Source organism: Peromyscus maniculatus, chromosome 15 (assembly GCF_049852395.1).
Source record: "Peromyscus maniculatus bairdii isolate BWxNUB_F1_BW_parent chromosome 15, HU_Pman_BW_mat_3.1, whole genome shotgun sequence".
Classification (NCBI taxonomy): domain Eukaryota; kingdom Metazoa; phylum Chordata; class Mammalia; order Rodentia; family Cricetidae; genus Peromyscus; species Peromyscus maniculatus.
This window is the reverse complement of record NC_134866.1, coordinates 72216046-72337941: the sequence shown is the minus strand read 5'-3', so window position 1 is coordinate 72337941 and position 121896 is coordinate 72216046. Positions and strand designations below refer to the sequence as shown.

At 45.7% G+C, this 121896-nt stretch overlaps 3 protein-coding genes and 1 long non-coding RNA gene across 5 annotated transcripts in view; 3 read left to right on the top strand and 1 right to left on the bottom strand.

Annotated features, from left to right (window-relative positions):
• Nucleotides 1-2983: 2983 nt before the first annotated feature.
• Nucleotides 2984-79818, bottom strand: Dmgdh (dimethylglycine dehydrogenase). The gene is made up of 16 exons (XM_042261632.2): nt 79339-79818; nt 75248-75416; nt 66121-66219; nt 64445-64609; nt 60765-60969; nt 50933-51181; nt 48393-48591; nt 46319-46488; nt 45812-45965; nt 43545-43710; nt 42576-42706; nt 39371-39588; nt 36855-37012; nt 33549-33608; nt 11769-11903; nt 2984-3582 (listed from the first exon to the last, which is right to left on the bottom strand). The coding sequence occupies exons 1-16, from the start codon at nt 79422-79424 to the stop codon at nt 3376-3378; spliced, it is 2571 nt and encodes an 856-aa protein (XP_042117566.2). The 5' UTR covers nt 79425-79818; the 3' UTR covers nt 2984-3375.
• On the top strand, nt 79529-94284 carry LOC102916093 (S-methylmethionine--homocysteine S-methyltransferase BHMT2). The gene is made up of 8 exons (XM_006981770.4): nt 79529-79642; nt 81099-81231; nt 83097-83188; nt 84517-84708; nt 86973-87120; nt 87518-87700; nt 88434-88662; nt 93340-94284. Exons 1-8 carry the CDS (start codon nt 79610-79612, stop codon nt 93419-93421), a joined length of 1092 nt encoding a protein of 363 aa, XP_006981832.3. The 5' UTR covers nt 79529-79609; the 3' UTR covers nt 93422-94284.
• Nucleotides 94285-107676: 13392 nt separating this feature from the next.
• LOC102917145 (betaine--homocysteine S-methyltransferase 1) overlaps nt 107677-121896 on the top strand; it is a 21520-nt gene continuing 7300 nt past the window's right edge. The window contains exons 1-5 of one of the 2 annotated variants that reach the window (XM_006981774.4): nt 107677-108022; nt 112747-112879; nt 119183-119301; nt 120428-120619; nt 120973-121120. In XM_006981774.4, the coding sequence (XP_006981836.3) occupies nt 107990-108022; nt 112747-112879; nt 119183-119301; nt 120428-120619; nt 120973-121120 (625 nt within the window). In that variant the 5' untranslated portion in view covers nt 107677-107989. Of the gene's footprint in view, nt 108023-108373; nt 108583-112746; nt 112880-119182; nt 119302-120427; nt 120620-120972; nt 121121-121896 lie in introns of those variants that run through there. The other variant, XM_042261636.2, reaches the window with a different exon arrangement.
• LOC143268702 (uncharacterized) lies at nt 110919-111412 on the top strand. Its single transcript, XR_013044813.1, has 2 exons — nt 110919-111043; nt 111171-111412. It is a non-coding gene; the product is annotated as an uncharacterized LOC143268702 (long non-coding RNA).

The following is a 121896-nucleotide window of genomic DNA, read 5'->3' as shown; positions in this document are numbered from 1 at the left end:
ACACTAAGAATTTCTTAAAGATTTATTTACTTTATCATACGTCTTAGGAGTGGTTTGCCTGCATGTACGTATGTGTACCACATGTGTGTCAGGGAGGGCATTAGATCCCCAGGAATCAGAGTTACACTCGGTTGTGAGTTGCCATGTAGGTGCTGGAAATTGAACGCAGACTTCTGCGAGAGCAACGTGTGCTCTAAAACATTAGCCTGGATCTCTAGCTTCCCTATTTTTCTAAACTTTATAAACTTTACTATTTAAAAATATAACTTGCAAATAAATAAAAACACTACACACCAAAATTAACCAGACCCAATGTCTATTCAACTCAGTGAATGCAGTTACAACAGGCATTAGGGGCAGGAGCCCATTCCGTGCTCTGACCTCTCAAAAGAGACGATTAACTCAATTTGCTTTCTCAGAACTTACTGTTGTGAAACATCCTGGCTTTCATGGCTGCTCTTTCCTAACCCTCCTCGGTTTTCCTCTGGCTCCATTTAAATATTCACAGAGGGAGGGCCATAAAAGTCCAGAATCCAGTCTATCTACTTACTGTCCTCCACGGCATACTTAAAAGCATCTAAAATAGTTTTCTCCTGTCATTTTTCCGTATCAGTAGAAAAGAAGAAAAAAGGAGATTTCCTAGGATGTGAATGCCAGCAATACAGTAATGTCCATAAATATCTTGAAAGAGAGTCCCTCTCCTGTGCCTGGGTCTCTTGGAGCCCAGGATGACCTTGAACTCCCAACCTCCTGCCTCAGCCCCAAGTGCTGGGATTTTGGGTATATGCCCCTAGGTGCGGCCATCATCAATTCTCTAGAATGACTCTCCTTACACATCTCTCTAGTACTCTCAAAAGTTGTATTACATTTATCTATTTACTTACTTACTGGGAGGGAGGGTCATGTGTGCCATGGTGAGTAGAGGTCAGGGGACAAGCTGGGAGTTGGCTCTCTCCTTCCACTGTGCAGGTCCCAGTTAATGAACTCAGGCTGTCAGGTTTGGCTACAAACCCCTCTGTCTACGGAGCCATCTTGCCAGCCCTCTCTCTGGTATTTTTAAGAATGCTGGCTGTTGGCTCTTCAGAGCTCACATCAGTCCTGGGCCCAGTTCTCAGAGATCTCTCAGTGTATGACCCACACTCCAGAACTGGTTACCACCTGGGCTTCCCTTCCGCTCTTCACTCCCACCCCTGATGCTGAGGATCAAACCTGGGGCCACCTAGTGGTTGGAAAGTACTCTGTCATCGTGCTGTATCCCTGACCCATCTTACTTTTGATTTTGAGACAAGATCTCAACTCAGTTCCCCAGGCTGGCCTTGAACTTGGGCATCTCCTGCCTCAGGCTTCCAAGTAATTGGGATTATAAACCTGATCGACCAAGCCTGACTTCACTTGGTACTCATCCAAGAGCTGCTGACTAGCCATCAAGAGCTGAGTGCTTTGGGGACCTGGTATTCCTTCCCTGTCTCTCTCAGGGCTCTCTTCTTAGGAGCTCTCATCCTCTGTAGGCTTTATGGCTTCCTTTTCTGTCTCTCTTTTCAGCTCCAACTCCGTGCGCTAACCAGCTTGTTCGCTGTGAGTCACAGCCTATTCCCACGGGGAGAAATCTGCCTAACCCGCCTGTCTAAGGGTGAACTGGGCTGTATATATCATTGGTTAGCTGTGGATTGCCTAGAGCAAGGTCAGGCTGGTGGCTGGTGGGGTAAGAGCACAGGGATGACTTAGCTCCTAATGACACAACATGAACAGAAGAGGGGATCTGGGCAACTTCCTAGGAGAGTCAAGATGCGGACTTCTAATGTAAGAGAGGACCTCTTTGCGAGGCTGAAGTCCCTCGCATTCCAGTGTTGTGCTGGGTTTCTGTTTGGTTTCTGATGTTGTTGTTTGGTTTGGAGATTTTTCTAAAAAATGAAGACTTATTCTGTATCCCAGGCTGGCCTGGAACTTGAGGTAATCCTCCTGCTTCAGCCTTCCAAGGGCTAGGATGACAGGCGTGAGCCACTGCGTGTGTCTAGCTACCAACATGGTGCTTTCAACATTGCTTCTTTCTGTTGTATCCTCAGAAAAAAGAACATGAGCCCGCTTGGCATAAATAGAGAGTAACTCTCCTGAGGCCTCTGGGTACCAGAGCCTGAGGATAGGAAGCCAGGCTCCCATTCCCACACAGGGGCTTCTACCAGTCTTGCCTGGGAACCCAGCTCAAGCCTGGATAATATTCCTGATAATTAGGAAGCATTTATAATCAAGGGTCCCTCTTTATGTAAGAGGACATACTGAAAGGAATGATGGGAGAGACTTTTAGTATACAATTACTCGGATAAAACATTTAAAAATGTACATTTGGTGTCATTTCAAAACTCACAAACTAAGAACTCATTTTAGAGTCTATTTTGATTACAGATTCTTAAACAGCTTCAAATCCAGCTTTCTTTAGTACCTTGGAAAAGTTCAAAGCCCTAATGATTTGAGGAAGTACATCAAAGGATTATTTCTCGGTTTTTTTCCCTCACCATCCACAGTACCGAGGGTAATCCTGTCGTCTCTTAGGCCTGTGTGTGACCCGTGTTGTCAAATGCTTTGTGAAAAGCTGCTCAGAAGGGCACCGTGTGATGTCAGCTCGCATTAATTCCTTCTCCGGGGGAGGCACTCAGTGTTCAAACTGTGTTTGTGCTGGCATAATCTATTTAGTCTTCAGCTTCGTTTCTGACAATTTACAAGCACGCTTCCTTGGGAAGCCTCTTCTCTGCAAGCCTTGTGCAAACGCAAGCCTTAGGAAGGGCAATCACAAAGTCCCCAAAGCCGCTTTCCACGGGAACCGTTAGGAAACTGGAAAATATCTGGGAGAGCCGCCTAAGAATGTGTGTGACCAACTGGTAAGAAGTGCAGCCGCTTCCGCCACAGACATCTTATGAAAACTGAAAACTATCACTTATCCACCTAAGGAAAAATGTCTCAATAAAGCAAGTCCATCCATGTCAATGCGTCTTTTCACATAAGAGATAATTTATTCACTTGTTTTCAGCTATCAGCCGCGTACTGCGTTTCTAAAATCACGAAGTCCTTTAACTCCCTTAGAATCATGATTTCATATTCGCAAACACCTAATTCTTCTCTGATTAGTTTCATATACATCAATGTGGGGTAGGAAAACATGTTCATCTTAAATTCCTCATTTGAATGGGCAACACAAATTGCTGATTCATCAAACCACTGCGCTTAGAAAACAACTAAGAAAAAGGTTTTACTAAGATGTTAACCTAGATTTTGATGATTTTGAGATGAAGTCTGGGCGACCTTTATTCTGGTTGGAGCGGGACTCGCGAGCAGTCCCGTCAGCTACAGCCCAGCTGGCGGGCATGGGTCCTGCTCAAGGTTTCACTTCCTACCATCCTTCTGAATCCTGGTTCTGGCAGGTTCTGTGAGCACTAGGGGCTCTTGGATGATGGTTGCTGTGTAATTCTTCCCCAGCAGTTCAACCTCCACCTGTTGCCCCACGTCACTGAGCTCTACAGGGACATAAGCAAAAGCCAGGCTCTTCTGGATGCTGTAACTGTAGCATCCGGACGTTGTGTTGCCAACCACCTGAAAAAGAAGAACAGCTGTCCTCAGCATATTAGCACAGTGGTCAGAGCGTTGTGCTCCTCGTCTCCAGATGTTCCCCCAGCTACAGAGTCAGTTCACAATGGGGAGGGGGCTGTTAGCATCTATTCATTGTCCATTATATTAATTCATCCCGGAATAGTTACACATGTGTAACTTCACTCCATCCTTTCTCCTCCTTCCTGCTGGTCCCTTTCTTCTCCAATTGTCTCCTTTCTACTTTCATGTCTTCTCTACAGATGCTTTTCGATCTGTATTCCACAGATGAACGCAAACACGTACCATTGTCTTTCTGAGTCTAGTTTCTGTCACTTAATGCCCCGATCTCCTGTTCCACACACTCTGCTTTGTGGCTAAGGAAAACATCATCGGATATTTGTGCTGTTTTCTTTACTACCTCTTTTGATGGACACCTGAGCTGACCCCACGTTTGCTATTGTGAATACTGCTGATCGTGGGTGTGGGATCCCTGTGGTGTGCTGACTCAGATTCCTTTGTGTATTCTCAGGAGTGGTATGGCTATAATGCTGATTTCAGTCTTTGAGGAACCTCCACACGGATGTCCATAGTGGCTGGACTACTTAAACTTCCCACCAACAGTGTAGGAGGGTATCTTTGCTGCTCACATTCTCACCAGCACTATTATTTCTGGAGAAGGACTGTCTGGGGGAGTGCATTTTCAACCTTGCCAATTATAAGGTGTGATGTTAATAGTTAGTTTTATCACGTGTTCTAGACTACGGAGAAATGAGTAGGAGTCCTGGTACCTACCTTCAAGAGCTTCCAGCTTAGTTGGGGAAATTAACAGAGCTACAAGAAAATAGAACCAAACAGCCATGGCTTAAAACATGAAAGACTTTTTTTGAAAACGGTGGGATTAGGTTGACAGAAATAGAGGGTGGAAGCTTCCAGAAGGAGGGAAGGCTACAACCAGCGAATGGTAGATGAATCGATAAAAACGGGTTTGGGTGAATTTGGACCCTATCTCACCTAGCAATGGGCAGAGAAATGAGCCATCAAAGCCAGGGCTGCTTCAGGGAAACTGGGGTGTGACAATACCAATCAAGCAATCAAAACCCAGGAGACATAAATGGGCTTTATCCAACAAAACAAACAAACAAACAAAAAACCCGTGCACTGAGTCCCATGAGAGGATCAGAGGGTTAGTGCAAGGCAGATCTAAAGGGAAGATGACAGAGAAATGCAAGCAGAACGCCGGGCTGGAGATACGGCTCAGCGGTGTCAGCACCCATGTCCTGTGACTCCAGCTCCTATAAGTGGCGCCCTCTTCAGGTCCTTAGGCACTGCACACACATGGTGCACATGCAGACGTGCAGGCAAACAGGCATGCACATAAAATAAAGACCTTTGTTTACAGAAATCAGAATTCAAAACAAATTGTTAGGTCAAAACACTGCTTGGAAAAAAGAAGACAACAAAAACAAAATATGATTTGTAAAGAAATGTACACACACACACACACATACATACACATACACACCTATACACACATACACACACACATACATACACATATACACCTATACATATTTACACATACACACACATACATACACACATACACACACATACATATACATACACACATACACACATACATATACATACACACATACACACATACATACATACACACATACATACACATACACACATACACACACATACATACACACACATACACATACACACACATATACACACACACATACATACACATACACACCTATACACACATACACATATACACACACACATACATACACATACACACCTATACACACATACACATATACACACATACATATACATACACACATACACACACATACATATACATACACACCTACATGTACATACACACATACACACAATACACATACACACCTATACACACATACACACACATACATACATACACACATACACATACACATACACATACACACACACATATATACACATACACACACACATTCACACACACACACTTGGGGTCTCCTAACATTCTGCTGGTCCTTCTGGCTCCACTGTCCAGCACTGTGGACTGCATGTGGCTGCTGTCAACACTCACAGCATGAGTCCACCTGGTCCCTCAGACAAGAGCTCAGTTTAGCACACACCACTTCCAGTCTTTTTAGATGTTCCATTCATGAACTTAACTGTAGACCCTTATCTCTGAGGTCTGGGCTTCTAACTATGTCTTTGAAACCCCAAATCCGCAGCTCTCGTGAGATTCTCAGCTTATGATGAGAACCGGTTATTAAAGACACAAACAGCGGAGCTGATTCAGATGTTTTCACCTGTCATGTGCTTGACAGCTAAAATTCAGCACGTGCTTTGAAGTTGTTTCTTCTCCTCTGGGTCAGAGTTTAGTAGCAGAAAATAAGGGTTGGGGTCCAAGAGGATGGGGCATTGAAGGCTGTCTTGGTGACTGGTTGCATTTCTAAGTCTGTAAACCAGGGATTGGTGTTGGAAGGTGGGAGAGTTGAGCTGGTTTGCCTCGGTGACTTAAAAACAGGAAGAGCTCTGGGTGAGTCTGGGTGCAGCTCCGGGTCACTGGTCACAAGCCCTCAGTCACTTCAGAGATTCCTCAGCCATCCTGCCTCTCCCAACACCCCCACAGGAAATGCCTTCAGTCATTTCTTCCTTGGTCACCTAAGAAAAACTCGAGTGCTAATTTTTAAATGTGCTCGTTTTGTGCTAGAATTGACTTTCATTTCTACTTCAGCTGGGATAGTTTCAAAGTCTAGCCTTTCCTTTTATCTTACTTATAAAATCCACAGTTTTTTTTTTCTTCCAGCACAAACTCTAAATAGTTCTCCTGCTCTTTTGGGTTCAATTAGATCCATCCGTTCTCGCTGAGGACACCATTAAAGACACTTGTCCCACCCTCGCCTAGGAGACCTTCACTCTGTTTATTGCAACATTGACCTTGGGTTTTTGTTTGTTTTTTTTTTTGTTTTAGCCAATGTATATCATTCTCCTTTATCTTTAGCCTTTCTCATTTGTCTCTCGAATTCAGTCTCTAACTGATGAGGGACAGCACGGGAAATGACCTTTCACAGGGTGACCCCCTTTGCAGCTGCATGGTAACTTGTGCTTCTGCTGATGCTGTCCCTGTGTGCTGCAATCTTTAAACAGAAGGAGAAGAAGAAGGCAAAGATACCCACCATGGCCGCCACCTCCTGAGCTCTCTAGACTTTCCCAAGGGCCTCTTCCTGAAAATGGCCTTTGCCACTAAGGGTCTCTCAGAACTAATGTCCTTCTGTCCTGACTTTCTAAACTTTAACCAGGTTTAAGTACAGACATTGCCCCGCCCCCACTTGCACTCTGCTTCTCCGAAGGCTACTCCTCACCATTTGAAGTGCATATATACCTATGGACTTCCCTCTTTGTCCACCCCGTCTTCTCTCGTGTGGAAACGCCACAAAGACAACGGTTCTCTTCTGCTTAATTTGTTGATGTGCCTACAACATTGCTGACACAGAGTAAATGACAAAAATAAAAAAGTGTTGAAGAAGCACATAAGCCTATTCTCTGTCTCCAGCACTGGGAGTGTTTGTAGGAATAAAATATAAAATATCAAAAGCATGGGAAATAAGCCAAGTCAGGAAACAAAAAGCAAAAATATATGTCAGTTCTGAACCTAAAGAGTATCTGACCCAAGGGATAGCCTCTCATGTTTGGTTGGATAACTGTGGGTGTTAGTAGAGAAGGTTCCAGATGCTCCCAATTGCCTCACATGGTGACACATGCCTTTAATCCCAGCACTGGGGAGTAGAGGCAGGTGAGGCCAGCCTGGCCTACATAGCAAATTCCAGGAGAGCCAGGGCTACCTAGCTACCTAGAGACTCTCTCTCTCTCTCTCTCTCTCTCTCTCTCTCTCTCTCTCTCTCTCTCTCTCTTTCTTTCTCTCTCTCTCTCTCTCTCATACACACACACACACACAAACACACACACACACACACACACACAAAACCAACCAAGCAAACAAAAATAAGCACTCTCAACACACAAAAAAATGATAATGTCTATGATAATGGAGATGTCAGTCACCGTGAGATGATCACCACACATCCTGTCATGCTTGAGAGTGTCACACGGCCCCTCATAAATGTGCATAATTAGTGTGTCAATTCAAATACTTACAAAACATTTTTAAAGAGTGGTCTTTGGAAATGAGGATTTGTTGTGGAATATTATTCCAACTAGGAATATTATTTTATATTATATTATATATTAACTAGTTACATTGTTTTTGCTGTGGAGTATTAATTTAACTGTGTAAAGGTGTGTTCCTTTTGTTTATGTTGGATTTGTTTATCAATGTAAGGATGTGTGTTTAGTTATGTAAAGATATGTTGCATCTGTTTCACCTTGCCCACCTAAGGCACCTGATTGATCTAATAAAGAGCTGAACAGCCAATAGCTAGGCACAGAAAGGATATGTGGGGTTAGCAGGCAGAGAGAATAAAGAGGAGGAGAACTCTAGGCTCAAAAAGAAAGAAGGAGAGAATGAGGGAGATGCCCAGAGCCAGAAGCCAGCCAGATATAGAGACAATAAGAAAGTAAGAAAAGGTAAAAAGCCCTGAGGCAAAAGGTAGATAAGGAGAAACAGGTTAATTGAAGTTAAAAGAGCTAGCCAGAAACACGCCTAAGCTAGACCGAGTATTAAAAACCAATAAGTCTCTGTCACGATTTGGGAGCTGGTTGGTGGACCAAAAGAAGTAGCATGGTACAAGGATTTTAGAAAAAAGAAGGCTTTTAGCATGGTAGACATGGTGACCCCACTGAGCATCAGGAGCAGACCGGCCTCTGGTAGTAAATTTGAGAGGAAGGGTCCTACACTTGGGCTAGAACTCTATTAGCAGCTGACGTGTGGTAAGAAAGATGAAAGATAAGTTGAGCAGGGGTGTGGTTCTGTCAGGAGGGCACCTGCCCAGCGTACACAGAGTCCAGGGCTCCATCCCAAGGTCAGCATAAAGCTGGGTATAGTGGCATGCTCCTGAAACACCAGCCAGCACTTGGAAGGAGGGAGAATCAGAAGTCTACAGTCATCCTTAGCTACAGAGAGTTCAAGGCCAACCTGCGTAATAGGAGACCCTGTCTCTAAGTCACAAGAAAAGGAAAAATATATAATATAAACTCAATGTATAAGTTTGTAAAAAACGAAAAAAATACGATGTTACAGTAGAACTTGGATTTTCAGGTTTGCTAACTTTAGTTTGAGTATGATCGTGTTGACTTTGGCCAGAAGTCTGTCGGTGGTTGTGACTGGCCTGGAGCTGCCTAGAGGTTGTGTGAGCTTGGCATCTCCAGCATTCACAGCTGAGTAAAGCAGCATGTTGGCGGGAGGGTAACTGAGGACCACTGCAATGATTAAGTTTGATTGGCAGCTTGCTTGAATTACGACACACCCGTGAGATTAGCAAAGCCTGGCTCTGCATATGTCTGTGAGGATGTTTCCAGGTACAGCTGCATCCTGGGATAGAATCAGTTCTCTCATCAGCGGAGTGGTGCCATGATGGATTCATAATATGATGGCACTAGGGGAGGTGGTGAAAGCTAGGAGGATGAGCCTAACCAGAGGAAGTAGGTCCCTGGGACTGTGTCCATGAGCCTCTGTCTTGCTTTGGCCATTTCCTGTTGATTTCCTCCTCCATCTTCTGCCTGTCCACCATGAAGTGAGAAACCTGCTTTGCTCTATTCCCACCACCATGATGTTCTGATCACGAATATGAGGCCAGGCAATGGAGGACTGGGCTCTCCAAAACCTTGGGCCAAAAGACTTCTTCCCTCCTGTAGGTTGTTCTCTCGGGTAGTTTGGCCACAGCTACACAAACTAACTAACACAGACACTTTAGGAAATGCTAAAGAAGTTCGATGCGGGTAAAGGGGAAAAAACATAAAACAAAGGAAAGATAAAGTTGGGGGGATTAATGACCAGAAAAAATTTAGAGACACTAAGAGCCACTGTGCTGGCTAGTCTGACATCAACTTGACACACAAACTGGAGTTATCTAAACGGAGGGACTCTCAGGCCTCCATAAGATCCATTTTTTTCAATTAATGGTTGACGGGGAGGGCCCAGCCCATGGTGGGTGGTTCTATCCTTGGGCCAGTGGTCCTGGGTTTTATAAGAAAGCAGGTTGAGCAGGCTATGGGGGGGGGGGGTGGGGACAGGCCAGTAAGCAGCTCCCCTTCATGGCCTCTGCATCAGCTCCTGCCTCCAGGATCCTGCCCTGTTTGAGTTCATGTCCTGACTTCCTTTGATGATGAACAGTGATGTGGAAATATAAATCCCCCCCCCCAAAAAAAACAAGCAAACAAACAAAAACCCAAAAAACAAAACCACAACAACAAAAAACTTTCCTCCCCAACTTGCTTTTTGGTCATGGTGTTTCCTCACAGCAATAGAAACTCTGACTAAAACAGCCGTCATTATCCTGTCCAGGGGCTTCATTCTGTACATGAGGAAACTAAGGTGAGAAATCAGGTCAAGAATCTGGTTAATAGCAGAGCTGGTGCTTGGCAGAAGGCATATCAACTGTGGGCAAATCAGAAAGCAGGGGAAGAACAGGGGTTGCTATGTAACCCAGGCTGGCCCCAAATTCACTGCATAGCTCAGGCTGGCCTGAAACTGATGATCCTCCTGCTTCAGTTTATGGGATGCTGGGATTACCAGAATCCTTGGCTACCAACATGTATTAAGGAATGACGTCTAGAGCTGGAGAGATGGCCCAGTGGCTGAGAGCACTTGCTGCTAGATTTAATTCTCAGTGTTCATATGGTGGTTCACAGCTATCTGTAACTCCATTTCCATGGGATCCAAAAATAGAGAAAGGAAAGAGGAAGGAAAAGTCACAAGGAACAATTCAAACAGAAGAGCAAGCTCAGCCCTATCTGAGAGGGGAAGTGAAGATTAGCCTGGAGAAGGTGGCAGACAGGAACTGGAGATCCCAGGAAAGCCTGTTAGCTCCGCCGTGTGTGATAACAAGATCAGATGCGGAACTGTCGCATATGATTAGGTTGTAGAGTGACTTCAGGGGTACACCAGCAAGGACAGCAAGAGGGCAGACTGGAGTAGTCAGCAGTCTTTAGAGGAAGGGGCGGGAATCAAAGCCCAAGTGTAGGTGGATTGAACTCAGCTCCATCAACCAACCATTAACTACAGAAACTAAAAGGATTTACCCAGTCTCTCTGAGCCTCATCTTTACAACAGAAATGGTCACACAGATCTAACAGGGATGCTGTAACACTAAGTGAGCAAACATGAAAAATGTCTGGTCTGTAGGGGTCATTCGGCCACATCAGTTCTGTCAAAAGGCTTGTGTGTCTAAAGGCCTTAGTGTGTGTGTTTGTCGGTGAGGTTCCCCGACTCCAGCCATCTACCACTAAAGGATGGAGAAAATGAAATAAAAAGTCAGAGATGCTGCAGTAGATGAGAAAATTCACAAGTCCAGGATCTCTGAGCTTCGAGCATTAACAGAGCTGACCCTGCTCCACATAGAACAAACAGCTCTTAGAAGAGCTTGGAAGGGCCAGTGCTCCCTCTCCCCATCATCTCGCTGGGCATCCCACCCCAGTCAAAGCACATCCTAATGCTGAGCCACACTGGACTTTACAAATAGAGAAAGTGAAGGGAGCAGGGTCCTGCTGATGGGCTAGCCCACTACCCCTGGTTATACTGAACTTCAAGAAGGACATGAACAACGCAAAGTGGGAAGACAGCAATCAGTTCTTCCTGAAGAACAGAGTGGTGGCTGCCTTCCAAGTCACCTTCACCCCTCATTGTCCTGATGTGTCCATTTGGATTTGTGCTTGTTGTGCTAATTGGATCTTTTAAAGAGATTCTGGAGAAATTAAATCAGAATAGCAAATTCTTACAAAATCCATCTTTTGCATTCACAGATATAAATATGCTGTGACCCAATATTTTTAAACACACATAGATTCTTCCGTTTGAAAAAAAAATGAGCAGCATGTCAGTTTCTTGTCAGTGAATTGATTTCTGTTTCTTTAAAGTCAGCTCAGAAATTAAAAGTGTGCCATCCTCTCAATAAGTGAATAAATGAGGGGAAAATACACCCTCGTAGTGCACAGAGACGTTCGGTCGTGGGTGATGTGGTGGCTGTGGCACCCACCTTGCCCTTGTACCAAATGCTTTCATTTCCCTCCGGATCCACATCCTCCGTTGCCAAGGTGAGGCAGACGAGTCTCCGTTTCAGCCCCTCCGTTTTGATCTGCCTCAGCGCTTGCTTTCCAACGAAGTCGGCCGGCTGCAGGAACCCAAGATAATGATGATGAATGAGGGCTCCGACACCGTGACAAGGTTAGCGATGCAAGCATTTAAATTGGTCTTTGCTATTTTCTCACCAATTACACACTAAATAAAAATACAGATTGGATCAAACGTCTAGACAAATATATCTTAGTGCCCAAATGACAGTACCAGCCACCCATTCCTGTGGAATGGGTTAGACTTAATGTAATAACTTAGGCAGATAATTTTCCCAGAACCACCTCAGCAGAAAAGCATAAGGTGCTGAGTTGTGCTAGTAGGTTACAGAAATGACCCCATATCTAATGGGTCTGGACAGTGGCATCAGCTGTCTGAACAAAGTATGTCTCAATTTCTACCCATTGGAAGCTTTTTATAAGAAACCAACATTTTTGGTACGTGATACCAGAAAAACCCCAAAATGCTACGTCTCCCTCTCCAGAGTAACACTCCTTGGGATGTATTAACTACCAGGCTATCCTCACTAGTTCATTCAGGGGATGTATTAACTACCAGGCTATCCTCATTAGTTCGTTCAGGAGATATTTGTTTTGCCGGACTCCAAGTGAGGCCTCTTGTAGGCTGTGGGGTTACAAAATGAGTCAGATGTGGGCATCTGTAACACAGATCTTATTCTTGAACCTGCTCTTTAGCCTTTCTTCCTCCTTCCAAGTAACATGTGACAGATGACACTCATGCTCCAACTTGAAGACTTTCCCATTGTTAGTCAGTCATCTCACAACTGAGCAGGACACACAGGTGAGCAGTCACTGATCAGTGGGGACCCTGGGCAACAGAGAAAGGAAGATGCGATTCTACCCAGCCAGAATGCCGGGGGACCTTGGATAAAGTAAGACAAATTCACCAGAGGCTAAGAGCAAGGACAGTGCCCAGGAGAGAGGCGTGCCCTTCAGGTGAGGTGATAATAAGCCTACAGAAGCATGTCTTTAGGGCCGGAGAGGGAATTCAACACACAAAGCTCACCTTGCTAAAAAGACATGAGAGATGCAATAAAAATTCTCAAAATCAACTGTCACGTACACTCAAAAGTAAACAAAGAACTCCACAATCCAAAGAAGCCACCTCAAACTTCTATTTTTCTCCTGGCCCAGAAGGCAACAACAGTTTGTGCCAAAGATGCCCTCCCGTGGCCAGCATTTAAGATGGAAACATTTAGGACTGTGTGTAGTCAAAGTCAACCCCATGACCTCTGAGAATCATCAGGAGGTCCTCACACCCCTTCCACCCGATGCGCCTCACCATGCCTTCCCTGATGCTAGACTTCCAGGGTGCAGCCACAGCACTGTATTGGTCCTGCAGGGGTTGCAACTATAAGTCGCTGACCTGCACGGGATGCTGAAGAAGGCTTCCATTACCCACAGTTTAAATACTATACAAATCCAACCTCTAATTCTCTCTCTCCTTTCCCAGTGTGACCCAGATGGTGAAACCAGCTTTATTACAGCTCAGAGCATGAAAACATAAAGATCAACACATGAGATAGTTACTACATGAAGAGTTGAAAAGGGAAATTACAGGAAGAATTTGACTTATTTGGATCCACAGATAAATATTAAAAATTAAAAAACAAGTTTTATAAGCAAATTAAGTATACAGTGTGGGCTGGTAAAAAGGCTCACAGGCATTTGCCACCAATCCTGGTGACCTGTGTTTGATTCCCCAGAACCCATAAGTATAGCAAAGCCTCTGTGTGTGAGCCCACACACACAATAAGAGAATAAATGTAAAAAAAATGCATACTATACGGTCAATGCTTACTGTAGAACCTGAAAAATACAGATGACACAAAGCAACTGCTGTGTCCCCAGGGGTCACCACCCATTGTGACGAGCATTTTGTTACATTTATTTAATTTCCTCTGTGCAATGGTTAGTCTTGTTGATTTGACAGGGCTTAGAATCCTCTAGACAAGTCCCAGAACATACCTGTGCAGGATTAGGGTCCCTGAGGTGGGAGGACCCACTTCAACTGTGGGCGACACCATTCCATAGGCTCTGGACCCAAGCTGAATCAAAAGGAGAAAGGGGGCTGACCCTGGCGGCCCTCTCTGCTTTGGCGTGTGTGTGTGTGTGTGTGTGTGTGTGTGTGTGTGTGTGTGTGTGTGTGTATAAAGGTTTTTCTAAACATTTATTAATGTACTTGTGTGTTGGGGAGAGGTGAGTGGGTGGCTGTGTGTGCCACACTGTACTGTGGAAGTCAGAAAGCAAGTTGAGGGAGTCAGGTTTTTCCTTCTACTACGTGGGTTCTCAGGGATTGAACTCGGGTCCTCAGGGTTGGCACCAAGCACCTTTATCCAGCGAGCCATCTTGCCAGCCCTTCCTCTGCTTCCATACTCTGAATGCAATATGAGCAGCTGCCTCGGGCTCCTGCCATGGTGGTCTGTTCCCTCAGTCTGTGACCCTAAATACACCCTTCCTCCATTAAGACATGTTTGCCAGGAGACTTTATTTTAGCAAAAGGAAAAGTAACTAATATGTTCTACATATTTATAGTCTGTACTTTTCAGATAAGAGTACTGTAAACATTTTTATATATTTGCCTCTAACAAGAACAGTGGTTATATAAACAACGATACAAAAAAAAAAAACATTTATTTCAAACTTTTTCAAACGTTCGTTCTCTTTTGTTACTTTACGGCCCATCTGCTTAGGTTATGAAATTGAAATCATAGGAAACTAATGTTACTACAGCTAAACTCTGTATCTCCAGATACAGGAGAGAAACTGAGCCGGGCGGTGGTGGCGCACGCCTTTAATCCCAGCACTCGGGAGGCAGAGCCAGGTGGATCTTTGTGAGTTCGAGGCCAGCCTGGGCTACCAAGTGAGTCCCAGGAAAGGCGCAAAGCTACACAGAGAAACCCTGTGTCTCAAACCTCCCCCCTAATAAAAAAGAAAGAAAGAAACTGTATAATGGCAAAGACCTCTGCTCTGTTTTTAAAGAACACTTGCTACAACTGATGAATGATGGCAGGGGTTGGTTATAATCTGTCTTCCTAGGAGACAGCATCTGTGGAAATAAAATAAAAAGGCCTATGATTGGGTAGAAAACACTCACACAGGAGTGGCTAGCACCTTACGTGGTGTGATTTGCAGAATGCCAATGGCTCTTAAATTGTTTGATGTGGTAATCCTCACAGTGACTCTGCAGTAGCATTGGGCAGGTACACCAGGTCACAGGACAATGACCTGAGGCTCAATCACATGGCAACAGAAACCAGCATCTGTAGATTTTGTCCATATTTAAAAAAAAAACTTGGCCAGGCGGTGGTAGCACACACCTTTAATCCCAGCACTCGGGAGGCAGAGGCAGGCGGATCTTTGTGAGTTCAAGGCCAGCCTGGTCTACAGAGCAAGATCCAGGAAAGGCACAAAACTACACAGAGAAACCCTGTCTCAAAAAAAAAAAAAAAACAAAAACAAAAACAAAAAAAAAACTGTATCAGGATCCTAGAATGCATGGCTGATAGATAGAAATACTCAAAATGCTGAGTTATAGATGGTGGTTCATGTCTGTCATCCTAGCACTTGGGATGTAAAGGCAAGAGTATTTTGAGTTCAAGGCCAACCTAAGTTACATATCGAGACCTTATCTCAAAATAAAATCAATAAATTGTAAGAGCCAAAATTAACCTGTAAGCCCAAGGACAAGGTAACTTCCTGGGGTGCTGGGAGTTGTCGTTCTTGAGAAATAGCAAGCCATATGTTTTTACTTCCCTAAACAGGTTTGTTTGAAAACAATGCCCTGACAACCAAATCCTCACTGCTCGCACATCCTGTGATGGTTCAATGTGATCGGACTGAGAGATGCTGAGGATGTTTGTAAAGCACACCTCGGTGCGTCTGCCGGGGCACTCTCAGAGATTAGATCATGAGAGCTCTGACATAATGGCTTAATCGAGGGTGAATTCACAATTCGCTTAGACCTGTGGGAGTTGGTGGGCCTGGCTGTAGGCGGTAAGTCACCAGGGAATGGCCTGAGGACTCATGTCTTGCCTTGGTTCCCTTCTGTAACTCTAGTTCTGCTCTGCTCCCTGGTGGCCATGAGGTGAAGTCCCTCCCCATGGGTTCTCACTAGCATGATCTTATACTCCAATATGTGAACTGAGCCCTCTGAAACGGTGAGCTGAATGAATTCTTCCTCTTTTGGGTGGTTTCTGATGGGCATTTTGTCACAGCAATGAGGACAGTCACAGAGCGGAGTCAGTCCCCGCCCCTTCCCAATCTTAAAGTGCAGTCATGACGTTTCATCCCTGTTGTATTTGGCTTACCTCTCAAGACTGTAGACTTGACTCTACTACCTACTAATTCATTATAAATGAGAAGAAATGAGTCTGAAGGTTGTGCTGTAGTTAGAAGTGGTGCTTTCGGAATGACCCAAAAACAGAAATACATCTGTTTAATGAGTCATTGATGAATTACCTATATAAACAGCAGTTAATGTCTTTGAGAAGTGTACAGATTTCTGAGGCACTAAGGCTTCAGCTTACAAATAGTTTAGACTGTTTTTTTAGTGTAATACTTTTAAATATCAATAAAAGTCATTAAGGCAGCCAGCTGTAATACACACTAAATATAACTAACATACACACACACACACACACACACACACACACACACACACACACACAAAGTAGGCTTTAAGTGAAAGGTAGTTACTCATCTTCTATTAGCCCTGCTAATGGCATGCATGTTACCCGAATGCTGATATAAATTAAAATAAATTAAACTAGTATATTTTGGGGAGTGATTCTTAAGAAATGAAGTGTTTGAAGACACAGTCAAATCTGACCGCTGCGGTGGGGGAAGATCTGGACACAGAGTTGGGAGAGGGGCCAAGACCAGAGCAGAGAATAAGGTTGAAGGCTTGGGTCTTTCTTTCCCATTTATATAGGGTAAAACCACCATCAAAAAAATCCAAGAATGTCATCAGTTTAACTTAAGTTTTTGGCTCATATCCTTTAAACTCAAATATTAAAAGTTCCAAAGACAGAAATGACTAAGTTTCACATCTTGCATCGCCGAATCCCCAGGAACCAGGCGTGGGCACCCAGTCCTGTTCTGTGTTTTTCAGCCGCTGGTTACCAGCTCCTCCAAAGGGCAGAATGAAGATGAGAATCCAGGTGACAGCTCCTGTCACTGTCCCTCACGCACACTGGAAAGCTTCTTGTCTAAAATGGGCCCCGAGAAATCACTGAAGGCAGCCCGGAGGAGGCCTCCTTGTGAAGTTCGTGGCCATTGCCAGCCTGAGACTGCGTTAACTGTCGCATCCTTTGGTCAGCTGTTCAGCACTCTGTGCATCTGGGTGTGACTCAGAGATGCTGAGAAAGCTGCATCCTGGGCTCACTCATTTGGGGAAAGGGTTGACTTGGTCTGCACCCCATCAAGACAAACCACAGCCTCACTCGCTTCCTATTCCGAGTTAGGCCACAGAAGCCTTTGAACAGCTTGTGACTTGAGCCAGTCTACAAGAACTGCAAGTCCCATGAAGGTTGGAGGGAGATTGAGCAAGAAAGCTCAAGCCCGGACAGCCCTGGTGTGCTTTTTGTGCCGTACAGCCAAGCACGTCATCAATAGATCCTTTGTAGCGAAGTGTTAAATCACGAGTTTAGCCGCTGTTGTTGGCTGGGAAACGAAATCTCCCACATACATCAAGTTTTCACTCTCAGCCCTTAGCACAGGTGGCCGAGGAACAACCCAACTAGCATTTTCCTAGCTGAAGTACTAGCCAGAAGAGAATTCCTTCTCAAAAACAGTCTTTGAGGGAGCAAGAAAAGGGACTCTGCAGGTACAGGGAAGGAGGAGATTGAAGAGAAACCCAAGGAACACGTGTAGTGTCACACACCTGGAATCCCAGCACTTGAGAGGTTGAGGCAGGAGGATGACGGGTATAGAATCAGTTTGGACTAAGTGGTGAAACCCTGCCATCTGTAAACTGAGGAAAATATTAAAAACATGCCTAAGGCAGACCAATAACCAGGGTAATTGCCTTTTAAACCAAATTCAAAATTTTGAAAACTAAAATAGTCCCTATTACATATATTCTGTGACTTTCATTACATTCAATTTTAAGGAAAATATTAGGCTTTGAAGCTTATGACTCAAAAGAAAGCTGCGGGCTGGCCACGTGACTTTATCAGGTACACTTTTACATTTAACTTCAGCAGCAGCTAAAGTTTTAATATTCTCACAGTACAACTGATCATTTGCAAATTCTGCAAGTTCAATCAACTACACACCAAAAGAAAAAAGAAAAAAAAACACGCTTGTGTTGAACTTCTATGAGTGTTTTTCTTATCATTTCCTAAACATTACACTATGGCTCCATTTGCATATCACTTGGGTTGTATTATGTGTTGTGTGATTTAAAGCATACAAGAGGATGCGGAGGGCTCAGCACTGGGCTCCTACACTGTTTTCTAGACGTATTTGAGCCCATGGAGATTTCTGTATGCTAGAGGGGCCAAGTCTCCACTATCCACCCATCACAGGGACAGCTGGAGTTTTCATCCTTTTCTAGGGCAGAGAGATACACGATTATCTGTTTTGAGTTTATGCAAAGCAAACAGCTCTCGAGGAAATAAGCATGAAGAACAGAGCAAAGCTTTGCTCCCTACATCTCACCTCAGGCTCAGAGCCTGCTAGGGAGGTTTATGTTTTCGTCATTATCTAAGTAAGAGTGCTTGTAGATGAAATGCTTCGTCTTAGACGGGCAAGTGGAACAGAAACCACTGAAGTCTGTCGGTAGCGGGTCGAGCTGAAGAGGCAGCCAGTGCTCTGAGCATGATGAACACTACCACAGGGCCGGCCCACAGGAGTTCCCGACACCCCTTGCCTTTAATTTCCACACATATCTGAAGAGCCCAAATCCATGCTTCCTGAACAGAGCTCCAAACCCACCAGCACAGCTGCATTCCAGACCTTCCCACTCTGTTATTCCACACCCACAAACCCTTCCAGTTTGCCAGCCACATCTGTCCTTTTTCCAGTGCTGACAATATCCCCTGTCTTTCTCTCCACCCCACAGCGCCTCGGGTGAGCGCCATACTGCCTTCTAATAGTGCTCACATTATTTTCTTCCCCACCCCACAGCCTCTGTTTAATGGAAGCCTTTGCCCTTTCTCCACCGGCCTCCTTCAGTAATTGGGGAAACGATCTCCCTGTCACACCAGCAACTTTCTTTTAATCAGTTTTCCATCACCAGAATGTCACTTCTTGCTCAAAAGCCTTAAATCACTCCTTAGCTCCCCTTTCTGATGGGTACCGCTGCATTCCTGACAGCATTTCTGGACACTGCTTTCAACAGAATACATGTACTGAAAATTCTTCATGTGCCAGTCCTGAGTTAGGTGCAGAAGATAAAATAGCAAACCATATTTTGTATTGCTAGCTCCTGAATTGAACTGTATGTATCATTCTATTCAAAATAAATAAATAGAATAAGTTTACTTTTTGAACAAGTAAAATAATTTCAAATGCTCAAGACCTACAAGGAGATCATATCTGTGAAATTTAAGTTGGATTCCATACTTTAGAAATGATCTAATAAAACCTGAAAATATCTTAAAAAGATCAACTGTTAACACCAAGTTAATTTTACACCTAAAGCGAAAGACTTAACATTAGAAAATAAATATAGTTCAACAGATAACAAGTAAAAAAGAAAAATTAGCTGATTAGATGTAGAAAAGCCCTTTAATAAAACTAATATTTACTCCCAACTAAAAGAAAACATTTAGCACTAGGAACAGAAGGAATCACCCCAACCTGATACAAAGCGGCTGTGAAAACCTATTGAACACTGTCCCCGGTGTGAACACCGACCCCGGTGTGAACACCGACCCCAGTGTGATCACTGACCCCGGTGTGAACACCGTCCAGTGAACACTGTCCCTGGTGTGAACACCGTCCCTGGTGTGAACACCGACCCCGGTGTGAACACCGTCCCTGGTGTCCACCATCCCCGGTGTGAACACTGTCCCTGGTGTGAACACTGTCCCTGGTGTGAACACTGTCCCTGGTTAGAACACCGACCCCGGTGTGAACACTGTCCCTGGTGTGAACACTGTCCCTGGTTAGAACACCGTCCAGTGTCCACCGTCCCCGGTGATGGGGGCAGATACTTTCCACACGAGGTCAGGATCAAGGCAAAGGTATTTGTCGTCACCACTTTTGTGCAGCTTTGGTGAAGGTTAAGCCAGTGGAGCTTCTAAGCAATGCAGTAAGGCAGGAAAAAGAAATAGAAGACTTTAAAAGAAACAGAGAAAAGCTGTATTTTTATGCAACATGGTTGTCTGTGTAGAAGATCTCAGAGAACCTGCAAAACAGATCTACAAGAACTACTGAGCGAGACTGAAAGGTACAGAAGCCAATTGTACTTGTGTGCGTCTGTACGTATGTATGCGTGTGTGTTTGTGTGTAGAGGTGTGTATGTGTGTGTATTCTTGTAGGGGGTGCATATGCATGTGTTGAGTGTGTGTATATGCGTGTGTACAGGTCTGCAGGTGTGTGCATTCTTGTAGAGGGTGCACGTGTTTGTGTGTGTGGAGTGTGTGATTGTGTGGGTGTGCAGGTGTGTGCACCCCTGTAGAGGGTGCACGTGTATGTGTGTGCACCCATGGAAACTAGAGATTGATGGTGGGTGTCTTCCTCTATTTCCCTCTGACTTGTTTTCTGAGACAAGGTTTGCACAGAATCTGGAGTCCACTGACTGGACTAGAACTTTGGCCAGCAAGCTCCCAAGATCCTCTTGTTTCTGCCTACCCAGTACTGGGATTACATGTATACACAGCCATACCTGGCTTTTCAGGAGCTGAGACCTGAAACCAGGTCCTCATAACATGGGCAGCAAGCACTTTTCTGACCGAGCTATCTCCCAAGCTCCCAGTTGCATTCCTATAGATTAACAATAAGCAATTGAAAACTGAATTTAAAACACCATTTATGATAGTATTACATTATGAAATACTTAGGGTATGAAAATGTACAAAGATGCACAGACATATATTGGAATCTAAAAAATATTTTCGAGAAAAATGAATGATGCTCTAAATGGGCACAGAAATATACATTGTTCAAGTGTTGAAAGACTTGAATTAACCTATAGATACAGTGTATTTCCAATCAAAATCCCAAGTGCTTTTAAAAATCAATTGACACACTGATTCTATAATTTATGGAAAACCAAAAGGACCTAGACTAGCCAAAATTAATCTCACACAACCTATAGTAATTGAGGCAGTGTGATATTAGTATCAGGAAACACTAGCAATTCAATGGCACATGGCAGAGCCCAGAAATGGGACCTACGAACATACAAGAGCTGAGTCCTCCAGATCTGGGAAGTCGGTGAGTGCAGACAAGGCAACCTTTTCAACAAATGGTGCTAGAGAGTGAAGAGCCACATGCAAATAAGCTTAGTCCACACCTCAGAGCTGATTTTAAAAAAAAAAAAAACAATTTTTTAAATGTTTACAATTTCTAGAAGAAAACACAGATGGCTATCGCCAAAAACTTTGGGTTAAGCAACAATTTCTTAGACATGAACTAAAAACATCATCCATAAATGATCAATTGAGGGCCAGTGAGATGGCTCAGTGTGTAAAGGTACTTGCTCCAAGTCTGAGGACATGAAACTAATCCCCAGGACCGACATAGTGGAAGAAGAAAATCATCAAGTTGTCCTCTGGCCTCTAAGTCACATGTATGCCCTCCCCCACATTCATCAATCAATTAACGTGAACCGTATTAAAGATCAATTGATAAAGGCTTTAAATTTTATAAATTAAAAACTCTGAAAGACACCGTTCAACAAACAAAATACTAAGATGCAAATTGCAAAAAATATTTACAAAGCATGTACCTGCTAAAAATTTACATGTAAAATATAAGGACCTTGAACAACTCAGCAATAAGAGAGTAAACTCCACTGAAAATGGGTAAGAGATCTCACCAGACACTTACTGGAAAAGAGACGGAAGTAGTAGACAGAGAAATAAAAAGATGCTCAACATCATTAGCCGTAAAGAAAACAAATTACAGCCACTTCACACTTCACAGAATAGCTCCAGTTAAAGAGACTGACCAGAACCCAGCGGCGGTGGTGCATGCCTTTAATCCCAGCACTCAGGAGGCAGAGGCAGGTGGATCTCTGTGAGTTTGAGGCCAGCCTGGTCTACAGAGCAAGTTCCAGGACAGAAAAAAAAGAAAGAAAGAAAGAAAGAAAGAAAGAAAGAAAGAAAGAAAGAAAGAAAGAAAGAAAGAAAGAAGGAAGGAAGGAAGGAAGGAAGGAAGGAAGGAAGGAAGGAAGGAAGGAAGGAAGGAAGGAAGGAAGGAAGGAAGGAAAGAGATAGAGAAAGAAAGAAAAGAAAAGGAGAGACCGACCAAGGTAACATCTGACAAGGCTGTAGAGAGAGTGAAATTCCTACAAGCAGTTTGTAGAAATCTAAAACAAAAATGATGCACTTTGTAAAAATCAGCATCTTAAAACATTAGCATAGGGGCTGGTGAGATGGCTCAGTGGTTAGGAGTACTTGCTGCTCTTCCAGAGGACATGGGTTCAATTCCCAGCACCCACATGGCAGCTAACAAACCAGTTACAGGGGATCTGACACCCTCTTCTGGCCTCCATGGGCACTGCATGTACATAGTGCACATACATAAGTATACACACACACACACACACACACACACACACACGTAAACATACATATAAAAATAAATCTTTAAAAAAATAAAATAAATACAATATATCCTTGCCATTTGACTCAACAATTATCCTCCCAGGTATTTATCTGAGTGAAAAGAAAGCATATGTTCATAGAAACAGTTGTACAGAAATGCTGCTAGCCACTGTGACACACGCCTGTAATCCCAGCACTTGGAAAGTAGAAGCAGAACAGGAGAGCGGTCAAAGTCATCCCCAGGGAGTGGGTGAAGCCACCCTGGGCAACATGAAACACCATTTCAAAATGAATATATTTTTAAAAAAATGTTTATAACAGCTGTGTTTGTAATACAGCTGAAGCAACACAAACATTCAGCAATAAGTCCGTGTTTCAGCAAACGGCAGTCCAGAAGATGGAATACGGGCACCGTCAAGAGCAGTGAGCTGTTGCTGTGTCAGCAAATGCAATGTGTTTGCAGTCCGATGCATGCAAAGCCAAAGCATGAAGAAGCAGAGAGAGCTTTGCTACCTACAGTAGACAAGAGCAGCACTGGGTTATTTCCAAAACAACACCCTTCTCAAACAAAGGAAGCCCATGCATACTTATGTAGAGGTTGGCCCATGGCTGAGCATGCTTGGTTGAAAGTCTTAATTTAAGAAAGATAGTAGACACATTTTTTTGATTTCTTAGTTCAAGGATATGGATCATATATGTAAACGTTAAAGTGGTGGACAAAGGGGCATCTGAGCATGCTCAGTTTTCAAGTTCTGGCTGGAAATAAAGGAAAGAACATTTTGAAATTACAATAACATAGGAGTTTGCCACCAAAGACTCCTGCTTCATCTTGTAACTAACTTGTCACAACATGAATGACTCTTGACTTATGCTGATCCATATCCAAAAGTGTAGATGGCATATATAATAGTTATCTTTGTCAACTTAACATAGCCTAGAATCACCGGGAGAGAGTCTTGATGGGGGATTGTCTACAATGAGTTGGTCTGTGGGCATTTCTAGGGGTGAGGCTTGTCTGTGGGAAGACCCAGCCCACTCCGGGCGGCACCATTCCCTGGGCAGGGCTTTCTGAACTATGTGGAGAAATCAAACGCATCTAGTCTCCCTCTGCTGTGCACGTGACTGGCTCTCTCCAGTTCCTGCTGCTGTGACTACCCCACACGATGGACTGTAACCTGGAATTGGGGGCTAAAATAATCTCTTTCTTCCCTAAATCGCTTCTCGTCAGGGTATTTTATCACAGCAACATAAATGAAACTAGAGCCCTGTTTAATTCCATTTATATAGATGTTCCATTTATTCCAAAAGATGCCAAAATAAATTATAGTGACATAACACAGATAAATGGGTGCCTGGGATAGGGTGGAGCTGTGGGGAGGATTGGGAGGTAGGGATTACCAAGGGCTGTGATTATTCCTTTTGCCTCTGGGGCAAGGTATATCCTAGCTTTATTGCAGCTATAATTTCGTGTGGGTATGCATATCAAACCTTTCAAACTGTTTACTTCAAATGCCAATGATTTTGTGTTCAATATGCTGTTCAAATAAAAATAATATACATAAAAGAAAAATAGTCTAAAATTACTTAAAATTTATTCAGAGACCAGGGTTTCCACAGATTTAAAAGTTTTAAAGCAGTTAGTGAAGAGCACACTTGAGCTTTTAGGGTAGAAATATTGTTTCATAACTGAAATTGGATATATATGAGCATGATAATTCAATAGCCGTTAGTCTAATATATTCTGACAGGTGTTCTGGGGATGGTAAAATATACTTCAGCCCGGGCTTAACTCCTCTTCTTCCCTTTTCCCCCCTCATCACTTAGCAATGAAGGTGGGTAAGAGGGTAAGGGTGGCATAATTAAAATGGCACAATTATATGGCTCATAAAAAAACAGAATGGCTCCACCCACTACGCAAAGTGGCATTTTGTAGACCTTGAGACTTGCAGAAGGAGGCTTCGTTTTACAGATTAGGAATCTCAGGTACAAAATGAAATTAAATTGTTCTCTCGGGCTTCATCGATAGGGTAGAAGGACTCTGAAAAACATCCAGGGGCCCGGCAGTTAGAATCACCTGCTGCTCTCCCAGAGAACCCCTGGTTGTGTTCCCAGCACCCACTCTGGACAGCTCAGCTGTCTGCAACTCAGCTCATGGAGATCTGACACTCTCTCTTCTGACCTCCACAGGTAGTAGGTATGCACATGGTGCACACATATACATGAGCGTTACTTGTACATATACATATAAATAATATATATTTCTTAAATCCAGGGGCTGGAGACATGACTCAGTGGGTACAGGGTTTGCCTTGCACCATGAGGACCTGAGTTTGGATGTCCTCTACTCACGTAAAGCCGGACATAAGCCTATGCAACCCCAGCACTCCTGAGACAACACGGGAGGCAGAGGCAGGAGAATCCCAGGACACTCCTTGGCCAGCTGACCCAGTGTACACAGTGGTGCACAAAAGAGACCCCACTTCAAACAAGGTGGAGGGAGGACCAACACCCGAAATTGTCCTCTAACCTCCACACCAGTACCACAGCATGGGTGTACCTCGCCCCCTACACACACACACACACACACACACACACACACACACACACACACACACACACACACTTTAAAACACCCATCCGGGACTTGCGCTGTGATTCAGTGACAGAATGCTTGTCTTGCAGGTGTAAGATGTGACACCCTCATCTCAATCCCTACCTTCTCAAGGGAAAATATCCACTAGCTGTACACCTATAAGAACGAAGATGTGGGGCACAACATTAGTGACATGCTGCAACCAGGACAGGCCACACACCTGCTAACTTCCTTCCGACACTGCACCACGCTCTCCTCAGTCCTACTGTTCGCTGTCTAGTCTCAAGACCAGCCTTGGTATGGGGTAAAAAGAACTAAGACAGTATCATCATCTTCGTGCATTAAAAAAGAAAATGAGGCAAGGAAGAAGTCAAACTTTCACTATTTGCAGATGATATGATAGTATACATAAGTGACCCCAAAAACTCTACCAGGGAACTCCTACAGCTGATAAACTCCTTCAGTAAAGGGGCAGGATACAAGATCAACTCAAAAAATCAGTAGCCCTCCTATATACAAATGATAAATAGGCTGAGAAAGAAGTCAGAGAAACATCACCCTTTACAATAGCCACAAATAATATAAAATACTTTGGGATAACACTAACTAAACAAGTGAAGGACCTTTTTGATAAGAACTTTAAATTTCTAAAGAAAGAAATTGAAGAAGATATCAGAAAATGGAAGGATCTACTGTGCTCATGGATAGGTAGGATTAACATAGTAAAAATGGCAATCTTACCAAAAGAAATCTACAGATTCAATGCAATCCCCATCAAAATCCCAACACAATTCTTCACAGACTTGGAAAGAAAAATACTCAACTTCATATGGAAAAACAAAAGACCCAGGATAGCTAAAAGAATCCTATATGATAAAGCAACCTTTGGAGGCATCACCATCCCTGACCTCAAACTCTACTATAGAGCTATAGTAATAAAAACAGCTTGGTACTGGTATAAAAATCGACATACGGACCAATGGAATCGAATTGAAGACCCTGACATTAATCCATGCACATATGAACATCTGGTTTTTGACAAAGGAGCCAAAACTATACAATGGAACAAAGAAAGTATCTTCAACAAATGGTGCTGGCATAACTGGATCTCAATATGTAAAAGATTACAAATAGATCCATATCTGTCACCATGCACAAAACTCAAGTCCAAGTGGATCAAAGACCTGAACATAAATCCAGTTACACTAAACTTAATAGAAAAGAAAGTAGGAAGCACTCTTGAATGCATTGGCACCGGAGACCTTTTCCTAAATAAAACACCAACAGCACAGACCCTGAGCACAACAATTAATAAATGGGACCTCTCGAAATTGAGAAGCTTTTGCAGGGCAAAAGACACAGTCAATAAGACAAAAAGACAGCCAACAGAATGGGAAAAGATCTTCACCAACCCCACATCTGACAGAGGATTGATCTCCACAGTATATAAAGAACTCAAGAAACTAGACAGGAAAATACTGAACAGTCCAATTAAAAAATGGGCTAAAGAGCTAAACAGAGAATTCACAAAACAAGAACTACAAATGGCTGAAAGACATTTAAAGAAATGCTCAACATCCTTAATCATCAGAGAAATGCAAATCAAAACGACTCTGAGATACCACCTTACACCTGTCAGAATGGCTACGATCAAAAACACCAATGACAGCCAATGTTGGAGAGGATGTGGAGCAAAGGGAACACTCCTCCACTGTTGGTGGGAATGTAAACTTGTACAACCACTGTGGAAATCAGTATGGCGGTTTCTCAGAAAATTAGGAATCGAACTACCTCAAGACCCAGACATCCCACTCTTGGGCATATACCCAAGAGATGCTGACTCATACCATAAAGATACATGCTCAGCTATGTTCATAGCAGCACTATTTGTAATAGCCAGAACCTGGAAATAATCTAGATGCCCATCAACAGAAGAATGGATGAAAAAAATGTGGTACATATACACAATGGAGTACTACTCAGCAGAGAAAAACAATGAAAGCATGAAATTTGCAGGCAAATGGATGGAACTAGAAAAAATCATCCTGAGTGAGGTAACCCAAACCCAGAAAGACAGTCATGGTTTGTACTCACTCATAAGTGGATTCTAGATATAAAATAAAGAACAATCAGACCACAACCCATAGAACCATAGAGGCTATATATATAGTATGGAGGTCCCTAGGACGACTGTGGCTTATAATAATTTCAGTTTTACTCAATTATTGAAAAAAAAATAGCCAAATGAATGGAAACACATGAACTATGAACCAAAGGCTGAAGGGCCCCCAGCTGGATCAGGTCCTCTGAATAGGTGAGACAGTTGCTTGGCTTGATCAGTTTGGGAGGCAACTAGGCAGTGGGACCAAGTCCTGTGCTCATTGCATGAGTTGGCTGTTTGAAACCTGGAGCTTATGCAGGGACGCTTGGCTCAGGCTGGGAGGAAGGGACTGGACCTGCCTGGACTGAGTCTATCAGGTTGATTGCAGTCCTAGAGGGAGGATATGCCCTGGAGGAGGTGGGAATGGGGGGTAGTCTGGGGGTAAGGGGAAGGTGTGGGAGGGGGGAGAATAGGGGAACCCGTGGCTGATATGTAGAACTGAATGGTATTGTAAAATAAAATAAAATAAAAAAATAAAATAAAACAAACAAACAAAAAAAGAACAAACCAAAAGAAAGAAAGAAAGAAAGAAAGAAAGAAAGAAAGAAAGAAAGAAAGAAAGAAAGAAAGAAAGAAAGAAAGAAAGAAAACGAAACAACTCAAAATAACTCGCCAGGGGACGCGGTGAAGCCATCTGAATCCTACTTTTAGAATATTGGGTATGGCAGGGGCTGACAAGGTGGCTAGGAGGTAAGGACATTTACTGCCAAGACTACTAACCTGAGTTGGATCTCTAGAACCCAAAAGGAGAAAAATGATTCCTATAAGTTGTCTTCTGGGTTCCACACATGATGTGGCAAGTACATGTCCCCTCTCCCTCCCCAAAACAAATACACACAACAAAACTTTAAAAGAATAACATTGGCTTGGGACAGGTTGGGTGTTTTCAAAATAACTACATCAGAACAGCTACATTCAAACAAATCATTGAAAGTCAACTGTGGCAGCACACACTTGTAGAACCAGTATGCAGAAGGAGGGGCAGGAATTGCCACAGATTTGAGGTCAGCCTGGGCTTCACAGCAAGACTTTTGTAAACGCAGGGCAAGCATTCTACATACCCTGCATCTCCAGTTCTCTTCTTAACTCTCCCTCCCATTCCTTGCTCTTGTGTGTGTGTGTGTGTGTGTGTGTGTGTGTGTGTGTGTGTGTGTGTGTCTGCATACATGTGCATGAGTTTGTATGTGTTCAGGTCCAGGTGAACATGTGTGCACATAGAGGTCATAGGTTGATGTTGGGTGTCTTCCTCCATCATTCTGTGCTGGCTTAGTTTCATGTCAACTTGATACAAGGTATAGTGGCGGTTCTCAACCTGTGGGTCACAACCATCGGAAAACACCTATTTCCAATGGCCTTAGGCACTGAGGCGCTGCTCAATGGTAAGACTTATTATTTTATTATTTTTGATTGGGTTGACCAGTTTCGCTGGTTTGAAATTCTTCCTTTGCGGTACTACTGCTCATGTCCACGAGATGGCAGTGCTGTGCCCCCCCCCCCCCCCCCCCCCCCCCCCCGTGCAAAGCAGTGTCTCCAGAGTGAGGTAACCCAGACTCAGGACAAACATGGTATGTACTCACTCATGAGTGGGTACTAGATGTAAAGCAAAGGATAATCAGACTACAACCCACAGCTCCAGAGAAGCTAGCTAACAAGGAAGACCCTAAGAGGGATGCAAGGATCACCCAACAAAGGAGAAATAGATGAGATCTACACGAGCAAACTGGGGGTGAGGGAGAATAATGGAGGGCAGAGGATGGGGGATGAGAACATAAGGGAATGGGAGGTTCGAGCTGGAGCAGGGACAGAGTGAGAGAGCAAGGAAAGAGATACCGTGATAAATGAAGACACCATGGGAATGGGGAGAAACAGTGCTAGGGAATTTCCCAGGAACCCACAAGGATGACTTCATCTTAGATTTCTAGCAATAGTTGAGAGGGTGCCTGAGCTGGTATACTCCGGTGATCAGATGGCTGAATACCCTAAAACTGTCATTATAGAACCCTCATCCAGTAACTGGTGGAAGCAGATGCAGAGATCCACAGCCAGGTGGCAGGCTGAGCTCCAGGAGTCCAATCAATGAGAGAGAGGAGGGGTTCTATGAGCAAGGGACATCGAGACCATGATTGGAAAACGTACAGAGACAACTAGTCAAACTAGTGGAAACTCATGAACTGTGACCCAATAACTGAGGAGCCCCCATGGTACTGGACTAGGCCCTCTGGATAAGCGAGACAGTTGTTTAGCTTGAACTGTTTAGGGAGCACCCAGGCAGTGGGATTGGGGCCCATCCCTGGTGCATGAGCTGGCTTTTTTAGGGCCCACTACCTATGGTGGGAGACTTTGCACAGCCTTGGTGCAGGGAGAGGGGCTTGGACCTGCCTCAACTGAATGTACCAGGCTCTGCTGACTCCCCGTGGGAGACCTTGCCTTGTTAGAGAAGGGAATGGAGGGTGGGTTGGGAGGGGAAGGCTGGGGAGTGGGAGGAGGGTGGAGGGGGAATCTGTGGTTGGTATGTGAAATGAATAGAAAATCTCTTAATAATAAAAATTAAAAAAAAAAAAAAGAACTCGACCCACAGCCTGACTTCCTGGGAGGCACCAGAAGTGAATCTTTAATCCAGGGCTTAGTAAGAGGCATAAACAGTATTAATAAATGTACACTAAATGGATGTGTGTGCATGTGTGTGTGTGAGTGTGCACGTGAGTATGCAGGTACATGTGAATGTGTGAGTGTCTGTGTGTGACTGTGCGCATATGTATATGTGTGATGTGTGTATGTCTGAGTACATGTGTATGTGTGCGTGTGTGAGTGTGTTTGAGAATTATGCATGTGTTTTTGAATGTGCATTGTGTGAGACTGTGTGAATGTGTGTGTTAGGGTGTGAGGGAGTATGAATGTATTCATGTGTGTGTTTGAGTGTGTGTGTACATGTGTGTGAATGTGTGTTTTTGAGTGTGCATATGGATGAGTGTGTGTGTGTGTGTGTGTGTGTGTGTGTGTGTGTGTGGCTTAACAAAGCCAGATGACTGGTCCCCTCCCCCACTTTGCCCCTTAAATCGGACACGCAGCCACGCTCACCCTATGCTAAAATGAAAACGTTGTTATAACAAAAACATGCCTGAGGACGGTCTCATTTGTAAGAGAGTCTATGTAAGTTCGGTGACATATGCTGTGAGGGGGCAGCCCGGGCAGATCCTCAGGTCCACTAAGCCGGTATGAGCGAGGAGTGGAGAGCCAGAGCCGAGGCTGCTCCACGCTGACTTCAGACCCCGGCTAAGGGACGCTCTTCTCAGGCAGAGGAACTGCCAGGCAGTCCCCAGCCCCACCCCTAGCTCAGACAGCCGCCTTCCCATGTCGTCTCACTGTGGCCACTGTCCTGTGATGAATCTTTAAAGATTTTGCAGAGGATTCTAATTATTTGCTTTGGGAGTAAAGAAAGGGAAAAATGATTCCAATAAAATTCTCAAGTTTTTTTTTGTTTTGTTACCTTTGCTTCATTATCAAAAACAAACATTCCCCTGAATCCACTCCAGCCTCTTCCTGGCCTCAGTTTTCCAAAGCAATGGATTTGGATATTATTATCCTTTAAAATGTTACAGAATGTCTTCTAAAGGGCTTTGTAGGAGAACATCTTTCTGTACGTTAAATGTCTGAGTAATTTTTTTGATTCTTAGGCACGGGACATGACTTATCAAGTTACAAGAGTTGATTTCCAGAAAGTGGCCTTCACTGTAGACGGCTGCAAAGCTGTGAATCCCCCAGGGAAGCTCTCGGGGCAGCTGATCAGACCTAGTCACTTGCCTGAGACCCAGTCTGTGTCTCTACCATGAAGTTGAGGGCAGCCAACCATCTGAATCCATCCCATGGTGGAAAAGACCCAGCTCAGTCAGGGCTAAGTCCTCAGGCTTCATAAATGCCCACCCAACACAGTCATTAAGAACTAACTCTTTGACATCTGAACAAGAACCAACAATTCAGCACCAAAAACCACATCATCCATCCAAATAAGTATCAATTAAACAATTTGCTTTGGAGATCAGCTTTGTTTACTTGATTGTATCATTTATTTATTTATTTATTTATTTATTTATTTATTTATTTATTTATTTATGGTTTTTCAAGACAGGGTTTCTCTGTGTAGCTTTGCACCTTTTCTGGAACTCACTCTGTAGTCCAGGCTGGACTCGAACTCACAGTGATCTGCCTGGCTCTGCCTCCCAAGTGCTGGGATTAAAGGCGTATGCCACCACCGCCCGGCTGATTGTATCATTTAAAAGAGCTAATAAATTCCTATATTCACCTGCTGGTCGTCATAAAGAAGGACTTAAAGCATCCACTTTCAATATGAAGACATCATTCACCTAGGCCTTCTTCTCACAATAATATCCAAAACACGGAAACAGAATTGATCCCCCTCCACCTCTCAGGGCTAGCAGCAGAGAGCTGGGCACTTTAAGGAGTCGGGCATTTTCATCTTTATTTTAAACAGCCAAACGCAGACTTCTGTCACCACAAGGAGCAATCTGCTGCTAGGAGCTGCCCAAATTCCACGCACCTGCTTTCCCTAGTCTAGAGACAGATGGCGCATCATAAAAATAAAAGCCAGGGAAAATGCACAGAGAAGACGGATTCCTTCAAGAACTCGTTCTGGGGTCCCTGTTCCTAAAATCCAGAGCTACAGACACACACATTTTCTGTTAATACTTTAGCTGGGAATTTGGAAACTGATGCAAAACATTAAAAAAAAAAGTTCCCATAGCCTGGTTCATAGACACATGTTTACATATTCCCACAGGAGGGAAAGCCGACCTAGGGACTTTGATAGCGTATTTGGGGACTCCTACAAATGCCCTCAGAGCAGCTGTGGTTCCTAACCTTGAACACCGTTGACTACGGCAGGTCCTTTCCAGTTCTTTCGTACAACTCTCAAGCACGCCTCAATGGCATAACCTCATTTACGTGTGTAGGACGGGCACCGATGAGCGGGGCCATCATAAATTGGCCTCCTATGATATGGGTCTCCACAGTAATTATGTAGCATAGAGTTTCTCAATTCCTAGGAACCCCTGTAGGGCTTATTAAAACACAGCTTTGTTGGCCCGGCTCCCAGATACTCTGCTTTTAGTAAGTCTAGGATTGGACCTGGGAATTGGCATTTCTTACAAGTTCCCAGATGAGGACGAGGCTGGCAGCCTGAAGACCACTGGTGTAGAGCATCCCTTTGACACATTGATGCCAATAATGGTTCTTTGGGCCTGTGTCGGCTCCTCAGGAAATACCCACTTTGTACTGGGCACAATGGAAAGACCTCCTTTGTTTATATTAGATGCTGTCATTAGATACAGCCTGCTCCATAAGCACCTGCTTAATTCGATGTGGCGAGACAGCTTTATCCCTTGAGTGTGCAGGAAGTCACTGTCCGATCTGCTTGGTTTGGTTAGCTGATATGCAGCCTCACCAGCCACGACAAGTGGCCGATACATACACAACGTAGCACAATTTCTATAAAGACGGCTGTTGAAATCCAACTCATAATTACCTTATGATTTTTGTTACCTTTCTTTGGTTTTTCAAGACAAGAGTTTCTCTGTGTCGTCTTGGCTTTCCTGTTGCTCACTCTATAGACCAGGCTGGCCTCAAACTCATGGAGATTGTCTGCCTCTGCCTCCCAAGTGCTAGGATTAAGAGTGTTTGCCACCACCACCCAGTGATTTTTATTACCTTTCATCTTGGGTTTTAGTCTTAACCCTTAAAGAAGCTGGATTCTGCTTTCTTAAATCTCTAGCCCAATGGTTCTCAACCTTCCTAATGCTTCCACCCTTTAATACAGCTCCTCATGCTGTGGTGACCCCCAACCATCAAATTATTTTATTGCTACTTCATAACTGTAATTTCACTGCTGTTATGAATCGTAGTGTAACTATCTGATAGGCAGGACATCTGATATGTGACCCCTAAGGGGGTCACGACCCACAGGCTGAGAACCACTGCTCTAAGCACACTCCCATAGACTGAGCTGATCAGATTATGACAGATAGTTGATATGGATAAATTAAGTAGTGTTTAGTATTTATGCTCAACTGGTTTCTTCTATACCCACACTTGGTTAAATTTTAAAGCATGTCTCCGGCGCAAAACACTGCCATCCTCTTAACGTTTGTTTCATACACACTTGAGAACGTAAACATACCTTATTCAGCTTGACAAAATATTCCAGTCCAGCTTCCAAGGGGTTTGTATCACAGTTCATCTGAAAGGGAAACACAGTTCGAGTCTCGGATGAGCATGTTAGTTTGGTTCACATCAGAACTGTGCTGCCTTTAACGAACTATAGAAATGATCCCTGAAAGTATAGTCTTTGTGCTGCCTTTAAAAGGTTTAAAAGCACCTCACCAAGATCTGCCTGCCTCTGCCTCCAGAGTCGGGGATTAAATGAGTGAGCAACCTCCCCACCCCCCCACCCCCAGCAAGTCTTAGTACATCTTGGGTAGGGGTGAGGGGTAGACAAGTTCCCCATTACCACAAAGAGAACAGTAAAATAGAGAAAAAAATCATTGCCTTCATTCAGCAAATACTGGCAAACACTGGCTCCACCCTGGACTGAGGTATAAAACTGATTCAAACAGTAACATCGCTTTCTTATATTATTCTTTCTAGCAAGGGCACTTCATGGTTTTTGAGTAAGATTCTCAAGAAGACTAATTATGGACTAAGTCTCCCAGAACAGTATTTTTAATTCAAAATTCAAATGAAGTCTTCGGCAAATGCTGTCATTTAAATATAGCAAACACAGAAACAGAGCTGGGATTGGCTGCCACTGCTCCTTTATTTTAAAGATATTAATTAATTAATTTTTATTATGTGCACATGCATGTGTCCACGTCTGTGTGTGGCTAGGTGCAGGTGTCCTTGGAGAACCGAGGCGTCGGATTCCCAGTCCCAGAACTGGAGGCTGTGGGCTGCCCGAGGAGGATGCTGGGACCTGACCTTGAGCCCTCTGCAGGAGCAGTACGCGCTGTTACTGCTCTCAACCACCCAGCCGTCTCTCTGGCCCCTTTTATCTTGATAAATATTTGAAGGCTAGCACATGCTGTTCCACAAACAAGAATCTCGTGTGTATTATGTAATAATTTTACATAATTATGCTTCTTTTTTTTTTTTTTTTTTTTTTTTTTTTTTTTTTTTTTTTTTTTTGGTTTTTCGAGACAGGGTTTCTCTGCGTAGTTTTGCGCCTTTCCTGGAGCTCACTTGGTAGCCCAGGCTGGCCTCGAACTCACAGAGATCCGCCTGGCTCTGCCTCCCGAGTGCTGGGATTAAAGGCGTGCGCCACCACCGCCCGGCCATAATTATGCTTCTTAAAGTTCTTAAGTGACTTTGCTTATCCTGCAATTAGCCATGAATAGGAGGAGAGAGGGAAATGTTGATACCAGGACACTGGCTTCTGCAGAGTTCAGGAAAGAAAAGGGGAGGCAGGGCTGGATCTCAAGAGTGGTTGAATCGTGAGAGGATACATCGATTCAGGGGAAGGCCAATATTTAGTACTAAACCTGAATAAAGTTACAAGGTTTTGTCTCTGTTTCGTTCTTAAGTTATTCCCCCCCCTCAAAATTTTATTAAAAGATTCGAATTTATATGATGAGAACTAAGGAAAGATGAAAGGCCTTGAGATAAGCTCGGTGGAAACCATTAAACGTACAGAAACGGGACAGACGAGTGTCACGCCGTATTCAGTTACCATTGTTAAGAACTTTCTAGACTTCAGCCTGTTTTGTTCTCCTTATGGCAATGGGATCTGCTTGCTCTAACCTCCCACAGAGTCAACACAGGACTTACATAAACCAGATAAACATAAGGCTACTTTACACCACATAAAATTGTTCTTGTATTTCTTAAATCAGTTTGAGTTACCAGTTTGAAATTATTTTTCAGTCTGCTCAAACTTGGAGAATGTTTTTGTTGTTGTTTTCAGGAAAAACAGAGCGGCTTCGTCGCTGTTTCAACACTAGAGGGCGCTCTGGCACTGCTGGGAAACAGGGCCCTAAGATGGAGAGCAGCGGGAGGAAGCAGGGGAAAAAAAACCCACCAGAATACAGCAATGCTTAACTCTCAGGGGGCTGCCTCTCTGCACTCTTTTGGGGAGATCATGGAGACAAAACTGTCCTGTTTTCCTGAGGGCGCTGGCCTCACCCAAGTCCAGGCTGTAGACTGTGCTCTGAAGCAGGCAGGAACTGGTTTCCTCCAAGCTCCCTTCTATGCTAAGGCCCAAGATGATCCTACCTGAGCTAGAAATTAATTGTATGGTGTGTTTGTTCGGCTCATAATAAACCATCTCTATGTCTATGTTAATTCTGTAGGATAAATGCTCTATTTTACAGAAAGGCAGAATTTCCAAGAGATAAGCCACAGAACGAGCATGTGAACATGCAGGCTGTAGAGGATAGATTTAAACCCGAGAGTGCCCACTCCGAGGCTCATCTTTTCCATGGCCCCTAAAACCTCAGTGTCTTCCAAGGAAATAGTTCTCTGAAAAAGTTAGGGGTTTGGTTCTCTCACAAGTAAATAAAAATAGGTGAATAGGACCTGAATCGGGAATCTGGATCATGTGGTTGGATGCAAAATAAGAGTCGTGGTAACAGTACGTTTATGGACAGCTGAGAAGATTGATGGTTAAATGTCAGATTCATGGAACAAGGGCTTCTAGGTGTGCCTGTAGTGTGCCTTGATTACAACAACTGATGATCGTGACTGTGGACACTGCATTCCCCGGACAGGGATCCTGGATGGGTTAGAATGCACAAAGCCAGCCCCGCAGCTGAACGCAGGCAGGCAACCATTTCCAATTATGGACGTGACATGACCAGTTCCCTCAAGTTCCTGCGACTGTGACGTCCCTACTATGAGGGACTGGAACTGGAGCTGAGAGCTGAATTCAACCCCTTCTCCCTGAAGGTGCTTTGGTCTGGGCATTTTACCACAGCCACAGGAAAACAAAAAACAACCTAAGGCGGAAGCTCGGTAGAATCAATGGGTATAAAAATGTCGTATAAATGGTAAGCATTACCCAAAGAGAAACCCTTGGTGGGGTTATTGCTGGTGGGGACTAGAACAACACATATGGGACCATTGTGCCCGCCCCTCAGGGAAAAGAACATTCCTTCACCCAAGGATGTATTATGAGAAGAAAATGAGACACACATAACAGAGGAGAAAGCAGGGATTTGAGAGGCGATAGTCGAATCCTCAGAGTATGTCAGAAAATATCTGGGGCTCACCACCATGCGGGGTGAACAGAATAATACAGAATAAACATTATCCCAGAACCCAGTCAATGTTCAGTGGTAAATAAGGTTGTCGCCTTTTTCCCTCATCAAAGTAATCTGAGAGTGTATGACTTCTCTTTCGGCCAGAATTGATAGTGATACTGTCAAAACTTGCCCTCCATCGAAAATTAGATACAACCAGCACAAGGTTTTAACGAGGACGCTAGTGTTCAAACCTCTGATCCCCAGGCCCGGAAAGCTTTCTCCAGTCTTAAGGCATTCAGGGCATAGGTTCCAAAATTGTCGATCCCCTCCTCCTGGCCTGCGTTCATGATGAGTTCATACAGCGCTGCGGAGTCTTCACGTCTGTGGTACAGCTCCCACCCCAGCTCACCTGAAAGGCACGGGCAGAGCCCACACAGGAGTGCACTCACGTACCTTAGCTGACACACTCAGGGGGCGCCCCACTCACACATCGCAGTCCTCGCCAGTTTTTAGCAGAACAGCTCACAAGGAGCAGGCCACCTCATCTCACAGGTCATTTGCGTACAGTCCTGGCTCCTACCCAGAGGGCGGATGCTGCATGATTCATCATCTCCAGAGACAGACAGACTCTAGTCAGGACTTACCTCCCACCCTGGACCTTGGCTTCATCCCAGGCCTCGACTGTTTCAGGACAATGATAGGTAAACAGTTAGCATGTATTTTCAAGGGGTTCAGCCGGGTATGGGGAGGACATCTATGATGCCTACACTCAGAAAGCTGAGGAAGGATTGTGACTGCAGGGCTAACCTGGGCTACGGAAACACTGTCTAAAAACAAAGTAAAAGCCTTAAAGAGCCAGTTCAGACAGTAATGTACTTACCATGTACTTAAGCATGAAGGAAGGCGTGAGTTCGATCACACATATTTTTAAAAAGCGCAGGGTGGCGTAGGGGGTACACAATGCCTCAGTGAGTAAAGGTGGCTGCTGCCAAGCCTGATGACCTGTGTTTGATCCCTGAGACCCACACACTGGAAAGAAAGAACTGGCTCTTGCCAGTCACTCTGTACCCTGGGGAAGCAGGCACTCTCTCTGGCCAGCCAACGAGGTAACATCCAGGGCTGATCTCTGGCCCTCACATGTACACATGTGGACCCCCACAAACATGCTCACACACACATGCTCACACACACAAAAACAGGTGATAATGGAGTTCAAGGTTTAGGCACTCCAGTTTCCAACCCAAGAACCACAAGCCTCTAAACATATAAAGAATGTGAAATTATTCATATTTCTTTCTCATGGATAGTCAGCTATATAGTCTTCAACTCTTTTGCTTCTCATCCCCCCGCCCCCAACATGATCCTTTTATTCACCACTAAAGCTAGGTGCTAGAAAACCAAAGAAAAGACAATTACAATCCAAAGACTCCTTATTTTTATCCCAGTCTCCCTTTTTACCAAGGTTGGGAAAAGTTAGCATGGACAGCCAGGGATTTACGATGTTAACAGTGAGCACGCTCCTTGTACCCCATCATCACGGTTGATAATGATGGACTTCACCAGGATACCACCAGAGCAGGAGCAACATGGAGCGAGGTGAATGCCTGGGCACACAGCGCCCCTTCAGCAAGGGGACACAGGAGTGACAGGAACTAGAGGTAAGCCTGAGTGTCACTGGGGAATGATACATACTCTGTGCAAAGCTGGATAAAGGCCCCCCAATGAACATACAACAGTGTGGGGGGGGGATAGCCAGGGACCATGCTCTAGTGCAATGGTTCTCAACCCGTGGGCCTCGACCCCTTTGGGGGTCAACCAACCTTTTCACAGGGGTCACCTAAGACCATCAGGAAACACAGGCATTTGCATTATGATTCATAACAGTATCAAAATTAGTTATGAAGTAGTAACAAAAATAACTGTATGGTCACCACAGCATGGGGAACTGTACCAAAGGGTCACAGCATTAGGAAGGTTGAGAACCACTGCCCTAGTGGAAAGCTTGGCATGGGCACATCAGGCTGGAAGCCTGTGAGAGTTCCCACACAGTCTGCTGACTGGGCTCTTCCAGTTACCCCAATGGCCGTCCTTTGCTCCTTTCTTGTCTGCCCTTCCAAAGAGAAGCAACTAGAAATGGGTGGAAAGGGAGTAGGAATGGCCAGACAGACTTCTTTCCTTAGAGTTGGGCAGAAGAAATCTTCCTTCAAAATCAGAGAAAGTGGGGGAGGGGGTGTGCATGAGTGGTCCTGTGTAAATATGAGTGTGTGTGGGAGTGAGCATGTGAGTGTGAGAGTGTGGAAAGGTGAGCATGAGTGTGTGGGAAGGTGAGTGTGTGCACTGAAGGGTGTGACTGTGAGGGGGGGGTAATGTGTGAGCATGTGAGTATGTGTGAGCATGCATTGTGAGGGTATGACTGTGTGTGTGGGTATGTGTGAGTGTGTGTGTGAGCATGCATTGTGAGGGTATGACTGTGTGTGTGGGTATGTGTGAGTGTGTGTGTGAGCATGCATTGTGAGGGTATGACTGTGTGTGTGGGTATGTGTGAATGTGTGTGTGTAAGTGAGTGTGTGTATGTGTGAGAGAGAGAGAGCATGCATTGTGAGGGAATGACTGTGTGTGGGGTATGTGTGAGTGTGTGTGTGTGTGTGTGTGTGTGTGTGTATGAGCATGCATAGTGAGGGTACGACTGTGTGAGTGTGCATCTGTGACTGTGTGTGTTCTATTTCTGGTAGCCTTTCCTTACTATGGGTTGTTTTCCAATTCTTACCAGTATAAGAGATCCTTATAGCAGTGACAGGAATGTCAGACATCTTTAAAGTCTTGGTTTGAAGAAACTTGAAAACATCATCACTGAGATCTTCTGAGGTCAGCTTCTGAAGGACGCACCTTGCATATGGCCCTGCCACTCCCAGGACCCCAAGATCATCAGTTATGTTTCGAATTTCAACATTATATCCACCTCTGACAGCTGCTTCTTCAATCCATCTGCATTGGGGTCATAAGCACTGTGTAAACGTCGCTTGAATAATGCATGCTTCGAACGTATTATGTCTCTGAAGACTTGCTTCAAGTTAGGAATTATCAGAAAGTCCCTAGAGGGTCATGTCATGCAGCCACATCACTTTAAAAGTTGACAAAACTGAGTCCCCGAGAGGTAAAGAGATTCTCTTTAAATTGCCCACTTAAGACTCGGGAGGGAATTTTCCAGGTAACAAGAATTGTCCGGTTTAAATGAGCTTTGCCACAGTTATAAATAGTGATGGTTCTGTTGCATTTGAACTAATGGTTCCATCTCCAAAAATTAATTTAAACCTGAGTTTGCTTCAATGCCTGTATACAAGATGTACACTTGTGCTGCTAGCCATTAATAATGTGCCTGCCACCAGACACATAATTGCGCTGACAATCACGAAGAAAAAAGAAAAACTCTGCTCTCAATTTCTAGGCCTTGATGAGGTTTTGGAAGGCAGCTCTCTGGCCTGTCTGTAATTTATTGAGCCATCCCTGGAGCCCTGGGAGTCTATCACAGTGTTCGTCTAGACGAGGAGAGGCTTTAGTGGCTAAGGTGACCTCCACACCCCTTACACTCGCTCATCAGATTTCCATAATTCTACAACTAAGGTGAGACTGAGTCAGACCCTGATTTAATAATAACGTCCTGCAGCCTTGCTGAATACTAAACTGAGGATGGAAACCTCACAGCAACTGGAGGTCCCGGCAAAGGCAGGTCAGCAATTTTTAGTTGTGAGCAGTGTCTACAGGTATCACAGAGGGAGACAATAATTAAGGGAGTAGGCTGGCTGAAGTGAACCCAGTGGGGTACCTTAATCAGTCATGCAGACTTGAGTGGGTGACTTTAACCCACACCTGTTTCCTCATCTGAAAATGTGGATAATTCAAACGTTGCAAAATCTTTTTATTTGGCACATGCATGTATATGCATACATGTTGTATGTATGTGCACATGCATGTGTGTGCGTGTGTAGAGAACCAAAATTTCACATTGACTATCTTCCTTGATGGCATTCCACCTTATAGTTTGAGGCAGGGTCTCTCACCTGAACCCGATGCTTGTCTACTTAGATAGTGTAGCTAGCCAGCTTGCTCTGGAGATGCGCCGTCTCTGCCTCCTAAGTGCTGGGATTACCTGCAAACCACGGTGCCTGTCTGCCATTATATGGTTGCTGGGGAGTCTAAACTCCAGCTCTCGTGTTTGTGAAGGATGCAGCTACCTACAGAACCATCTCCCCAGCCCCTGCAAAATCTAAGAGAATTCACTGAGGTCATGTCTGAAAGGAGTTCTGGCTCACTGATGATGTTTAATAAATAAGAGTCAATATTATCAGAACCAGTATGCCTGCTGGATGGGTGACCTTGTGGAGTGGGCAGGGGCTCTTGCTTCAACTATTCCTATAAAACACACGAGGTTTAGTCACATTGATGAGGTTTAAGAATTAAAGTCAGGGGCTGGAGAAATGACTCAGTGATTAAGAGAGTCGAGGCTCATACAGAGTGGAATATGGTTCTCAGCACGCAGGTATGATTCACACCAACCTGTAACTCCAGCTCCAGGGGATATGATGCCCTATTCTGGCCTCTTCAGGCACCTGCATGCACAAACACACACATACACATACTCACACACACACTCACTCACACATACATTCACACACACACTCAAATACACACACACACATTTTAAAAAAGAACTCAAGTTGTTCTTTAAGTACTGTGTGATGATTATCTTTGTTTTATTTATGTGTGGGTGTATTTTGCCTACATGTATGTTTGTGCATCATGTATGTGCCTGGAAATCCCAGAGGCCAGAAAAAGACATCAGATCCCCTGGAACTGTAGTTAAAATGGTTATGAGCTGCCACATTGGTGCTGGGAATCAAACCCTGGTCCTCTGGAAGAGATACCAGTGCTGCTAATGCTAAACCACCCCTCCAGTCACCATGAATTGTATCTCTAATTGTCAACTTGATGCAATCTAGAGTTATCTGGGGAAAGAGTCTCAGTGGAGAATGGTAGCCTGCGGACATTTCTGTGGGGGCGTTGTCTTAAGTTAAATGATGTAGGAAGACTCATCCCATTGTGGTAGCACTCTTCCCCAGGCAGGGGGTCCTAAACTGTGTGAGAGTAGAAAATGGAGCTGCATACAAGCAAGTGATTGCTGTGGGATAATGCTCTTGTGCACTGAAAAGAATTGTCACTCAAATTGGTTTAATAAAATGCTGATTGACCAGTAGACAGGCAGGAAGTATAGGTGGGGTGACCAGATGAGGAGAATTCTGGGAAGAGGAAGGGCAGAGTCAGGAGTCACCAGCCAGATGCAGAGGAAGCAAGATGAGAATGCCAGACTGAGAAAAGGTACCAAGTCATGTGGCTAAACATAAATAAGAATTTTGGGTTAATTTAAGTGTAAGAAAGAGGAGAGAGAGGTAGCTCAGCAGTTAAGAGCACTGACTGATGCTCCAGAGGAACTGGGTTCAATTCCTAGGCTGTCAGGTGTCCATTCATGCCAGGATAAAATAAAGAAAAATAAATATAGGAAGGAAGAATTTAAGTGTAAGAGCTAGTTAGTAATAAGCCTGAGCTACTGGCCAAGCATTTATAAGTAATATTAAGCCTCCAAGTCAATCATTTGGGAAGTGGCTGCCAGGTATTTGGGAGGTGCTAGCTGGACAGAAACTTTTGCCTACAAGTGACTTTGCATGCTTTCTCTTGATTGCACATGGAATATGAGTAGCTGCTTGAAGTCCCACCTGCCTTGACTTCCCCACAATGATGGACTACAGCCCGAAGTTGCAAACTGAACTCAGTGCCTTCCTTCTCTGAATTGCTTTTTGTCAAGGTATTTTATCGCAGCAAGAGAAATTAAACCTGAATGTGCTGGCACAAGAGAAACTCTTGTAAGATTGAGGCAGGGTGTCACTGGTTCAAAATCATTTTACTGGATGCGTATTTACCTAAGATCGTGAAGTTCCGATCCAGAGCCGGTAATCAACAGGAACTCGCCCAGAGACTGGTGCGAAACAGTCAGCTCAGCATACACTCGACCTTTGGGGGTCAACATGTGACTTATGTTTGTAAACCCCACCTGCTCAAAAGAATTTAAAATCATTTTAGGGTGAATTAAACATCTTAACATACATGTAAAGTGTGTGGACCATGAAAAACCCTCACCTCTTACCATTTATATCACGTATATAAACCAAACCAGAGATTAATTTAAATTTTCCATTTAAACAATCATACAAAATTATTTGTCCTAAAAAGAATTGTACTTCAGGGCTGGGAAGATGGAACCGGAGTAAGGGCAGTTTTGGCCAAAGCTGACACCCTAAATTCAACCCCTGGAACCCACAGGGTGAAAAGACACTTGCAAGTTGCCCTCTGACCTCTACACGCATGACACACATAGATAAATTAATGTAATAATTAAAAAACACCACATCCAGCCTAGGCTACCAAGTGAGTTCCAGGAAAGGCGCAAAGCTACACAGAGAAACCCTGTCTCGAAAAACCAAAAAAAAAAAGAAAAAAGCCGGGCGTTGGTGGCGCACGCCTTTAATCCCAGCACTCGGGAGGCAGAGCCAGGCGGATCTCTGTGAGTTCGAGGCCAGCCTGGGCTACCAAGTGAGCTCCAGGAAAGGCGCAAAGCTACACAGAGAAACCCTGTCTCGAAAAACCAAAAAAAAAAAAAAAAAAACACCACATCCATTTAACTGCAGTCAACTTTTAGGATCTCATTGGTGCATTAAATAAAGTCATTAGTTCCTAGGCGACAGAAATTGCAGTTGAGAATTAGCTTGCACACTCTCGGTCAGTTGAAATGTTCTAGCATCCAACTCAGAGTACGTGGAATCAAAGGAGGATGGGTTTGAGGTGTTCTTTTTGAAAGGACCAGGTCAGAATCCTGGACCTTGTCTATTTACCTTCGGAATGACATTTGCAAAGAGATGGTCCAGAAGTCGGATGGAATCTTGGCCTTTGATGTTGAACTTGCCAAATGGAGACAGGTCAATTACACCAACTCTTTGCATAACCTGTTTGTACTCAGAACCCACTGGCTCAAACCAGTTTGTGCGGCAGAAACTTGGCCTGAAACATGATATTTACTATTCAAGACAATTGTCATCCAAAGAATATTTCAATCACTCCCCCTCCATCTAGAAAAGCCTGCTGGGCTGGAAGAGGGGCACCCTCAATCTGTTCTGTAAATCGTATACATGTGTTGGAATCTGACCTTTCGTAGTTTACTTATCTATCCATTTCACCCATTTTATAGTGAATGAGTGTTAATTAGCGAGGAAAAATAGGACAGAACTCTTGGGTACGCTGGTCAGAAGGGCAGGGTATAAGGCAACAAAGAGTCCAGGGGTTTTGAACACTGGTTGCATATTAGAGTCATCTAGGGAGCATTTCTATTTCTCTCTCTTTTTCTCTTTCTTTCTTTCTTTCTTTCTTTCTTTCTTTCTTTCTTTCTTTCTTTCTTTCTTTCTCTCTTTCTTTCTGTGCTCTTTTTTATTTTTTATTTATTTATTTTATTAAGAGATTTTCTATTTGTTTTACATATCAACAGCATTTTTCAAATACCAGTGGTTAAACCTCATTAAATCTGAATGGAGTGTGTGTGTATACACACATGTGTGTATGGATGTTCTGCATGTGTCTGTGCACATGTGCACATGTGTATATATATACATATATATCACATATATATGTCTCCATGTGTGCATGTGTATGTATATGCCATGTGTGTATGTGTGTGTACACTCACACATGACTATATAGCCAGCCCTTCTCCAGAACTGTGAATACAAGTCACTTTCACTTGTTAAAAAGGGGTTGGGCGCCATGGTGGGCTGCAGGGGGTGCCTACATCTGAAACAAGCAAGGGTCTAGCCTCGCACCTTCACTTTTCAGAGAAAAGGCACAGAGTGGCTTCTGGGTCTTTTGAAGCAGCTAATGACAGAGTTGGGTCTAGAACAAAGGTCTCCTGACTCATTTCAAAAGGCCCTTTCCACTTAAGCAAATGGCTTCTAAAGTGCTGTTTTTAGCTTCAAAGCAGGGAGCTAAGTCTGCAGGATTTTCCAGTAGCTTAACTATTAAAATCTAAAAAAAAAAAATTAAGCCAGATCTAAACCTCACAAAATGAAAAACAAAGCTAGTATTTCTCTGAGTCATTCCTGGAAAACCAAGCCAAGTATTGGAGCCCTGAACATGCTGAGTCAGCTGCTTCTAGAGTGACATCCTCGTTCATTCACAGCTGCCCCACTTCTATAGTTTACAATACTGATCTGAATTTAAAGTAGACGTCAAACCTGTGTTTCCTGTGCATGCATGCCCATGTGTGGTTGCATGTGCACATATGTGCATGCTGAGGCCATAGGGCAATCTCAGGTGCCATACCCCAAGAGCCATCTACCTTGTTTTATTACCAAGACAGGATCTCTCACTGGCCTGGAGTTTGCCAATAGGCTGGGCTGGCTGGCCAGCAAGATTCAGGGATCCACCCATCTCCACCTCCTCAGCACTGGAATTACAAGCATGCACCCCTACACCCGACTTTTATTCATTCGAGCCCTCATATTCTGTACAGCAAGTGTTTTATCATCTGGACTATCGTTCTAGCCCCAAAGCCTGTTTAAAACAGCAAAATGTGCACTTGACAGTAACTGTAAATCATCTTCTAGACTTGCTATTCACTTTTCCTTAGTTCATAGGTTCTCATGAGAAAATAATCACCATCAACCCCAGGTCCAGCAATGACACACAGTGCTTCCCAGGAACTCAGAGCCCATTTAGGTGGAATGCCTGATGTTTTAGTTCAACCCAAAATGCAGGCTGTTTCGTGACCCAGAGCTGTGGCTCCTTTCCATGTGTACTTGAACCTAAGGCACGACACACCTTCTGTAGTCAATCAAAGCCATGTCAGGACTTGGATGGGGACAAGGAAAGGTCCTCTGAGGTTCTGGTAACTGCCAGTAGAAAAGGCTTTACAGAGACTGGCCTGTGTCCCCTGGGCTGGCCTAGTGAACGCCTCCACCACAAGCAGATACCTGATACCCGAGTAGACTCACTGCTTCTCTGAAAGTGATGCACAGTTATGATGGGAGAAGAATCCGTGCCCTGCTCTTTCTCTGCCCTTGCGGTGGAAGCCCTTGATCAGAACCACAGGCAGGCGAAGACACTCACTTACCTGTACTGAGTGTCCTGGCCGGGTTTGTAGAACCAGTGTGGCTGTTCCCAGCCTGCATGGAAGCCCATGGAACACTTGGACGCCAGGGTCTTGTAGAGCCCACTGACCCTCTGGGTTGGCCTCCCGGCAAAGCGCTCTTCTTTAGGATAACCGACTGAGGAGGGAACATCAGTGTTCTAGTAGCTTATCACTGAAATGACACAATTTACTGAGAGGATTTTAAAATGGAAACAATAGAACTTACAATCTAAGAGCATATATACATATACATACACACATACATACACACACACATACACACATACACACACACACACACACACACACACACACATATATATATATGTATGTATGTATCAGCGATGTACCCAATACAATAACTCTATACAGCCACATACATCCCTTGCTATGGCTTAAGTGCTGTTTACAGTTCCTCACCACCCCCGGGGGACAGAGCAGAGCGTCTAAACAGAGGTCTTTCGAGATGTCAGCAAGTTAGTACTTCACCAATGTTGTTGAAGCCGTACGATTCTCTGGCTTTGGCCTCCGTGTACTGCGCCGTGGTCCACTTGCCATAGCGGTTGGGGTCCAGTTCTATCAGGTCGAAAGGAGGCTCTCCATGCAGGATCCAGTCACTGAGGTACTTCCCTACCCCGCCAGCATGGATTATGCCGTAGCTTTTGGATACAGAGATGGGTGCCATGTTACAAATGTGGTGTATTCGAATGGTAAGACGTGTTCAAATATCTTACAGAGCATCCAAGTTGGAGTCACCCGTGCCCGTTAAAACACACAAGGAGTATAATCTTCATGCTGTACATTTTTTTTTTCATCAAAACCAGGTCACTGCACGTTCTGGCATGCAAATGAAAGGTGCCTAACTGACTGCTGGCTTGTTTTCACCAGGCGGGATACCAGACCCACAGATAGCCTGTGGCCACTGCCTAGTAAAGACGCTGGCTTTAGGGAGGATGTATGTGGTGGGCACTCACCTGCCTTCTTGAGCTGGGATTTCCCTGACTGATAAGAAACTGGGAGGTGCCCCTCCATCTTTTCCAGACTCAGGGTAGTGATGATTCTCTTGGGTGATGGTGGCCTCTGTGCAAGGAACCTTTAGCTTAGAAGCACTCAGACAGAGGCAGGCGCTCAGTAGGGACTTGTGGGTGAGGGCAGAAAGGAATATGACCTCTGTAATGTGCAACTAATAGGTCCCTTGGAGGGGAAGGTCTGCTTGTCCCCTCTTTCCACAAGAAGATGCATTGGGGTCTCATGTAAACCAGGCTGGCCTCAGACTGACTTCCTAGGTAAGGGTGGCCTTGAACTTCTGATCTTCCTGTGCCTCCTCCTCCCTAGCTCTGGTATCACGGGAATATAGCACTATGCCTCGCTTATAGGGCACTGGGGATCAAACCTGGGGCTTTTTGCATGTCAAGTTGGCATTCTAGCAACTGTGTACATTCCCCAGCCCCCAAGGATGCTTGAAACCACACATATGATGGCATGTGATGTCAGAATCACAGTTTCTGGTAGGCTTTATTCGGGTCTACCTGCCCATTCTTATCCATCAAAGCCTTTCAACATAGATCTATCTGTGGTGCCATGAAAAGGAGTCTTTGAGGAACTGAATGGGGTGAGATTCATGGAGAAAGAATCGAGGGAAATTAGTATGAAGTTGTGAGAACCCCATTCGATCCCTGGGTTTGATCCCCATTACCACATATTTTAAAAATCCTAGCTAAAGAACTCCAGCATCACCCAAGCTATAGTGACTTAACAGCCAGCACTTTACTTCTAAGAAGCGTGAGAGGAATTTGACAGAAGGCAAAATGCTTTCTCCACCACTGCACTCCTTTAGAAAATGGATGCCCCTTGCCTGTTACCAAGTTAGTGCCCAAGGAGAACGCAAAGGCATCGCCTGGTGCTTGCATCACGAGACCTGGCGCAGAGCTGCGGTCATGAAAGATTATTTGAACAAACAGCCAATAGAATAAAGAAGAAAACTAGAGTATTAGAAACTGTGATATGGCAGCAAAGTGAGTTTGACATCAATAGTCAGCATATTAATGGGACAAATATTAGAAATGAAACATGGGCAAGGAGTGGAATCTTAAATAGGAAGTAGTCCAGGGTACAGAGGGAAATCACGTTAGACAAACAGGAATTATGGTGAAAATACATAAGACATGTCATCCATTTGATAGTTTGAATATGTCACCTTCTGTTATGAAAACATTCTTGTCCAATTGGGACAAATTGACCCATTGGAAGGCAATGGCATAAAAAGAGACATAAAGATTGGAGGTGATAGGAAATACGTGAAGACAGTTTCAGAAGATGATTGTCCTCTGTGTGCTAACCTTTATCATCTAAGTGCTTATCCCATTATATGTCTAGTTCCTGCCATCATTCCTTGGTCATCAAAAGGAGACAGCCCCACCCTCATCTTACCCACCCCCACCCCACTGCATCCCCATGCTCCATCACCTCTTCATTTTCCATCCTGGGGCCTGATATTTTGAGCCTGGATTTAACTAAAGTAAGTGATTCTATGAGAGACGTCAGACCTCGGGGTGCTACTCACCCGAAGCCTACGGCCACCCAGTAGTTTCTGACCCCCTGATGGGGCCCCACCATAGGCAGGATGTCGGGAGAGTAGGTGATAGGGCCATTGACGATGTTGATGATGTCCGCCTTTTTCAAAACAGGAACCATTTCCATGGCAGCTTCCAGGTGGTCCGTGATCCGGTCCAGATCAGACTCAAAAAGCTCCTTCCCAAAGCCTAGAGAGACAGACCTCTGTGGTCAGAATGTCCCCGGGTGCAAGCAAGTCTCAACGCAATGCACTCTCTGAAATGGGTGCCTATAAGGAAGACATTCCTTTGTCTCTATAAAGACACTAAACTTGGGGCCAGTGACATGGTTCAGGGTAAAGGCACCTGTCACCAAGCCTGACAACCTGAGTTCACTCCCTAGGCAAGAACTGAGCCCTGGAGTCATCCTTTGACACCCCCCCCCCCCCCCGGCACATACGCCATGGCATTTAAATGTCCACATACACATATCAATCAACTAATGTAAAAGATATTAATCCTCACCCTGACATTCACTATCCCCACACCAGTACCCATAACATTCCTGGGAACAATAATGCTATTTCTTTCTAAAACAAAACCTTTTTAGTAAATAGAAATGGAAATTTATGCTTGGGGTTTTTTTCTCCAATCAATTTAACCCAATCATTATTTTTAAAAGAACAATAATTTCTTTTGTCAGGAGTTTTTTGTTTGTTTGTTTTGTTTTTTTAAATCTTTCAATTAATGTAAAAGGGAGAGCAAATGGAGTGTGTATAGCTATTCCAGGACCCTGGAAATGAGGACCACCGCTCCAGGATCCAGGATGGCGGACTTCCCTTTGAGCTCCCCCTTCCCCAGGCAGCCTCCTTCCTGAAGCTTGCTCGCATGTGCATCCACAGGCCAGTGTTCTGTGCACAGAGCAGTCTTGGGCAACAACCATCTTCCTCTTGTCCTAGAAGTCACTGTGACTCAAGGCAGGGCCACAGATAAACTTCATGACGTTCCTCCACATAGCTTCCACCCCACCCGGGTTCTCTTATCCCTTCTTGAGGACTGAAGGACAGGGCAGTGTCATGGAGCCTCCAAGCTGGCTCTGTTACACTAGAACACATGGACACCCACGCCAGGAGCAAAGCACAGTCCGAATCTCCTTCCAGCTAGGATGAATTAAATATTTGTTCTGCATTTATTGGGAAGAAAAGCTACAGCCTGGGCAGGGTGGAGACAGAGCTCCTCTTCACATCAGCCTCCCCTAGCAGCTCAGCCCTCGTTCTGAAGTCAGGAGCGATTCTGCTCAGACCCAGATGTGCAGGGCCCACTCAGCAAAACCGAAGTCCTCCGGCTGCAGGACCAGCCTCTGCAGGAGGTGAGGTGGGTCAGACATCCTTTCCCGTTACATGGGATGGAGAGATATGTTCTCTGCCCCAAACGATGTATCAACACACAACTCCAGAAAAATACACTTTTATGTTTCTTCACATTCCCTGAAATATTTCAGTGCCCAAACCGTATGTTAGCTCCTTTTACAGACTAGAAGGTTTGGGAGACGGCTCTGTCTTGAAAAGAACTGGCCTTGCAAGCAGAAGGATCTAAGTTCAACCCCAGAGCCCATGTTTTAAACAAACAAACAAACAAACAAACAAATGAAAGCTGGGTGTGCCTGCATGCACTTTTAATCCCAACACTAGGGAGGTGGAGGTAAAATGGATTCTGGGGCTCACTGGCCATCCATCCTAGCTTATGATGGGTTCCTGGCCAGTGAGCATCTCATCCCCAAAAGTAAAATAAAATGTAGACACTGTCTGGTAGGATAATGTTCCCCAGGAGGTTCTCAGGGCTTCACATGTATTGCCCTTGTAGACACATCTGTGCATACGTGTACTCGCATACATGGACACATACATACACACAAGATTCAAACTAGGGCCGTCTGCCTAGATAACCCAGTTCTTGATTTGGCTCCGTGGAAATGTTTCATGGGGGAAAAAAATGAAAAACAAAACAAAACAAAACCTTGGCCCTTCTCCGCTATGGCACCAGAGCAGACGGCGCCCCCTGTTGCCGCCTAGAGCTCCGAGCCTTCCCTGCTTGGGAGGTGCAGGAGGGCTCCGCCCATAGTTCCAGCTCTGCTGAGGACTCTAGCCTGCATTCTTGGTAGGCTGGATGTCCGGTCTTGGGTACTTGCTGTGTGGACAACTGTCAGAGCACGTGCATCTGTATTCAGATCTTGAAACTAGACCAAGCAAGCGGATCGAGGGGAAGGGGCCGGCAGAAGGTTGGCATGAGCAGAAGAAAATGTACCTGGAGCCTTTCCCAGCGGCCCCGGCACAGGCGTCAGCGTCTCTCCTCACCCAGCTGCACCTCTCTCTCCCCTTTCCTCGGCTCTGCTTACCCTCCACAGGGGTATGAAGACAGAGTCACCTCCAGCCCCTCGCTCCCGCCACCCCAGACACCTGAAGGCCAGCACTGGGGTTCTGTCTTGCTCTCTACCTGGCTCCCAGCCGTGGGGAGTTGACCCATCTTTGGCCCTTTCAATCGCCGAACCCACCTGGAGGGACTCCGTGAGTGACCCAGGAGGCCTGGAGTTTCATCTTCTCCTGACTTTCGTACGGGCCAAACAAAAGGCCGTCCCTTTCCTGTCGGAGGTAGTAGGACCCTTCCAGGTCACGGAGCACCGGGAGCTCTCGTTTCAAAGCTTTCACTTCCGGTATTGTTGACGTGACCACGTATTGATGTTGTACAGGGATGAGAGGATGCTCTAGTCCAATCATTTTGCCTACTTCACGAGCCCAAAATCCTTAAGTGAGAAAATCGTTTATAAATGCATCACCACGTGTATACATATACCTATGGCATCGATATAGCAATTAGTATTTAGAAACATCTTCATTGTTTATGCGGTTCCAGTGCTGGAGACCAAACCAAAGGCCTGGTACATGCTTGCCAGGTGGAGCTCTACCACTGAGCCATATCCCCAACCTCCTAAGTATCTTCGAGCATTGAGAAATTGAACGGAGGGAAGTCGAGACAATAGTCGGCATTGTCCAGAGTTCTGATGATGATCTGCCAATCAAAGGTGCTCCTTCCTGGAAAAACTTATTATTCACAAGCTAAGGTGATCAGAAAAAAAATGAAAGGGAAAAAAAGTAACCCAAATATATATAATACAAGAAAGGTGGTTCAAGCCCTGCCTGTAGACAGAAACAGTTAGGCAAAGGGCGAGTCCTTGTGTGGATGTGATCAGCACAGTTCAGAACATCACCACCTGAGGCAGCTCTCCAAGTCAGCTCCTACACCCTCCAAACCTGCTCACCTCAAATTGTTGAGTCAAGAATCTTCTGTTGACTTAAAATTTAGAGTCTATGTACTTTGGGAGTGAGAACAAACACATTACGTGCTGCTACTTCAAGAGTAACAGTGAGCTCGTGAAGTTCCTTCTTGGAAAGTACTGTAGTCAAAAAGCAAGAGAAACTGGTAGGGAAGCTCAGTGGTGAGACTTTCAGGTATGTATGAGGCTCTGGGTTCATCCCTAGCATAGCAGGTAGGGAAACAGCAGGATGGAGAGTGGGCACATCAGTTCCTAAAGAAGATGTTTTCCCCTGCACATCATTTCCCAAGGCTAGACCTGGATGTGTATGTCTGAAAGACCCTAGAGACTATGACCATCAAATCTAAATGCTTTTGCTGCTGCAAGACTTTAATGTCTGTCTGTCTGTCTGTCTGTCTGTCTGTCTGTGTCTCTCTCTCTGTGAGTGTGTGTGTGTGTCTTTTTTAAAACATGGGGTGACATGTAGCCAGAGCTGGCCTCAAACACTTAATGTAGTCCAGGCTGGTACTGAACTTCTGAATTTCTGGCCTCCATCTCCCTAGTCCAGGACTCCAGACTTGAGGCACAGCACCCAGTTAGCAAGACATTATTTTAAATAAACACCACACCTTTACCAATAAAAAGAGATTTCAGCATCTAAAATGATCAATGTGATTTTTTTTTTTTTTTGGACAAAGGAGTGGTGTTGCTTCACCCATCAATTAATTATTTGTAGGGAGGGACTTCTGTTGACCGGCTTGTTTCATAGTAGTTTTGAGTAATTATCAAAGGACTGGCAAACCCTCTCAAAAACTGCTGCTTTTTAAGTTGTAGTCTAAAATTCCAACAGTTTCTGTTTCCGCTTTTTAAAAGAATCTGGCAAAGGGTTCTGAGGTCTTCATCATTCATAGCTCAAGGCTAGGGATGGAAGTAGCCATGAGTCAGCCCGGGAACCCAGAGCAGGTCCCCAGAGCATCCAGCCTTTGTCTCCATTTGAGCAAATGCCATCTATACGCTCTGTTGCTCGGTTTTGGCCTGTCAGGTTGTTCACGCTTGAGTAATCACCCACCACAGGCTGCCCTTTGTAAACTTGGAATCCAACTTGTGGGCATCAGAGGCATGTGCTGGTCTTCAATAATTTACAGACTTAATTTACTGTTTCCTGTAGAAAGGTATGAATTACCAATGTCGGGGCTTTGTAGGAAAATATGGTAAAGCTATATATTGTCGTTATATACACTAGGATAGTTTTTAAATCTAAAGTCAAACATTTAGCCAAGTAATTCAAAGTAATGCATGTCCCCAATCTAGTTGTTCCCATTAAAAACATAAATTGAAGAAAATAAATTCTGTCCTATTCAAACATAATTACAAATTTCTGAGTTCGATGCCTTGCTTATTAATGCATTTTATCATTAAAATAAACTACCCATCTTTGCCCACAGCTCATCTTACTGTATTGCTTTAAATCCCACAAGCTCCTCACCATTTACCCTTTGGTGTTGGTGTATGAGACACCTCCTTTTCTGTATTGAATTAATCTGAGTCCAACCAGGATTATACTTCAACTCCTGCCAGAGTGCCTGGCAACCAAGGTCATAGCAGAGAGTCAAGCATCGAAAAAAATCATGCTAAAAGGAAGTCACTGAAGGGCCCATAAAGGGGAGCACAGAAAACGGCCTCTGTTTAAAGGGTGCAGAGCTGGTCATGTACCTGGGTGGTAGAGCCTTTACCCAGCATGTATGAGGCCCTATGTGTGATGCCCAGACACACACACATACACACACACACACACACACACACACACACACACACACACACACACACACACACACACATGCACACACACAGCCACACGCATGCACACACGCACATGTGTGTGCATGAATGCACATGCATGCATACTAATTTAGCAAAGGTACAGTGATGGAAATAAACGAGATTAGAATGGAGGGAGGCTGATTTGGGACCGAATTTACTTCTTCAAGGTGCCCCGTGCACGGTGACAAAGGTCTCGTCTGATACGGTGACAGGCAGAACGCAGCAACTCCTTTTGGATAAACACAAGGCTCCATGTGAGGGTCATTCCTGATTTGTCATTCTAGGGAAATTCTTAATAAAACTTACAAAGTTTTCTCAGGTTTAATGAGTCAGCCAGACACAAGGTCAAGAGGCACTTTCCTTACTGTGGACAAGAAAGCTTCACGTCACAGTGAGTGGCCTCTGCGTGTGCTAGGCCATGTCTCCATGCCGTGTCCCTGTGTCCTGTGTCCTGTGTCCTGTGTCCTGTGTCCCTGTGTTCATGTGTCCTGTGTCCCTGTGTCCTGTATCCCTGTATCCTGTGTCCTGTATCCCTGTGTCCTGTGTCCCTGTGTCCTGTATCCCTGTATCCTGTGTCCTGTATCCCTGTGTCCTGTGTCCTGTGTCCCTGTGTCCTGTGTCCCTGTGTCCTGTATCCCTGTGTCCTGTGTCCTGTGTCCCTGTGTCCTGTGTCCCTGTGTCCTGTATCCCTGTGTCCTGTGTCCTGTGTCCTGTGTCCCTGTGTCCTGTGTCCCTGTGTCCTGTATCCCTGTGTCCTGTGTCCTGTGTCCCTGTGTTCATGTGTCCTGTATCCCTGTGTCCTGTGTCCCTGTGTCCCTGTGTCCTGTATCCCTGTGTCCCTGTGTCCTGTGTCCCTGTGTTCATGTGTCCTGTGTCCCTGTGTCCTGTGTCATGTATCCCTGTGTCCTGTATCCCTGTGTCCCTGTGTCCTGTGTCCCTGTGTCCTGTGTCCTGTGTCCCTGTGTCCTGTGTCCCTGTGTCCTGTATCCCTGTGTCCCTGTGTCCTGTGTCCCTGTGTTCATGTGTCCTGTGTCCCTGTGTCCTGTGTCCTGTGTCCCTGTGTCCTGTGTCCCTGTGTCCTGTGTCCCTGTGTCCTGTGTCCCTGTGTCCTGTGTCCCTGTGTCCTGTGTCCTGTGTCCTGTGTCCCTGTGTCCCGTGTCCCTGTGTCCCTGTGTCCTGTGTCCCTGTGTCCTGTGTCCTGTGTCCTGTGTCCCTATGTCCCTGTGTCTCTGTGTCCCTGTCCTGTGTCCCTGTGTCCTGTGTCCCTGTGTCCCTGTGTTCATGTGTCCTGTGTCCTGTGTCCTGTGTCCTGTGTCCCTGTGTCCTGTATCCCTGTGTCCTGTGTCCTGTGTCTCTGTGTCCTGTGTCCCTGTGTCCCTGTGTCCCTGTGTCCTGTGTCCCTGTGTCCCTGTGTCCTGTGTCCCTGTGTCCTGTGTCCTGTGTCCTGTGTCCTGTGTCCCTGTGTCCCTGTGTCCTGTGTCCCTGTGTCCCTGTGTCCTGTGTCCTGTGTCCTGTGTCCTGTGTCCTGTGTCCCTGTGTCCCTGTGTCCTGTGTCCCTGTGTCCCTGTGTCCTGTGTCCTGTGTCCTGTGTCTCTGTGTCCTGTGTCCCTGTGTCCCTGTGTCCTGTGTCCTGTGTCCTGTGTCCCTGTGTCCCTGTGTCCTGTGTCCCTGTGTCCTGTGTCCCTGTGTCCTGTGTCCTGTGTCCTGTGTCCTGTGTCCCTGTGTCCTGTGTCCCTGTGTCCTGTGTCCCTGTCCTGTGTCCTGTGTCCCTGTGTCCTGTATCCCTGTATCCTGTGTCCTGTATCCCTGTGTCCTGTGTCCCTGTGTCCTGTGTCCCTGTGTCCTGTATCCCTGTATCCTGTGTCCTGTGTCCCTGTGTCCTGTGTCCCTGTGTCCTGTATCCCTGTGTCCCTGTGTCCTGTGTCCCTGTGTTCATGTGTCCTGTGTCCCTGTGTCCTGTGTCCTGTGTCCCTGTGTCCTGTGTCCCTGTGTCCTGTGTCCCTGTGTCCTGTGTCCCTGTGTCCTGTGTCCCTGTGTCCTGTGTCCTGTGTCCTGTGTCCCTGTGTCCCGTGTCCCTGTGTCCCTGTGTCCTGTGTCCCTGTGTCCTGTGTCCTGTGTCCTGTGTCCCTGTGTCCCTGTGTCTCTGTGTCCCTGTGTCCTGTGTCCCTGTGTCCTGTGTCCCTGTGTCCTGTGTCCTGTGTCTCTGTGTCCTGTGTCCCTGTGTCCCTGTGTCCCTGTGTCCTGTGTCCCTGTGTCCTGTGTCCCTGTGTCCTGTGTCCTGTGTCCTGTGTCCTGTGTCCCTGTGTCCCTGTGTCCTGTGTCCCTGTGTCCTGTGTCCTGTGTCCTGTGTCCTGTGTCCCTGTGTCCTGTGTCCCTGTGTCCTGTGTCCCTGTGTCCTGTGTCCTGTGTCATGTGTCCTGTGTCCCTGTGTCCTGTGTCCCTGTGTCCTGTGTCCCTGTGTCCTGTGTCCTGTGTCCTGTGTCCCTGTGTCCTGTGTCCCTGTGTCCTGTGTCCCTGTGTCCTGTGTCCCTGTGTCCTGTGTCCTGTGTCCTGTGTCCCTGTGTCCTGTGTCCCTGTGTCCTGTGTCCCTGTGTCCTGTGTCCTGTGTCCTGTGTCCTGTGTCCCTGTGTCCTGTGTCCTGTGTCCTGTGTCCTGTGTCCTGTGTCCCTGTGTCCTGTGTCCCTGTGTCCTGTGTCCCTGTGTCCTGTGTCCTGTGTCATGTGTCCTGTGTCCCTGTGTCCCTGTGTCCCTGTGTCCTGTGTCCTGTGTCCTGTGTCCCTGTGTCCTGTGTCCTGTGTCTCTGTATCCTGTGTCCTGTGTCCCTGTGTCCTGTGTCCTGTGTCCCTGTGTCCTGTGTCCTGTGTCCCTGTGTCCTGTGTCCTGTGTCCCTGTGTCCCTGTGTCTCTGTGTCCTGTGTCCCTGTGTCCTGTGTCCTGTGTCCTGTGTCCCTGTGTCCTGTGTCCCTGTGTCCTGTGTCCCTGTGTCCTGTGTCCCTGTGTCCTGTGTCCTGTGTCCCTGTGTCCTGTGTCCCTGTGTCCTGTGTCCCTGTCCTGTGTCCTGTGTCCCTGTGTCCTGTGTCCCTGTGTCCTGTATCCCTGTGTCCTGTGTCCCTGTGTCCCTGTGTCCTGTGTCCTGTGTCCCTATGTCCCTGTGTCTCTGTGTCCCTGTGTCCTGTGTCCCTGTGTCCTGTGTCCTGTGTCCTGTATCCCTGTGTCCCTGTGTCCCTGTGTCCCTGTGTCCTGTGTCCCTGTGTCCTGTGTCCCTGTCCTGTGTCCCTGTGTCCCTGTCCTGTGTCCTGTGTCCTGTGTCCTGTGTCCTGTGTCCCTGTGTCCTGTGTCCCTGTGTCATGTGTCCCTGTGTCTCTGTGTCCCTGTCCTGTGTCCTGTGTCCTGTGTCCTGTGTCCCTATGTCCTGTGTCCTGTGTCCCTGTCCTGTGTCCTGTGTCCCTGTGTCCTGTGTCTCTGTGTCCCTGTGTTCATGTGTCCTGTGTCATGTGTCCCTGTGTCCCTGTGTTCATGTGTCCTGTGTCCCTGTGTCCTGTGTCCCTGTGTCTTGTGTCCTGTGTCCTGTGTCCCTGTGCCCAAACACGGTGTGGAATAAAGTAGAATCCAGCTCATCTATCAAGCTGTGGGTACGAAAAACAAAAACAAACAAACAAACAAACAAACAAAAAGCCGGGCGTAGTGGCACACGCCTTTAATCCCAGCACTCGGGAGGCAGAGGCAGGCAGATCTCTGTGAGTTCGAGGCCAGCCTGGGCTATCAAGTGAGTTCCAGGAAAGGCGCAAAGCTACACAAGAGAAACCCTGTCTCGAAAAACAAAAACAAAAAACAAACAAATAAAGCTGTGGGTAGAAAAGGGCAGTTATTCTGCTGCCCGCTCAGATGTAGAACACTGAGAGTCCCTCCTCAGGCCTGCGTGCTCACAACTAGGGTCACACGAAAAAGACAACAAGAAAAGAGGCGAAGGGAGTGGGAGGAAAGGAAGAGAAGGGAAGAGCAGAGGAGGGATTAAAAATGGACGAATGAATGTGCAGCTGTAGCTCAGTGGCGCGACACTTAGCGTGAATGAGGCCCTGGGTTCAGTCCTCAGCAACAGCCCCCAACCCCACCCCTACCACAGCCAAAGAAAAGGTCTTGAAAGAATCATCTGGTACAGACAGTACAGTTTAAAACGCAGCGTCTAGACCAGGGATGTAGCTCAGAGCTGGGACACCAGCATCCTGGCTAGTTTTATGTCAACTTGACCCAAGCCAGAGTCCTGTGGAAAAGGGAACCACAACTGGGAAGACGTCTCCTTAAGATTGGCTGGAAACAGGCCTGTGAAGCATTTTAAATTAGTGGCCGATGTGGGAGGGCCCATCCATGTGGGTGGCGCTGTCCCTGGGCTAGCGGTCCTGCCTGGGGTGTATAAGAAAACAAACTGAGCAAGCCTTGTAAGTAAGCTATGCTCTTCGGTGGCTTCTGCTTCAGTTCCTGCCTCTGGGTTCCCGCCCCAACTTCCCGTGGTGATGGGCTATGAGGGGGAGTAAAAATGAAATAAACCCTTTGCTCCCCAATTTGCTTTTGGTCATGGTGTTTTTTCACAGCAAGAGAGACTCTCACTAAGATAACCGGCCCAGCTTGTGCAAGGCCCTGGGCCCAATCCCCAGCATTTCACAACAAAACACATACAATAAATACACCTTGCAAGCCCCCAGCTAGACTGCCTAAATTAAAATCTTGCTGAAGCCTGGGAAACATTCCAAGGTGATTCCCAGATAACCTACTTACTTGACAAGCACGTTCCTTGGGAAGTCATTTCCTAGTGAATGTTTGCTAGATGATTTTGGGCAAAAGAAAGGAATAATCTAATGATTAGCACCAAGAAGCCATGATAACATGATGCTAAAGTTCCCCAGACAAAGACAAAAACTCTCAAGGACATAGGCATTACAGTCTTAATTATTATCGTTATAACTAATGTTTTTACTGTTTTCCACATATACCCTGCCCTGGGTATTTTACATTTTACTGTTCACAATAACTTTTTGAGAAGATATTATTATTTTTTATAAATTGCTAACTTGCCTCAAGCCCAGGCTTGGCAAAGCTTGTGTCTCTGGACCAGAGTGCCTCAGTGCTGTGGACAAAACTGGAAACACATCAGCAAACTCCCGAATCTTTGTTCTCACTCACTCCTTATGGGCATTCAAAGACTCAGCAGCCTTCACGTTTCTCACAGTGTGACTGTGCATCCTGGTTCCTTTAATTGGATTCCAGAGCTACCCTCGGGACTTTGCCCCGAAGGTGTGTGGCATCTTAGTCTCACTGAGTAACTCTGGGAAATGTTCCAGCTGCCACACTCCAAAACCATTAACACGATGCTTGCTTTTATTCAGGAAAATTGATCTTATTAAAACAGCATCCGTGCTACAAGAGGGGCATATCTGGATCTCTGCCAATTACCAAGGCCAAAGCTTACCTTATAGAATGCCTCCAGCCTTCAGAAAAAGCTTCTTGAAAACACAGATAGAAATACACACACACACACACACACACACACACACACACACACACACACACACACACACCTTACTTCCCAGGGCCTACTAATATGTAATCAATGACTTCTGCCCAGTGTAAGAAAAGGAAGAGAAAATGGGAAGGATAGATTATAGATAGTTGAAGATTTGGTGTGAATGGGATGGAGTTGAGAACTGAGACAGGACAGCTCACACGGCTTTCAGCAAGGAGCTTCCTAGAGTACCACAGAGAAAGAGTAAAGGTAGGTGGGCAGCTGTGAGGAGCCAAGCATGAAGGGAAGGACAGCCACCCATGCAGGACCATCATTAGAATCAGAACCCTAGAACATGTCTTAGCATGCAGCGCAAACAGCTGTTTTCCCAGAGCTATCTGCACTGCTTTCCCAAGCCCTTAGAATTTCACTGCTGCATAGAAAATGCCACCTGATGACCAGTTCCTGGGCTGAGGTCAGATCTCTTTGGAGCAATTCTCACTTAGCTCTTCAGAAATGCCTTAGATGTCATATTATGCAGTTAAAAAGAAATGTTGCCGTGGTACCCTTATTACATAAGTAATTTTATCCATTTTAGAAAAGCAATGGGTAAAGGTGTTAAACTGAGAGCTATTTCTCAAAATATACATTATGGCTTCATGAGTTCCTGAGGCATTGTGTTGAAGCAAAACACAGTGGGACTCTGTGTAAGCTTGCCTAAAATAAGTGCAGGTGTTGATTAGTAATGTCTGCCACAGGAACTAGATATGGAGGTCTCAGTACTTGTCATCACTATGAAAGTAGCCAGTGTTTTAGGAGTAAATTCAAGAGACCATAAAATGTTACAAACTTACAAAGAACCTTTGTTATTTGGTGGTGTTGGTAGGATGAAAGCTTTTGAAGTCTAGTCTTTTTTGGTTGTTGTTGTTTTTGGTTTTTTGGGGTTTTCTTTCTTTCTTTCTTTCTTTCTTTCTTTCTTTCTTTCTTTCTTTCTTTCTCTCTCTCTCTCTCTCTCTCTCTCTCTCTCTCTCTCTCTTTCTTTCTTTCTTTTTGGTTTTTTCGAGACAGGGTTTCTCTGTGTAGTTTTGGTAACTGTCCTGGAACTTGCTTTGTCGACCAGGCTGGCTCTGCCTCCCAAGTGCTGGGATTAAAGGTGCACTCCACCACCTTCTAAACTAACTTGGACTAGAGGTTCCCAAGGACCATGGGACAGAGGAGTAACAGAGAATCAAGGGAAGTTTAAGGCCGGACTCAATTGCTTCTACTTTTTAGACAAGTTTTATAATGTTTTGAAAGGTAAGGGATTAAAAGTTTTTGACTAGTCAAAGTAATCTTTGGATAAGGGAGAGAATGAGAGAGTAGAAATGATCAAATCTGCCTCAAAAGGTAAACTAAGAACAAGTTACTTGGTAAGAAACTGGAACAGTGGAATTTAGGTTTGCTTGCTTGCTTGGTTATTTGTTTTGAGGCAGGGTCTCAAGTATCCCAGGCTAGACTCAAACTCCCTATGTAGTCAAGAAAGACCTTGAACTTCTGATCCAATGGCTTCATGCATGCTAGGCAGCACTCTACAGATTGAGCTCCATCCTTAGTCCCTGGAATTCGATCGTGAGCATAACCAGTAAAGGATAAAGGTAAAATCTGAAAGGAGAAGAAGCCTAAGTTGGTGAAACACAATCTAGACTAGAAGGGACTACATCAGTGAGGATGGAGGGTAAACTGAGGCAGAGTGGCAGAGAGAGGGCTGGTGGCTTACCGGCAGCATTCACAATTCTATTTGCTCTCACAGACCCTTGTGGAGTTTCCACATCCCATGTCCCATCTGGCCTGGGCTTCAGAGATGTCACTGGTGCGGGATACTTTAGAAGGGCCCCGTATTTCCTAGCCCCAGCAGCCAGGGCCATTGTCATTGAATAAGGATCAATGTGACCATCTCCTGGATTATACAGTCCAGCTAAAATCTAAACCAAGCATAAGAAAGTCAGTATTCAAAGAAGTGTATATTTATTCCTCAATGCAAATATACCCTGCTAAACAGATATTTAGTAAGACTAGACTTTAAAAGTGCATCAGTGGCTAGAGGTGTGCGTAGTTGTAGGGTAGAGGGCTGGCCTGACATGCACAGGCCCCTGGGTTTTGATTCCAGCATGGAGGGAAAACATCTTGAAAGCAGTTGGCACGCCTGTTTTCTAAGTCCTACTTAGACTTGAGCAAGATTCACAATGAGAGTTGAGTGACTGGTCACAATGACAAGCCACTTGATAACGCCTTGCCTGGTCTCCAATAGTGGGGCACATGCCACTAAGAACAAAGAGTATAGTTTCTGATCTCCCGGCAGCTATTCGCTCCAGCAGTGGCTGAAGCTAACATGAAGTTCTAGTCAATGGAAATGCAAAGGGAAGAGTTACATGGCAGCTTCCGTGAGCCACTCCAGAAAGATAACTAGTGTATGTCCGTCTTTGTTCCTTTCTCTGCCCTGGGATCTGGAATTCAGATGTGATGGCTGGGCTCTAACTGCCATTGTGGAATAATAACACAAGACTCACGCCCCAGGAATGACAAGGCAGTGATCCAGAAGGTGACTTGATCCTTGAGATCTTGATAACTTTGTAACTACTCAATACATTCTTAGTTAGGGTTCCTATTGCTGTGATGAAACACCACGACCAAAATCAACTTGAGGAGGAATGGGTTTATTCAGCTTAGGCTTCTAAATAACAGATCACCATCAAAAAAAGTCAGGACAGGAACTCAAGCAAAGCAGGAGCTGATGCAGAGGCCATGGAGGGGGTGGGTGCTGCTTACTGGCTTGATCCTCATGGTTGCTCAACCTGCTTTCTGATAGAATCCAGGACCACCAGCCCAGGGATGGCACCACTCACCATGGGCTGGGCACCTCCCCATCAATCACTAATTAAGAAAATGTCTTACAAGCTTGCCTACAGCCTCCTCTTATGGAGTCATTTTCCTCATTGAGGGTCCCTCCTCTCAGATAACTTTAGTTTGCGTCAGGTTGACATAAAAGTGGCCAGGACAAATGCTTAAATGAAAGGGAAATAGACTTGCTTAAGCATCATTTTTTTCAGTTTCTCATGTTTAAAGCCTCATCTAATTCTAGCTGACATACCAGTTATAACATATTTAATTATTCAATACTGTAAATAAATTTGCGGGTTAATGCATATCTGATATCAACTGGGTCTGGTGGTGCTGGTCTGTAATCCTAGCTAGTAGGAAGGCTAAGGCAAGAATTCCAAGTTCAATACTCGCCTGGCATAGAGTGAGTTGAATGCCAGCTGGGGCAGTTTGGGGAGACCTTGTCTCAAAATAAAAAGCAAACAATGGTCTGGGAGGGTAGTTCAGCACTGGAGCGGGAGCCTAGCAAATGAAAGCACTAGATTTCCATCTCCCCCGTATCCATGTGCACACATATATGCTTGACGAAAACGCAAATTAGTTCAAAAATCAACAATGACTTCTTGCACATCTGCTCTGTGTTAAGGCTTCAGCTTAGGTCTTGTGAGAGAACTAATGAAGGATGGGCAAGGGGCAATGAATTGGCAGAGACATGTTATAATGAGATCTCATCTACAGGACAAGAATTTGCCAACAGCTATGAAAACGGAGTCTTGACAAATATTTTTTTCCTGCATCTGTTTAAACTATATTGTGCTCATTGCCCTTTGTTAATGTGATGTTACTACATCACACTGACTGACATTTAGTTTTTAAACCAGTCTTGCATTCCTGGGACACACTCCATTTGACCATATTATAGCATCCTTGGTACAATTTACTGTGTTGTTGTTAAAGACTTTCACATCTATATTCATAAAGGACTATAGTCTGTCTTTTCTTCTGATTTTTTTGTCTTGTTTTTATGTCAGAGACATACTAGCTTTATAGGTACTCAATTCTAATTTTAGAAGACTTTGTGAAGGATTGGTATTAATAACACCTGGCCAAGGCTCATCTTTGTCTGAGTTTTTTTTTTTTTTTTACTATAATTTAGTCTTTGTACTTATGGGTCCAGTGTAAAAGACTTGGGGTTTTAATGGAATTCACACTCCTGACGACTTGCAAATGTCACACTGGTGTTTCGTAACGACCATGTCCTTGTAGTGATCACATGTCTGTTTGGTTTGGCACTCTGTCCCTGGTCCATGTGTTTCCATTGCCTAATATCTTTGAGAAAAACTTGTAATGATGAGACCTTCTAGGGAAGTGTTGCAGGGTTGACATATAAAGAGACATAAATGGATTCTTAGTAATGTAGTGGAGGTGGATTTCAATGAAGACCCTGCTCTCACATAACCCCATTGACAAGGAGTTCCCATGGCCTGTAAAGACTCACAAGAGCACAGCACCCTGGCACCCACAGCAGTTACACAAACACTCAGAGACAGGAACTACGACACAGTCACTATCAGGATAACAGACAGCTGTCTGCTTCCCTAAACAACCCGCTGGCTACCCATACCCAGGACGTCTGCACAGCACAAGTCAGAGGGCCCGGGTTCAAATCTTTCCTCCAGCAATTCTGAACTGAACAAACTCATCCCACTGTGTGAACTATTTAAGACTCTGCTTTCTGGGCCATAATAGCCAGATTTTTCATGGGAGGGGCTTACCATGGTCTCTGTTGCGTAAATACTACTCTAGTAGATGCGAATGCTGCTATCATTATGCTAAAAGGATGGTCACCCAGGAGGGAAACGCATTACATTTCTTGTCAAGTGGATTCTCTTAAGGAAATTCAGAGTTGATCATTGTGCCTGGCGCAGTCTGAAGGGGAAGAGTAGCCAGGAGCCGGGAAGTGTATGGGGAGGGTACAGGCTTCCTGGGTTTTAAAAATTCAGTAACCCCTTTCTAGACTCCTCATAGCAGGATGTCATTCTCTTTGAAGTCCCCCCACAGACAGCTGGTATGTGGAAGGACTTCAGTCTGAGGGATCCGGTCCTAGGAAGGCTTTGAAATGTTTCTTTAGTCATCACAGGCAGGAACTAAAAGGGTTTTCATCACCCCTGCATATATTTCTTAGTAACAGCTCACCTTGTGATTTGCCCGCATTCCAGGATCAATCACCTCCTGTTGCCTTTCTAAATGTATGCATGGATTATTTTTACTTTTAACTTATTAAACTCATAAATTCACTGAACTCATTAAAATACATTTCAAAAATAATTTTAGTTTATTTTAAATAACTAAATAAAATAAAATAATATAGAAATTGCCCTTCAAATAAACATCTTGTTCAAGCAGGGCAGTGGTGGCGCACACCTTTAATCCCAGTACTTAGGAGGCAGAGGCAGGGAGATCTCTATGAGTTCGAGGCCAGCCTGATCCACAAAGAGAGTCCCAGAACAACCAGAGTTGTTACATAGAGAAAACCTGTCTCAAAAAAGCCAAAACCAACCAAACAAACAAATAAAATACCTTGTTCATGTTGAGCAAAGGGAACAGCTCTTGGATTTTTTCAGGCTCAATAATATACTGTTCTGTGGCATGCCAGTTGGTCCGCGTCATTTGATATTTAAATTCATCTACCCTTACAGGCGTCGTAGCAAGTCTGATACTACCTGGCTGATGGAATCCCACCACCTGTGACAATAATTCCAACAAAAGCATGTCAATAAACTATCCTCTGGCACTCCAACACAGTTTTTTAACACAACGAATACTCAAGTGAGTAAAAGAGAAATTCACTATGCAGCAAACGTATTAATAACATAGGATATTTGTAGCTTATGAAAAGATATTAATTCAGCAGTGATTTACACCAGGCAGTACTGTAAGCCTGAGGTGCTGGGTGAACAAGAGAGGCAGAGCCCCTGATCGATGGAACTCTCCATCCACAGGTGAAGGCAGGGCAGCTACGAGCGTCCAGATGCATGGACGGAGGGTTCAAATGCAGAGTGAAGGAGCAGTCCACGAGCAGGGGAAAGCCAGAGGGTGTAAGGAGGGACTTGAGAGAACCGACGTGCTGCTACAGTGAGAGCGATTGTAAGTTCATGCTCCTTTGGCATTTCTTAGTCTTTCCCTTTGAAAAGTCTCCGTGAAGCCCTGGGTCACGGAACAAGAGGGCAGTCCTGGTCTTCAAGTTGCTCACACTCTGCAGGGAAGATCAGCAATAAAGTAACAATGGCAGTGGGACCGTGTGTTAGAAGAGCGTGCACACACGCTGTGTGTAAGAAGAGTATGCACACATGCTGTGTGTAAGAAGTGTGCACACAAGCTGTGTGTTAGAACAGTGTGCACACATGCTGTGTTAGAACAGTGTACACACACTGTGTGTTAGAACAGTGTGCACACACACTGTGTGTAAAAAGAGTGTGCACTCACACTGTGTGTGAGAAGAGTGTGCAGACACTCCATGGGTTAGAACAATGAGCACACATGCTGTGTCTTAGAAGCATTTGGGGTTGGTTGTCCATGTAGGGTGAGGGGAAGGTGGTTCTAGTCAGAACAGGAAAAAAGAAAGCAACACAAATTTAGAAAACAGAGGTGTGAGAGCACCTAGAACATTCCAGAAGTTTATGCACTTGAGAACAATTAAAGCACAGGAGCAAAGGAAACAGAGACAAGAGAGGATGTTAGAAAGTCAGGGGCTGGGAGTCCCAGACCCTGGGAAGCCTCTGGTCTTGATCCTGAAGACTCTGGGAGCTTTTAGTGGCCGTCAGCAAGAATAAATGCATGAAAACATTAAGAAGCCTTTGATCTGAGCCCATGGAAACTTTTTAGTTTGTGATATGTTTGTAATATGAGAAGGGATGAAAATAAAGACGGGGAGGGGGCTTAGTGCGCTGTTTCTAAAGTCACGTGACAGCCAGCTCAGTCAAACCCTGCCATCCCCTTGCCGAAGGGCTCTGACTCTGTATTTTCTAGACATGGGAACCGGCTAAACAAAGTTTGAAAAGTTGCTATTTATTATCTCTTCCTTTTCAAACAAATGAAGACTAGTTAATTACATGGGTAATACGCTTGAAGAAAATGAAGTGATGTGAATGTCGAGCCTGGCTCGTCCCTGGACCTTCCTCTCTACCATAGCAAGCACTGTACATCTGTATCTAAGTGGCCGACCGCACAGACCACTTCAAACTAAGTGCGTTTACCTGTCCGGTTTCTTCTTCCAGCTTCTCGTAAAGTTTGATGCTGTCATAGTGTATCTTCTTCAAGTTTATCCCGGGGTGAAAGTAAGTTGTTAAACCCGCCTTAAACAGAGAGAGGGAAGAAAAGGCTGGCATAAGTCGGCATTTGCACAATGTTGATAATTTCTCTGCTAAGCAGCGATGTAATGCTGCTGAGACATGAAGGCGTATAGCAGGGATGCAAGAAAGAACACATTGGTTGGAGACCCCAGAGCAGATGGCTCATCACAGGGTATGTGAAGCAACTTCAACCACTCAAGTGGACTGAGAGCCAGCCCACAGACGTGTCCACAAAGAGCCTAAAAACCACTAGGGAAAAGATAGGTGGAAGGTTTAGAACATATGCTGTTGTTGATTGTTTTTTTTTTTTTTATCTGAAATGCATGGGACCAGAAGTGTTTTGACTTTGAGTTTGGAGCCCAACAAGATGGTTCAGTGGGTAAAGGTACCTGCTAGCAAACCTGAGGAGCTCCATCTGCAGGATCCCCAGAGACCACTGGGTAATAAGGGAGGACCAACTCCTGCACATGGTCCTCGAATATTCATGGCACATGTGAGTGAACAAGTACATGCACACACACACACACACACACACACACACACACACACACACACACATAAATTAATTAATTCCTGGGCCGCGGTGGCACACACCTTTCATCCCAGTGCTTGGGAGGCACAGGCAGGTAGATCTCTGAGTTCAAGGTCAGCCTGGTCTATGGAGAGAGTTCTAGGAAAGCCAGGGCTACACAGAGAAATCCTGTCTGGAAAAACTAAAACCAGTAATTAATTAATTAAATGTAATTAAAAGCAAAAATATAGATTTTGAATTTTTAAATTTTGGATATTTGCATATATACAATAATGCCTTGTTATGAGAGCCCAGGTCTATATAAAAAAGAAATCTATTTGTTTCCTAGACACTTATTATATATACATTATATTATACAGTATTCCAAATAACTCTAAATAGGCAGCCCCTATACACACTCTTGTTGAATAAGTACTGATTAATTATTCTTTGGAAAAGATTGATTAATATTAGAAATGTTGTAGCCCCTTCCATCAACTCTGAGAGATGCAATGTAGCATCCAGACCAAGAATTCTAGGCAATTACACGAAGCAAGAGTTTTCTTAATTAAGTATCTGGGGTCTCATTTTTCAGCTAATGTATCTTGGGGAGCTCATCAGAACACATCTGTTCAAACTCAAATCCACTTAGGAATATTTATAACTTTCTCCTATGGGAATTTGGTTCTCTGAAACTAAAACTATTCCCATTAAAGTTGGTCAACCACCGTTTAGAAACCAGACGCTCAATGCTTCTATCTAAACTTGTCGAAGCATCTAACATCCACACAAGTGATGCTTCTGACAAGAATTCCATCCCAGTTCCTAAGCCATCTTGTAACATGGCTCTGGTAAGAGTAGGAAAATGTTTCACTACAGAAGGATTCCTGCCAGGGTCTCGGAAACATGGCCAAACACTCTTTTCCTTTCACATGTTTGATATTCAGTGTTGTGTGATATTTTGTTTGTGTTCTGACAAATAAAGCTTGCCTGGAGAGCAGAGGGTAGAGCTAGCCACTGGTTAACCATAGAGGCCGGGGGTGGGGGTGGGGTGGGTACATGCCTTTAATCCCAGCACTTGGAAGGCTCATGCCTTTGATCTCAGCACTTGGGAGGTTCATGCTTTTAATCCCATCACAATCGGGAGGTGAAAACAGGAATATAAGGCAGGTGGAGACAGGATCTTGGCCCTCTTTTTCATCTGAGGACTCGTAGAGATAAGAAGTCTCTAGTGGCTGCTGTTCTGCTTCTCTGATCTTTCAGGCTATCACCCCATTATTTGACTCCTGGTTTTTATTGATAAGACTAATTAAGATCATGCTTTAATTTAGTGTGTGTATGGACTTTCCTCATTCAATCAAGGAGCATCTCCAGCCTTCAGGTATCTGCCACTGACATAATTCTGTCTTCAATGCATCTTCTACCCATCAATTGAGAAAATGAATGCTCGTGAGTACTGGTTAAAGTTCTGACCCTGGAGATCCTGTAAGCCACAGCAGAGAGACAGAGAGAGAGAGAGAGAGAGAGAGAGAGACAGAGACAGAGACAGAGACAGAGACAGAGACAGAGACTGGGACTGACTTGAGCTTTTGAAACCCAAAGCTCACCCTAGTGACACACTTCCTCCAACAAGGCCACACCTTCTAATCCCTGTCCAGTAGCACCACTCCTTAATGACCAAGCATTCAAATATGTGAGCTTGAATAGGGGGCCATTCCTATTCAAACCACCACACCAGACCACCAGAAAGTTCCATTATCTACATCCATCTATACTGTATCCTCTGTTCCCCTACCCCAGAAACCAGGGGCTAATAAATTTTCATTTGAAAGAACCACATGGATTCATTAAAGACATTTAGCCCCGTGTACTTTGTTTAGGGAACAAATTCTTTTGGAAATGCTTAATCAAGAAAAAGTTAAATCTCTTACTGAAAGAGAATATCCATCTAGAAACAGTCCATGCATCTCTCTATTTGCTGGGACAGTCAGGAGTAAGCGAGTGGGTTTTTCTTAGCCGTAATAACTAGTTAGCAGTTTCTTATGTTGGCTTTTGTTTTTTCATTTGTGTTGAAAATCTAGAGCTATCCCTACCATGCTTCTACTGTGTTCAGATCATTTGAATATTCTTGCATACTGTCTACTGTTATTTAAACACCTGCTTTGTGACATTTGGACATGTGGAGTACACAATGTTTTTCTCTTCTGTGACTTCAACATGGATATAGTAAATGAAAAGTTTGAAAAAGGAGAAAAATACTGGTCTTAGCCTCCAGGCACATGGTTAAATGTCAAGCCACAGGGCAGGAAACATAAGAAGTAAAGGGACTGAAGAGATGGCTCATCAGTTAGGACTCCCAGACACGGGTAAGGCCAGAGAAGTCTTCATAGCAAGAGATCCTTGGACTCCAATGACTTGAAGAAAAAAAAAACAAAAAAACAATAGCAGTTGGTAGAGAAGGTAAAGGAAAGGCAGAGACAGAATCCTTCCTTTGGAAGCATAGCCCTTTGAAGCAGGGTGTGGCACAGGCTGTAATCTCAGTACTAGGGAAGTAGAAGCAGGAGGATCAGGAGTGCAAGGTCAGCCTTGGCTACACAGTGAGTTCAAGGCCAGCCTGGGCTACATGAGACTGATCCTGTCTCAAACACACACACACACACACACACACACACACACACACACACACACACACACACACACACAACCTTTGAGTAAGTTTAGAATTTGCAAATTCTTGTTGACATAAATTTAAAATAACAAGAAAGGAACGCTCTTCCCTAGAGTGCAATGACAATTACTAAGTAAGAGAATCATGAAAAGGTACTAGATAGTGGGAGTGTGTCCGAGGCTAACTCGTGGTGTTTTCCTGTCTTTCCGGGACCTCTGCTGCCTCAGAAACTCAGCCATTGGCCTAAACCATATTCCCAGTGGCCCAAATCTTTATTCATACACTATGCTCAGAACGTTTGCACATAACCACTAAAAATATTCTTATGCCTTTATTTACATATAACATGTAAACATAGGTTACTGTATTAATAGAGATCATAAAGCACACTAAATGAGCTTGGGGTGAGTGGAGCATTTTAAATAAATTTCATCTAACTTATTGTGCCAGAAAGGTTTTGGATATTAAACTCATGAATCACATTTTTGATAGAGTGTTGTGATTAACGTACTTCATTATTGAGCTCTGTACACACTGGATTAACCTTTGGAAATACAGCCTGATTCTAGGCTTGCTTTACATCCAGAATGGTTTATTTGTTTGCTTGTTTTAATTCCTTTTTGTTTTAAGCAGTCTGCCTGGGTAGCCCAGGCTGGCATTAGACTTTTCAATCTTCCTGTGCATTAGTTTCTTGTTGTTGGGAGCAAATACCAAACGGGAAGCCATTAGAGGAAGAAAAGGTTTATTTTGCCTTCCAGTTTGAGGATTACAGTCCATCCTGGTGTGGAAGGCGCAGAAGCGGGGTGAAGGCAGCAGCTGCCTCTGCCCTCAGGAAGCAGTTCTCGAGGGGTGAATGCTGGGTCTGAGTGTTCCTTCTCCTTTCCATTCAGCTGGGGCCCCTGGCCCGTGGCATGATGTGCCCCACAGTCAGGTGGGTGTTCCCACCTCGATTAACACAATCTAGCAACTTGTGCCCAGATGTTTGTCTTCTAGGTGTCGAGTCTGTCAACTTGACACATAGGGTTAGCATTTTTCCTAGGCCTCCTGTGCTTGAGACTGATTTCAGAGGCTAAGACAGCAGCAGATGCCTCTCAGTCCTGCATGGACCCAAGCAGAAGCAGTGTTTTCTGTGTTTTAAATCTCCTTCTCTATTTCAAGCACCTGTTACTGCAGTGACCTATACCAAGGTTTCTGGTGACCGCTGACTATCATGTTCTTGTCTCTCCATTCTTGCTACAACCTGGAAAGTATCATGCTCTTTGTATTTTAAATACATGGGAACTAATCCTACTGGAATTCCTTATCCGAAAAAATTTTTAACAGGTTAAAAATTGTATCTCTCACAAAGGAGAGACACCCCCACCCCTGGCCAGGAGATATCATTTAGTTTAGAAAAATCTAACCATAATATTCACATTTTTTTTCCTGTGATTTTTCGAGACAGGGTTTCTCTGTGTACTTTTGGTGCCTGTCCTGGATCTCGCTCTGTGGACCAGGCTGGCCTTGAACTCACAGAGATCTGCCTGGCTCTGCCTCCTGAGTGCTGGGATTAAAGGCGTGCGCCACCACTGCCCGGCAATATTCACATTTCTAACTAACTCTTTTAGCATACTCCCTTCCCAACAGGGCTGCTTTGCAAGCTAGCTACCACCCTCTTTAAAGCATCATGCTTGTTCACTTCTTTTTTTTTCTAGTGCTAGGGATCAAGACTGGAGCTTTGCACTTACTCCTAGGCAGGCACTCTACCATTAATGCACACCCCCAGACATAGCTTTTAAAACCTATATAACTGCTTTGTAGAAACCACCCATATCCCCTGAATTCCTAAAGATCAACACATTTGGAACATTTGCCTATTTGTAAAAGAAATACGTGTATAAAATTCACTACCCTTTTCATCATTGCCAGGTAACAAATCTTTCCACAGTGTGACACTCTGGACCTCAAACAACTCCTCTGCCTCTCCTCACAAACTATACTGCTTATACAAGTCTCAGTAAAGCTAGTCACAGTGATGGCCTCACATAGCAATCAAAGAAAGAGCCCAGATGAGCCCATCCTGCAGAGCCAACCTGCCCCCAGAGAATCTTGGGATCTTAAGCAATATGTCACACTGGGTGGCGGTGGCACACGTCTTTAGTCCCAGCACTCGGGAGGCAGAGTCAGGCTGATCTTTGTGAGTTCGAGGTCAGCTTGGTCTACAGAGTGAAATCCAGGACAGGCACCAAAACTACACAGAAAAACCCTGTCTCGAAAAACCAAAAAGAAGAAGGAGGAGGAGGAGGAGGAGGAGGAGGAGGAGGAGGAGGAGGAGGAGAAGAAGGAAAGAAAGAAAGAAAGAAAGAAAGAAAGAAAGAAAGAAAGAAAGAAAGAAAGAAAGAAAGGAAGAAAGAAAGAAAAGAAAAGAAAGAAAAAAGAAAAAAGCAATATGTCAATCACATCAGATGCTACTTGTGTTAGTAAAGTTTAATTTCTTTCCTATGTATGTAAATAAGTGGAAAGTTCTAGATTGTATTCCATCTTAGGTCTTCCATCCTGGGACCTCTTAAAGATGGTGCTGTGATATCATTCTTGGGAGAGTGGAGGAGCCTACTCTCCAAACCCACCTCTGATGGCATTTCTTGTGTACTGACGAAAGTGAGCAAGACCTCAGGATCTGCACTTAACTTTACTTTGAACATTCGGTCTCAGGTTGTGCCGACCTCCGGCCCTCACTTCCTGTTCCTTGCAGACACATCACAGAAGACATGTGGAACTCCAGGGATGCTGCCTTCATTCTCAATCTGTCCGTTTAGCGGGTGCTCCAACTCTGCACACTCCCAATCTGTTCCCAGATATGTCTGGGCTGAAAATCCTTGGCATGTGGAACTTCCTGATGCCATTCCTTACAGAGAAGGCTCATGGACTTGTTCCTAGGACAGGTCCTGCCCTGTCCCTTATTCCAAGGGGCACAAATGACCCAGCTGCTGCTGACTGACTCCACACCAAGTACACAACGGTTCCCCGTTTGGCTCTGCTCACTGTCTTGTCTACAGGGGGTGAGGACAGGGGGTACTTCACCCACTATTTTGCTCTCTCTTAGGGAAAAAAAAATATTTCACACAGATAATGTGATAGTTCACATAAGGGACTATCATCTTCAAATCTTTGCCTGCTTGTCTTAAAGAGTTCAGGCCAAAGTGTGGACCTTGTATTTAGTGGGACAGCTAGTGAAATCTCAGGGAATCCTGTAATCTGCTCTGAAATGCAAGCCATACCAAATCCCTGTCAGGGAATAAATAACCATTCCACTCGGTGTGTCTCTGCCTGTTGCCACTTAGCAGTCAGGAAGTGTGAGGCGGTTTAAGTACCATTTGCCTCAATTGCCTCTGTCTAAAGACTCTTGCCTGGTTAACCTCTAAGTCCCCCTGTACCCGTTTCCTACCCTGTTTGGTGTCCCTTCTGCAGCTGTCTGCCTAGCTGCTCCTTCTGCATTGTGGACTCCTAGCTTCTCTTTTCTTTAGGGCTCAGGTCCCTCTCTGAGTAGTCTCTGTGCCTGAGACCAGCTCCAGGAGGAAAGGACTCTTGTTTCCTCACTTCTGGGACCGACTGTGGTGCCCTAACATAATCCTTCTTATGGTGATATTTCATTTGTGCTGAAATGTGATTTTATTTGTATGTTAATAAATAAAGTTGCCTGGGGGGGGTCAGAGCTAATAGAAAGCCATAGCAGAAGTCTGGCAGTGGTAGCACACGCCCTTAATCCAATCACATGGCAGGCAGAGTCTGTGTGTTCAAGGATATAGCCAGTTTGGAGACACACACCTTTAATCTCAGTACCAACCATAGAGACCTGGAGGTCTGTATAGACAGACAGTGATGAGGAGGTCATGTGGTTGGGTTTACAACCAATGAGAAGGCAGAACAGAAAGTCAATAAAAAGACAGACACACAGGAAGTAGGTCTCTTTCTCAGGGGAAGGATGGCAGCAGCAGCGGGTGGTAAAAAGGCAGATTTAGTCTCAGCTCTTAGCTACTGCTCTGACCTCTTGGGCTTTTAACTCTGCATTTGACTCTGTGTTTCTTATTTAATAAGACCATTACATCTATGCCTTCTGTCTTGAGTGATGACAAAATGTATACCATGCTGGCTAATTTTCTGTCAACTTGATACAGGCTATAGAGGAGGGAACATTGATCAAGAAAATGTCTCCACAAGACAGGGCTGTAGGCAAGCTGTAGGGCAGTTTCTTAATTGGTGATTGACAGGAGAGGGCCCAGCCCATTGTGGATGGTGCCATCCTTGGCCCTGGGTTCTATATGAAAGCAGGCTGAGCAAGCCATGAGAAGCAAGCCAGTAAGCAGCACCCCTCCATGACATCCGCATCAGCTCCTGCCTCCAGGTTCCTGCTCTGCTTGAGTTCCTGCCCAACTGCATTTGATGATGATGCATTTGATTTGTTAAATGAAACTGGGAGTGAAATAAACTCTCCCCTCCCCAAATTGCTTTTGGTCATGGTGTTTCATCACAGCAGTAGTGACCCTAAGGCTCACCCTGAGGGAAAAATTAGAGGCGGTAGACTTGCATTTAGAAGGACAACGTGAGGTCTACACAGAAAATCCAGTTTAGGGATGTGAGACAAGCCTGGAGTGCAAGAGCGTCTGCAGACGTGAGGACGGCACCGGGAACCAGCGGAAGGAGACGCCTGTGCTGGGAAGATTGCTAAAGGAAAGTGATGGGATGCCCATCCCCCTACACACGCACTGAGGATGAGGGGTTGGAGGGAGAGGAGCTAGACTTGATGCTGTTTTTCTGGGAGCACTGGCTGACCAGTGGGATTAGAGACTGTAGCCAACTGAGCTTGAATCTGGGTAGCACTGTTCACCAGCATTCAGCTTTGGCAACCATTCTTATCCAGACACCTGGCCCGAGCTTCGGGTGTGTGCTGAGCATGAAGAGGCCTTAGGAGAGCATTCCTCTTTCCTCTCCTCATCACAGGAAAGCTGATTACGGAAAAAGATGGCAAATGAGACCAAGATCTTCCTCCAAATATGGATGGAAAGAAAGAAAGGAAGGAAGGAAGGAAGGAAGGAAGGAAGGAAGGAAGGAAGGAAGAAAGAAAGAAAGAAAGAAAGAAAGAAAGAAAGAAAGAAAGAAAGAAAGAAAGAAAGAAAGAAAGAAAGAAAGGTGGAAAGAAAGAAAGAAAGATGGAAAGAAAGAGAGACAGAGAGAGAGAGAGAGAGAGAGAGAGAGAGAGAGAGAGAGAGAGGGAGGGAGGGAGGGAGGGAGGGAGGGAGGGAGGAAGGAAGGAAGGAAGGAAGGAAGGAAGGAGAAAGAAAGATGGATGGATGGATAGATAGATAGATAGATAGATAGATAGATAGATAGATAGATAGACAGACAGATAGATAGCACATAGACAATCATATCATAGAATCTTCCTTTCCGATCCCTCACTGACTCAGGAGGGAGGGCCAATCCCATGCCAATCCAGGGCCTATACCTAGGCCATTCGCCAGTGCAGCCCAGGCAGCCTGCTTCACTAGAACAATGACATATGCTGACTACAGGATGAGACTGTCACAAAAATACGAAACAAAACCAACTCAGAAAATGGAATGCATCAGAAAATGGAAACTGGAGGAACTTTGTGGAAGTTACCAGGGCAGAAAACGTCAAAGCCAGGATCAGAATCCAGAATCCACATGTTCAACATAAAGGGTATCCAAATAACCATTTCCCACTGCCAGGAAGCGCACCAGTCAGGTGACAACACACTTTCTGGGGAGGTGAGGGGGTCCCACACTCTGAAGAGCTCTCTGTAGGAGCTGTGACTGGGAGGAACTGGTGTACACTTTGGGGTGTTTCCTTACTGCGTGCCAGGTAGAGCCAGCTGTGAGCTCCGATTTCTCCAGCAGGACCACATCTTTCATGCCGGCCTTGGCCAGATGATAAGCCAGACTCACGCCCACGCAGCCGCCTCCAATGATCACCGTCTCTGCCGTGTCCTTCCATTCTTGCGGGGAGGGCGGGATTTCCTGTCTGGAAGACAGCATTTTTTAACAGTGGTGACTCACTTGCAGATAGCAGGTCCAGTTTGCATCCGATTCCCTTGCTTGCCTGTCTCTAGAACTCCACACTTACAGGCTGCACATTTTGCACTTAGAAACCTGGGGCATCTGAACCCTGGCTAGGCAACCCACACTGAACATGGCTCAGGAAATGAGCACCGGGGGCAGTGGCTGCTTCTTTCTCGATCTAGACATCATTTTTACCATTTAAAAAACACATTCTGGCCGGGCGGTGGTGGCTCACGCCTTTAATCCCAGCACTCGGGAGGCAGAGCCAGGCGGATCTCTGTGAGTTCGAGGCCAGCCTGGGCTACCAAGTGAGTCCCAGGAAAGGCGCAAAGCTACACAGAGAAACCCTGTCTCGAAAAACCAAAAAAAAAAAAAAAAAAAAAAAAAAAAACCACATTCTGGCCAGCCGGTGGTGGTGCATGCCTTTAATCCCAGCACTTGGGAGGCAGAGGCAGGGAGATCTCTGTGAGTTCCAGGTCAGCCTGGTCTCCAAAGCGAGTTCCAGGAAAAGGCACAAAAAGCTACACAGAGAAACCCTGTCTTGAAAAACCAAAACACACACACACACACACATACACACACACACACACACACACACTCTGACTGGTCGGTGGTGGTGGCATGTGCCTTTAACCCCAACATTTGGGAGGCAGAGGCAGGTGGATCTTTGTGAGTTTGAGGCCAGTCTGGTCTATACAGAGTGAATTCCAGGGCAGCCAGGACTGAACAGAGAAACTCTGTCTCAACAAACAAACAAACAAACAAGTCCCCCCCCCCCAAAAAAAAAAAAAAACACTCACATTCTGGGGCTGGGCTCAGCTGATAAAATGCTCTTCAAGTATGAGGGCCCAAGTTCAAGCCTCAGGATCCACGCAAATGGCGTTAGGCATGTAGCCCTCACCTGAAATCTCAGCTCTGGTGAAGCAAAGACAAGAAGATTCCTGGGTCTTGCTGGCCAGCCTTCCTGGCCTAATCAGTGAGAGACTCTGCCTCAAAAAACAGTTTGGAGAGCAGCTGAAGAGGGCACCCAACCTCTAGGCTGCACATGCCCTCACCCCCACACACGCCTATTGATTTTAGTCTTAGAAAAGCCCCAGTCTTCATCCTCTTCTCTCTGAGGGCTCCCCAAGCTGAAGGGAGATGGATGGAGAAGTATCCTCCTCTTCTGGCTTCTCTAAGTCATCGGTTTGCAGAATGGTCTTCCTAGCTGCCCTGTGAGCTTTTTGAAGGCAGGCAGGGACAATATCATATTAGTCACTGGTCTCAGCCCCCTCCCAGTGCCCACATCCCATAGGTATGTCCAGTGAACACATCTGATCATTTTCATGACTTATTCCCAGCCCTCTCCGGGCATGCCTTCCCTACACAGGTCCCTAAAGGGTGGCGTTCTGGCATTGGCATTGCTCTTAGGGCAGAGGGGCTTGTTGGTCATTGCCTCATTTCCTCTTTTATTTATCGCATGCTTCCTGCCTTCCCGGGGTTGGACACACAGGGCCTCGGAGTTCTGAAGCTCACAGCAGAGGCAGGAGATGAAGCAAGTGAACTAGAAATGTGGGCCTCACAGCAACGAAGCACTCTTTGAGGGGAGGTGCGGGTGGCAGCAGCATCCATCAACAGGAAGGCATGAGGGGGCTGCATGAGGAAGGATAAAGGGGCGGAGCGTGAAGGCTCCCAAGCTGCAGGGGCAGCTGTGGGCAGTCAGCACAGGGAAGGGCTGGGCTCTGAAAGGCCACTGAGGCTGCACGCGGAGGGGCCTCAGGGGTGCATCTGGCTCCCCTAACACAAGACACAGTCAGTCCTGTGAAGCGTGACCACAGAATGTGATGGGTTAATTCCTTAATTCTTTCCTGGTCACCAGTCTCTTTATTCCATTAGTATCTCACATAGAAAGTCACGATATGAATTAAAAAGAATTCTGGGAAGATTCTCCATAGCGTATTTGGTGACACCAAACCAAAAGTTGTCATTTTAAGGATAAGGTTTTGTTGTTGTTTTGCTTGTTTCAAGCAGGGTTCCTCTGTGTAGCCCTGGCTGTCCTGGAACTTGCTCCGTAGACCAGGCTGGCCTCGAACTTAGAGATCTGCCTGCCTCTGCCTCCTGAGTGCTGGAAATAAAGGCGTGCGCCATCACTGCCAGCTTAAGGATAAGTTTCAAAGCGAGAACAAAGCAGTCTGGACCCTTCCCTCGGACCGACATGATAGTAACCGCTGTGCTTGTCTATCACACCTTATTTGGGAAAAGATGATACGTTTATCTGATGAATATTACATTGTTGAGCATCTTGTTGTCTAAATGCTAACCTGCCTTCAGAGTTTGCCAGACAAAACTCACACTTTCCACACAGGTTTAACGACATGGGGTGTGACTTTGTATTCAGACACACAATTTCAGGCTGACAGAAAAGCTGGAAAGCTTGTAGAAGGAACTCATAGAATTCTCTTTTGTGGCTGTTGTTCCCGGTTGGTTTTTGAGACAAGGTCTCACTTTCCACAGCCTGCGATGGCTTTGAGGTTGACATCCCGCCTCAGCCTCCTGAGTACTGGGACTTCAGGCTTTTACCAACACTTCAGCCTGCCTTACAGTTCTTAGAAGAGAAATGTCATCTGTGATGACTCAACCTTTCAGGACAGATGCATATGCCATATGAATATAAACACTCCACACACATTTTTAAAAAGCCTTTAATGTTAGACTGTATTTGTCTAATCAGTTTTGAACAACTTAACCCAAGGTCAACAACTTTCTATCTCCTTCGGTGTTCGGCGCAGTTTCCCAATTGTGATGCCTTCGCAGCACACAAATCTCTCTTGTGCGTTCCTTCACTTGGGGTTTGCAGCACCCCTGTAAGCCAGGCAGAGCAGGATTAGCATCCTATCTTTGCTGATGAGGAAACTGTGCTCAGCCAGCAGCTGCAGTGTCTTCCAGAACTCCCGTTCTGTGGGCCTTGCATTCCCAGAACCAGGAACCAGCCTGCACACCACAGGCGCCATGTAAAAAATCTGCCAATAAAGGCTGGCTAGATGCGACTCAAAAGCAGCCCTTGCACACCATAGGATGTAAAATGCAAGCGGAGTCAGTTCCTAATAATGTTTGTTGAGCGACTCTGTGAGTAGAAACCTCCCCTTGCCACCGTGGGTGACGTCAGCAATGACGTCAGGACGGGAGAGTCAAAGATGCTGTCCCGCTCTTGTACATACAGACAGATACTACAGGAAAATGCCATCTCACTTCTGCAGTTTCACAACCCTACTCTGGGAGCCAAGGAAGACATGGGAAACAAGCACCCACCCGAGGAGCATCCAGTTCTTATCGGAATCTCGCTGTCTTTGGGCAAGTTTGATGCTGTTTTTTGATCTTTCAAATGACCTAACCCTTTCCCTGACTAAAAAAAAAAAAAAAAAAATTAAGAAACAAAACAAAGCAGACTGTCATATTTGCCAAAACACACGTGCATTTAAAATGTCAGGTTCACGTTCTCTGCACTACCAGTCAACCCGAAGCAGTCTAATTGTTTATGAGTAGGCTGCTTAATTATATTATAGAATATTGATCAAATGAAAAACTATGCAGCCATTAAAAAGAATAAGGCAAATCAATTCGCCCTGGAATAGAATAAGCTCGGCGGCGTATTAATCATTGAAAACAAAACAGTGATGATAACAACCACCATCGGGTGCGAGTGAATCGCAGACAACAGCATCCAGCTGTTTGCGCACAGGAGACAGGCTCTTGCAGACATCCTCACAACTGCCCACTGCTGACCGGACAGGGGTTGGGGCCAGAGAGACTGACAGTTTTCCCTGGTAGTTGTAAGGAATCCCAGGAGGACCCCAGCCCGTTCCTGGGATGCCCCTCTTCCCCACCTGCAGGTGGCGGGCACTCACCCTTCCCGGCGGCCGGTGGAGCTTGGGCGCCCCGGGGAGCCCCGCAGCACAAGACCCCGCAGCCGCAGCGCGCCCGGGCGGAGCATGGTGGAGGGGAGGCGAGCACGGACGGATGAGCACCGAGCACCGATGGCGGCCTAAGGCGGAGGGCGGAAGGAGAGGGGGAGGACGGAGAGGGCGGGAGAGGTCCTCCCATCCAGGGGCGGGCTCGGGCACCACGGCGCCTCCGGGACCGGTGCCACCGGACCCGCGCCTGCACAGTCGCGGAGACATGGCACCAGCCGGAGGCCCGCGGGCCAAGAAGGTGAGTGTTGCCCAGCCCTTCTTCCTTTCCTGGGGAGTTCGAATCCCGCCTTCAGCCAAACCCCTACGGCACCGGGCTGGGCGGCCCAGAGCCTCAGTTTACCGGATCGCGAGTGGATTAGCATTCACGGAGCCCTTACCCAGCCCAGAGTATCTGCATGTACTGGTATCCCCAGTATGGGCGGTGGCGCGGGGGGAGGGACTGAGGCCCCAAAGTCAGGCGACTGTGCCCAGAGTCCGTGATCGCGCTCGGGGCAGAGGAGGAACCTGAGGTCAAGTTTTTGGACTCAGGGGACTCTCATTGTTCTTGCTCAAGGGAGCGCACGCAATAGCTCCTGGGGTTCACACATGGGTGTTCCTATCAGTTTCTCTTATGTTTTGTGAGCGCATCAACCAGTGCTGTGTGAAGCAAGGACACCTTGCAGGTCACAGGGGTGGGTGTGGGAGTCCCCTCTGTTGCCTTCAGAAGGCAGTCCCATAGCCTGCCTTTCTCCCATGGCGACCACATACCGGCTTCATTCCCACAGCACTGAGGACTTGTGGAAGCCAGGGATCCCAACCAACCAGAAAGGCATGAACTTGGAGGAGGGGCCTCCCAGGACCCACCCACCCCCAACAGCCCACCTAGACGCAATTCAGAGTCTTGGGGGCAGCAGACATAGGAAATGCTAAGAAACTGGGAACAGAGGTGACCTGTGCGAGGTTCACAGTCCAGGTTCAGTCAGTTGCTAAGTTGTTAGTCAGCCATTAACAGCTGTGTCCCACTAGCCATGGGGCAAATGGCCTCCTCTGAGGACCAACCGTCTCATCCTGAGCCCCGAGGGTAAATCAGAGGTTTCAGGGTTGATGTCTTCAAAAGGGGGATGTAAAGGAACCCCAGGTCCTCACCATCAGATCAGCAGGTGCACTGCCAATAATGGAATGTGAATGAGAAACAGGACTGCTGAATTCACATCCTCTACGGTTGACTCTCCCCATCCTTTTCACCTAATCTGGCACTAGAATTAAGCGAGGTGGCGGAGACAACAAGGAGGGATGAGCTATTGGCTGCTCCGGGTTCAAATTTCCATAAACTAGCCATTTTATAATGACGATGAAGAAAAATAGAGAATTTAAAATGTTGGGCAGGGACTCGGGAGGTGGTTCAGAAGTCAAGGGCCCTTGCTGCTCTTCCAGAGGACCTGAACTCAGTTCCAGCACCATGTATAGTTAGACCCAGAAAGTGTCAATTGAGAAAAAAAAAAAAAAAGTACCTATCCATAGCTCCTTAACTGCACAAAATAGTTATTTAGATTGTCCAGGAATCATGCTGCAATGGCTTCTGAAACACTCCTAGACATAATTTTATCAGAATTGCTGCCTGAAGAACACAAGACCAACATTCCTAAAATTGGAAATGGTTTTAAAAGGCAAAATGGGGTGTGCAGAGAGTCTAGAGTCTCTGGTCTCTTCCCCAGGGCATTTTGGACCGTCTGGACAGCGGGGAGCTTGTGGTTGGGGACGGCGGCTTTCTCTTCTCTCTGGAGAAGAGAGGGTTCGTGAAGGCAGGGCTGTGGACTCCAGAAGCAGTGGTGGAGCATCCAAGTGCAGGTGAGTGTCCGCGTCACCCCGAAGTCTGTATGCAGGTGAGAGTTAGCTTCAGCACCGGCGAGAGAAAATCAAGGAATAACAGCAAGCATGTCCTAAGGACTGTTTCCCTTGCAAAATTACCAAGAGGTGGAGGGCACGGCAGTGTGTGGACTGAAGCACAGAGATAATCGTCTTTCTGTCTCCCTCTTTCCTCCTCCTTTCTGTCTCTGTCTCTGTCTCTTCCTCCCTCCATCCCTCCCTTCCTCTCTCCCTCTCTGCACTCATATTTTCTTGAACAAGCATTGTTAATATATATTTTTCACAGTTCATTCCTTGGGAATTTTCCTTGTAGCTATTCAAGAGTTTTCTTAAGTTAGCAAAAATCGTTAATTGCTTTAGATTCATCCTGCTGAAGGCTGTGCACGGTAGATAACACTCATGGCCATGGTGATAATGGCTGATGGCCATCACCAGCTTAATGGAGCAGACAGCCAGACTGTGGGGACCAGAGTGCAGAGAAAGGAAGAACACCCCTTCATCTTCCTGACTTGGGGTGGGGGGAATATAAATAAAAGAGTTGGAAGTAGAAACCATTGCAATTGGTTGGTGACGTCACAATGGTGCTTTAACTATATCTGGCTTTATTGATTTCCCTTGCTTTCCTAGAGTGTGTGTGTGTGTGTGTGTGTGTGTGTGTGTGTGTGTGTGTGTGTGTGTGTCAGGGAGGCAGTTAAGGCCAAAGAATAAGAAGGGAGATCAGGCCACAAGCTGAAAGTGTGGCTTGAATCTACCTGATTTCATTCAGGCGTATATAATGCACAAGACAAAGTTGGGGTCCTTGCGTGGTTCTTCCCCAGACCAGCTGTGTGACCTTAGACAAGTCCCTTGACCTCTTTGAGAATCTGCTTCTTTGTCTGTCACATGGGGCAGGACGAGGGCCAGCTGTGAGGACAGTTTACCCCCATGAGCTGCCCAGGCATCCTTAGAGCCCTGAGGCCGCTAGTGTTATTTCCCCAGGTTGCCCATACACCTGCTTTCTGTGGAGGACAGAATAGCTTTGCTTCTCTGGTGCCTCTTGGGAATTTTTCAATTTTTTTTTCTTACTTTTGGAAGATCTTTCAGCTAAACTGAATGTATTAAATTGGGGGGGGGGGTGATGGTGGGGAAGAGAAGTAGTGGAGGGGGAGGGGAGTTTCTTTTCTTTCCTTTTTGTTTTTTTAGGCGGGGTCTCAGACATCCTAGGCTGGCCTCAAGCTAGCTATGTAGCTGAGGATCACCTCAAAGGTCTGATCCCCCTGCCTCCACCTGAGTGCTAAGTCATGAGCTATCACACCTGCCTTACAGGATGCTGGAGATCAAACCCAGGACTTTATTCTTACTAAGGAAGCATTCTGCGGAGTAAGCTACATTCCCAGCCCAGGGGAGGTGACTTTCTGAGAGGCTGGGGCAGCCGGGGCTGCTTATCACATGGCTCCTTCACACTTTGCTGAATCAGCCTGCTGTGGGTGTCATACACAGGCCTGCAGCCCTGTGTGTGAGCTGCTTTACCCTTCCCACGCTGGTGATAAAAGGCCAGTGGCATCCTTCACACATTGCTGTGTGAATAAACTCCAGACAAGGGATGAGGGGGGCACAGAGCTAGCCAGACTTTATTCTCTGCGTGCAACCCTCTTGAGGCCAGTCAGCAGGCCCCTGTGCGGTGATCCATGGTGCATGGTGCCCTGCCACACGACTGACTTTAATCTGTAGCTTTATCAGTTCTGGGTTTGAAACTGGGCATGGTGGGGAGGGAAGGAAGTGGAGGGCGGGGGGGGGGGGGGGGCTGCTACTGAGAATGTAAGCATCTGGAGCTTGATTTTGTCATTGCAATTTCAATTGCTGGCCAGTTCGTCAGCTCCACACAGAATTCTTGAGAGCAGGAGCCGATGTCTTGCAGACGTTCACCTTTTCTGCCTCTGAGGACAAGATGGAAAGCAAGGTAACTGGGGTGCAGGTAGGGAGCAGCTGCCAAGGTCGGAGGCTTCCCGTGGGAGGGGGTGGAACTGGGCTCCTGTGTGTCTGCACTTTGCTGCCAGTCGTGAACTTGCCACTCCACACACACGTGTATGAAACAGAATATCTTAGTTAGGGTTTTCATTGCTGCGAAGAGACACCATGACCCCAGCAACTCTTATAAAGGAAATATTTAACTGAGGTGGTGGCTTACAGTTTCAGAGGTTCAGTCCGTTATCATCATGGTGGAGATCATGGCAGCGTGCAGGTAGACATGATGCTGGCTACATCTTGATCAGAAGGCAACAGGAAGCCAACTGTCTCACTGAGCAAAGCTTAAGTAAAAAAAGACCTCAAAGCCCGCCCCCACAGTGACACACTTCCTCCAACAAGGCCACACCTCCCAATAGTGCCACTACCTATGAGCTTATGGGAGCCAATTACATTCAAACTATTGCAAGAGGCTTAGATCCTCTTCTGAAGAAGCTAATGATCTTTATGAGGGGGGAACAAATAAAGTTATTAAAATCCAATGCGGTAGAACTGAAAAATGGCTCAGCAGGTAAGAGCACTTGCTCTTCCAGAGGACCTGGGTTCAATTCCCAGTACCCACATGGCAACTCACAACTGTCTGGAGCTTTAACCCCTGGGGATCTGATGCTCTCTTCTGGCCTCCAAGGGCATCAGAGACATACATGGTATACAGACATACATGCAGGTAAAATACATATACACATCATCATCATCATCATCATCATCATCATCATCATCAAGGAATGCACCACTATACTTCACAATTAATCTAAATTTATGTTTTAAAAATTCAGTGTGGGTAATAGCGATGATGGAAGTATAAAGTCACTGGTAGAGCTGGGGAGAAGGCTCCGTTAATAAAGTACTTGCTGTATAAGCACACAACCTAAGTTTGGATTCCCAGAACCTGTGTAAAAGCCAGGTACACTGATGCATATCTGTAACCCATCACCAGGTTTGGGGGTGGACGGGGGGGTGGACGGGGGGGGGGGGGGGGGGAGAGGCAGGCAGATTCCCTGGAGCCTGACTATCTAGCCAAATCCGTGAGAATCAGACTCAGTGAAAGAAAGACCCTGTGTCAAAAGATAACATGACATGTACATGCACCCTCCTCCCCTGGCTCACACAGGAGTCACCCGTAGCAGAGGAGATTATGCCCAACTCTTCTTGAATGGCCATTTGCAGGGCTGACGTGCTCCTTGCTCCGTCCGTCCATCCGTCCGTGACTCGCTTTATTTGGCGTTTAAAACACCAGGCCCGTGTTTCTGCTCTTGCTCTCAGTGGGAAGACGTAAATGCAGCTGCCTGCGACCTCGCCAGGGAAGTGGCTGACAGAGAGGATGCTTTGGTGGCTGGCTGCCTCTGCCAGACATCACTGTACAAATACCACAAGGATGAAACCAGGATTAAAAACCTTTTTCGACTACAGCTAGAAGTTTTTGTCAGGAAAAATGTGGACTTCTTGATCGCAGAGGTAAGGCTGGTCTGAGAGGAACCGGACAGGGGTGCTCTGTGTCCTCATTTCTTCCCTGTGGACGGTCAGAGGTGGAGGTTGATGCACTGCATTCCAGGCAAGGCTCCGCCATCTTCAGGCAGGGTTCTCTGTGAGGTGAGGGATGGACCCCACCGCATGCCTCAGTATGGGTTTTGCTTCCTGGGGTTTATGTGATTGTAGTAGCTGACTTGGGGGACAGTGAGAAGAGAAAAAGAGGACAGTGGCTTAGGACACGAATCCCCTCCCAAAGGAGAGGCCAGGCTGGAAAGTGCTGGGGGCTGGGGAGATTGGAGGCAGTGAGAGGGCAAAGCCTAGCAGCCTAGCAGATGGCTGCCCAGGTTCACCGGGATCTCACTAGCAAGACTTGGCACTGGGTAACTGTCTTCTCCATCCTGGCCTTTCTCCCACTGCCTCTCTGCCATTCCTCAGCTCATCACGTGAACGCGGCATTTAAAGAAAGGATTGATCTATTAAGTCAGGTTTTTGTTATTGTTGTCGCTGGGACACAATACCTGAGAAGATCAACTTAAGAAGAAACCACTTGGGCTCCCGGTTTTGGAGGTCCTCGGCCGGCTGGCTCTGGTCACCTGGCTCTGTTCTAGGTCAGGAGTCATGGTGGAGGGAGGGCATGGCAGAGTGGGACATGGCAGCCAGGAAAAGGAGGGGGCAGCAGGAAGGAGCCAGAGACAAGGTGGCCTTCAAAGGGACACCTCCAGGACCCACTTCCTCTCACCAGACCCCACCTCGTCCTATTTCCCAAAGATGCTATGAATCCATCCACATCTAAGTGGACTGATGAAGTCAGAGTCCTCATGGTCCAAGCCTGCTCAATGCCCAGCAGCTAAGTTCTAAGCCTTCGCCACATGAACCTATTGAGGGACATTTCATATCTAAGCCAAACAATTGGTCGTGGGCTGGACATGAGGGACACTCTCTCCCTTTTCTCCCCCATTGTTCCTGCCTGGGATCAAACCCTCAACCCAGGTCTTCTCCTCATCACTAGGTCTGCTAGTTCAGACCAGCTCAAGGCCCAGGGCTGTCTGCTCCTCAGTGCCGATTCCAGGAATACTGTCCACCTGGGCAGGAACATGCACCATGTTTTCAGAGCTTCCCTTGATTATCTTTTCATTCCTCAATGGGCTTGTGTAGAATTTCTTTCAATAGTGAAGAAAGAAACCATGCCTGGTGGCACACACCTTTATTCCCAGCACTCAGGAGGCAGAGGCAGGCAGGTCTCCGAGTTTGAGGCCAGCCTGGTCTACAGAGCGAGTTTCAGGACAGCCAAGGCTACATAGAAAAACCCTGTCTTAAATATTTAAAAAAAAAAAGAGCGAGGAAACAAGAAACAGGGAGATTTCTTCTGGCTCCTGTCCACTTAGGTCACCATTTTAATGATGGCACGGAAGGGGAATTCCGGGAAGCACCCCTGCAAGGACACCCTGGCCACCATCAGCAAGGACACCCAGTAGCTCCATCTCTTGCTCTGTGCCTCAGTCTAACCTTCTGGGAACACTTTCCTACTTTCCCCTTCCAGCTTCATGGAGTGCCTGGGATACTTAGCCAGAAATGATACAGAATAACTGTGAAGAATAATGCATGATAAAATATTATTTTTCAGAGCTAACCCCAGTTCCATAAAAGATGATCCTTAAATCAATAAGTAAAATTTTTATTCCTAGGTGGCTCTGTGGTACAAGAATAGCACATTGGACTTCCGGTGACAAAAATGTGTGTTCCTTCAAGATTTTTATTTTAAATATATAACTATTTTTTTTGGCTTTTTGTTTTGTTTTTGTTGTTGTTTTGTTTTTAGAGACAGGGTTTCTCTGTGTAGCACTGGCTGTCCTGGTACTTGCTCTGTAGACCAGGCTGGTCTTGAACTCACAGAGATCCTCCTGCCTCTGCTTCCCGAATGCTGGGATTAAAGGCATGTGCCACCATTGCCTGTTTCAACATATATACATATTTAAACAACCTTTAAATGGTTTGATTTTTGTTTTACTAACAGTCACAATGTCACCATATACTGATCCCCATATAAAACTCCAGATATTCTCATGGACGGAACTCCAATGTTTACTCAGAAAGCTGTTCTTTACATAATCTGTCAGACACATTCCTCAGCAAGCTGTATCACATATTATAGATTTCTTCATTTTTATAACAGTTTCCCAGCACTTGGGCTTTACCATTCAAAAGTCTACTTTCACTTGAGGCCCATTTTAAAAAGTGCTGTCTCCTAGTATTTTGAGCACGTGGAAGAAGCTGTGTGGGCTGTGGAAGTCTTGAGGGAAGTGGGCAAACCTGTGGCTGCGACCATGTGCATCGGGCCGGAGGGGGACATGCATGACGTGACCCCTGGAGAATGTGCAGTCAAGCTGGCGCAGGCAGGTAAAGTGGGCCGCGATGAGATGGGCGGGCGATGCACAGGCTGCTTGTGAAATGCATTTGCTCAGTGTTGTCAGAGAAATAAAAGAACAAGAAGGAAATGGTCTTGTCTACAATCCTAGGGTAGCTAATCTCTAAACTCGCTTCTAAGGTTGATAGGTTGGACAGTTGGTTGGTTGATTGGTTGGTTAGTTGGTTGGTTGGTTGATTTGGAATGAGGTTGAACCGTTTCTAATCAATGTGGCCTATGCCAGTGTTGAATTTGTGACCCGCCTGCTCTCTCAGATGCTGTAATGACAGGCATGCACCCCAGCCAGCTCAGCTTCTAACTGCCATGAACAGAATGAACAGACAAATGAATCCACCGTAAGTTGCAATGGTTCTTCATTGCCTTGCACAGGGGCAAACATCATTGGGGTCAACTGCCGATTCGGACCCTGGACCAGCCTGCAGACCATGAAGCTCATGAAGAAGGGCCTCGGGGATTCGGGGCTGCAAGCTCACCTGATGATGCAATGTCTGGGCTTCCACACACCTGACTGTGGCAAGGGAGGGTTTGTAGACCTCCCGGAATATCCTTTTGGTAAGCTTGGGTGCATGTAAAGTTCCTTATGGTTTGGCTTGGTTTTCTAAAAGACAGGGTTTCTCTGTGTAGCCTTAGCTGTCCTGGAACTCGCTCTGTAGACCAGGCTGGCCTTGAACTCATAGAGAAATGCCTGCCTCTGCCTCACGAATGCTGGGATTAAAGTCGTGTATCACCACCACCTGGCCCTTAGGTTTCTTACTGTGACTAAATTGATACAGTTTTATAATATAAGGCCATATAAGAAAAAAAAAAAAAAACCTTCAGTGCTAACCAAACAGAAGCCACCTAAAGGATGCATAATCTTTCCAGCACTATATTGGTTTTGTTAAACTGGGGTGCGGGTGGGGTGGAGGAGAAGGCCAGTCAGCCGAGAATCTGTCATTTGAAAATGAGCTGCATTGGTCACTTTTCTGGTTGTGTTCACCAAATACCTGATGAGAAGGAACTTTGGGGAAGCTCAGAGTCAAGGGCAGGCAGTCCATCGCAGTGGGGAGGCATGGCCGCAGGAGCATGCGGTAGATGGTCAAGTGAACTCCACAGTCAGGAAACTGAATGAAGACAGGACGCCAAGGTGCCAATCAAACCTCAAGGCCCGCCTCCGGTGAAAGCCGTGCAGCATTTCCAAATAGTCCACAGCTGGGGACCAAGTATTCAGAAAACGTATGAGCCTGTGGGGCACATTTCGAATTCAAACCACAGCAGAATGATAACAGAAACCATTGTATTACAGGCTTGGAGCCCAGAGTTGCGACCCGATGGGATATTCAAAAATACGCCAGAGAGGCCTACAACCTGGGGGTCAGGTACATTGGCGGCTGCTGCGGATTCGAGCCCTACCACATCAGGGCGATTGCTGAGGAGCTGGCCCCGGAAAGGGGGTTCTTGCCTCCGGCTTCAGAGAAACATGGCAGCTGGGGCAGTGGTTTGGACATGCACACCAAACCCTGGATCAGAGCAAGGTGGGTTTAATTGCGCTCCTAATTCCTCCCCATCCTCTTCTGTGTGTTGCTGTAAACACGATGAGGGTACAAGGCGAAGGAACCCACACAGTCCCTGCCTGCCTAGATTCATCTTCTACTTCCTCTCTCTGCCCGGAAGTCTCACCTATACCTCTTACCTAGCTATAGGCCATTCAGCTCTTTATTAAACCAATCACAGCAATATATTTTCATACAGTATACAAATATCCCACAACAGGACTCTCATAATACAAGGGTCAAGGCAAGCTCTCTGGGGCGTCTTTGATAAGGCCACTAATCGAATTAACTAGGGCTCCACCCTTGTGACTCAATTGTAGCCCCCCCAAATACCCAACTCTTGTGGTTATATGGATTAGGTTTCAAAATACATTTTTAATGGATATAAAAAATTACACATATTTATGGATGCCACATGATGTTTCCTCACATGTACACAATGGATAATGTCCAAGTGAGGTTAAAACAAAAACATGCCTATCTCCTCCAGTAGAAATTTTACCATTTCTTTGTGGTAAAAATATTCAAACCCCTTTCTTCTAGCTCCTTGGATATATATATATACACATATACACACACACACACACACATATATATATATATGTATATATATATATAGAGAGAGAGAGAGAGAGTAAAGTAGTGTTCTCTGTATTCACCCTACTATGTAGCTACTACGTAGCTGCCTATGTCTTAATCCATCAGTATGAAGTACATTCTATAAAGTAAGAATAGATTCTCTGCTGTTTCTCTCTACTCTTCTTCTCTCTTCTACTTTTTGGTCTATCTCCTTGCACCGTGTGTGTGTGTGTGTGTGTGTGTGTGTGTGTGTGTGTGTGTAAGAAGTATTCTGAACAACCTCAGGTGCTATCCACCTTGGTTTTCTGACATAGTCTTTCTCACTAGTGCCTGGAGTTTCCCAATTAGATTAGGCTGGCTGGCTCGTGGCTCGTGGGCCCCACCCGTCTCTGCCTCCCAGCACCAAGATTGCAAATGCACACCACTAGACCTGGCTTTTTGTGGGGGTGTTAAGACTTGAACTCGGGTCCTCATGCTTGCCTGGCACACACTTTTCTGACTGAGCGATTTTCCTGGCCCCGTCCTTCGGCTGCCTCAAGTTCTACTATTAACATTTTTAACCACTATGTCCTATTCTGTGATCATAATTAAGTCTTCCGGGCTTCATCTACAGGTTGCTTTTAGAATATAAAGCCGGAGAATGGCATTTACAATATTGTTACAGTTGTCGTTCAAGCAGACTCATGACATGTCATGAGATGTTTTCTGTCCTATCCCTTAAACCTGCTTGATGAGTAAATTCCTGTCTTTGTAGGTACAAAGTGAGCACACTGACGTGTCCCAAGATTGCGTTCTTAGGGAACAGGAAGTCTCATAATCACTTTAAATTGAGACACGGTCTCAACTTAATAATTAAGAGTTCAGCTCCCCACAGAATCAAGACTCAGAACACATTTCAAATGTAAAACTTCTTTTGTCTGGCAAAGCCTCCTAAAGGAAGGAGCAGGCAGAGAGATGGCTCAGAGGTTAAGGGCACTGGCTGCTCTTTCAGAGGTCCTGAGTTCAATTCCCAGCACCCACATGGTGGTTTGCAACCATCTACAATGGAATCCGATGCCCTCTTCTGGTGTACATAAAAACAGAGCACTCATCTTCGTATCATACATGGAGTAAAAAGAAAACAGACAGACAGAGGATGTAAAGGAAATCTTCTCATCACTGGATTGTCACCCTATTGGAGGCAGCCCTCTTGAGCCTGGCAGATCTCCACAAGCATGGGACAGGTTCTTCAGTCTTCCCTGCAAACTCTGGTCTGCTCCCACACCTCTAGCATTCTCTTGGACCGCTACTTCCCCTCAGCTTCTTGCTTTCCCAGCAGGTCACCCCAAGATGCCCTGTTTGGGGTCCCATTGTCCTTTGGGTGGTTCTCGGGGCCAGGCCCATGCTCTCGCTCTCATGCACAGACTCAGAGTGTGGCCTGACCCTCTGCTCCTGAGCAGATGTTGACCTTTTGTTCTTTGGTGACTCTGAGTTTCCAGTGTGGTGTCTTGTGGGTGTGACAGGCTCTGGGCCATCCTTTGAGACTTCCGGGGAGTGACCATGGGATGGGTCCCCTTTGACACCTGTCGTGTCCATTCTCTTGGTGCCTTCACACTTCCATTTCAATGTCCCACTGTGCAACAGTCTCCTCAGAACACAGCGCTCTGCTGGAACCACTTGGCAAACCTTGAACCACTTGAAGGGGAATGCTCCAAGCATCAGGGTCCGGTGGATTCTCCCCTCTTACATTTCATCAATCTTCCAAATTCTCACCAGATGTAAGTTGGCTTTATGACTGGACTTGCATTCTTTGTGTATCAGCTGGCTTTCTAGTTAATTTCTAATTAACTTCCTCTTTCATTGTGGGAGGAAAAAATCACAGGCCTCCATCTTCTCTGAGTTCTTCCTGATTCTAAATTATATTATATGTTCCCATCGCTTTATTGTTAAAGACGTTTCACTCAGAGCCCCATGAACCTTGCTCTGTCTTCCTACGTGTCTGTATATTCTTTCTTGCCATATCAATGCCAGACCATGTCCTTTACATTTCCTAGAAGCTGGTCATGACTTGAGTCACCTTCTCCTGGTGTCCCGTTTACTCACTGATGTTATGTAGTGAATACATCTTCTTTGTCCATCTTGGTGAGATCTGAAGGCAGGGAATCATTGCCAGACCTTTCTATGGGTGTCTGTCAGAGAAGCTGGTTTCCACGGGTGTAATTCATAAAAATGGACCAAATGTAATCAAAGACAAAGGAAGGACAGTGTGGTGATGATTACGAGTTTAAAGAAGTGAGAATAGTTTATTTTAGCTGCCGTCACCTGTGCATCCTTAAAAGTAGTGAGCCAACAAGATTAAAACATCAATCTAAAGACTAAAGTACCCTTTGCACCCTGAACTTCCAAACCTGCTAATGGTCACAGAAAGTTGTGATTCACAGGGTCATTATAAACCAAGTGTTCTGACATTGTATCATATAAAAGTATTAACTTGCCGGGCGGTGGTGGCGCACGCCTTTAATCCCAGCACTCGGGAGGCAGAGCCAGGTGGATCTCTGTGAGTTCGAGGCCAGCCTGGGCTACCAAGTGAGTTCCAGGACAGGCGCAAAGCTACACAGAGAAACCCTGTCTCGAAAAACCAAAAAAAAAAGTATTAACTGCTTTCATGTTTCCTAAGTCAAGTGAGGGAAGCTGTGAGAATGTATTTAACACCGAAGTCTGTGACCAGGAATCCTATGCTCTTTCTCTTTTGTCACAAAAACAAGGGACGAAGCCTGACAAGGTCATTTGTACTCTGTTCTTGGTTACTTTGTTGAAGAATTCTTCTTTACCTTGTTACATTTAAAACTATTTCCATAAACTTCTCAGTTCACTGAAATACTGAGTGGAGTTAGGAGGGCTCTGCGGGATGTTTCAGGATGGAATGGAATTTAGTAGTAGCAAAAAGTCCTACAACTGAAATATGTTGTTCTGGAAGGAGGCCTTGAAGCCTAGTGATGAGTAAGAGGATTAGTGTGGAAACCAGCATGGGGAGATGGTTCAGTCGGTAACTGAGCCATGAAAGTAGTGAGGGCCTGAGTTTGCATCCCCAGAACCCAAATGTAAAGCCCAGCACAGCAGCGCACATCTGCAGTCTGGGTGCTGGGGAGAAAGGTGGATCCCTGAAGCTCATAGCCAGCTAAATTAGTCAAACTCCTGAGCTTCTCATTTAACCAGAGACTCGTCTCCAAAGATGAGGCACAGGGCAACTGAGGGAGACAGCTGACCTCTGTGTGTACACACACACATATGCACATGAGCATGAATACACACATGTGTAGATGAATTTCTAAATGGTTTTATTAAATAAAAAACACAGAGCCAGAAATTTGGCCTAAAGCTTTAGAGAGATCAGGGAAATATGGAAAGCTACCAGCTAACCTCACCTCACCAACTCACAGCTTCCAAGGAGAGCGACTTCCTGTCTACCCAGGCTTTTCTGCCCTCTCATTGGCTCTTAGCCCAGCTACCTCACTTCCTCTTCCTACACAGCTCTGTCACTGTCTGTCTGTCTGTACAGACCTTCAGGTCTCTATGGTTGGTACTGGGATTAAAGGCATGTGTCACCAGTGTGGCTCTGTTCTCTAGTGTGGTCTTGAACACAAAGAGACCCTGCCTGCTAAGGGATTAAGGGCGTGTGCTGCCTGACTTCTTTGTTTGCTTAAAATGGTTGGCCTTTCCCCCCTGATCTCCAGGCAAGCTTTACTTATTAACCCACAAATAAAATATCACCACATTTCAGCACAAATAAAACATCACCACACACATGTACACATATATACTACACTTAAAAATTGTGAGAAAGCCCCTGGTGTGAATATAGAGAATTCTTCTGATTGTGTGTTGAAACAAAAGTTCTGCTTTAGTCTGATCTCTCTCTCCCCCCTCCTCTCTCTCTCCCTCTCTCTTTCTCTCTCTCTTCCTCCCCCTCTTCCTCTCCCTCTCTAACACACACACACACACACACACACACACACACACACACACACACACACAAGACATACAGAATTTATAAAGTGAGTATGGTTCTTTTCCTTAACGGTGCATATCTTCCAAACCCAGGGCTAGACGGGAATACTGGGAGAATCTGCTGCCAGCTTCAGGCAGACCTTTCTGTCCTTCGCTGTCAAAGCCAGATGCGTAAGAAGCAAGGAAAGAAAACTCTGAAATGACGGAACAGAAAGAAATGGCCTCAAGCCCTGACTTCCTGCTGCTGTCCTCAGCCTGCCCTGTTCTTCCAGCTGCTGAGCATCGGTGAGCTACTGTCCCTTCAGTCCAAGCAACACGTCCCTCCTGAGCATGCTCGCCAGATGAGGTGGGGATGTGGAGGCACCGGGACCTGTCCTCCCTCCCCAAGTACTCTCTGAGTAGTAAAGCCACAGTGCACCCATGCGAAGGTCATCAGGCATGACCAGAGTTGGCTCTCAGGGTGGATCTGACATTCTTAAATAATCAGAAGCCAGCAAGAAGCTATTTTAGTGAATAATTCAGATGTCTAAGCTAGATGCTTGAGGAAGAGGGAGCAGGGCTCTGGCATGCTTTTCTCAAGTGATTTCTATTGTAGCTACAAACACATCTCAGTAGAAGACACGTCAAAGGTGTTGTGAGTGACGGCAGGATTATTAAAATCTCAGCGCTTTGCTTTCAACGAGGATTTTTGCTTCAAGGTCTTAGAGTTTGTAAGTGCATCTTTATAACCACACATAGCCAGATTGTAAGCTACTGAAGCTCAGGACCATATCACATGCTGCTTAAATTCCTCTTTATTTAGCATCATGCATAGCATAATCACCAATGCTCAATGAAATGCTTGTTGATTAAGTCAAGCAGCCGAACCCTGCAAGACCTTCTCAGAAGTCAGAGTTCAAGTCCATCTTGCTGTAATAGTTTCTTGATTCACCCACGGTTGTGTTGTACACTGACAGTGTGCCCACTTTTCTCTTTTTTGCAACAATGTAGCAATGTGTGACAATTAATAAAATCACAAATTATTTTCCTTGTATAGAATTTGAGTGTCCTAAACTTCATAGATGTTCTTTGGAATAATGATAACAAGTATCTATTACTGTCACGTTCTAGCTTTGTTCTCTACTCTCGTGGCTACACAGTCACAGGGTTAAAACTGGGATGGTTTCATTGTTAGCACAGCAGTTTACAGGTGAGGCAACAGGCCTGATGAGGCCACTGTACTTGCCAAGGTCATACATATGGGAGTGACATGACATTTGAGCCCACCTGCTGTAGATCTGGAACCCTAGACCACTGCTCTGCACTGTCTCCGCATGCACACGGCCATTGCTTTTATTTTCTGTAATGATTGAATCAAGGCATTAGTATTTCCACTTCCTTATATGTTTAATATGTCTTTGTGTTTGAAGTCTTCAAATCCCTCTCTTTCAGTGCCTCACAAAAGATAAAGCCTGGAGTTTAAGGTCATTTTTTATCCACTTTCTTAACGACTAAATCAGCCCTTCAGCCCAGATGTGGTTGTTTCTGTGATGCTAACAACCTGGGATTCATTCACCGTTAGCACTTAGCAGAATGCCATCTGATAAAGTTAGAGAGTGATTTGTCTCTAATCCCATCCAGGCCTTTGGAGTCCTTGAGGGTGACCAATCTAAGTGATCAAATGCCCAACCAACTCTCTTTGCAAACCTCTCCAGCCAGTACCCGTTCACTGGAGCCTCGCCACTTCTCAAGGTCACCCACTTCTTAGGCTATGTCTCATTCTTAGGAAGTGCCTCCATAGTAACCAGAAGTCTGCTCACTACAGCCTTCATTTGGTCCAAACGTTAGGCTTTGAGTTTCCCTAGAACAATTGTCTTTCCCACTCGCTAATTCTTCCAACTCAAAGGTAGCTGTCAGGAGGCCTGAGAAGATGGCTCAGGGGTTGAAAGTAGGCACTACTTTTTCAGAAGACCTTAGTTCTGTTCCCATTGTCCACGTGGAGGCTCACGATTGCCTGTTGATCCAGTTTCAGGGAATCTTATGCTTTCTTCTTGCCTCTGCAGGCTCTTGCACACACATGGTATACAAAAACTCACTCAGGCTCACACACTTGCACTAAATAGATGATGGATAGATAGATGATAGATAGATAGATAGATAGATAGATAGATAGATAGATAGATAGATAGATAGATAGATGATAGATAGATAGATAGATGATAGATAGATAGATAGATGATAGATAGATAGATAGATAGGTAGATATATAGATATATAGATAGATGATAGATAGATAGATAGATAGATAGATAGATAGATGATAGATAGATAGATAGATAGATAGATAGATAGATAGATAGATAGATAGATCCTCTTTCTCAATACTTTTTTAAGATAGCTGTTAGGTTTCCCTGGGCCTCCTTTTCCTCATAGCCTTTAAACCAAAAGCTTTCGAGACATCATTTGTCCTGTCCCTTCTGTGTGACAGTCATTTAACTTTTCTGTCAATATCCTCTTCTGTGACATGAAGGGGAAAATGGAAGCATCTTCACTGAGGTGCTATGGGGACTACATGAGATAATATGGTGCTTAAAACGGTGACTGCCGTGTGCTAGGCACGCTCTGCCCGTTACCCAGTGCCTGTGTGAGCAGGTTTGCAGGCTTCTCTTCCTGCTGGATCACCCTGGACCAAAGCTTGTCCTGTCTTAGCGACTGGGATTGAACCTGCACTCCAGCGGGACTTCCCACCCTGTAGCCACTCACTGAACATGTTGAAGTCATGTGAAGAGGGAAGCGTGTGGCACTGTGAGAAGAGCGAGAATGGAGAGGCCATGCTGGGGGGGCTGGGAGGGGGCAGGGGACGGGCTGTCCCTTCCCCTGTCTCCACAGCCCTTTCATCTAGTTCTGTGGCATTCAGTACAGAAACGACCTAACAAGTTCAAAAAAGAGGTGACCTAGGGTAGATGGTAAAGACATGTTTTTAAATCTAGATCCATCAACCTGTAAAACAGGAAAATCAGCAGAGACTCAAATTAACAAAGACTAGCTCATTTAGACCTGAGGAAAGCGTTAGGGCTGTTCATCAGCTTTTCAGATTGACAGTCGCAAAAATGGAAGTAAAGGGTTTTGTTCAGAATGCGGGCACAGGAATGCCACGGCTTGAAGGATGTGAACAGGGACAATCCTGAGGACCAGGAGTTGAAGATGTTCGGAAGTAAGAAGACAGGAGGAGGGGAGGCACAGAGACTGACCTGAGCAACCCGAGCCGTGTGCTCCCTTAACGAAACGGTGCACAGTGGAAACTGGGTCAAGAAGACTGTTGGATAACCTGGTTGTGTGTGTTGTTTTGCTTTGGTGATGTGTAGTTGGAACATTATTGATAGGACAAAAGTCATCTCATGTCATTAAACACGACGAAGGTCTCACTTTGGGTGTAGAGGTTCAGTGGCCTTGCCTAAGATACTGGTGCCACTAAAGTTCATAAAGCTCCCAGCAGACAAACAGGTACACCGTTAAAGGTAGGCTCCATGTGCTCCGGATTGAACACACGCCTTTGCACATGCTCACCAGGTACCCTGCCACTGAGCTACACCTCCAAGCCACAAATCAAAGTGATAAAAAAAAAAAAATGTTTTGAGACAGAGCCACATCGTGTGGTCCAGGCCAACCCTGGATTACTGATTCTTCTGCTTCAACTTCGTAAATATTGAGATTCCGGATGTGTGGGAGCACACCTGGCTGCGAACATTTCTAAAGGATTGATTTCCTATGTGGAGAGACTGAAAAACATATATAGCGATTGGATCGCAGTTCAAATGACGATAGAACATATTAAGAAAAAGAATTTCAACTCCATGGAAAACAAAACCAAAAACTGTCCCCCTAAACACAGCCAGGGACTTACCATAGCACTTTCTGTCTTATTCGCTGTGTTCTGGCAGTACTAGACAACACAGTAGATCATTCAAAATAGCAGAAAAGCAAAGATGAAAACGTTGTTCAGGCTGTACTTTCTGACACTTTTGGATAGTCTTTGTGACTATCTAGAAGGCTATTATAGGCCATAAAAGAATCTAGTAATGATGATTAAATTTCTAATCACAAAAGTCATTGCTTTTCTATATATACTTGAGAACGTTTTTGAAAGTATAGTGGAAAGTATTTATTTCACGTTTTAGCAAAACAATCAACTATCTAGGAACACATTTGACATGAACTGTGCAAGAACTATCGAAGGGACATGCTGCTGTGGGATGCGTAAGAGTGAGGCTTCAGTGAATGCATGCACCTGCCCAAAGGAAGGTGTTCAGGTGCTCTGAACTGATGAGGCGCTGGCACAGGACCTCAGGGGAAAATACCAGCAGAACTGAGGAGGCGTGCAAACTGTCCTGGGTGTGGGGGGTAAAGCTGTAGAGCTCGAGGTAAAATTAGGAAAAGAAAGGTCGTTAGGCACGGTGGCATTGCCAGACAACCACTGTCCAATAATAACACCAATAATAATAACAGAAAAATTAAAGCCGGGGTGGGGGTGGGGGAGTGGGCCTGAGGAGATGGCCCAGTAGTTAAGAGCACCTGTCGCTCTTCCAAGAAGACCTTGGGTTCAATTCTTGGCACCCGCATGGAGGCTCACAACCATCTGTAAGTCCATTTCCAGAGGATCTGATGCCCTCTTCCGGCCTCTTTGAGCACCAGGCACAGACCGGCGTGCACATAAAACCTGCATACATGTAAAATAAAAAGAATAAAATCAAATTAAAAATACACAGGCGATCTGCATTAAAAAGCAGCGGTAGAGGACAATGGGGCATTTCAAGTCAGCATTGGTTAAAAACGGGGACCACTGACCAACCATCCAGTTCATACATTCTCTCTCTCTCTCTCTCTCTCTCAATTTATTATTATTTTTTTTTATTTTTATTTTTTGGTTTTTTGAGGTAGGGTTTCTCTGTGTAGCTTTGTGCCTTTCCTGGAACTCACTCTGTAGCCCAGGCTGGCCTCGAACTCACAGAGATCCGCCTGGCTCTGTCTCCCGAGTGCTGGGATTAAAGGCGTGCGCCGCCGCCGCCGCCGCCGCCGCCGCCGCCGCCGCCGCCGCCGCCGCCGCCGCCGCCGCCGCCGCCGCCGCCGCCGCCGCCGCTGCCGCCACCACCACTACCATCACCTGGCTTCTCTCTCTCAATTTAAAGCTGATCAAAGTTTTGACCAAAATTTGACAAAAGAAAGAAAACAGACTGTTACATAAGATTTTTAACGGTGTGTGTACACACAAATACCCTGGTTAGGGGGTGGTAAAGGTAAGTGGGGAGAGTGTGCAGTGGGCATCAGTAATCACTCCTCAGGAAGGGTATCCTGAGGTATATTAGCCCAACCTTTCCCTGACTCATGCACACATTATGAGGGAGGTGCAGCAATATTCAGGACATCCAACCCCCATTCTGTTTTATTTGGCGGAATAAGGAGATATCAGAGGGAGCTCTATGCAGCTGGGACCCAGACAAAGCCCTCAGGTCAGCGCCCATGGTGTCACTGTCCCTGTTGATGGCCACTGCCCCGGGTACAGCAGAGGACACTGTCCCCCGATGCTTAGGGAGCACAACACACAGGGAAGAGTTGGTGCTCCAGGCTGGGAGCTCCATCTGCAATCACTGGCCCAGCACACGGGCCGTTTCTGAGGAGTCACACACAGTCCCTAACGGAGCCTGGGAAGCCCAGCGTGACTTCCCTTCCCAGGTAGCAGGCTCTCTCCCTTCCATCAGCTTCTGGGGATCAGCTCTCTCCACTTGTGTCCCACATGACCTGACACTCAACGGTCAGAACCGTTAAAGGTTTTCAAACTAAACAAAACCAATACTTCTTGATGCATCATTTCTATGGATATTCCATCAAAAGCAATGATGAAATCATCTTTCCCTCAGACATGCCCTCACTGGAGGTGTGAACAAGGGCTTACTTTTTTTTTTTTTTTTTTTTTTTTTTTAGGAGCTGAGGATCGAACCCAGGGCCTTGCACTTGCTAGGCAAGCGATCTACCACTGAGCTAAATCCCCAACCCGCAAGGGCTTACTTTATGTTTTTCTGGCACCAGAGAGACAGCAGGCGACAAATAGTGTGTATAGACAGAAGAATCCGAGTGCTAACACCCTGCTGCAAACATTTGCATGTGTTTCCTAGACTACTGGAGACTTTCCTGGATTTACAAATTAGAGAATAGATTACCTTAATCCACTAAACACAGGAAAAGATAAGCAACGCATTCGAGATGAGGGAAATGTACAGCAAAGCAGTGAGGTGACTTTTTTCCACCTGTGTTGACAAGACCAAGAAGTTAATGATGCTTTATACTGATGAGGCTGCAGGTGACTGGCACCCCTGTACATACACATTATGTAGAAATGTAAAAATATCGTAAACTATTTGGAAAACAGTTTGCCTATATCTACCAAAATTTCAAGTTACACATCCTTGTATGAGTGATTTCCTTACTAGGGTGTGACGTGTATTTTCACATGTGTCCAAAGGTGCAAGTCTGGAAACCACCTAAATATCCAACAATAAGTTAGTGACCTCTCAGACATTTACGCATATTAAAGTACAGAATCGTTGAAAAGGACACATTAAGGCTGGAGAGATGGCTCAGCCGCAGGAAAAGGTATTTGCCACCACGCCTGATGACCTGAGTTCGATATCCCTAGAGCCCTCATGATGGAAGGAGAAAAAGAGCCTACTATAGCAAATAGTCCTCTGATTATGCACATGTGGTCCTCTGATCACACACATGTGCACATATGCATGCATGTAAACACACGCACGCACGCACGCGCGCACGCACATGCACCAACACAGATGGGAGTATGTTAGCTCAGCACGTTGTGAAATAGAAGGACATTCCTAGATGTGTTATGTGAAAGCCTGCACCCCTCTGTGAGTTCAGAACATGTCTGGAAGAAGTACTTCCCTTCCTTCAAAGAAAGATTGGCGATTGAAAGTCCCATGACAGACAAGGACTTCCTTTTCGCCCACACCCTATTTAGTCTGAATGTGTTTATATGAATAGGCATTACCTTCTCCAGGAACTAAATTAGTTTGACAAGTTATGTAAAAATTTCTGGATGTGAGGGGGGTGACAAGATATCATGAGTTCCTGTAATAGCACAGAACAGGAAGTCCACCCCGCCAATGATATATAGTAACCAAGAACGCCAGAGTTAAGTCTGATCAAGCCAACTAAGAGGACATAGGAAGTTTCTGTCCACTTTCTGTTGCTGTAACTGGGTACTATGAATACTATGACTGGGTGATTCTAAAGAATAAAGGTTCCAGGGGTTGGAAAGTCCCAGGGCATGGTGGCCACACATGGTGAGGACTGTCTTACTGTATCCGACATAGTGGCGGGCATTAGATGTGAGGTAGGGCTAGTGTGTTAGTTGGGAGTTGTCTTCTATGAAATCTACTAATGCTATTTTGAGGGGCCCACCTTCACGACCTCCTACATTCTGATCACGAAGGACTTCTCTCTGAATGCGTTACATGTGACTTTGGAGACTGTCTCAACGTGAGTTTTAAAGGAGACATTCAAAGGGTGGTATAGAGTCATAGGAACAAGATAAATACCACCAGAGGAAGCAATCAGGTAAATCGTGTTTTCTAGGAAGCTGGTTTCTTTTACATGCTAGTGTCGTGGCAGTGTTCGTCTAGAGAGTCAGTCCTTCATACTTGTGAGTTTTCATACCCGTAGATGCAAGCAGCGCAGATTCACAGGCTGAGGCAGGGATCGTACCTGTACTTAATACGTGCAGCAATTCCATTGTTAACAGTGTGGTGTAGTAGTTACCGGCACACACTGTGTGTTGTGTTTGTTATTAGAGGAATTTGACGGTCATGGGAGGAAATCTGGAGATCATGTGATGGTCCTACAACATCTTATAAGAGGGAGTCGAGCATCCCCAAGAGACAACTCGTAACTAACTGATGCACGGTGTGGTTGCAGACGGGGGTCTGCTTGGGAAATGATGTCTATGAAACGGTCCTGTGGGAACAGCTGGAGGAATTAGCACATGACCCAGATAATAAGGACTCAGAATTCGTTCTAGTAATGCAGAAACATGTTCTTAACTTTTTGGAGAAAAAAATTAAAAATGCACACTAAATGTTAAATTATTCTTTATAATTTACCTTAGATATTTTAGCATAAAAAGTGAGGGGATTTTTTTTTAAAGGCAAGATTTCCACAGACTCTGGTTTGGTAGGATGAAATCAACAGGGAGGTAATTGTTAACTGAAAACCCCCACAAGACTGATGATCAGTGAACTAAGAAAATCTGGTTTGAACCAGCTCTTTCCAGTTCCACAGTAGATATTTGCTGTCCTGGAGTTATCAAGAAGAGCAGATGGCCCTCTGATAAACCCTGCTGTGGGGAGAATCACAAATGCAAGCCAGCAAATAGCTGGTGTAGAAACCACTCGAAAAGGATCGAAGAGATGAGGGGAAGCTAGGGGTGGAAGCCAGGGAGGGGTGGAAGCCTGGAAGGGGTGGAAGCCGGGGAGCTAGAGGTGAAGGTCAGCTGGAAAAACAATTCCTGCTTTTCAATGGCCACAGCCATGATCTGACACCTTATGCAAAATCACCGGAAAGGTTAGGTAACCCAGCTTTGGCTGTACAGTCAGCGACCTTGAAGACAGGCACATACTTTGTCTAATCAATAATGAAAACGCTGGGGAGAGTTTTATTTTAGAAGGGCACACGTCCACCTGACCTTGGGCTTTTTACTAGCGGCTTAGAGAGGTCAGGGATGGCTGACTGCAGAATTCTGGCCATCATGGTTTAGGCCTCCTGGCTCTGTCATTTGGGTACCGCAGAGAGATGGGTAGAAAAGCTTGTGACATACGACAGACCAGCACCATGCTGTGTGGCTTGAATGACACTGACGTTGAGAATACAGTGATAATCCCACAGTTCAAGGGTAAGACCACTACCACAATTTTGAGCAAAGTTGAAGCAAGCTTGATTTTCCTTGGGGGACACCCAAGACCTGGCTAGCAACTGCCTCCTAAGTGGGGTTAAATAGAGCCTCCCAGAATGCATTTCTTGGATTCCTTTAAGGAGTAAAATCATAAGTTGCAAAGCAGGTTTGCAGAATCGAGACAATGGAGCAATTAAGGAAGTTTAGAAAAGTCTCACAAAATACTGTGTGGTTGCCATGTGACTAGGGAGGGTGATTGGCAGGGGGCTGGGGTGGGCGGTGGCTAGGGAGGGTCAGGGCATTCTCAAAAACAAATCAAGGCCATGCGTTGGGACAGGTCAGGCTCCAGGAAACAAATTTAGAATCAGCAACTCCGATCTGACAGTGAACGCAAACTTATTTTTAACAGTACGGCATAATGGCTCCTGTCTTCAAGTGGAGCCAGGCACGTTCCTCCAGTGACAGCTGACAGGGTGGAGGGTATCAGGAACGGCAGGCTGGACAAGCGGAGTGGGTCAGGGGGAAAGACGGCCCAGACCAGAGCAGATGGGACAGTGTCAGAGGCAAGAGCTGAGACTTTAGATGGGCAATGGAAAACAGGCCCCTTAAAGCTGCAACGTTACTATTTAAAATACGGCCTAAAATGTAGGGACTATTTTGTTTGTTTGCGTGTTTGGTTGGCTGGTTTTGTGCATGTGTGTGCATGCACCCACATGTGGTCTATGCATGTGTTCCTGTGGGTTTGTGGAAATGCATGTGTGCAAGGCAGAGATTAGTATCGGATGTCTTCCTCTACTAGAAGACAGGGCCTTGTTGATTCAATAAAAATGGCTGGCCAAGGAGGCCCCTGGGATAGATCTGTCTCCACACCTCACACACACTCACACACTGTCACATGCCCACCCCTCCAGCACTGGAGTTACAGACACATGCCATTGTACCAGGCTTTCACATGTGTGCTGGGATCCAAACTCAGATCCTCATACTTATGGGACATGTTCTTTCCTGACTGGAGCCATATCACCAGCCCGTTGGTGTTTTTTGTTCATTTGTTTTTGTTTCAATAGCTCTCAGATATGTAGAGCATGCTAGTCCCAACTTGCTTATAGACCATGCTAGCCCCAACTTGTGTCAATTCTCCTGCCTCTGTTTCCCAAGTGCTGGGATTACAGGCATGTAATTGTGGAGGGGCCTGAAAACATCTTGGCCACACAGCTGCCATGACAGGCTTAGAGGCCCAGACACAGCTTCTGTGACAGGATTACTGGCAGGCAACTCCCAAACCCAAGAAAAGCCATAAGCTGACCCCACCCAGGGAGGGCCTATATCTAAGGGGAAGTACCTGACATCCCAAACATTTCAACCATTAGATAAGGTGGCCAGGTGTCCCTGAGTCTAGCACACACCTATTTTTGCTTTACAGACACCCCTAGACAAATGTCAGCCAATCAGGGTCCTGCACCCTGGAAATCCCCTCACCCCAACAGCTGCTATGATAAAAACTCTACCCCACCTGGGCTCAGGGCTCTCTGCTCTCACTGCTGCATGGGAAAGACAGAGAGACCAAGCCCCGGAGCTTGAAAATAAAGGCTCTTGGCTTTTACATATGGGATTCAGTCTCCCTGGTGGTCTTTTGGGGGTCCCTGAGATCTGGGCATAACAGTAATACCACATCTGAGGTGGGAACTATTTTGGGTGGGAGGAGGAAAGGGTTTATTTAGCTCACATCTCCACATCACTATTCATCATTGAAGGAAGCCAGACAGGCAAGAACCTGGAGGCAAGGAGCTGATGCAGAGGCCACATGAGGGGCACTGATTACTGGCTTGGTCAGCCTGCTGTTCTGGGCTCTACGTCTGTGCCAAGCTGATTGCAAGCCAATCTGAGAGTTTGCCACTTCCAGCTTCCCATCTTCCTCACCAAAGAAGTGAAGGTCTTTGCACAAGGCGTCCTTGGGTGACGGGGTTTGAGATGCCCGGTGTGTGGTGTGTTGGCATCAGTAGTGTGGAGTGTGGCTATGGCAGTGGATAGAGGGAGTGAGGGGCTACCAGAGAGACGGGCTGAGGAAAGCGTACAAGGCTAGCGGAGAGAGGTTCCAAAGAAACAGCCTCCTCCCTCCTTCCTTGACGAACCTGGGAGGGTGACAAAAGCTGGTTGAGGTTAGCGATACTTCGAACACAGAAGACAAGTGCGACAGCCAGTGTGGGGACTGCTTGGGAAAACACGAATTTACTGATCGAAATACGTCTTCTAATTGGGTGTGGTGGCTCACAGCTGTGATACCAGCCCCGAGGTGGGGGCTGAGGGAGAAAAATCATGAGTTAAAGGCTAGCCTGGGCTATATGAGGAGTTCTAAGCCAGGGTAGGCTACACAGTGAGTCTCTCTCTGTCTCTGTCTCTCTCTGTGTGTCTCTCTCTGTCTCTGTCTCTCTCATCTACACACACACACACACACACACACACACACACACACACACACACACACACACCTTCAGCAGAGCCTGAGAAGTATGCACACTGGGCATGGTGTGGAGGACACACAGGAAGGGGCGAATGCCTGCACAAAGGAATTCACATTTCCCTTTTTAACAAACACTGGCTTTGCCAAAGGAAACATGGATATTGGCTACACTTCCATGCCACCAGTTTGGGAAGATCTACACAGGTGTCAAAACATTGTTAAACCTGAGGTTAAAATGCAATGGCTCTTCAGTCCTTTAAAACTCAGTGGTTCGTTTTCTTTAATAATAATAATAAAAAAAATCTGAGGAAAGTCAGTTTCATGTTTAATTGTTTTATTTATTCAATCATTCGTTTATTTGTTCAAGAGGTGCCAGGGGGTCAAATCAAGGCAAGCACTGTAGCACTGAGCTACACCTCAGCCCCGACTCCATTTCAAAGGAAATCCCAACTGAATAAAAGACGAAAGCCCTGACGTTCCCCATCTACATAGCGATAAAAAGGACATTATCACTTATGAGAGCTACTGTCTGGTTCCTCATTGGAGGAACATGGAGGAGGAGGAGGAGGAGGAGGAGGAGGAGGAGGAGGAGGAGGAGGAGGAGGAGGAGGAGGAGTGCGTGGTGTTTGGAATACTGCGCCTTTGTACGTCGTGTTTGTCAAGTGGCGCTTAACAAACGCTTCTCGGGTTCTGCGTGGGGCAAAGCACACGCTGAAGGCAGAACGGTAACCTCTCTTTTGAGGTTATGAAACTCGGGGGGTGGATTTCATACTCCAACCCTCCTCTTGCCCTTTGGGATTTATTTTTAACCTTGAACACTTTGCACTAGGTGCGGACTTCGGCCGTAGGTCTTCCAGCGGACTTAGTTAGCCCTGTGGTATCAGGGCACAGGAACTGGAGATCTGCTGAGTTTTAAGGGTTCTTCTTCCTGCCTGCCTGTCTCTGGATGCCTGAGCACCGTGTAGTAGCTCCGCCACTGCACTGAGCTGTGAGGCGTAAATAACCACGTGGAGACGGCACAACGGATGCTTGGGCACTGTAGCACTCAGTGTGGGTTTTAGTATCTAACATGGAAATGACAAGTGGGTGATATTTTAATACACCCAGTTTAGGAGGAGAAGAAAAGTTAGGACAGCAAACTGATAGGCCAGGGAAAGATACAAATATTGCAAAAGCTTCCTATAAATCATGTGGGGGAAGTAGGAGTTGTTAGCATTCAAAAAGCTAAAAGTCTCCATATTCAGATACGATTTTTAATATGCATGCTTATACTGAAATGGGCATAGCATTCCCCTAGGAGGACAGTGGGCTGATGTGAGTGGACTTCCTAGGCTGGGAGAGGTGGCTCAGCAGATTAGAGCAGTTCCTACTCTTCCAGGGGACCTGAGTTGGGTTCTCAGCATCCCACATCCAGATGCTCACAACTACCTACCTGGAGCTTTAGCTACCTCGAGTCTTCATGGTCACCTGCACTTGTATGCACACACAGACACAAGCACATAATGCATAATTTAAGATAATAAAAATAAATCTTTTTTTAAAAGATGGTTATCTCTAGAGCAAGGACTTGAATTTGCTAGGACAATCAAGGACAAGCTAGGACAATCTTTAAAAAAATGCCATGTATCTATATATATTATTTGTTAAAACTTCATGGTTTGTTTTCAATTTAAAGCTACTAGTTTTTATTTTTTTTTTATGCATCCGTGTTTTGCCTGCATGTATGTCTGTATGAAGGTATCAGATCCCCTGGACCTGGAGTTACAATTGTGAGCTGCCGTGTGGGTTCTGGGAATTGAATCCTAGTCCTATGAAAGAACAGCCAGTGCTCTTAACCATTGGGCCATCTCTCCAGCTCAAAAGTTTAAAACCCACTTTATTGACAGGCAGAATCCTGATAGAGTCCTCTAGTGCCTGGTGCAAAAAAGCCCAGCAGCATCCCTGAGGCCCCAGAGTTCTTCACCAACACTGGCTGTTACCGCTAAAGCCAGTGAGGGCATTAACTAACTGTTATTACTACTTAGATTCTCCAGGACATTATCGGTGGAAGATCTGGGGACTGCAAAAGATGACATTATTGTATGCCTCGTTCTTGCTAGCTCCTGATAGTCTATAGGGTTGTAGGATAGGTGGGGCAGTTAAAAAAAATGTCACTTGAATTGCTTTCAATATATTCTTTCTTTTTTTTTTCATTTTAAGTTTTGCATATTCATCAGAGGAAAACAGGCTTTAAAAAGCTTTCTCAGTTGTATATCATTCATATACCACCTTAAGCTTTTATCAGTTTGTTATCTGCTACTATAATTTCTTCCACATGTGTGAAATTGAGGCCATTGTTCCATATGGAGAGTTTCCTCCTGTGCTTTTATATTTAGATTAAAAAAGGTTCCAAACCCTCACACTTTGTTGTCTTGTATTTGCTAGTATGTTGTACGATTTTTGAAAGTGATATTTCCAGTTTCTTTAAATCATTTTTATAATTTTTAAAGTATTTAGGGAAATATCATAAAACAGAAAACAGGTTAAAAACGGTCCCCATTCTATGATCCACAGACAGCTATCCTGCGCTGCGCTTAAGGCTGCTTCCGGTTCCTCTCAGGTCTGCTTGCCTTTGTTTTTCATGTGGAATTTAAAAGTTTTCAAAGTCATTTCCATTTTGCCGTTGACGTGCAAGACCCTGTGCTTGTGAGATAGTGAAGGTATTCCTATTAGAAGCCACTGTTACTAGAAACTGCAGGGCCTGTTTGATGGTGAGGTCACCGAGAGCGTACCCACTATTTGAGGACTGGCATTGAATGATTCTGCAAATGCCAAGTCTGTGTTCCTTATGCCAGGTGTAGGTCATGCAGATTACACTTTGCACGGAGTTCTTGCAGGACACCCCATCCTCATGCAAAGATCTCGAATCTTCGCCTTTGTCAAATATTTGGGCACTGAATGGAGTTCTTAGGAGCTTGGTCTGACAGCTTAAGTGGGTCATGGATACCTGACCCCGGATCAAGGTCAGAGACCTGTGACTGGCCAAAAGGGCAGTGTGCAGATGAGCAAGCAGCGACCTCAGTACTTTTTTTCTTATCTTACTTCTCCGTGTTTCCACCCATCTCGGAGACCAATCTCGACATCTCCTCGGCCAGGCAGCTTCCCAGCTAGCCCCTGGCCTGAGTCAAAGGCTGGTGGGCGTGTTCCACGCCTGAGGCGGTGTGTTGGACCTGGTCAAGGCTGGGGAAACCAAACCACTGTATAAAGAGACAGCAGCTACCGGGCAGCCGGCAGCACGGGCTTTGCTACGGATCGCTCGCCTCCAGTCCGCTGCTGTGTCCAGAGCTGCTCACCACCCCGGAAAGATGGCACCGGTTGCGGGCAAGAAGGCCAAGAGGGTGAGTCTGCAGGGAGCCTGAGAGCATTCTCAGTACCACCACCAGCTGGGTACCCCCCAACGGTGCCGAGGGGTGCTTGGAGTCCGGCTGTGGCCCAGCATCCTCCTTCTTGGTGGCCTTGGGTCAGAGGGGACACCCAGAACTTTTGTGTGACCCGGGGCTTCTCCTACAGAGCGCACTATAGGCAGCCTCTGTCTCCCTGCACCCCACGGCTCCACTTCGGACCACGGTGCACCCCGGATGTGTGGGATGATTGCCTTCTGGACCCAAGGCACCCCCCGCAGCCACCTCGGAAGTCAGGGCGCCCCCTTCAGCCCCCTCAGACTCTCAACACTTCCTGAGTGCAGCATCCTAAAGACCAGAGAAGCTGCTCACAGACCCAGGGTGCAATTTCCTACCCAGTGGAGGTGGCCCTGGCTGGTGGCTTGCGGGGTGTCGGTGCAGGAGGGGCAGGCAGCTGCGGAGCCCGCCGGACTGCCCGACGGTTCCTGGCTCGTGCCACCTCCCACCCGACATCCCGCCAGCTGCGGCCAGGAGGACAGGACCGCGGGGTCGTGATGGTAGGTTTCACCCGCAGTTTGTCTCAACGACCACAGAAAAATGCCTTACACCAAAGATAGTTTCGGAAAAGAATAAGTAGAGTGATTGTAAGACATTGAGGAAGCAGGGCTGTTCACAGAATTCTAAAAACCGAAATGCCTGCGGGTCCCACTCCTAACAAGAAGCACGTTGCTGCTTCTCAGGGGCCCGCTGGACACAGGAGTTCAGGGCAAATCAGACCTTCTTCTGGGTTAGGGAGAGGAGGGATGGACGGGGAGGAGGGAATAAACTTGACTCTGATATCAAACCCAGCCACAGAAGACCCCAGGAGATGTCTGGGAGACAGATGGAGCCAGGCTGATTATACCCCTCAGTACCCCAAGCAAGGCATGTCGTGCTGAGAAACACCTGGGTGGCCCAGTTTGTAAAAGGAGAGCCGCCATTCAGAAAGACCCCCCCCCCATGGAAGAAAGCTAATCTTGTTAAAATTTGAGAAGGATGTATGGCTCGTGTTTTTGAATTACTGACAGTCCATTGATGTCCCTTGAAGATTGCAAAGAGTGACTCATCACACACACACACACACACATACACACACACACACACACACACACACACACACACACGGAGTTTGGCCCCATTTGTAGAACCATGGATTCTAATCCACTTCCCAAACTAAAGCTTAGAATCTTCTAATGGCATGTGGATGAAATCCCAGGAGAAAGGCAAGAAGATCATAGTTCAAATCCAGCCGAGCCTACACAGTGACACATGCCTGAAAAAACAGTAACTCTGTGTGTGTGTGTGTGTGTGTGTGTGTGTGTGTGTGTGTGTGTGTGTGTGTGTTGGGGGGTGCTCTTTAGAGAATTATCAAGAAACAAGTGGCTTAAGGGTGCCTCCCCAATAACCTTGTTTCTGTATAAATGTTAAAACAAGAAACAAGGGCAATAATATGCCTACATATTTGCATTTAAAAAATGTTACAAGGACACATATTCATTGCAAAAAGCTGGATAAAACACAAAGAACAGAGCCTGCAATATTTTGATATATATATTCTGCTAATTACCTAGGCAGATACATACTTTAAAAAATAAAATGGTATTACATATACTCCTTTGAAATAATTCTTCACACACACACACACACACACACACACACACACACACACACACACACCAACTAAGCTTTTCATAGCACATGCCACTATTTAGCTTAGGAACAAAGAAATTCTGATCTCTACGTAACTAAAGACTTAGTAGACTTAAGTGTATGCTGACAACCATTCAACCATATGATTGGCATGATAATTAAATCACCACTCCCCCTATTTCCAAAGATCAGATTTCTGGCTATGCTGTGTATTAAAGTGCTGTGGTACTAAATTTGAAAACATGTTCAGGGAGAGTTGTTAACCGCCACAATGTCACTAGTTATTTCCATCCAAAGTGAGTCATAGCTCATTTATGGGACCATTGTTCATGTGAGTGATACATACACGCACACACACACATACACACATATATATATAAAAACATAGGTATACTATATATGTATACATAGTGTATGTATATATGTGTGTATATGCATACATATACTTATTAATTTGTATATATACACACACATATATACTTGTTCATTTAAGATGTAGTGTTTAGACACATTGTAGTCATGATGAATATTTGGATTTCAAAATGACACATGAGCAATTCTGGATCTTTATAGTTGTTTGTTAACTCCCAGACTTTCAGACTAAGGCAGTAGGTAGCATACACTCCCATGTAATTTCCAGTTCCACGGTGAAAATGTCAACGGTTTCTGAGCACTTGCTGTCAGATGGCATGGGCTGGGGCTGTGGAGGGTTGAAATGAAGGAGACGCTAAGAAAATGGAGAGGAATTTTGGTGCAGAAGCCTGTGATTCCTCATGCTGTTTATGTAGCCCATGCTCTTTTCTCCTTTCTAAAAATCTGCAGATGTGGCTAGTCAACAGAATGTAGTAAGTGTGCACACACCAATGTATCCCTCAGGATTATTCAGAGCGGCCCCGCCCTCCCTCACCTCCTGAAATCAAATCTAGAAACCATTTAAGGATGCAAGTGATAAGGATCTTGAATAAATTATCCAGAGGCTTTCATTCCCCATTTCTAAAATCAGAGAAAGAGAACTTGAAGATAAGGTATGTTTAATTTAAAGTTCATGATTCTTAGACACCGCAAAAACAGTTATACCAGTAAATTACTTTCGCATCCATAAAACCCCTTTCCAATTCACTGTTCAAAATCCATCTCTTGCACCTGAGCACAGTGGCAGCCTTTCCACAGCACTGAAATGGAGTAGCTATGGAGAGCGGACTGGAAATCATCTCCTGAACGCTTGCCTGTCGCTTCCCTGTTCTTGGCATGGAGTACAAGATGACGTAGTTACAGACCCATGGGTGCATAACAGATCTGCTGCTGCAGAGGACGCCAAGAACGGAGCCCGTAAGAGATTTGGCCACCTCTGTTCTAGCTGTCCCAGGTGTCGTGTGACTTTTCAGGCTTCTGCCGCAGCACTCTCTGCTACCCCCATGTCTTTGGAAGTGTTAATCCTCTCTCTCGTTACTGATAGAGGAAGAAGACGGGCCGGCATCCTTTAAGAACACGCACCCCTGGTGATGGATCTCAGTAGCAGAGTCTTGCCTAGCATGCACAGCTCCTGAGCTAAGTTTCCAGCACTTCTAAAAAAGACAAAAGATGGGCTTTCTCAGAGTGGCCAGAGTCTACAGTCTGTTACATATTTTATAAGGAATCAGAGGAAAAGAATTTAAGGATCCCAAGTCCCCCAATAATAAATGATTAATGAAATTGAAATCCTAATTGCCCTAATTTGGTCATTATTAACTGCTTATGAACTGAATTATTACATTATGCCCATAAGTATGTAAAATTTAAAAATATATATATAAATGGGAAAAATTTATGCTCTTTTTTTTTTTTTAATCCTGCTGGGGATAGAACCCTGAGCCTCAGGCATGTTAGGCAAGTGCTCTACCACTATGCTATAGATCCAAGTAATTTATCATGTGTACTGAAAGACGCCCAGGCTCTGCACATACCCACAAACCCAGCACATACACATGAATATACCAATTTTTCAATAGCTGAGCATTCTAACTAAAGTAATGCATAAAACACATAATAAATTAATGTATATAATACAAATGCATTTTTCTGATATTGATGCAAAACCACAGCTCTTACCTAACAGGAGTGAGATAGTTTATTCTGGAGTCACTCTGAGTGATTATGGCGCAGGTCACTCTAAATTCCACGTTCTTTTTTTTTTTTTTTTTTTTGGTTTTTCGAGACAGGGTTTCTCTGTGTAGCTTTGCGCCTTTTCCTGGAACTCGCTTTGGAGACCAGGCTGGCCTCGAACTCACAGAGATCCACCTGCCTCTGCCTCCTGAGTGCTGGGATTAAAGGCGTGCGCCACCACCGCCTGGCTAAATTCCACGTTCTAATATTGTACCAGCTTGACAAAGTTTTATAGTCATACAACAAAGACATTCATAAACGAAGGCACTCTTTAAATACGTTGGTGGAAACATTAGGGAGGCCAGTTACAGCAAAGCAGAGACACTCTGTTATCAGCCTCAGATACTATCTGACAGCATTCATAGCCCTTGGGTTGGTTGGTAACTGGGGGTCTGTTGGAACATTCCAGAGGATTTACCTAAATGTCACAAAGATGTTAGGTCATGTACAGAGGAAGACAATTAATGGCCATTAAGAGGATGATTTGGCTCTGGACTTTCGACATTTCAAACTCTCCTCGTCACTGAAGTTTTCTCTTTTCTCTTTTCTTTTTTTAATGTATGTTTATTGCTCTATCTGCATGTACACCTTTATGCCAGATGAGGGCATCAGACCCCATCCCTACCCCCTACTACAGAAGATTGTGAGCCACCATGTGGTTGCTGGGAATTGAACTCTGGAAGAACAGCCAGTGCTCCTAACCATTGAGCCATCTTTCCAGCCCCATCACTGACCTTCTAGCTAGCCAGTCATCCTCACAAAGGTGGAGACTCATTCACACTAAGAGTGCTAAAGACACTATACTTCTCAGGAATATATTTGTAAAATCACTGAAGATAGAAAGTGACATTGAAACTCAACTCCCCCCTCTCCCTCGTCTGTAAATTCAGGGAATCTTAGAACGTTTAAACGCCGGAGAAGTTGTGATCGGAGATGGAGGATTTGTCTTTGCGCTGGAAAAGAGGGGCTACGTCAAGGCTGGACCCTGGACTCCAGAAGCTGCTGTGGAGCACCCGGAAGCAGGTTGGTGCATGTTCCGTTCTAACCTATGATAATGTGTGCTATGTTGAATGAACCTCAAGAGCCAACCACGAGACAGGTGCATGCTTGCAGTGTTTCCCATGCTTGCTACTGACCCTGAGCACTGGCAAGCATCGGTGCAGATTCACATGCTGCAAAGCACAAAGGCTGTCCCTGCTTCTACAGACAACCCACCACCTGGTCCCGGCCCTTGACTTTAGATGAGTCTAGAACTTGGATCATCACCTTGTTTTCTGCCCCTCTCCCCCCTCACCAATCTCTGTGTGTTCACTGTTCATACAGACGATCCACCCAGCAGTTTGGTAAAGCCTGAATCTCCTCTTCAGGGAACTCTCCCCTTGTCATACCTCTGCCACCTACCCTAAAATTTACCATTACCCGGAGATGTCCACACAGGATGAGCTGACAAGCCACCTCTTGACGACCACCTCTTGTTTTCCTGTCTCTCTCTGTAGTCCTCCTGGTCCTCCATCTCAAGAAGACCCTTCATCTTTTGTTCCAACCAAACTCTGATCATTCTCCCTCATGTGCCTGTCCTTCTCTTATACATGTTAGGGTCCGTGGTATCACATCATGTCCCTCCATCGTATATTTAACAACTAGCTCAGTTCACACTACTGCAGCCCAGACCTCTTTGCAGTCATCTACCTGCCTGTCTATACCCATTCCATGCGCCTTTCCCACTTGACTTTTTAAACCTCCACTCAATAGTGACCAGGAAGGAACAATTGCTGTCTTTCAAGGCAGAGGTCTCTGCAGATTCTTAAGCTAGAGGGAAGCATTCATCTTTAAATGGGAGGAACTGAGACTGGACAAATGTCTCAATTGTAGTTATACTTTCTCATCGGGACCGCCAGCTCACAAATAACAACACAGAGACTTCTTAATTATGAAAGCTTGGCCTTCACTTAGGCTTTCCCCCAACTAGCTCTTATAACTCAATGAACCTGCTTCTATTAATCTACATTCTGCAACATCATTTGGTTACCTCTCCTCTGTACAGTACGTCCGATGGGTTTTGCATCTTACTGGCATCTGCCCGCCTCCCTGCCTCCCAGAGTTCTCTCTCTCCCTGGAAATCCTGCCTATTCTCTTCTGCCTAGCTTTTGGCCACTCTGCTCTTCATTACACCAACCACAGCCATACCTCTTCACACAGTGTACAAATACCCCAAAACTCTGTTGGTAAAGTGCTTACTCCTCAAGCACAAGGACCTGAATTCCACCCACCCCCCATAACACAACCCACGTAAAAAGGTGGATGCCTGTAATCCAGACACTGGGGAGGCATCGGTGGAGGATCTCCGAGGCTTGCTAGTAAACCAATTAGCTTTGGGTTCAGTGAGAGACCCCATGTCAAAAAGTTAGGTAGAAAGCAATTGAGAAAGACACTCATTATCAACCTCTGGAACACACACACACACACACACACACACACACGAGGAATGGATGGATTACTTCTCTGGCCCAGAGCATTCTGGAAGGGATCTGTGTTCTCAGAGTTCTTGCATGAATCTACTCATACATTATCACGCCTGTCTTGAGGTCCCATTTCTCTCTAATTAGTACCCTGACTTTAGCATAGCAGGCCTGTCTGGTTGACACTCAGGCCTTCAGGAGCTCTGCTTCTGTGGAACTTTGTCCAGGGCTAGATGGTTAGCTCTTTCTGCCCTCTAGATGCAGGAGATGAGCCTCTACCCAAGCCTTCCAGGAGGTCCTGACCTCCACACTCTGCCTTCAGTTGGGCTAATTTACCATGACTCTTTCATTATCTTCCTCTAGTCTGTTGATGGCACTCAACAGCAGAACACGGCCCCAGACTAACTCATCCATCTGGGAAACTGCCCCTTCTGGTGCCTCCCTGTTCAGGGGCAGCCACCACAGCTCACCATAGGTGAACATTTTAATTGTGTCTGCCTGAGAGCCTGCCAGGAGCTATCAATGATGGAGGGTGGGTACTCCTGGTGGGTGGGAATGCTTATTATTGGCTTGAGGAAACTACTGGAAAACATGTTGAAGTTGGAGCTCCTTCAGGCCATCACCTCCAAAACTGCAAAGAAAAAACAGAAAGAAAGCCAAAAGAAACTGTTCATTTTCTGTCTGTAGCAGGGTCAGAAAAGACAGATCTGTAACACATCCTTCCTGGGACCATTCTTATAGGATGGTGGCTATGTTTGCCTTTTGGGGGAAGGTAATATATATATATATATATATATATATATATATATATATATATATATATATATATATATATATTTGAAACATTGATGCTGAGGGCTGGGGATGTAGCTAAGTATTAGAAAAAATACTCACGCTCTGAATGAGTGGGGTGATCAGTTTCGTGTATATTTTATGCAAATAAAACTACGTGTCTACCGGTGATTTTTTTTTTTGTTAAGTTTGACTGAGCAGTAGCTAGAATTGACAGAGGCCCTGAGGAGGTTTCCTGTAAGCTGGACTTGATTGGAAACACTTTATATAAGTGCAGCAAGACCTGAATGTTCAGTGCTGGAGGCAGAACCAGTAAAGAAAGGCTGTGTTAAGGTCCCGTGACCCCCATGCAAACCACGTGGGGATCAGATGTGGGCCCTGAGTTCTAGAAATGTGAGGATTTCAGAAAGCTGCTTCTGTAGTGCATATTCTGCATGTTGTACAGTACTCCCATCGGGTCCTACAGCACCCCCCTCAATTAAATGTGTTGACCCCCAAACCCCCATCCTGGGGATTGAACTCAGGGTCTCGACATGATATTGTGCTGAGTTACCTCTTCAGCCCCGGATTCTGTCTTATTCATTTGTACTTTTTGAGACAGAGCGTCCCTAAGTTCCCTAGGCTGGCCTGAATGAAACTCATGATCCCCCTGCTCAGCCTCCAGTGCTGGGTTTACCGGACCCACCACAGCCAACCCTCATTCCTTTAAACATCGATGTACATGACTACCGACACCAACACTTCCGTGTTAGTTCAGGTCACCTTTTGCTCCCAAGTGATGTTTCTGCCAACTTAATATTCCACTGGACTACAGTTGTGACTTGATAAAGCAGTGATTCTCAACCTGTGGGTTGCGACCCCCTTGTGGGTCCAAGGACCCTTTCACAGGGGTGCCGAAGACCACCAGAAAACACAGAGATTTACATTATGATTCATATCTAGCAAAATTACAGTTATGAAGTAGGAATAAAAATAATTTTATGATTGGGGCTCACCACAGCATGAGGAACTGTATTAAAAGGTGGCAGCATTAGGAAGGTTGAGAACCACTGTTGTAGAATAGGCTTTGAAACTTCAAAAACTTGGATTTCTCAGCTGGGCATGGAGGCACACACCTTTAATCCCAGCACTCAGGAGGCTGGGGCAGGTGGATCTCTGTGAGTTCTAGGCCACCAGGACTACATAGTGAGATGCTAGAGAGAGAGAGAGAGAGAGAGAGACAGAGACAGAGACAGAGACAGAGACAGAGACAGACAGAGAGACAGAGACAGAGAGACAGAGAGACAGAGAGACAGAGAGAGACAGAGACAGAGAGACAGAGACACAGACACAGACACAGAGAGAGAGACAGAGAGAGAGAGAGAATGAAGGAACAAATTGGTTGAAAGTAAAGAGATGTCTCAGTTATTTGGGCTCCCTAGGAAAATTTATAAAAAGACTTTCTGTGTTATAGAATGTACATGTACACAAATAGGTACACAAACATCTCCTTCCAGGATGTTTTCATGGGCTTTCAAGAAATCCACTCATGGACCTCCTTGGTGGACTTTCTGATTATAAATCATGCCATCCTAGAACCTGGGGGTCTCAGTCTGTACTCCTAAATCCCCCATAAAATTCCTCTCCAACTCCAGCAGCTCAGTGTTAGTTTGATAGACAGGGGCTCCCTATGTGCTGTTTTTTTTTTCTTTTTATCTGATTCCAGGGCTAATTAAAATGAGCTTTAAAGCTTAGGTGTGTGTTTAAGTTCCTTTCCCACGGAGAGCTAAAGTCTCCATGATTAAACGAGAGGAAAATCATGAAAGGGTTGGCTTCAAGCTTGGGAAGCTGTTTTCTCAACTACGGAAGCTTTTTTCTCACTTGTTCATCCATTCAAAGACAAAAACCCGTGGGTTTCTGCAGTCTGGGCACTCTACTGAAGCACAGGCACAACTCCAGCCTTAGCCTTGCCCTCCCGTGCCCAGCTCACTTCCCGGTCTCTGACACAGCTGCCCTCATCTGGGTTTTATAGGCCTCTGACAGTTCCGAACACATTCCAGGGATCTGCAAGGCTGCTGGTTCCTACCTTTGCCTGGCTAATTCCCCTGACAAAAGCAAACACTACGATTCTCATTCTATAAGAGGAGCGCTTCTCATCTGTCTTAGCATGACAGGTCTCAACAAGGCTTAAACCAAGAATCAACCAGGGAACCTTCAAAAAAAAAATGAAAATGAAGGACAAAAAATAATGTCGGAATCCCACCCAAAATGAGCTGGAATATCTGTGGGTTTGACCCTCCCTCAAACCTATCATGTTTAAAAAGCCTGCAGGGGACCTGATGAACACCATAGGTTTAGAGGCAGTATTTTAGAGCCAAGTGCAGCTCTGTAAATTGAATATAGGTAGCTAGGTGGGAGACAGTTTCCACATACGTCCTCAGCCATGAAAGTGTTTCTACTTGCCATTCATCTATGGGCTTATAGTTGAAGGCAGTGCTCCAATGCCCATTTTACTGAACATTCATATTCTCTCTCTCCCTTTATAATTAATAATAAATCTTAGTAATTAAGATTTATTATTTATTAATTATATGCATGAGGTGAGGAGGTACCCTGGGAGGCCAGAAGAGGTCATCCGATTCCCTGGACCCAGAGTGACAGGTGGTTCGTAAGTCTCCTGGCATGGGTGCTGGGAACCAAACGCAGGGCCTCTGCAAGGGCAGCGAGTGCTCTTAATCCCTGACCCACAGAATCATCTTTTAGTGCTGGAGTATTCCGATTCACCACCGTAATCCCAGCACTTGAGAACTAGCGGCAGAAGGATCAGCTGGAGGCCATCCTTAGCTCCAGAGCAGGTTTGAGGCTAGCTTAGGCTACATGAGACCTGTCTTAGTTACTCTTCTATTACTGTGACAAAACACCATGATCAGAGCAACTTAGGAAAGAAAGCATTTAATTACGCTTACATTTCCAGTTCATGATGGCAGAGAAAAGGCATGGTAGCAGGTTGTCAGAGCAGCAGCTGAGAGCTCTCTCTCTCTCTCTCTCTCTCTCTCTCTCTCTCTCTCTCTCTCTCTCTCTCTCTCTCTCTCTCTCTCTCTCTCTCTCTCTCTCTTTGAGACAAGGTTTCTCTGTGTAGCCCTGGCTGTCCTGGAATTAGCTCTGTAGATCAGGCTGACCTCAAAGTCTGCCTCCAGAGTGCTGGGCTTAAAGGCGTGCATCACCACAACCCTGCTGAGAGCTTCACATTCTCGTAAGAAGGAGGCAAAGTGAACCCCCAAAATGGGGAGAGTCTTTTTAAATCTCAAAACCAGGCCCCAGTGACACACCCCCTCCAACAAGGCCACACCTCCCAATCCTTTCTAAGTAGTTCCTACCAACGGGGAACCAAGAATTCAAACACATGAGCCTATGGGGGCCGTTCTCATTCAAACCATCCCAAGACCCTTTCTCAAAACACAGTCAAACAGAAACTCAACATGATCTTTCAGAAAACACTGGGCTAATCACATATATCCCTGAGGTCCAGAGCATAATCTTTGGGGGTCAGGCTCGTAGGCCTGCCACTTCCCACACATCTCTTCAGTGTTCGTCTAGACTTCCTTCATCCCCCCAAATGCCAAAGCTGATCCCACCTTGTGTTTGCTCAGGCTGCCCCTCCTACAGGGGCTGGCCTTCCCACTTCCACCCTGTAAGAACCTGGAACTCGCCAACATGCAGCCCCGGTGACTCCTTTTCTCTGCTTCAGTCAGGTGCCCTCGAATGGATCATGAGATGCTCCCAAGGACGAGAAAGCAGATTGGTCCCCTCATGTCCATTAGTGCCTTCTGCAACGAGTCATGGACAAGTTGACAAGGAGTAAATTAAACCAAGACCATGGTGGTGGGGGAGGGGCAAATTCAGAGCCGTGAGCCTCTAGCCCCGGCAGCTTGGAGAGAGGCTCCAGGAGACCCAGGTTGCCCCCTCCCTATGCCCAGATGGGTGAATGCCAGGCCGCCGGAACAGCCATTTTGATGTTTGTTCACCCGGGGGCCCCTAGACAGCATCGCGCGTGGGTGCGCGGGGCGAACCACGGATCTGCTGTGCTCTCTTCCAGTTCGCCAGCTTCACAGGGAGTTCCTCAGAGCCGGATCAAACGTCATGCAGACCTTCACTTTCTACGCCAGCGAAGACAAGCTGGAGAACAGAGGGAACTACGTGGCAGCGAAGATATCTGTGAGTACCACCCGCCATGGCCACCCCCTGTGGAGGGCATCACAGACACTCCACTCCACAGGTTCCCACAGAGAAAAGCTAGAGTTTTGTTCTACCACCGAACCGAGAGACACGTGACTCACACTCTCAGGGCTGAGTCACACTCTCTAAGATTAATGGGAAGGCATTTTGGAAGCAGATTAAAGTCTACTCAACAATGTGTCCTGCTCCTACATTGCTAAACAAAGTGGCATCTTTGCAGGTCCATATATCCCCCCCACACTCCTGTTTGAGACAGAATCTTACTCTGCGGCCAGGCTGGCCTCGAACTCACAGAGACTCGCCTGCCTCTGCCTCCCAAGTGCCGGGATCAAAGGCCGGCAGAATACAGGGGACAGCAAGTCTGAGCACTGCCCAGTTCAGCGGCGGTCCCTTCGGTCATTGCCGAAGCCCTTGCTCATCGGGGCTGAGATTTTGTCATATCTAAAACGAATTGGGGGCTCTGAAATTCCGACAGTCTGAATGACCTGTGGTGCTGGGTGTCCTGGGGTTTTGTTTATTTTTGTTGTTGTTTGGGAAGGTGGTTGGTTTGTTTTGCTTTATTTTTTTTTAAAGATTAATTTATTTATATATTAATGTATTTATATACAGTATTCTGCCCATATGTATGCCTTCAGGCCAGCAGAGGGCGCCAGACCTCATTACAGGTGGTTATTAGGCACCATGTGGTTGCTGGGAATTGAACTCAGGACCTCTGGAAGAACAGTCAGTGCTCCTAACCTCTGAATCATCTCTTCAGTCCCCTGTTTTGCTTTATTTTTTAAGGATAAAGTGGGATTTTGTGGCTGTTGTCTGTAGTGAAGGGTGGAACCCAGTACCTCAAACATGCTAGTCAAGAGCCCTGCCCACAAGCTACACCCCAGATCAGGTGGCCCCACATGCACTCCTAGGCACTCAAGAGACCGAGCTGAGAGGGTCACTTGAAGGTGATTGACTGAGCTACAAACCATTGATCTACACAACCCTTGTTTTCTGGGACAAAAATAAATGATTTTAAAAATAAAATTAAGAGGCAGGCATGTAACTAATAATTTGTTCTTGAGTTTCACGTGTAAATTTAGATGTGTCCTCTCCTCACCCACTCTAGGGGCATAAGGTCAACGAAGCTGCCTGTGACATTGCCCGTCAGGTGGCTGACGAAGGAGATGCCTTGGTTGCGGGAGGGGTGAGCCAGACGCCTTCATACCTCAGCTGCAAGAGCGAAACAGAAGTTAAAAAAATATTCCAGCAGCAGCTGGAGGTCTTCATGAAGAAGAATGTGGACTTCCTCATTGCTGAGGTAATCGAGAGTAATCCATGACCGGATGAAATCCTTTCTCTAACCTTCCGCTCTCTCCATGTCAACGTGGGGTGGTGTTCAGATCTCAACACAGAGCAAAAATATTTAGCTTTTGAGGTACTTTTACACCTAAGACTTCTGCTAATGTTGACTCAGTTCATTGAATGCAGTAGATTATCATCAAACCTTTTTCTTTGATTCACACTAAGGAACTGTCAACTCCATTCTATTCTGCATCAAAACTGCTTAGTAAATGGGTTCCCATTAGACAGTTCCTTGGGTAATAGCGGAGTGGCATTCTTGCTGTTTTGTGGGAAACATGATTAAAATGTTCTTCCCTTCACTGGTTTCAGTATTTTGAACATGTGGAAGAAGCTGTGTGGGCGGTAGAAGCATTAAAGACATCTGGTAAACCTATAGCGGCTACCATGTGCATTGGGCCTGAAGGAGACCTGCATGGGGTGCCGCCCGGAGAGTGTGCTGTGCGTCTGGTCAAAGCAGGTAACCATAGATTTTCATTGGTTTGCCACTAGTGGCCTTTAAAAATAACATAAAGAAAATGCACTGTTGCAGGAATCAATACATACTGTGGTATGTACCAAGGAAACAGACATGGAAAAAGCCACAATTTGACTTCGTATACACATGGAGGAATATACGTGTGTGTGTGCGCGCGCGCGCACACACACATCGCATGTGTGTGCACATGTGGAGGCCCAAGGTAAACCTTGGCTGTCCTCCTCTGTTGCTTTTTCACCTTATTTCTTAAGCCAGGGTCTCTCACAGAACCCGGAGCTCACTGATTAGCTAGACTGGCTTGGCCACTGAGCTCCTGGAAGCAGTCTTGACCACAATAGCACTAAGGCTACAGGCGTGTGCTACTATGACCAGCTGTTTATGTGGCTGCTGGGGATCTAAAGTTAGGATCCACTGAGCCATCTCCCCAGCTCATGAACTTACCTTTTTAAGGAACGGTCCAATTTCATTCTCTAATTCCCAAGCCACAACAAATGCACGACAGCCTTTTGAAAGGGGCAGCCAGACATATGGCTGGAGGTTTAATGCTTAGAAACAAGAAGAATGTTCGGGTAAGTCCAAAGAAACGTTAGGAGAAATTGTGTTTTATTTAAACGTGTCTCAAACTGAGAATCTTTAAACATTAATAACTTCAAAGTTAGTTGTCTCTTTGCCAAAGTTTTTCCTTTCTCATAGTGGCTAGCTTGCTTTGCTTCGTGTAATTGGTATAATAAATCAAAAGAAATGTTGATATGAAATAC

Bases quoted from the DNA above. Each gene is read 5' to 3' on its own strand.
- Dmgdh (XM_042261632.2), bottom strand. From the start codon at position 79,424: ATGCTCCGCCCGGGCGCGCTGCGGCTGCGGGGTCTTGTGCTGCGGGGC. The intron at 51,182-60,764 runs GTAAGCCACCAG...TTCTCACTTAAG, and splicing joins TAGAATTGTGAATGCTGCCG to GATTTTGGGCTCGTGAAGTA. The intron at 43,711-45,811 runs GTAAGTGAGTGT...ATCATGTTTCAG, and splicing joins GGCCAGGACACTCAGTACAG to GCCAAGTTTCTGCCGCACAA.
- LOC102916093 (XM_006981770.4), top strand. From the start codon at position 79,610: ATGGCACCAGCCGGAGGCCCGCGGGCCAAGAAG. The intron at 81,232-83,096 runs GTGAGTGTCCGC...ATTGCTGGCCAG, and splicing joins GGTGGAGCATCCAAGTGCAG to TTCGTCAGCTCCACACAGAA. The intron at 84,709-86,972 runs GTAAGGCTGGTC...GCTGTCTCCTAG, and splicing joins TGGACTTCTTGATCGCAGAG to TATTTTGAGCACGTGGAAGA.